The sequence below is a fragment of the Furipterus horrens genome, unplaced genomic scaffold (assembly GCF_987537825.1).
Source record: "Furipterus horrens unplaced genomic scaffold, mFurHor1.1.pri manual_scaffold_17, whole genome shotgun sequence".
Taxonomy (NCBI): domain Eukaryota; kingdom Metazoa; phylum Chordata; class Mammalia; order Chiroptera; family Furipteridae; genus Furipterus; species Furipterus horrens.
The window spans coordinates 13,293,530-13,419,079 of record NW_028327187.1 but is presented as its reverse complement, the minus strand read 5'-3'; the positions used below and the strand labels follow the sequence as shown (position 1 = coordinate 13,419,079).

Sequence of the window (125,550 nt, the reverse complement as noted above, 5' to 3'; positions counted from 1 at the left end):
TTGGGAATAATTGTATAGTTAACAAAAATCTTGAGCACCATTTTATATATATGAGATCTCTAAAACCATGAAACTGGTTATAAGTGTTGCCTCAAGTAATTTTTCCCCTGGGGAAATATGTCCTTTCTGTGCCAAGTATTCTCTCCTAGTGTCAGTGTCTCAAAATATATTTATGAAGGGTTATCACTTATTATGCTTTGTATTTAACCACCTGCTTCCCAAATGTCCATGATATAAAGTGGGTCAAGCATCAGCCATGACTTTGAGTCAGTTCCCGAAATACCCATGTGATAGGGAGGTGAATGTTGCAAAATGCCCCATAAAAGGCCATTTTTACATCTTGCTAGAATACAGTGGCACCTTGTAGTTGTTGATCCTTTTAAAAATGGAGGATATTTCTAATCCACCCCCTTTTCTTCTTTGTTCTTTTGTGAAGAAAAGTATTTGTAAATTGCCTTATTTGAATTTTTTTTTACCTTACTGGCTTTCCTGTTAAATTTATTACCAACATTAAGTACTTAGAAGCCATGTTTTCAGGGCACTTTTATTCTTATAAAATTATGCTGATTGCTACTTTCTAAAGTATTCTGTACCTTAGTAATGCAAGAGATTGATAAGGCACATATTAAAAGTGCCAGGCATCTTCTTCCTTAGTATAATTTTTCATGATTTTTAATATTCAGTAAGTATTGTAATTGAGTTAACTTAGTAAGTTGTATGCTTTTGAAGAAATATTTGAAAAATCAACATAACATGCTTTATTTGAAAATTTAAAGTGCAAGGTCTGAACTAGTACTTATTTTTAAATCAGATTTGTAATAAGCAACTAAGAAACAGCTATGAAAACAACTTTAAAAAGCTTAGCATTCTGAAATTGACTTCTTAACTGGAATATTTCTAAAAATATATTCCCAACAGGTGTCTATCTCACTTGGTAAAAGTAAATCCATTTTGTATCTAAACTACAGCTTAGAATAGAGTTATTGAAGTGTTGGAACTCTTAAGGGATAACAATAGTTTATCAGTTTTACGATTATTTTCATTTCTGTGTAGGTGTTTTAACTCAAATTTGAAGGAAATAGGCACACTCTTAACAAATAAAATTATAGTGAGATATTTGTTCTTGATAAGTATTTCTTTGCTAAAGACCCACAATCTACTTTCTAGTCAAGTCACTTGAATTGAGTTAGATATTCTTAAAGACATGCAGTGAAAGTGAACCCCATAATACCACTGTGCCTAATTATTTCAGGGTTCCTCTGTCAGTTTCTCATCTTGCATATTTATTCCAATACCAAGGTATGGTTGAACCAGCTGCCCAGCCTTAACTCCATTTAGTGCCCCCCTGCTAACATTCTTTTTAACTGATTGATTTGTATGTTTTTTAACTGTCCAGTGTTTGGATTTTACCTCTTGATAGGTCCATTTGTCCCTGGTGCTGCTTTTAAAGATGTAGGGCCATATGATCAGGTATCAAGTTGAGTAGGTACGCAATTGGCCTAGATATGTCTCTGTGCCTATTTTATCTTCTCCCAGGAAGAGCTGCTTTGGTATAGATGTTTACTTGGGTTTATATAAAGAACTGGGCAGCAGTCTTGGAAAGCTTTCTGAAGTCTAAGAACCTGAAGGGATTTGAAGAAGGAATAGTAACAAAGGCTGCCTTTATGTCTTGGAACACGAAGCACATAAATGTATCTTGTGTAAAGACTAAAATGATTGTTATACCAGGGCTTCCTGACCTCTGGGAGAGACTTGCAAAAAAGCAGAAAGGAGCACAAAGTGAGTTGAATGGTTAGCTTGCTTTATCCGGTTTCTCATTTTCTTTACATTTAAACCTGAACATAACACCCTTCTCCAGTATCTAGCCAGCAGACTCCTGGTTGGGAAGCCCTGTATTAAATTTTGAGAATGTACCCAGTTTCCTTTTCTTTTGTACAGTGCTTTACACCTGCTAAAAATTTAACTTGTTTAATGCAAAACAAGACCTTGAAGGGTCATCATATTAAAGCTGGTTTGATTATAATAGTTATCTTTTAGGAAGAAGCTTTTTCCCTATGTAAGATGTCATACTGCAGATTTAAAATATAGACTATCAATAAAATGCATGAAGTGATCATTTGTGCTTGATCATCTCTCCTTGGGTTTTGTCTTAAAAGGGAATTTGATAAAGGTTCAGTTTCAAACTGATGTCAGATAGACTTGATTTTTAGAATCAAGTGGAGTTCCAGTACAGCCTTGGTTTTTATTCCCCTCTCTGCTATGGGTGTGGGTGGTTACTGGTTTATGGGATATAACTTCCATTATAATGGCTTAATCTTGGAGTGGTAAAATAAAAGATTATATTCCAATAAAAGAATCCTGTAAAGATTTGTGTAAATGACATTTTAGGTGCATCTTGGCTGTTTCTTGTATTTTCACCATTGCCCTGACCACTCCCTTGTTTGACCTTTAAATACAAAAGCTTGTCTAGGTGTGCGTGTTTGCTCATGCAGCTTTTGTCTTCCATTTCTACCAGCCTCTTACACGTGTTGCCTGAGCCACTAGGATGTCCTTGTTTCTAAGTAAGTAGTCACATTCTAATACCTCGGTGACCTTTCCCCTTGGTATTGGTATTCATTTAGCTGATGGTAACTTTTATTATAATTCTGTTTCTTCTGGTTCCTACAAAGCCCTGTCATTGGCATAGGAACCCAGTTTCTTGCGATAATTTTGATGTGATCAACTCTTAACATCATGACCTTCCCCGGGTTTTACTTTTAGTGCTGTCATGAGTCTTTGGAACTCAGGAGTGCCACTGAAAAGTTTACATTCTGGACAACAGAGTAAGTCAATGCACGGGAATCTTGTTGAGGGATATTCAGTGATAAAGGACGGTTATCTAGAACAGAGGAGCTGGTAAATCAACAGATTATAAGCCGTGTTCTTAATGGTCATTTGAAAAAATAGGCAATGAAAGCTAGGGTCGCAGTTCTACGCCATCATTGAATTCAGGCAACATTAAAATCTAAGGCCTTGCAAGTGGATTACTAATAGCTAAGTTTTTGTGATTGCTATCACATATTGTATTAAGCACTTGACAAACTATTTAATCCCATACTTGGCAGGTAAGATACCATGATCACGAAGGTGATTTTCCCAGGATGAGACTTACTCACTGTACTCAGGATGTGCTGACCCCTGCGGTTTCCCCATATATGGGAAACTCAACTGCATAATTTATGGTGGTAGGGGGTTGCGCTCACGCTCTCCCCTGTAGAAAAAAAAAATTCTCAGTGTTTCTAAGGTGTATTTTACCACCCTGTTTTATTAATAGGTGATGCAGCTGAGTAAGATACAGGCCTTTGGTAATTTGCCCAAGATCACTAAGTAGCAGTATTTGTAGGCAGATCTCTGATTCCAGAGCTTTGTTTCATTGTACTCTTAATCCCTATATGGCCCCTATTTTGTTTTTTATATTTATCCTTGAGCCCTAGACTAGATTAGTTATGAGGTATGATTTCTTAGGCTAAACGTTGGTTTTGGCTAGTTTGTCAAGGAAAATTTAAAAGAAAAATCTGAGAATTAAAGGTCATATATTATAAATTTCAGTAAATCACTTTGGGCATTACCAAATACACCTTAGCACTGCATTTCTGAAGTTTGGAAGGAGGCTGGAGTAGGTTTGGGGAATCTTAAATATCAATAGTCTTCTCAGCCCCTCATTATATATGCTCTTGGCCCCAGTTATGACTTGATTTGAAAACATGAAATAACTAGAAAAAAAAACCAGCTTTTTTTTTTTTTTTTTCAGGATGCCAGCCAGCTTATTGGCATCCAAGTAAATGCCCTTTAATGTTGCCTTGGGCAGACATAAGCATTCCAAAAACGTCATTGCTCAGAAAATATTTCAAACTTGTTTAAAATTGCTTTTGGAAACAATTTTATGAGCATCTGAAAGATGTAGCCCTCTTCAGTATGTTCGTTATTTGCCACCCTTCGGAGTAATCTTGGCTGCTTCCAAGAATTATGTTTTTCCCAGTGGACAGAGATTCGCCACCCTTAAGCATTTTCAGAAGAATATTCTTGAAAAGCAATTGCAAATAAAGCATGTCAAATCATAGGTGCAGTAGTATCTAGAGTAAGTAAATGGCTATGGAGGAAAGTATTTTGAAAAGATTATCACACCTCATTCAACATTTGAAGGACAGGGAAAAAGAATTACTCAACAGTAGCAGGTATCAGTGGGGAGGTGTGTAAATGGTTGAAAAAATACAGAAACTTTAAAAATATACATACTCTATAATTAGCCATCCCCAGTCAAATGATATTTGAAAGAAGCAGTGAACAGTAATAGGGGTAACAAGGACTCATCTGAATTTAGAGTTTGTTTCCTCAGCTCCACTACGTTCTAGGTATTGTGCTGGTGCCAGGTTTCTCTTCCCCTTGTTTTTGACAGGATGGAGACCTGGAGCTTCTAAAATACTGCTGGGTTTCTCAATGGATAGTGCTGGTGACTGTGCTATGCCCACTTGTTCAAAAAATTCACACTTGGTTTCCTATCTGCACCAAATGTTCTAGAATAGCACTGTCCAGTAAAAATATAATTCAAGACACATAATTTAAAATTTCTAGCAGCCACATCGTAACAGGTAAAAAGAAATAGGTGAAATTAATTTTAATTTTAAGGTCAAAGTATTTTAACGTGTAATCGATAGGCTTATTAATGACATATTTAAATCATTTTTTCATACTGAGTCTTCAAAATCTGGTATTTTACACTTAAACTCCATCTCACTTTGGACAATGCACATTCCAAGTGCTCAATAGCAATAAGTGGCTAGTGGCTACTGTATTGGACAGTGCAGCTCTAGAACAATATGGGAGAGTGATTAAAGTGGCCAGACGCAAATGGCAATGTTTTAAAAAGTTCACCTGTAGACACACGCCTTATCTGCTCACACTACCCTAGAAGTAACTAAGCATCGTTCTTTTGTGTGACACAGCTGTGGCTTACAGTGTCTATCCAAGCTTACAAAACTATCTTTCTCTTCCCCCTTTGAGGTTAAAAGAATACAGCACTCCCTACCAAAGCTTAAAATATTACTATTAAGAATTAGCAAAAGACCTTAGCTGGTTGAGGGTCCCATGATTAAAGTTAGGGAAGCCCATCATAACTGGAGCAGTATGGAACAGCTAATAGCGATTGTTACATTTATTTATTGCAGGAACAAGCACCTAGTGTTTTACATGGACTCTTAGTTCAGCTATGTTAAAATTGTACAAACAAATAATTCCCACATTTCAATATACCTAGCATTTGTTAGAAAGAGATAACCTGGATTTATAATCAGTTTCTACATTGTAGTTGGATAGTAAGTGATAGTATATGTTTAAATGAGTTTCTTGGGGTAGAAGGGGAAAGCTGACATGAAAATATAGACCGCCAGATCAGACTTTAGCCCCTATGAAAGCAAGTATTTCCCAACACGAAGTCTCTGGTGCCACTGCTGAAAGTTTATTTTGTTTGGCAACATGGAGTAAAATATTAACTCCTGTGAAGAAAGAGCCTTTGAATTTGAGGTTTTGGAAAAAGCTGATTCATTTGGCTTGGCTTTACTTGTATTTTCTGTGTGAATATAACATAACATTTTCTGTGTTCTTTTTTGTTTAAGAATCTGAAAACTCATTTAGTAGTATAGGATGAATGTTGGTTTCCAGCATGGGTGACTCAAATCTATCTCTGACATGTATATCTGCTTGCTTTAAATAAGCCAGGAGCATATCACCCAGCTTTTTTTTTTCCTCAGAATATTGGGTGCAGCCCTTCTACATTGAAGGTGAAAATTCAGGAAGGTCATTCTGTTTTATCTTGGTGCTGCCCTTCCCTAGGAGAAGGAAAAGAATAGAACAGTATCTGAGGCTCTGTTAACACAAAGGTACAGGATTATTCCTAAGAAGCAGAGACCTATTCGGCAAGTAAACACAAAATTCTGCCCTATTGCTCTCCCTAATAATACTGTCTTCTTTAGATCTGAGTTAATCCCTTTTTTCTACATTTGGGAACTATACATTTTTAAAAGGAAACCGTTTTAGCCTAATCTGCTGAACAGAAATAATTTTAAGCTTCATTTTAGTATAGATATCTAACAGCCCTGGTATAGACATGGGCACTAACTGGGCCCTTTCTGTTATTTTTAAAACGTCTGAGGTCAAAGTCACCTGGGAAAAAAAGCTGGAGAAGCCCTTCTAGTTCTTTCCAGCCCTCCCCACGGTGTTACTTTCTTCAGTTAACACTACTAGTACATTTGATTTTGAACATTTTATATGTTAACTCTAGAACTAGCCTAGGCCTTATATCCTGCTTAAAATGTCAGTTGATAAATTTGAGCCTAGAAACTTGAGTGCACTAGATTCCTAACTGAAATCTTGTGGATGACTGAAATATCTACCTATGAATGTTCAGAGAGGCATTATGGGACCCACTAGAAAGCCTACTGTGATTTATAGCGCCTATCCTCCAATCTCCAGCACCGCATCCATACTTTGATTCCACTGAAAGGTTGTGAGCTGCTACCATGGTCCTGAAAGGGAAGAGAAGGTGCAGAAATGGTTATAGATTGAGATTAATAGATATGTTGAATACCTACCTGTTTATTGGCCACTGGGCTAGGCCTTTTCATATTTGTCCTCTTGTTTGAGACTCAAATAATAAATACAAAACAATTGGGGGACAATTGAATATTTGCATTTTATAACCTAAATATAATTAGAGATTAAGTGACGTTCTCCAGGTCTTACTGCTAGTATTGGTTATCCAAAATTTTTTTTACTAGCATCTACATTCCTAGCACCATTCCAGGTGTAGGGGACACTGGTGAACAAGAAAATGTCCTTGCCGGCATGGAGGTTACATTTGAGTAGGGAGACTCAGATGATACATTTGTAAATACAGATTAAGACAATGATTAAATGCTGAGAAGAAAATAAAATGGTGGGTGTGATTATGACTGAGATGGAGTAGGGTGGCTAGAGAACTTTCTGAGGTAACACAAGCTGAGACCTGAGTGAACAGGAAACAGAACATTTCAGTTTCGGGAAATGAGCTCAGCTCAGTAGTTGGAGAGAGGAAAAGAAACTTGAAATGGGGTGAGAAATGAGTCAAGGGCCAGTTCATAAGGCATTTATTCTGAGATAAAAAGCTGTTAGACTCTTGTTCATGGAAGTGAAGGGTTCCGACTTAAATACCACGTGGCAGAATGAGAGCTAGAAAACATCTGACTCTAGGGTCGCTGCATGTTCCATGACACTACAGAAGACACCCTTCCTTTGCTCCTTTCCATCCCCAAGTAGAAGTGCATGGAATCTAGCCCCACAGTATCCAAGACAGGGCTTTGCAATGCTCTGAGTGTTTGACTTCTCTTTCAAGGTTTCCTTGTTTTCCTAAGAAACTCAGTTTGTGGGATTCATATAATCAGAAATTCAGCTATTTATGTTAGTTAATCTGATTTGAATGACCCTATTCTGCTATCACTGAGAAAATTCTCAGGTAATGGAATCCAATGCCATAAATAAAATGAACACTGATAACTGGGCCAGCATCACTCTGTTTTACTTGACTAATACCTGTAGGGGGCAGCGTTGCCTATAGAATGAACCAAAGGACAGGCTGACTTTCAAGAGCTCATTACTGAAACCCTTTCCATTGCGTGTCTCTTGGTGATTTCTTGTGAGGGAGTTTACTGATGAGTAGACTAAATTCAACAAACTCAGATGAATCTAGTAAATTTAACTTACATTTATGAGTTAGGTGATATGACTTGGCATTTACAATTGACAGTCACCCAGCTCAGCTTCCTACATCTAGGCAGGTCTACATTCAAACCATCCTGGGAGAGAGAATTGGTAGGTGAAAAGTTGAAGACTCGGGACTGAATGCTTCCGCTTATTGAGGGTATATGGGGCCCTAACATAACCATTGGTATAGGGGCCCCAACCACAGTGTCCAAGTTCTTAGTTCACCTTCTGGTTTACAGACACAGGAGCAAAGAGCCAAAGGAAATAGGACCAAAGGAAAGGAAGTTGCAGGCTGCAACATAGGAATCAGGCTTAGCTACATGGAAATTGGCCCCTTTTCTGCTTGTTATGGTGGCATACATTGCTTCCCTAGTCTAGTTAACAGGTCCATGTTGCAGTCCTACCTCATCTTTCTGTCATGCCACCACTAACTGTTGGGATGGGTCTGATGGGGACTTCATAGCTATATTCCATCTGGACCTCAGGAAAGTCTGGATTTTCAGGGCTGCAGCTGAGTGCACATGGAGCTTTGACTCATTTGCAGAGTTGTCTTCTCAGGCAAAGCAACAAGTTTTGGGGAGAGGCTCTAGTTCAACGGGTATGGAAAAAACTATTTATTCTAATCTTGCCCTAAGTTGATATGACAAAGTGCTCTGCAAATAGCATATTTGATACGGACCCTAGTCCTATATAAGATACTCACCTGGTAAAGTTAACTCCTCATGGTTTTTCCCCCCTGAAACTTTTCCCTATCTTTGCTCCTTTGAAAGAATGTATTTAGCTGGAGATCCAACTGAATTATTAGAATTATGTCTGGTTAAGGACGCATGGCTCTAGAAACTTTGTTTAAGATGCAATATAGCCCGGGCTGGGTGGGTCAGTTGGTTGGAGCATCATCCCATACACCAAAAGGTTAAGCGGGGGGGGGGGGGGGTCAACTCTCAGTCAAGGCACATACCTATCCCCAGTCAGGGTACATATGGAAGGCAACCAATTGATGTTTCTCTCTCATATCAATGTTCCTCTCAGATTTGAATTCATATGCCTCTTACAAGCTCTGTGGTTTTAAATGACACTAAACTTCTTTTTGAGTCTCAGTTTTCCTTTCTGCTAAGCAGGAATAATGATACATACAATGTAATCAAGATTACATAGGTAAATTTTCTAGCACTTTAATGGGGAGAGAGTCTATTGAGATATTAATAAGATATGAAAGCATTATTGCCCAGTGTGGGAGAGATGGCTGAGCTAACCGCCGATGGCTGTGAAGTCTGTACATCTGACTTTGAGACATTTAAAAAGCACTGAGCATGTGGTTTGGGAAACCAGCCTCAATAAAGATGAACGCATCTGTCCAATGTTCTTCTGATGCCCACAGAAGCCTAATAGGTATGTGTGAAGGAGACAGGCTGGGAGATAGGCATGGTTGTTTTAGAATAAGATAGGAACTGTCCATTGTAATATAGTAGAAAAAATACCCCCAAAGCTCATCTGACAGGCTCCTGCCTTACCAGGTAAACTAGGATTACACCTACTTGCCTGTAAAGCAACAAATCAGTGGCTGAAGATTTGTTTCTATAGCAACTCACCCCCCTCACCCCAGCATCTAGTCACTATTTAGAGACTACAACAGGAGCTGGATAGGCAAATATATACACCAAGTGCAAAAAAAAAAATCTTTTAAAAATCTGCTGGTAAACTAGGATAAGTGCCGAAAAAGCTTCTTATTATGGTTCTTTTAAAACTTGCATGTGACTCAACAAAGATTCCAAACATGCTGAGTGATGCTGAAAAAGAAATATTTGATACAGTTGGAAAAGATTGATATGGAAGAGAAATGCGAAAAGTGTGGATCCTTGGCCCAGGGAAGGTTCTTGTTAGAAACCAGTGACTCCCAGAATCTTACCTAGAATTTCTGCAGTTCCCTCTTCCCCTACAATTTAGGGTCCCTCTTCACTAGCAATAGCAGCCTTCAGTTATCCTTTAGCAAGCTTTTAGATGTTGTGTCTACTAGCCTTCTGTTTGTAACCAGCATCTCCAAGTCAGTTAAACGGAGGGGTTCTTTTGGTTTTCTAAAAGGATTAAAGCTACTCCTAGGTCAGAGACAGCCTGAAAACAAACAAACAAAAAAAACCACTGAGACAATTCATCCAGAGGGAATCCCTTCTTGCATTAACCTATCCATCACACAAAGCCCTGCTACTTTCTTCAACGTGCTTAAGATGGTTAAAGACTTCAACCACCAGATATCATAGCTCAGAGAAAAAAGCACTAGTAGACCTTTTGTTCGTCTCTAGTTAACTCTGTTGGCTTTACCCATCCCTATGGTATTGGTCCTTTGTAAGAATTGTTTATCTTCTATTACAGAAGAAATTTCCTTATGGTTTTAACTACTTTCCATACATACCCTGATAACTCATATATCTATATCTCTAGGTCTGACTTTCCCTAGAACATTAGACACTATATTTTACCCAGTTGTTTACTGGACATCTCAACTTGAATGTTTTACAGGCAATTTAGACTGGTGGAATATTCTCCTATTTCAGTAGGTGGCACCATGTAGTGATCCACAATGGACTTAACAGCTAGACCTAGCTGATGAGTGGGCCATTTCTCAACAGAGGAATCCATGAAATAGGCAAAGCTTCTAAGAAATCTTGAACATGACTGAGCCAGATCTTAAGGCTTGGTGTAAAGACTTAGGAGTGGAGGTCAGAAAATCCACCTTAGCAATATAGGATGGGGCAAAAGTAGGTTTACAGTAGTTCATGTAGAAAATAATACAAGAAGTAATAATAACACAAGAATAAACTCCGTGTTTTGCATACTCACAACTGTAAACCTACTTTTACCCCACCCTGTATTTAAGTGTATGGCTACTAAAAAAGTTTAAGCCATATAGAGGGATGAAAGCCAGTAGGGAATAAAACTCTGACAAGCAAGAAGAAATAGAAGAGCTTTGGTATAAGAGAATGCGACACAAGTGAGGGTGAGTTGATTCTGGAAAGTAGATTGGCGAAAGTTAATGAGTTTTGAGAACCCCAAAGAAGGTTAGATCTGAGGACAGTAATAAAGATTGCAAGGTCTCAGTGCTGCACTAACAGTTGTGAAACATTGGGCCAGTCACCTGCCATTTTGGCATCTCCGTTTCCCTACTTATAAAATGAGGGATTTAAACTTTTTTCTAGCTAATTCAATTTTCTAACCTTTTATTTTGAAGTCATTATAAATTCACAGGAAATCGGGAAGATAGTAGAGAGAGGTAAAGTATGCCCATTACCCAGTTTCCCCATTGTCTACATCTTAGTGCAATATCAAAACCAGGAAATTTGTATTGGTGCAATATGTGTGTGTAGTTCTATATCATTTTATTACATATGTAGGTTCATAGAGCTACCATAAATATCAAGATATAGAACTATTCCATCATCTCAAAGATCTCCCTCATACTACCAATTTATATTCACACTCATACCTGCTCCTCTCCACTTCTAACTCCTGGCAATCACTAATCCCCTCTTCAACTTTATAATTTTGTCATTCTGAGAATGTTATTTAAGGAATTATATAGTATGTGGCCTATTGAGATTGGCTTTTTTGTCATTTAGCATAATACTCTTGAGATCCATCCAAATTATTGCATGTAGCAGTAGCTTTTTTTTTTTTTTTTTTTTTTTTAATTGCTGAGAAGTATTTCATTGTATGGATGAACCATAGTTTGTAATTGTAGGGCATTTTGGTTGTTTCCAGATTTGGGCTATTATAAATAATACTATGAACATTGTGTACAGATTTTATGTGGACATAAATTTTTATTTCTTGGGGATAAGTCCCAGGAGTGTGTGATTGTTGGGTCTCATGGTAAATATATGATTAGATTTCTTTAAAAAAAAAATGCTAACCTATTTTCTAGAGTGGCTGTAACATTTTATATTTTCACAGCAATGTATGAGATGTTTCTTCACGTCTCTGCCATTATTTGGTATTGTCATCATTTATTATTTTAGCGACAACATGGGTGGAACTGGAGAGTATTATGCTTAGTGAAATAAGCCAGGCAACGAAAGATAAATACCATATGATATCACCTAATACAGGAAACTAATGAACAACACAAACATGAGAAAAATAGAACCAGAGGCATGTAAACAAGGAACAGACTGACAGTGACCAGAGGGGAGGAGAAAGGGAGAGAAGGGGGTTAAGAATGGGAAGGGTCCAGTCGAAGAACTAGTATAAATGATCTATAGACATGGACAACGAGGTGGGGATTGACTGTGAGAGAAGGGGTGGGCAGGGTGAGGGGGAGCAATGGGGGAAAAAGTGGGACAACTGTAATAGAAAAAAACAATAAATAATATAAAAATATAAATGAATGAATGAATGAATGGTTTAAATCCTCAGCCAAGGACAATTTTCATTGCTCTTAGAGAGAGAGGGGGAGAGACAAACATTGATGTGAGAGAGAAGCAGATTGGTTGCTTCCCATATGTGTCCAGAAGGGGGTCATCTGCGCGCCCAGACCGGGACAGAACCCTCCAGCTGGGTTTCCACCCTGCCCGGATATCAAACCTGCAACCCTTCAGTTACAGGATAATGCTCCAACCAATTGAGCCACACCTGCCAGGGAAGGTGTTCTTTCTTTTTATGTAGCCTGTTTTTAAATCCTCACCCGAGGATATATTTATTGATTTAGAGATATAGAAGAAGGGAGGAAGGGGGAGGAAGGAAGGGAGGGAGAGGGAGAGACAGAAACAGAGACACCGAGGTGAGGGAGAAACATGGATCAATTGCCTCCCATGTGTGCCCTGACTGGGGATCCTGCAACCTTTTGGTGTATCTGATAATGCTCCAACCAACTGAGCCACCTGGCCAGGGGTTATTCTGTCTTAATAGAAGTTTATAAATAGTGCTTAAAGAACTAACTTATTATTTTATTGATTTTCTTTATTCTAATTTTATTGATACTTATTTTTTACTTTTCTTTCCTTCTGCTTGCTCTTATTTTGCTTTTCTTTACTTTCTGAGATAGGAACTTAAATTATTGATTTTAAGACCATTCTTAATTTAAAATATAAACATTTGGTACTATAAACTTCCCTCTCACTGCTGTTTTAACTAGATCACATTCTGTTTGATATGTTGTATGTTAATTTTCACTCAGTTGTCTTTTTAAATTTCCTTTGAGATGTCCATTTTGATCTGTGCATTGTTAATAAGTGAGTTGTTTAATTTTCACGTGTTTAGAGACTTTCCTATTTTTCTGTTTTTGATTTCTAATTTGATTCTATTATACTGAGAAAACACATTATGTACCATTTTATTTATTTATTTATTTATTTCCTTTCATCGGCTTTTTAAATTTTTTGTTGTTGTTGTTTTCGATTATAGTTGACATTCAATATTATTTTGCATTGGATTCAAGTGTACAACATACTGGTTAGATAACCATATACTTTACAAAGTGTTCCCACAATATTCCCACCTGGTACCATATATAGTTATTACAATATTATTGACTATATTCCCTAGGCTATACTTTATATCCTGTGACTATTTTGTAGCTACCCATCTGTAGTTCTCAACCCATTCACATTTTTGACCCAGTCCCCTCACCACTCCTCCACTCTGGCAACCATCAGTCTATTATCTGTATCTATGAGTCTGTTTCTCTTTTGTTTGTTCAATTATATTGTTACTTAGATTCACGTATAAGTGAAATCATATGGTATTTGTCTTTCTCTGACTGACTTATTTCACTTAGCATAATACCATCTAGGTCCATCAATAGTGCCTTAAATGGTAAGATTTCGTTCTTTTTATAGCTGAGTGATATTCTATTGTATATATGTACCACAGCTGTTTTTATCCACTCATTTATGGATGGGCACTTGGGCTGCTTCCATATCTTCGCTATTGTAAATAATGCTTCAATGAACATAGATATCTCCAGAAGTGGAATTGCTGGGTCATAAGACAGTTCCTTTTTTTTTTTTTTAATCTCCATACTGTTTTTTATAGCGGCTTCACCAATCTACATTCCCACCAATAGAGCACAAAAGTTTCCTTTTTCTCCACATCCTCCCTGTTACTTCTTGTTTGTGGATTTGATGACAGCCATTCTGATGGCTGTGAGATGGTATCTTATTGTGGTTTTAATTTGCATTTCTCTAGTGACTAGTGATATTGAGCATCTTTTCATATGTTTATTGGTCTTCTGTTTGTCCTCTGGATAAGTGTCTATTCAGGTCCTTTGCCCATTATTTAATTGGATTGTTTTCTTGGTGTTAAGTTGTATGAGTTATTTATACATTTTGGATATTAACCCCTTATTAGACATATTTTTGGAGAATATCTTCTCAAATTCAGTAGTTTGTCTTTTTGTTTTGTCGATGGTTTCCTTTGCTGTGCAAAAAATTTTTAGTTTGATGTAGTCCCATTTGTTTATTGTTTTTCTTTTTTTTCCTTTGCCAGAGTAGATATATCAGGAAAGTATTACAAAGAGCAATGTCAGAAAGTTTACTGCCTATGTTTCCTTTTAGGAGTTTTATGGTTTTCAGTCTTTCATTTAAATCTTTAATCCATTTTGAGTTTATTATTGTATACAGCGTAAGAAGGTGGGCTATTTTCGTTTTCTTTTTTTTTTTTTCATGTATGTCCAATTTTCCCAACACTATTTATTGAATAGACTATATTTACCACATTGTATGTCCTTGCTTCCTTTGTCAAATATTAATCGACTAAAAAGGCATGGGTTATTTCTGCCCTTTCTATTTTGCTCCATCAATCTATAAGTTTATTTGTATGCCAGTACCATGCTGTTTTGATTACTATAGCCTTGTAGTATTAGTATAGTTTGATATCAGGTACTGTGATACCTCCTATTTTGTTCTTCTTTCTCAAGATTGCTGTGGCTATTTGGGGTCTTTTCTGGTTCCATATAGGGTTTTGAATTATTTGTTCTAGTTCTGTGAAATACAATGTTGGCATTTTGATAGAAATTGTGTTGAATCTATAGACTGCTTTGGGTAGTATAAACATTTTAATGATGTTAATTTTTCTTATCCATGAGCAGAGTATATACTTTCACTGATTGTATCTTCTTTAGTTTCTTTCCTTTTTTTAAAGTATATTTTATTGATTATGCTATTATAGTTGTCCCGATTTTTTTCCCTTTGCTCCCCTTCACCCAATGCCCCTTTCCCTCCAGCAATCCCACTCCCCTTAGTTCATGTCCATGGGTCATGCCTGTAAGTTCTTTCGCTTCACCATTTTCTATACTGTTCTTATATCCCTCTATCTATTTTGTACCGACCAACTATGCTTCTTAATCCCTGAACCATTACCCGCTTTCTCTCCCTTCCCCCTCCCAGCTGATAACCCTTCAAATGATCCCCAGACCTATGATTCTGTTCCTGTTCTGGTTGTTTACTTAGTTTGTTTTTGTTTTTATTTTATAGATTCTGTTGTTGATAGTTGTGAGTTTGCTGTTATTTTAAGGTTCATTGTTTTGATACTCTTTTTCTTAATAAGTCCCTTTAACATTTCATATAGTAAGGCTTGGTGATGATGAACTCCTTTAGCTTTACCTTGTCTGGGAAGCACTTTATCTTCCCTTCCATTATAAATGATAGCTTTGCTAGATAGAGTAATTTAGGTTATAGGTTTTTGCTTTTCATTACATTGAGTACTTCTTGACAGCCCCTTCTTGCCTGCAAGATTCCTTTTGAGAAATCAGCTGACGGTCTTATAGGAACCCCCTTGTAGGTAACTCTCTTCTTTTCTCTTGCTGCTTTTGAGATTCTCTCTTTATCTTTCACCTTTGGCATTTTAATTATGATGTGTCTTGCCGTGGTCCTCTTTGGGTCCAACTTGTTTGGGACTCTCTATGCTTCCTGGACTTGTATGTCTATTTCCTTCACCAAATTAGGGAACTTTTTCTTCATTATTGTCTCACATAAGTTTTCAATTTTTTGCTCTCCCTCTTCTCCTTCTGGCACCCCTATGATTTGAATGTTGGTATGTTTAAAGTTGTTCTAGAGATTACTAAGCCTCTCCTTGTTTTTTTCAATTCCTGTTTCTTCATTGTGTACTGGCTGACTGTTTATTTATTCCTTATGATCCAAATCATTTCTCTGAACCACAGCTTTTGTCCCTTCACCATTGGTTTCGTGTGGATTTTCCTTTGTTTCACTTAGCATGGCTTTCACTTCTTCCCTTATGCATTTGCCATACTCAAGCACATCTGTCAAGTCTGTAAGCATCATTATCACCAGTGTTTTGAACTCTGTGTCAGGTTGGCTATCTCCTCCTCACTTAGTTCTCCCACTGGAACCTTGATCGGCTCCCTCTTTTGGGCCATACTTCTCTGTCTCCTCAACTAGACAGCCTCCTCTGTTTGCCTCTGTGTATTAGGTAGAGCTGTCGCCCCTGTTATGTTTTAAGGGGCAGAGCCTTAGGTATTCATCAGTGTGGGGAGACCCATTTCACCACGTTGTGGCACTGTATGCGGGGGAGAGGTCTGAGAGGGAACAGTGCTGCTTGCTCAGCACTCTCCCCTTTTCCAGGCACTTCTCCCGCTTCCTGTATGGGACTGGCACCCCTCTAGCTGTTGCCCTGGTTGTGGTTGCCAGAGTGAGTGGGTTTGCAGATGTTCTAGGACTGTGGGGGCCCTCTTAACAAATGGACTCTGCTGAGAAACCGGCGGTTTCATCCACCGCCCCAACCCCCACTGGTTTTCACAGTCAGAAGCAATGAGGCTTTATTTTCCCTGGCGCTGGAATGGTGAGCCATGTGACCTGGTCTGGGGCAGGGATCGCTCCCCAGGTGTCCCTTTAGGCTTTCATAATGTGTGATTGTGCTTTCCTCTGACTGACCACAGCCACTGTCTTGCTGCCACTGCCACCACTACTACACTGCATCCTCTCCACTACGGCTCCACCCCTCCTACCTGTCTGGATGAGTATTACTTCTCATATCTTTGTTGGACTTCCATGCAGTTCAATTTTTGGTAGTTCTGGTTGTTTATAGTTTTGCGGTAGTTGTAGTCCTTCTTATGGTTGTGGAGGAAGGTAAAGCATGTCTACCTACACCTCCATCTTGGCTGAAAACCCAGTTTCTTTCCTTAATGTCTTATAATTTTCTGAGTACAGGTGTTTTACCCCCTCGGTTAAATTTATTTCTAGGTAATTTTTGAGGCAATTGTTAATGTGATTGTTTTTTTAGTTTCCCATTTGATATTTCATTATTGGTGTATAAAAATGCAATCATTTGAATAGTTATTTTGTATCCTACTACTTTACTGAATTTATCAGGTCTAATAATTTTTTGGTGGAATCTTTAGGGCTGTTTATATACAGTATCATATCATCTGCAAATAATGACAGTTTTTACTTCTTTCTATCCAATTTGGATGCCTTTTATTTCTATATCTTGCCTGATTGCTGTGGCTAGGACTTCCAGTACTATGTTGAACTCGAGTGGTGAGAGTGGACATCCCTGATTTGTTACTGGTCTTAAGGAAAACCTTTTAGTTTTTTTCCAAATTTGTATGATGTTAGCTGTTCATTTGTCATATATGGCCTTTATTATGTTGAGGTATATTCCCTCTATTCCCACTTTGCTGAGAAAGTTTTTACTTATTTATTTTTAGAGAGAGGGGAAAGGAGGGAGAAAGGGAGGGAAAGAAACATTGATGCAAGAGAGAAACATCAATCAGTTGTCCCTGGCAAAGACCTTGTTGTACCAACATTAAATCCCAGGAGTAAATCCCACTTGATTATGGTGTATGATCTTTTCTCAGTATTGCTGGATCTAGCTTCCTAATATTTTGTTGAGGATTTTAACATCTGTGTTCTTAGAGGTATTGACCTATAATTTTCTTTCTGTGTAGTGTGTTTATATGATTTTGGAATTAGGATAATGCTGGCATCATAAAATTATCTTGGGAGCCTTCCCTCCTCTTTTGAATTTTTTGAAATAGTTTAGGAAGGATAGGTGTCAGTTTTTCTTTGAATGTTTGGTAAACCTCACCTGTGAAGTCATCCAGTCCAGGAGGTTTGTTTGTCTAAAGTTTTTTATTACTGTTTCTATTTCATTAGTTGTAATTGATCTGTTCAGGTTTTCTGTTTCTTCTTGATGTAATTTTGGAAGATTATGTGTTTCTAGGAATGTATCCATTTCTTCCAGATTATCCAATTTGTTGGCAAATAGTTGTTTGTAATATTTTCTTATACAGTTTTCCCTCACTTATCGCGGGTATTACGTTCTAGACTCCCCTACCACCACCACACGTGCAATAGGTGAAAATCCACAAAGTAAGAACCCTAAATTTATTTTAGTATTTATATATATTTTAAGGCTTTATAAACCCTTCCCACACACTTATAAACCATTTCCAGTCCTTTGTTACCCTTTCCCACTCCCTTATTAACCTTTTCCACACTTTTATAAATACTACTTATGTTCTTAAACATATTCTACACTCTTAAACCTACATAACTTTAACAACACACATATACAGTACTGCAAAATCCCGTGATATAGTGAAAAATCCGCGATAAATAATTAAATATGTTTTTTAAAATCCCGCTATACAGTGATGCCACGATATACAGAGGGACTACTGTACTCTTTTGTATTTCTATGTAATTAGTTGGTACTTCTACCCTTTCATTTCTGATTTTATTTATTTGGGTTCTCTCTCTCTCTCTTTTTTTTCCTTGATGAGTCTGGTTAAAGGATTCTTAATCTTCTTTTTATCTTTTCAAAGAACCAGCAGCTGATATCACTGATCTTTTTTTTTTTAACTCTATTTTCTTTATTCTACCTTTTTTTCCTTTCTTCTCACTTTGGGCTTTATTTGTTGTTCTTTTTCTAGTTCCTTTAGCTACAAGGTTAGATTGTTTATTTGAGCCTTTCCTTGTATCTTGAGGTAGGCCTGTAATGCTATGAACTTCCTTCTTAAGACTGCTTTTGCTGTGCCCCATTGATTTTGGACTGTCCTGTTTTTGTTTTAATTTTTCTCAAGGTGTTTTTTATTTCTTCCTTGAACTTATTGTTGATCCATTCATTGTTTATTAACAAGTTATTTAGCCTCCATGTGTTTTTCTGGATTTTGGGCGGAGTTTGTAATTGATGTCTAGTTTTATACCATTGTGGTCAGTGAACATGCTTGATATGATTTTCATTTTCTTAAATTCGTTGAGAGTTTTGCATCTTAACATGTGGTCTATCCTAGAAAATATTACATATGCAGTTAAAAAGAAGGTAAATGGGCTCTGGCCATGTTGCTCAGTTGATTGGAGCATCGTCCCGTACACCAAAGGGTTGCAGGTTCGATTCCTTGTCAGGGCACATAACTATATTGTGGGTTCAATCCCCAGTTGGGGCACATATGAGAGGCAACTGAACAATGTTTCTCTTTCACATTGGTGTTTCTCTCTCTCTCTCTCAAATCAATGAACATATTCGCAAGTGAGGATTTAAAAGAAAGAAGAATGTACAGGGTATGGCAAAAGTAGGCTTACAGTTTTCCTATGGAAAATAATATAATAATTAAAAAATAATCTAATAGAAAAATAAATTCTGTGGTTCATGTACTCACAACTGTAAATCTACTTTTGCCTCACCCTTTATATTCTGCTGCTTTGGAGTTAAGTGCTCTAAAATATCAATTAAATCTATCTTGTCTAGTGTGTCATTTAAGGCCACTATTGCCTTATTGATTTTCTGTCTTTAAGATTTATCTATTAACTCTGGCTGGTGTGGCTCAGTGGATTGAACGTTGGCCTGCGAGCCAAGTGTCGCTGGTTCGATTCCCAGTCAGGGCCCATAACTAGGTTGCAGGTCAGGTCCCCAGTTGGGGGCGTGAGTGAGAGGCAACCACGCAGTGATGTTTCTCTCCCTCTCTTTCTCCTTTCCCCTTTCTCTAGAAATAAATAAATAAATAAACAAATAAATTATTTTTTTAAGTCTATCTATTGATGTAATAGGGGGTTAAAATCCTGTACTATGACTGTATTACTGTCAATCTCTCTCTTAAAGTCCACCAAGATTTTCTTTATATATTTAGGTACTCCTATGTTGGGTGCATAAATGTTTACTAGGGTTATATCCTCTTGTTGGGTTGTTCCCTTTATCATTACATGATATCTTTCTTTGTCTCATTATCACCTTTTATAAAGTCTATATTGTCAGGTATAAGTATTGCTACCTAGCTTTTCTTTCATTTCCATTTGCATGAAATATCTTTTTCCATCCCTTTACTTTCAGTCTGTGTGTGCCTTTCATTGTAGACAGCATATATATGGGTCTTATTCTTTTATCCATTTATCCACCCTATGTCTTTTGATTGGAGCATTTAATTCACTTACATTTATAGTGATTTTGATAGGTACATATTTATTGCCATTTTCTTCTTTATAATTATGTTTCTCTTTTTTCTTTTTTTCTTCTTCTCAAAGTAGTCCCTTAAAATTTTTTATAATAATGGTTTGGTGTTGATGGACTCCTTTAGCTTTTTCTTGTGTGGGAAATTCTTTATTTCTTCTTCAATTTTAAATTATAGCCTTGCTGAGTAGAGTAGTCTTGGTTGTTGGTCCTTGCTTTTTATCACTTCGAATATTTCACGCCAATCCCTTCTGGCCTGAAGTGTTTCTGTTGAGAAATCCACTGACAGTCTTGAGGGAACTCCCTTCTAGGTAACTAATTTTTTCTCTTGCTGCTTTTAAGATTTCCTCTCTGTCCTTAATCTTTGCCATTTTAATTATGATTTTTCTTGGTGTGGGTATCTTTGGGTTCATTTTTTTTAGAATTCTCTGCACTTCCTGAACTTGTGTGTCTTTTTTTCTTCTTCACCAAGATAAGGAAATTTTCAATCATTATTTTTTCAAAAAAGTTCTCAATTCTTTTTTCTGTGTCTTCTCCTTCTGATACTCCTATGATTCAGATGCTATTTTGTTTCATGTTGTTCAAAAGGTTCCTTAACATATCCTTACCTTTTTAAATTATTTTTTCTTTTTGGTACTCTGAGTGGGTGTTTTCTGCTATGTTGCCATACAGATCTCTGATTCAATCATCTGCTTCATCTAACCTACTGTTTATTTCTTCTAGTGTATTCTTCATTTTAGAAATTGTGTTTTTCATTTCATACTGGTTCTTCTTTATGGTCTCTATGTCCTTTTTTATGTTTACTGTCTCTTTGTTTAAGGTCTCCCTGAGTTCATCCATTCTTTCCCTAAGTTCCTTGAGCATCCTTATAATCATTGTTTTGAACTCTATATCTGGTAAATTGCTTGCTTCCATTTCATTTACTTCTTTTTCTGGAAATTTCTACTGTTCTTTCATTTGGGGCATGCTTCTTTGTCTCCCCATTTTGGCTGCCTGTCTGTATTTGTTTCTGTGTATTAGATAGATCTGCTATGTCTTCCAGTCTTGGTGGAGTGACCTTATGTAGTATATGTCCTGTGGGACCCTGTGGTGCAGTCTATGTTATCACCTGAGCAAGGTGCTCTAGGAATGTTGCTTGTGTGAGTTTTGTGAGCTTTCCTGATGTAGTTCAATCTTGTTTTCTCTTGGTCCATTTCTGCATAGGATTGACTGTTAGGCTGGTTGACAATGAGGATTTACCCTGACAACAATGTATGAGGTGCTATGTGGGGGCTGGCCCAAGAAAGCAGAATTTGCCCCAGCATAGCCTGCTGCCTACCAAAACCTTTCTTTGGAGTGCCACTTGTGGAGCTAATTGAGTACTGCTCTGATGTGGTCTGAAGTCTTCCACTAAGTTTATTGGTTCTGGGGCCTCTTAGGAGGAACTGGTGAAGGTCAACATCAGATGCTCCCTGTGTCTATACTACCTGTTTATAGCTAATGGCATTCCACAGTTCATGACTGCCTCCGCTTGGCCTAGTTGTGCATGGTAAGGACCAAACCGTGCACCAAAGCCAGCTTCCACCCAGCACTAAGCCCAGGGGCAGATCAGCAAAAGGCCCAAGGCTTCAAGATTTACCTTCGCTACTAGTGTCTATTAGGCTCAGTCACTGAAAGAGCTTCTGCAGGTATACAAGTTGCATGAGGTAGGTTCTCAGTGAGTCACAAGGTAAGGGTGAGTGGTGTTTACCAGATTAATACAGATTTAAATTCAGTGCGAGTGCTGTGTCTGAAGCCACTGAGCAAAACTCCCAGGGTACACCAAGGCCTGCAGCTACCTCCTGAGTTCATGTGGATCTTTGTGTTTGGGCAGGGTGCCAGAGAGTCATCATGGTGAGACCAGTAGGGTTCATTAGGCCCAAAGAGACCAAGATTTGGCCGTGTGAAGGGAGAGCTCTGCATAGGAACTGTGGTGCCAGTTGGGCATGTGAGGGGAAAATATCCCCTACTCTAGAACCGCACAACTCAGTCTCCCTGGATTCTACCCAAACCACCTTGAGAGCCTGAGACATACATGGCAGGTCTGCCTGTAGTGGATCTCTTGGGGGTGGGGTGCCTGTCAGATTCATGGGAAAAAGGAATGGCTTCTGCCCCAGAGCCACACAATTCAGTTTCTGACACCCCCAGAGTCCACACAGACCTCTGTTCCAGAGACCAAGGTAGCTGACTCCTCCACTAGCATGAGCTTGTCAGGGTATGGCCAAAAAGAGTTGGGAGATTTGAGGCTATTGCATTCCCCCAGGCTAATGCCCTATGGAGAGAAGTTCTTAAGGCAAGAAAGATGGTGTCTGTAGTCAGCGTGGGAGAGGGACTCAGCAAAAGGACCCTGGCAGCTGTCCCACAGCTCTGTTTACAGAAGCACACAACCCAGCCCCTCCTCACTCAACTTTAGTATTCTCTTAGCTGCCCTTCCTCTGCCAGAGCCCAAGGTGAGTAATTTGAAATGAGATTTTGTGCATTGACCCTTTAAGAGGGCACGTGGGCCCTTGCTGGGTCGCTCAGTTGGTTGGAGCATTGTTCTGTACACCCAAAAGGTCACAAGTTCGATTCCCAGTCAGATTGCAGGTTCAATCCCTGGTCAGGGTACATACAGGAGGCAGTCAATTGATCTCTCTCTCTCTCTCTCTCTCTCTCTCTCTCTCTCTCTCTCTCTCTCTCTCTCTCTCTCTCTTTCCCCACCCCTCTCTATCTGAAATCAATAAACACATCCTTGGGTGAGGATTTATTTTTTAAAAAGAGGGAACCTGAAAAAAATAAAATAAATTTAAAAAAATTAAAAAGAAGGCACCTGGTTTTCTAGCAGACTCGTGTCTATCTCTGGTATAAAGAATTCCTGATGATTTTCACAGCCAGATGTTATGTGGGCACCTCTTCCCAGCTCCAGTGCTCTAGGCTGGGGAGTTCAATGTGGGGTTGAGGCCTCAAGTTCCACAAGGGGGACCTTTGCAACTGTGATATCCCTTCAGATTCTCAGGCTCTACACATGGGTGTAGAGCCAGCTCTTTTCACATCTTTGCCCTTCCTACCAGTCTCAATGTAGTTTCTTCTGTAAAGTATTGGTTATAAGACTTCTGTTTAGCTAATCGTCAGTTGGTTATTCAGGTTGATTGTTCTATAATTGAGTTGTAATTCTAGTTTGGTCCTTGGAGGAGGTGAGTTTGACTTCCACCTGCTCTGCTGTTATTTGGATCTCTGATCTCAGTTATTAAAACTTTCTGAGGTTGGTTTTATGGCTCAGAGTATGGTCTATCTTGCTATATGTTTCACAGTTGCTTGGAAAGTATGAGTATTCTGCTGGGCAAATTGCCAGAAGCCAGGCAGCAGCATTTCCCCCTCTCTGAGCCCCCCACCATAAACAGCCACAAAGTGGTGAAGTGGGTGGCCCTGCCCTGGCAATTACCTAAGGGTCCACCCCACACAATTATAGGTGCCTTTGCTACATAGACCATGTTACTAAGAAAGGGAGTAAAAGCAGCTCTACCTAATATACAGAAACAAACACAGAAAGGCTGCCAAATTGAGGATGCAAAGAAATATGGCTCAAATGAAAAAACAGGACAAAACTCCAGAAAAAGAACTAAATGAAATGGAGAAAGCCAACCTATCAGATGCAAAGTTCAAAACACTGGTGATAGGATTCTCAGAGAACTCATAGAGTATAGCAAAAAATAAAGAAATGAAGGTTACACAAAGAGAAATAAAGAAAAATTTACAGGGAACCAACAGTGAAGAGAAGAAAGTTGGGATTCAGATCAACAATTTGTAACAAAGAAAGAAAGAAACATTCAGCCAGAACAGAAAGAAGAAACAAGAATGCAAGAAAATGAGGAGAGGTGTAGGAACCTCTGGGACAATTTTAAATGTCCCAACATCCAAATCATAGAGATGCTAGAAGAAGAAGAGCAAGAAATCGAAAACTTATTTCAAAAAATAATGAAAGAAAACTTCCCTAATTTGGTGAAGGAAATAGACATACAAATCCAGGAAGCACAGGGAGTTCCAAACAATTTGGACCCAAAGAGGACCACACCAAGACACATTGTAATTAAAATTCCAAAGGTTCAAGATAAAGAGAGAATCTTAAAAGCAGCAAGAGAAAAGCAGATACAGTATTCCCTCACTTATCGCAAGTATTATGTTCTAGACCCCCCCATGATAGGTGAAAATCTGCAAAGTAGGAACCTTACATTTATTTTAGTATTTGTATATATTTTAAGGCTTTATAAACCCTTCCCACACACTTATAAACCATTCCCAGTCCCTTAGTAATATTTTCCACACTTTTATAAACACTACTCATGTTCTTAAACATATTCTACACTCTTAAACCTACATAACTTTAACAACATATGTATACAGCACCACAAAATCCTGCGATATAGTGAAAAATCCGTGATAAATCATTAAATATAATATTTTTTAAAATCCCGCGATACAGTGAGGCTGTGGTAAGTGAACAGCGATATAGAGAGGGACTACTGTAGTTACCTACAAAGGAGTTCCCATAAGACTATCAGCTGATTTCTAAAAAGAAACTTTGCAGGCAAGAAGGGACTAGCAGGAAATATTCAAAGTGATGAAAGGCAAGGACCTACAACCAAGACTACTCTATCCAGGAAAGTTATCATTTAGAATGGAAGGGCAGATAAAGTGCTTACCAGACAAGGTAAAGAAAAAGGAATTCATCATTACCACACTGTTATTACATGAAATGTTAAAGGGACTTATTTAAGAAAAAGAAGATCAAACCAATGAATATTAAAATGACAAAAAACTCACAGCTATCAACAACTGAGTCTAAAAAACAAAAACAAACTAAGCTAACAACCAGAACAGGAACAGTATCATGGGTATGGAGATCATTTGGAGGGTTGGTTATCAGCTGGGAGGAGTAAGAGGAAGAAAGGGGGAAATTGTGCAGGGATTAAGAAGCATAATTGGTAGGAACAAAATAGACAGGGAGATATTAAGAGTCATATAGGAAAGGGAGAAGCCAAAGAACTTACATGCTTGACCCATGGACATGAACTAAGATGGGGAATTGTTGGAGGAAAGGCAGGTACTGGGCAGAGGGAGGCAAAGGGAAAACAGTTGAGACAACTGTAACAGCATGATCAATAAAATATACTTTAAAGTGCACACACAAGCACACACACAAAAGGGAGTATGTGTATTCTCCTGTTTTGAGGTAACGTGTTACTAAAATATTGATTAGATCTTCCTGGTTGATGGTGTTTTTTGCTCTTCTATGTCTTTACTGATTTTTCTATTTTTTTCTATCAACTTTTAACATATAGTTTTGAAGTCTCCACTATATTTCTGGATATATATATATTTTTACTTCTTCTCCCCTCGATGGTTTCACATTTGATATTAATGGGTCTTAGCATAGATTTCTTTGAGTTTATCCTTCAGAGTTTTCTCAGTATCTTGAACCTATAGGAGTGTATCTTTGGCCAACTTTGGGGAGTTTTCAGCCATTAATTATTTTACTACTTTTTCAGCCCCACTTTTCTCTTCTCCTTCTGGGACTCTGATAATATCAATATTAGATTTTTTTGTTGTTGTAGTCCCACAGTTCCCCGAGGCTCTGTTAAGTTTTTTCACTCTATTTTCTTTCTCTTGTTTAGACTAGATAACTTATATTGGTGTTTCACTTTTCTCTGTCATCTTCATTCTGCTGTGGAGCCTCTCCATTGAGGTTTTTATAAATCTGTTAATGTATTTTTCTTCTCTAAAATTTCCATTTGGTTTCCCTTCATATCTTCTATTTATTTGCTTAGAATTCCTAATTTTTAAATTATTTCCAGCATGTTCATAGATCCTCATGGAAACAGTTTTACGATGACTACTTTGAGTTCTTTGTCAGGCCACCTCATTATTGGCATTGTTATTGTGTTTTATTCAAGTTGATATAGTCCTGCTTTGGGTATGATGTCCTGGTGTGACAAATGATTTTTGATTGAAACCTGGGTATTTTTAGTAGCATGTAATGAAACCTGGCTTCTGTTGACACCCAGGTAGTGAGAGGCTCCTCATTACTGCTTTTTGAGGGTGAGAGAGAAACTACTAGGTTTCCTCTGATACTAGCAGGGCTGCAATAAACAGGGATGCCTCATTGCTGCTCCCCATGTTTCTGCCTGGCTGCAATGAACGTCTGGGCTCTACCCTGGCTGCTGTGGCTCAGTGGATTGAATGTCGGCCTGCGAGCCAAGTGTCACTGGTTCGATTCCCAGTCAGGGCACATGACTAGGTTGCACGTCAGATCCCCAGGTGGGGGCGCGAGTGAGAGGCAACCACACAGTGATGTTTCTCTCCCTCTCTTTCTCCTTTCCCCTCTCCCTACAAATAAATAAATAAACAAACAAACAAATAAATAAAAAAATTTTTTTTAATAAGATTCCTTTTAAAAAAAAAAGAAAGAAAGTCTGGGCTCTGTGCTTGGCCTTCTGTGATACCACAATGATGATGGAGGGAAGAGGTGCATGTTGAAAGTGGAAATCTAGGCTATTCACTTTGCCTTTGCTGACTGGGATGGGAATAAGGCCTGAGTTTTTTCCACGGTGTTTGACTGGAGTAGAATGGTTATTGCATAAAAATTTTCTGTCTTTCTAGGCTGTTGCTTTCCTGATTCTTTGGTTAGAGAGAAAAAGGTTTTCTTGGGATATTGAATGTCAATTTCCACTGGCATTTCTGGTTTCTGAATTCTCCAGCACCAAGTCTGGGATGTATAAGGCAAAAGGGAAATCTAGAACACTCATCTCGAGTGAGTCACTCCTCAGGTTCTGAGATCTCTATCTGGTCTGCCTTCTTATCTCAACCTTTTAGAGTCTTCTTAGGTTTGTTGTTCCTCGTGGGAGTAATAGGGAAAATCAGTCCTGGAAATTTTAGTTGACTTTGAAGTTCCTCTGTGACTCCCCCAGAGTCACAGAATGCAGTGTGAAAACTATTGGATCTGAAGCTCTCCACCATTTCAACTCTGGCCTTCTTTGGGTCTTTGATTTCCTCCTGGTAGGACAGTCTTTAATTATGTTGACAAAGGATTGTGAAGAAAGAACTCAGTTGTCTAGAAAAGGGGAACTGAGGTAAGTTTGTTAGTAGACCCTGTGCTCTGTCAATGTAATGTTTAAAGTTCTCCTGGAAATCACTAGTTACAACTGTTTATAGAGATACTGAATAGGAACTAGCTTTGACTAGAACTTGACTTTCCCTGAAACTTGCCTCTTCCTTCATTCCAGACCCAACATTCAAACATTAGAGGACCTGGCTTGGATTCTTTAAGCTATTCCCCTGAAGGAAAGGCTTAGGCTAGTACTTATTGGGATATGAAAATTTAGAGCCCATCAAACAATATATACTAAGGGGTAGGAGATGTTAGATGAAACCAAGCTCCCCTGAAGATAGAAGGACTCTCTTGACTGGGGACGAGAGAGATGAGGATGGCAATAGTCACCATTACTGAGAGGCATATTGAAGACAAGTCCACCTCACTGAGGTGTGTGGGTGGGGGTTTAGGCATACTCTCCACTTTTCCTTTCCCCAAGTGCTGCCATGGGAGTTCCCCTACACTTAATTGCATGAATCTGCTACTCTTCCCCATCCCCTATCTGTAGCTTGGCAAAGCACTGGAAGTCTAGAAGAGAGGGAGCCTCTGAGCTAGTTGTATTGACTACTTAGACACATGAATCTTTTCCTGTGAAAGCAGGGCCTCCCAAGAATTGTTCCTCATACCCCCTTCCCAATAACAAGCCCACACAAAGGACCTTTTGTGGGCCTCTGGGCATCAAGAAAGGCCCTGGAAATTAGCCCTTACTGATGATACTGTTATTGAATAATGAGAGAAAGACTGAGGAAGTAAGGCACAAAACAGCACATTTTGGAGTTTTACCTCCATTTTGAGGCAGAGAGGAACCCAGAAGACAATATCCTACACTCCCAGGGAAAGACAGATCAAAGACTCCTAATTTTTCTTCCACATTCCTCTCCCTTTCCATAGGAGAGGCTTAGGTGGGAGAGTAGGCAGTGCACAAAGACTCTGGCTCAGCCTCTGCTGCCTTCCATGTCTTCATCTTGGGTCTCTGGTGCTACTCACTACCCAGAGCTTTGCTTCTGGGGTGGGGGCAGAGTGGGCCTGGGGGCAGTAGGTGCTGAGTCCAGAAGAAGCAAGCAGGCTTTCTGAGAAGTCAGGGGAAAAGAGAAATTCACTTCCCTACTTTCTGTGAGGTGGGCTGGAAAGAGCCTTGGAGAAGAGGTTTGAAACCTGGCATTCAATTTCCCCTCTGGTCCTCACTTTCCCAACCTGTAAAACAAGCATAAGAGCCGCGCCTCCCAGGGTTGGGGAGAGGGTCAATCAAGTGTGATGAGAGATATGGGAGTACCTGTGAACTGTAAATTTTCCACCCAAAGGTGAGAGCACCCTGTTATCATTGAAGGAGGCCTCTGTGTCCAGATGCGCTGGGGGTGGGGGGCAGACCCTTGTGTTCATGGAACTGAAGGATGTGTATCTGTGCATCTGTGCATCTGTATGGGGGTGGGGAGGAAGCAAATGAGGAAGCAGGTAACTGGAAGATCTCAGAGTGACAGGAGAAAACTGGCCTTTCTTTGCAAGGCCTTAAGGCCTAAGGATCTGCAAGGCTGCCCCCCCCCCCAAGACTCCACCTTGGAGGAGGGAGGGTGTATGTGGAGGTGGGTGGGAAGGGAATGGACATGATTACCCTGGTGCCCTCCTTCACCTCATTTAGGCAACCTGCTGAAGAAAGCAGGTTAGTGGAGTAAACTGGAAGAGTTAGGTGGGAAGCAAATTGAGGATGGCTGGTCTTAGAGTCAATCTGGTCCTTTCACCATTCCTGGTAGGAAATCGCGCTAGTTCACCCGTATGAATCTAGGGCAGCCAGTGGGCGGCAGGGGTAGGGGGGTAGTTGGTGTTCACCTTCTCACTGGGTGGGATCTGGGGACTGCCTGGAAGAGGAGTGGGCCTGAGCTGGGAGTTCCCACCAGCATGGTTGCCCCTGGGAGTTCTGGGACAGCTTTTATGGTGACTGGCAAGAGGGGAGGTTGATGGGTGGGCCAATGCTTGTTCAGAAGAAGCTCCACTCTGCTGAGCTGCATGGAGAAGGTGGCCCAGCAGGCCCAGCCTGGGGTTGGAGGTTGGAAATGAGGGCGGAGGAGGATGGGCTGCTCTGACCTGAGCATTTCCCGCAAGGGAGTCCTGCCCCCAGTCCCCTCATCCCAGCTGGCATCATGCCTGGAATCACTTAGAACCTCAAGTAGCTGCTGCCGGACACCGCCCTTGGGGCCTTGGGGCCACATTTGGTAGGGGGCGCCTGTTTCTCACCCGACCAGCCCAGATTCCCTTGAGGGCTCCAGACCAAGCCCGCAGCGACGCTGCAGCCCCTGCTGGCAGTGGCGCAGGAAGGGCTTTGGGGGTGGGGATTCAAGGAGCAGCTGAGCCCAGGACACAGGACAGCGGCTGTCTATCCATCTGGCTCAGTGGACAGTTGGGTGCGCCTGGGACTGGGCCCTCCCACCTTCCTTCCCGCCCACTTCCCCTTGGAGGGAAAGGTAGCTGTCCTGAGCAGGCCTTATTCCCATCTGAGTAGCAAGAGCAGATGTATCTCCGTGGCGCGTCTCCCGGGTTCTTACCCCTCCCAGACGGGGAAATGGATGGAGGGCCCGCCACCCCCCAGCCCCATCTCCATCCCCAGGCATTTCCGGAGTGTGGGATGGGCGTGGGGACCTGGTGGAAAATGGTACCCTTTAGCACCCCTGTCTCTGTATCCCAGCGCCCAGTAGTTGCGAGGGCAGTGTAGGGTGGGTGTGTGGTGAAAAGAAGAGTTGTGGTCACCCTGTGCATCTCTAGCTCCTATCCCTGGGGCATTTATGGTAGGAGCCAGAGAGCGTGGAGGCACTGGGCGCCAGACCAGTGCTGACAGTTCACGTCTCGGGCTGGCTGGGGCGGGAGCAGGCCGGGTTCAGCTCTGCCCTTCCCTCCCCGGTCTGGATGCGGGCTCAACACTTGTTAGATTTGCGCAATGTGCTAATTTTGTCCTGTTCCGGCTCAGCAAGAAACCAACGTTGAGGAGTGCCTACTTTTTCCAGGTCGTTCTGGCCCTGTGGAGGCCAGTCACGGGGTGGTAAAGAGGGGAAATGCAGTGGCCTCGGTCCCGGAAGAGGCGCGGTCGTCTTTTCCTGCTCCAAAGGTGCTGAGGTCGGTATGCTCAGGGCCGCTAGGGTCCAGAAGAGGAAAACGTGTCTTGGTAAGAAGATAGTACAATTCCTGCTTGTGTTTGTTCTCTTTGTTTTCTCTACTTCTGTTCCATCATTACTGAAATCCATGGGTTCTAGCAGAGTGACTGTCACAAAGCATGTCTTTAGAAAATATTGCTGAAATGACTTTAAAACCAGGCATGCAACTCTACCTTTGGTGACCACTAGAGAGAGCTGAAAGGCAGGAATCAAAAAACCTTCTAAAGCAAAGTCTCCTCAATCCCTGCAGGAATTGTGCCTCTGAAGTCTCCTCCACACTTCAGCTTATTAGAATTTCAGAATTTACTACCTCTGGCCCTGGTTCAAACCAGCACCTATCCTATCTAGGTACTAATGTCAGACACCAGGGATTTGTTGGGAGCATTTGTAAACCCTGTCAGCTGGCCTGCTCTGCTTCTGTGAAGTGGCAGGGAGCTGCTGTCAGACATGAAAAGGCCCCGGAGGAAAGCATATGGTCATAAAAATTATGGGATTCCACAACTTTGAAACCTAATGATCCTGAGTGATCAAACACAGACTGGAACCCTAGGGCTACTGGGGGAGGGGATGAGGGGCAAGCGAACTTTGCTGCCAGAGCCTGGGGCCAGGCAGCAGGACAAAGTAGTTAGTCTCAGTGGGAAATGAGACTGGCATCTAAGGATGTCTGCGCTGAGTCACAGAGAGACCAACAATAGCCAAGAGCTAGGTGGTAAACCAGCCTCTCTCCAAGAAACTAGTCTCCTCTCTTTGCCTGTCCTTTGCCCAGTGTGTGGTCATAGGGAGATGGACTTTATTTGTGCCTCTTGGTTTCTGAGGATGAAAGGGACCAGCTCTCCAAGGCCAAGACTGCATGAAGGTCTGGAGTGCTTCGGAAGAAAGAATACCAAAAGTATATGTCAGTTGGGAGTGAAAGTAATCACGAAAAGTTAGGATATGCTGAAAGTCAGACTTGGTTCAGATTTTATTTTTACTCAGAGCTGTTCCTGCTGACACTCTTGTGAAAATGGTGTCATTACATAGTTGTTGGATGAAGTGGGCAACTCAGTTTCACCTCTTTGGGTCAGTTTTTCTCATCTGTAAAATGAGGGGGTTGGTCTGGATTAGAAGTCAGTGATCTTAGTTCAAGTCTCAACCTGCTCTGTCGCTGATGAAGTGCATGAACCTGCTGTAGTCCCTTCCTATCTCTAGGCCTCAGTTCTCTCACTTCAGCTTAATGCACACTATAGACCTGGGAGACTCAAAGGTTACTCCCAGCATTATCATTGTTGTAGGCCTCTTCTGCATCACTGTCAATGTCTGTTGCTGCCTGGCTGTGTAAGCCATGTATACCAGTCCCTCCAGGTTCCCCAATCAGTAACAAGGGAGAGGAAAGGGGGCCTGAACTGCATTATTTCAAGGTCTTTGCTAATTTTCAACATGGAATGTTTGTAACAAGGTGGTGACCTTGGCGAGGCCTGCATGCTCACTCAGCCACTAACCAGTCATGTTCCCATTTTGTGAAGTAATCATTTTTCCGCTTCAGAGCCCCCTTAAAAATCCAATCCTGAGCAGCCTGCCGAACTTCAAACCCCCATGTAGCTCACTTTCAAATTTCTGCTCTCATAGAGTATAGATCCTGGCAGAAATTTGATTTGAAATGAGATTTCAGTCCTGAAACCAGACTTCCTGCTGTTAACCAGGTTAAAACTATTTCATCCTTGTAGGCAACTTACATACCAAAGCTAGATTTTTAGGTGTTTATTTTGTTCCAAACCTTTTGAGGATTTAATTAATGTACCAGGTCTCAAGTTCTCATATTTTATTCATTCTTCTAGATTTGGCTATGGATTCATAAGAGGCTGCATCCTACCCTAAACATTAATACTGTGCTGCTTTCACCAACCAATATTCTCTCCAAAAGCACACAAGCCCACACATGCATGTGTGTAGAAGTAAATTGACACCCTGCTGTGTTATGTGACACCTGATAGGGCAGATTTGGGACCTGTGAATGACTTTCCTTCATCTGGAGAGAAATGGGTGGTAGCCTGATTCTTAAGAGCTATTCCCACCCTGCGGAACTGCCCTCTAGTGAGTTGGTGGGAGTGGGGCAGGAAAAATGGAAACAGGGTGCTTGAACATTTTCAATGCTCTCTTCTGGGGCCCAACTTCTCTTGTTCCACTGCTGTTTGAGCTGTTAGGATAGTAATTAGGCCCCTTCCTACCTGCAGAGCCAAGAATCAGTGTTTTCCTTTGATAAGAGCTGAACTGGGACCAGTGGAGGGGGATCAGGACTTTGACCTTAGGTGTGGCCATCAGAGGCCAACAATGCCGCAGCTGCCTATTTGTAATGGAAAAACTCATAGATAGGGACCACTGTCTTTTTTGGAGCCCCTAAGGGGCAACCTCATCCTCCTGGCCCTAGGATGGCCGTGGCTTGGGGTGGCAAGTTACTATTAGCTCTAAGTGACAGCCAAGAACGCCTAGCAAGAAGATGAGAAAAGGTTTGAGTAATAGGAACACAACAGACCAAGGCACAGAATAGGGAGAAAGAGACACAAAGAGGCTAGGTGAGGAGAGAGGTTGAGTTCCTAATGAGGTGAGTTGTGCTAGCTGGACACAGCAAGACTTGCTTAGAGTCTAGGCATAGGGAATCATCTGGCAGCTATTTTAGAAGGTGAAGGTGGTCCAGAGTCTACCTTTTCTGGCATCTTTAATGCCAGCTAACCAGAGTGACCCAGGATGCAGAGCATGGGGGACACATCAGTTGGTAAAGGCTAGCAAGGTTTAACCTTCTTAAAAGAAACTATCCAAACCTTTGTGTAGCTGCTGCCTCTATCTTTTGGGGATCCAAGTTGGGAATTGGATTTTTCCTAAAACAGTCTCTTTCCTGGTCTAGCCCAGGTGGAAATATTGACCTGCTGTGAGTTAGGACTTCACCAGGTCAATAACTATTGCCCCCTTCCCATACCATGCCATCTCCCTGTCATCAGACCTCTTCTGCCTGCTGAGATGAAAGGGGTTTCTTCACATTTTGACAGATGGATATAAGGATGGGGAGCTGGGATAGATTAATGCATTGGCCTGGAAAATCTGAAAAATCAGTGAGTGCTGTTTAAGGCCCTTTCCCTGGGTGATATTCTACTCTTCCAGTCTATGATTATAGCAACTTGAGCCAAAAGGCGAGGTGTGGCTCAGCCTGAGATGAGTGGGATTGATGCTATGATTAGGGGTGGGCTGGACCAAGGTGAGGCTGCTTGGCCCAAGCTCTGTGTCTCTCCTTTATTTAAGCACCCATGTGTCTATGACAGTCATAAAAAGAAATAGAAGAGAAGTGAGGAGGAAGTAGAGGAAAAAAAGGAGGAAGGGAAGAAGAAGGCAGACCAGATGATGGGGAGACTATCTATACACTTGTAAACTAACAGCACCTACAGTTCTTGGGAAGCCACAACCCTCAGAAACTGAGGCTAAAAAGGTTCCTTGTCTTATTTTATCTCTCTGTCCTTCCCTCCACCCCTCCATCAGTGACTCTTAAAGTAAGATGGCAAGGAGCTTCTCAGCACACAGAGGCTTGGGTCTTCCCACCAGACTCCTGAGGACACAGTAGCACCTTTGACAGTTGCTTCTATTGGGTGACTAACAAGCTGGAGCCAAGAGGCCCCATGCTCCTCCTCCCCCAGGGGTTAGAAAGTATAGGGGAGAGGTTCCAAAGGCCAGGGGCTAATCCAAAGCTTTTCTATACCCTGGGAGGAGAAGGACCCTGGCAAGTTTGAAGGCATTCACAAAGAGAATTTGGTTACTGAGTTTGGAACACCTGGAGCTTTGGCTCCAAAGGGAGGGTCAGGTGGCTAAAATGCTGTGTGCATAAGTTTGGGAACAAGTGTGCTGGTGGCAAAAATGTAAATGCTGAGCAGGGTGGGGTGAAGGGTAGGGGTTGGAGAGGAGCACACAATAACAAGGAAGAGGCATTAGATTGGTTCCTCAGGGGTGGGGGAGCCTGGCAGCAGCTCCCCACTGGGGTCTGGGTCAGGGGCCAACATCTTGTCCTTGCTGGAATCCCTTTGCTCTTTCTTGAACATCCTTTGATGCATCAGAGGGACGAAGAAGAGGATTACAGCTCCAATTATTGGGGGCACACCAGCAAAGTAGAAGGCCACATGGTAGTCCCCAAAACACGTACGGAGGAGGCCTGAAACAGTTGAGAGAAAAAAGTCAAGCTCAGCTTTGCCCTACTGCCCAAAGTTGCTTTCTGCCTCTTCTAGGGGCCATCATAATACCTATACAGAGATTTTTGACCTAAACTACCTTGACCTAAGGAACCCCCTCAGTTGAAATACTTCCAGTTGTAATAAATCAAACCTCTATTACAAAGGCAGGTGACTCCTCCAATGTACTGGGGCTTCATTATGAAAGAAGCTAATGAAACTTCTCTTAAAATTCTCCATTTGTGACTTTCATGAAACTGCAGCTAATTTGTAGTCACTCCTAGGTATGGAGTTAATTTAAAAGAGGAAAGCTAATTTAAAAGAACTCCATAGAAGATGGCCAAGCCTTGTCTTGGTTCACAGTGCTATGCCCTCCCACCCCAAACTTGGATTAAAGTGTTCTTGTGGAAAAATTCAGTCAAATTCCTATTTGCTCTTTCTCTTAAATTCCCATTTGCCATAAGAAGGAGCTGTATGTGTATCCTTCCTTCCAGCTACAAATATGGTTGGTTCCTCTGGGTTTCTCTAAGTCATAAATATCATGGATGTGTTTGACATGGGATGCTAGGCCTCCTCTGCTCACCTTCAGAAAATACTACTGAGTAAAGGCACATAGGCTCTTGTGCTGCTTAGGAGGTAAGAAAACTGGAAAGAGATATGGATTCTGGAACCCACTTTTGGGATCAGCAGCTGGGTAGAGGCTCCCCTCCCCCAGTGGGCAGTGTGACTGGCACACGGGTGTGACTGGAAGCTTTTGCCACTGTCACACAACATGACCAGAGACCTTTTACAACATCTTTCACAGAATTTGTGTTCAAGGAATATTTGTTGAGTTAGCCCAGTTGGCCAGCCTAGGAGAAGCTAGCCTATAAATTAATATTTGCAATAAATCCTAGAGAAAGGAAATAAAGTTCTCTTTCCATTGGTTTTCCTTATTTCCTGTGTTTCCTGGGGTACCAACAATGCCCTTATTGAAGAGTGGAGAGATAAACTGGGAGTGCTGAAATATAGCAAGCCAAAACGTTGCTCACTGCCTACTGGAAGTGAGCCTCCCTGGCCCACTCCTGGGATGAGGCCTTAATCAAATCTCTTCTACAGGCTCAGTTCAGAAGCCAGTAGAGGAGAAAGGGGTGTCACTAAGTCTTGATAAAACCAGGGTCCACTTTCTTTTTTCTTCCTGCCCAGCTACCTTGCAAATAATCACTTGCCTGTGAAGAGAAAGGGGACACTAGATCAATAGAATGGTCAAGAAGGCCAAACCCATTTCTCTCTCCACCCTCTTGGAATCAGCCATGCTGTCTACAATATAACTCCATTGAAAGAGATATGCAGCCATGAAAAGCCTATTCCCCAAAATGAATCCATGCATATATACGGTGTTTATTCTCTTTCACCAATAGTGGTGTTTCATGTACTCTGACAGGGCTGCTTAAACAGAGAATAAGAGGAAAGGGAGCTTTAAGCAGACGTACTTAAGAAAGCTACGGCCCAGGAAAGACAGGACTCCCACACTCATACCCTCCCTGTAATATCAGCCTCACCTGCAATGGGGGGCCCAGCAATCATCGGCAGGGCCATCATGCCCAGGAGGTAGCCAATGGCCTGTGAGGCCTGCATTGGGCCCACCAGCTCAAATGCGATGGGGGCCATGATGGTGATGAAGAAGCCATCACACAGGCCCAGGAAGAGGCAGACAACGATGAGGCCCCCGAAGCCCCGGCACAGGGGAATCATCATGGACATCAGGCCCAAGAGCAGGAAGGAGATGACCTAGAGGAGCAAGGGCCTGAGGTTGGTCATGTTATGCTTGCCAGTCAAGACCACATAGAAAATCATACTTCTTTTCTCAGGGTCTCATTCCTACCATTTATAAAATGAGGCAGCAGGGTGCCAACAGAGAGAGTAGGTGGACCAGATAGTTACTTAGGCCCCTTCCAAGTCCTACATTAAAGGATTCAAAAATTTTAAAAGATCTCCTATTTAACCGTTAGTCTATATTGTTCCTGTCAGTGGGTTTGTTAAGTTCATCAACTGGTTTCTAGAGAGGATAAGAAGTGTCTTGGCCATGCCATGTGAGGAAATCTCTTTGCTGGGGAGACTTCTGAACTTTGCCCAGGCTGTTTTGGGATATTTAGGCAGAATTTAGGAATAAGAACCCAGATACCTCAGCTTCTTCTCTAGGAGATTTATGCATGCCTGTAAGATAAAACCAGACCTACCTATCAACAACCAACCCATAATGGTATGGCAATTAAGAGAATACCATTATATAACACAAAAGACCCCATTAACTGATTTCAATCAACTTTATTTACTACCTTTTGTATCTAGCTGCCTCTTAACATCCTCTATGAGGCCCTGCCAAAGTTTGGAAATTTTTAAAATCCCTCTTGGAACTGAGAATCAAGTCTGAAGAATTGGCCCAAAGTGAGGCTGTCCTGCAGATTGTCACCATTTCCTTTCCAACAGACTGTCCAGGGGCTTTACACCAGACACATGTACCTGTCTTCTCCAATAGTAGAAACTACAGGATCTAGTGGATGGCTCTTCAGAATACATGAAGCTATGTATACACTACTTTCCTCTCCCAGTCCTGTACCCAGGGAGAAAGCGGGGCAAATTCCTATGATGGAGTATTTTGAGTAGCTCATGAGAAAGAAGTTCATCCATTGTCTTGTGCTTTCAGCCTGAGACACCAGCAAGATGAATTCAGACAAGTCACTTTCCCTCTCTGGGCCTCAGTTCTTCATTTGTGAAATGAAGGAGTACGACTCCAAGCTGATTGCTTCAGCTACAACATTCTAAGATTGTTTTATATTATTCTAAGTGGTAAAATGGGGTTAAATAAGAATGGAAAAGGGGAGAGAGTGGTGGGTGGGTAGGGTAAGTGGTCAGCGGAAGCACTGGGCCCTAAGCTTAGTTCTGCTTCTGACTAGCTAATGCCTCTGCTGCCATTAGAACTCCCTCTGCTCAATAGAAACCAAAAGCTGATCAGGCCCTACCTCTCTCCTAGGGACTGTGGTGAGAAATGAGCTATATGGCTAGGCAAGAGCTACTGCCTCTTCTTGAGATAAAGCCCTGGCCCAGTGCTAGCTTACCCATATTTTCAGTACCCTTTGGCATCTTGGAGCTGCTGATACTGACAGGAAAAATACACAGGGGTGGCATGTGGAAGAGGCTGGGAAAGCCACACATAATCCAATGTAAAAACCCACCCAGATAAGGCACTTGCTGATATTTGCACAAAAATTCAAAATTTCATAATTGGTTTAGCTCAATTATAGGCTTTTGGTTTGACCTTGGTCAAGTCTCTTATTATCTCTGGGACTTGGCTCTGCCTTCCATCACTTAGGGTAAAGTGGAATATGAGAAAGGCATTAAATAGGAGTTCAGCTCTGCCACTACTGCCTGTATGTCTTCCCCTCAGTTTCTCCATCAGTATAATGAGAGATTAGACTGGATGAATCATAAGGGCATTCCTATCTCTGACAAAGCAGATTCATCAGTTCTTGCAAACCTAACACAGAGTTCATTATAACAGAAAACTTTGTCCAAGACATCTAAGGGTGTTTAGGAAAATGCTTGGGGTTGTTAGAAGGCAGAGAAATTCCTGATGTGAGTGTAGTTAGGCCTCCTTGGAAATGATTTTAGGGCTTTCTTAGGGGAGTCAGAACTCAAGCACTTTCTGATGGATTATTTGTGATCACATGTTTTCTGGGACTGATATTACCTCTCCACAAGGTTTCACACTTAGGCATCTTCTAGTAAACCCAACTGCAGGAGCAAAAACCATGAGCTGGGTCTGAAAGGCAATATTGCTATGAGGTAGGCAAAAATAGACAGCTTAAGCAGTAATCTGTATTCAAGCCAGACCAGAGGTAAATTCACACAGAAAGTGGCCTCTTGTGTCTACTGCCCCCAATATGAGGTTATTTATGTCACTATCAGAAGGATTAAAACCTTGCATGGCTATAGCATTTTTTGACTTCCCAAAGCCTGGTCATGCCTATAATTGTTTTAATCCTCACTTGTGAGGTGAGGAAGGAAAAGTAAGAATTGTTCTCATTGCACAAATGACTAAAGTGAGGCCTAGATAAGAGGAGTAGTCTGGTATTCTCTAGTACTTTTTTGTTTGTCAACCAAGAGGATGGAATTTAACAGCCAGTGTTTGGTGCCAAGTATCTCTAGAAGTATAAGAGATGATGGGCCTGGGCCTGGGCCTGGATCTGGGCCTACAGGAGAGAGACACTGGGCCACAGGGTATTACACATGCCCAAGATCCTCCAAAATTGTGTAGGGTAGCCATGAGATCACTCCTCACTGGTGGCAGCATCTAACTCCTGGCCTCACTTTCCCTGTTTCAGATGGGAGAGCCATTATTAATAAAATCTTTCTTTGAAAATGTTCTTAGAGGTTCCATTTATACTGCTTTCATTGGATCCTCACTCCATCCTGATGAAAAAGGCAGAACAAGAATGACTGTATTCATTTGAAAGCAAGGCAGACTGATGCTCACAGAACTTATTGACTTTCCCATGTTGCACAAGCTGGCGTCAGAGCTGAGGCCAAGGGCACAGCAATGACATGACCTACCATTCTATCCTAAAAAGTTGGGATAAACTAGAATCTGTGGCAGTATTCCTCCCAATAGTGGACAGGGTGGCCACACTCACCTGCAAGTAGATCTTCTTAAGTCCAGGAATGGAGTCACTGACACGGCCTGACACAAGGCGCCCGACGCCTGAGGTAGCCCCAATACACACCAAGAGCACCCAGGTCTGCTTGATTTCCGAGAACTCCTCTTCCACATACTTCATCTGAAAAGCATCGCATCAGACCCCCAAGGACAGGAGAAAGAAGAGGAGCTGACTGGTTAGCTGTTGGCATATCCGGAACCCTCTACTGCTTACTTCTCTGGACCACAATGAGAACTTCTTTCCTTGTAGCCCTAGCTCTGGGACAAACTCCCTGGCTGTTACTAAGAACTTAAAAGCTGCATATTCCCTGGTTCTACATTCTGGGCTTTTGCACACAGCTGAGTGGAGTGGGTGTCTCCAAGCCCCTTCTAAGTCCTGGAAGGAGAGAATACAGCCTTAACAACTGAGAAAATCCAATGGTTCTCCTACAACCTCCCCATTACCTGACCCAAAACTGACAGACTGGGGAAACAGCATGTCACCAGGGAAGAAGGATCCACCAACTTTCAGGGACACTTTTAAAAGTGTGTTTCAAGAAACATGAGGTCTATGGAAGATAACAGAACTACAACTGGCAGTTCTTTGGCCATATAAGTTGGGTGGATTCTGGTTAAACAAAACTGAAGAATTTGTTTACTGCAGGATTTTTTGGTACCTTTAGAAGATTGCTACACAACATGAAGCTAAAGAGGTCAAATATATGTTATTGTCTAAACAAAATCCTTTGACCACAAAGACCAGCATTCCATTGAACACACTTTTAGAAAACTCTATCCTTGGGTCATCTGGGCCAGTCTCCTGCACCCCAGTGGTGCTTGTCTTCTGAAAATCTATCTATCTAGACTTATCAGTGGGAGAAACCACAGGCATGGGCTTTCCCCTAAAGAACTCCCCTTATTTCCCACTGAGCTCTTCCCTCAACCTGTGCTCTTTCCCACTCTGAGTCTCTCCAGCTACTGTTTGTTTTGCCAAAGGTCTCCGTTTTGCACTATCAGTCCTTCACCCTTACCCTCTGGGACTTTAGGCACATTAAGGGCAGGTTCTTGGGGCCAAGCTTGGTGGGCCCACCCTGATATTCCTCACCAGGTGTACATAGGGAACGAAGTAGCCAAGGGCAGCAGCAGCAATCCCGAAGGCCCAGATGCGGTAGGTACGTTGGCGAAACACTCGCATGTTGAAGTACTTCCTGAGTTGAGCCAGAAAGCGCTGGCACACGGTATGGACACCTCTCTTGCTTGGGGTGTCTTGGGAACTGGGCAGGAGGGGCCGGTAGGTGAGTGAAAGCAGCGTAAGAATAAACATGAAGGTACTCAGCACCTGGAATGTTTGGGCGAGCTTTATCTTAGCCCCCAGCGTTTTGATGAGAAGGGGGAAAGATATGGAGAAGATGCTACTCCCAGCAGACACTACACCATTGGCCAGACCCAGGCGGCGTTGGAAGTAGTGGCCCAGGATGACGAGAGATGGCTGAAAGGCGAAGGAACAGCCACAACCAAAGAGAATCCCATAGGTGAAGTAACGCAGGCTTAATGAGCTGTAGGAGAGACACCAAGAGCTATCCTCAGCAGCCTGACCAGAAAATTCACCTGCCCTTTTCCCTTCCCCCTCCTGAAACCTGTATCCTCCCACCATTATCCCACAACCCCACTTACCACTGACCCTCAGACAAGGAGAAGGACCTTCTGATCCCCATTTTGCTGATGGGGAGACAGGCTCAGAGAAGTAATAATTTACCCAAGGTAGCGTAACTGGGGGATCAGCAAAGCTTAGATTTGACTCCAGGTCTGTATGATTCTATTTTGAGTCATAGCACCCAATCAAAGAGGATTGTTCAAAACAAAGTCAGAGCCAACTTATACAAAGGCTGGATGAGGGGCTACAAGGAGTAAGTCAGTGCTTTAGAGAGAACAGTTTCACCTACTGCTCACCTAGACAGCATAGGTCAGCTGGTAGCCAAAACTTTATCCCAAGTAACAACAAAGGCCTGCAAAGAGCCAAGATTCTGGAAGGTTGAGACCCTCAATAGGACTCTTCAGTGTCTTTCTCCATGGTCAGAGCTCTTAATATTTCAGAGAAGGTCTGGTGGGCTCCTGAGAGATAGCCCATCCTCAACTTACCCAAATTCTGAATATCTCAGCATAGCCTAGCTGCTTGATGGTAAATGGAGCCTCAAAAAAGTTATGGCTCTCACAAAGTAACACAGATTCTGGATTAAAAATCTTAGGCCTGCAGTGGCCATAAGCCTCTGTAACAGAAGGCAAAGTAGTCAGCAGGGAAAAAAGGCCATGTGAAGGTTAGCTTGGCCAGCCACCTGCACCCCCCAAAATATTGGCACAACCTAGTGAGGAATTTTTTTTCTTTTTGAAGCCTCCACATATTTTGCAATAGTTTTTATCTGACCATTTAATTATCTAATAACCTCCATGATCAGGCAGTTCCTCCCCATAGATAGAGCCAATCCTTATACTAAAAACTGGGCTTATGCTGCAGAGATGATATGGTGATTGCACCCATGATTCCAACAACAGCAATCAATACCATTGCTTTCCATCTGCTTGTACTCACTGGGTATGAGCAAAGGCTTCGGGGTGCCTCCACTTGGAACATATAGCTAAGCCAACTGCTCCTCTTATGTCAGATTCTTTGGGGACTGCTCCCAAGAGATTTTAGGGACTCATTGGGATGGCATGGGCCAAGGATCTTGTTTAAGGGACAGGAGTTAGACCTGGAAAGTGAGGGCCAGTGAGGGCATGGGGTTCTGTCCAAGATGCTACGTGGTAGCTCTATTTCTACCCGCACCCCCAAAACAAAAGGCCCCTAAACAGGCTTGCCAAGTCCTCCCCAGCCCTTTCTGCATTCTGCTCCATCTCATACCACCCAAAGAATTCAGAGCCCTGATTCAAACAACAGGAAGGAAGGATGACTTGGAGCCCTAGCCACAAGCAGAACAATTTTTCCACTGGATATGAAGCCACCAAGAAAATTTCTTGGCTTTGAAGGTATTCTTCCAGAAAAGGCAAAGGGGTTGGGGGAAGGGCTTAGGGGCCCAATGAACAGGATGCCTACTCCAATGTGCCTAAAGAACAGTGCCAGAAGAAAACACGCCTGAGCTCCTTCCCCTTCTGTAACAGCTCATGTGAATTGGAAGGGAAATGGGATCCGTATGTTGCTCATTTGTTTACACTTTGCTATTCTCGTCCTTACAAAACAGGCCTCTGCTGTGTAGTGCCGAGACTGGAGCTGCTTCTGAGGCCTAGCTCCTTCCCACAAGAAGCCAGACACCAGTTTGCTGAGGGCAAATGAGGCCAACCACTAAAGAGGTTCTGAAAGGGTTTGGAGCCGCTTCCCAGGGAGGACTGAGCAGGTTCCAGGTAGGACATGGTTTTCCCCTCTTCTGTCTGAATTAGGTGAGACTGAGTCAAGAAAACATAGCAGGACAGATCCAAGCTCTGCTGGAGGGTAGGCTGGGCAGCCAGAAATGCTCAAGTCATAAAGAAATCTGGCTCATCCACCAAGGGCCCAGTTGTGGCAGAACACTATTATCATTCTCTGATGTGAGTGGAATCTTAGGCCTAGAGAACATAACCATGGTCCTACTCTGGAGAGCAAAGCTCAGAATGCAACTCTCTGACAAATTAACTGTATCTCCAGGCCAGTATTTTCCTATACCAGCCCAGGCAGATTAGAAGTAGGAGGTACCATAACTTTCAAAGTGTCTTTGGCAGAAAGTTGATGGAATCCCATATTTCTCAGTTTGTGGTGGAAGGTTTTTACCTCTGCCCTCAACTACAGACGTGCTTCTGCAGGGTTGGCAGAAAGAAAACAGAAAATGAACCTGTAGCTTGCTCCTTGCCTGACACTACTAAGTTCTGCCACTGGAACCAACAGGACCAGAGTTTGACTCTAGCTTAGGCCTGGCTGGGTAGCTCAGTGCTGGGTTTGTACTTCAGTAGGGGGTGCTGCTAAACATCCGTTTTCATGCCCAAGACATGAATCTTTATCTATCCCAAACTGCCCATGCATTGGCAGCCAGGAACATCTTGAAAGGGGCCAGAAATGCTAAACAGCCTGAGGCTTAGCTGACCTCTTTTTAGCATAAGATTCCCTCTGGAATACTGTAATGGTAGGTGTCCACATGAGTTTACTCTAAAAGCTCATTTCTGAGAAGGCAGATGAGGTCATGAGATGTGTGGTACATTGATGGGGAATAAAATGGCAGAGCTGGAAGAGACCAGAAAGACCATCTGGTCTAATCCCTCTCATATTACAGATACAGATATTGAGGCCCAGAGAGGCAAATGGTACTCATCAATTGTTCCATAGCCATTCAGTGCCCAAACTGGACATGGGCCCAACTGTATGAACTCCCAAACTTAGACTCCTCCTACCACTTTGAAACTCTTGGGTCCTCTTTGGGGATATTCCCTAACAGTGGGCACTAGGAACCCTACCTAGATGAATCCAATCGGATAACGAGGATTCATCATGGAAAGGGCCACAGAGGATTCTACAAAGAGAAGAGTGTCCCTAGTTGAAGTCCAGAAAGAAGCCAACCCTCAGGCTTAGGCAAATGTCCAGCAACTCCTAGCCTTACCTGGTGAAGGAGCTGGTATGGAGGCCAATGAAAGCGATAGCAGCACCCGTAGTTGCTGTGATTCGGCAGCCCAAACGATCAGTAAATATACTCACAATGGGAGAACAGAAGAAGATCATGCCCATCGAGAGAGCTCCTACCCATGCTGCAGAGAAAACAAGCACAAAGATACCTTAGCTTAATGTGGTATCTGGTGGTATGACTGGTATCTGAATTCTTCTCTGGCCTTTCGCAGGAGCATTGCATCAGTCTGCACTGCCAGCCAGTTACTCCCTAGTGGCCAGAGAGCTTGGGCGATTTTCAAAGTACTTGTAGCAGGGCAATGTGAGAACCAAGAGTCTAGTTTATAAACACATCCAGAACTTTGGAGCTAAGGCAGGCGGTCTCTAAAGATCAAGCCAGTAATGAAGCCTAACTAGCCACCACACAGCTGTACATTTCTCAGCCTCTTTGGCTGTTTAGTAACACTACTTGACTAAATTCTAACCAATAGAATGTGGTTAAACATTACTTTCAGGCCTGGACCATAAAAATGTCCCATCGGGTTTCTGCTTTCTGGTGGGTTATAAATGCAGAGTGACGTTGGAAGCCATGTATTAAGACTGGCAGAACTGCAATCAGTCTATCTGGGTCCCTGAATAACTACATTGAGCAAAGTTCCCCTTCCCTCTCCAATATGGAATCTCTGTCCTGAATGATGCATAAAAGGTAGAGAAATTTTTTGTCCTTTAAGCCACCAAATTTATTTATTGTTACATCCAGTTTTTTAAAAATTTTTGTTAAATTTATTGGGGTGACATTGGTTAATGGAATTATGAGTTTCAGGTGTACAATCCATCATCTGTATATTGTATTGGGTGTTCACCACCCCAAGTCAAGTTTCCTTCCATCGCCATTTATATCCCCTTTACTGTCTTCAATCTCCCCTAACTCCCATTCCCTTTGATAATCACCATACTGTTGTCTGTGTCTATGAGTTTGTTTCCTTGCTTAATCCCTTCACCTTTTTACCCAGCCCCACAACTCTGCATCCCTCTCACAGCTGTCAGTCTGTTCTCTGTATTTATAAGTCAGTTTCTATTTTGTTTGCTCGTTTATTTTGTTCATTAGATCCACGTATAAGTGAGATCACATGGTATTTATCTTTCTCTGACTGGTTTATTTCATTTAGCATAATAATCTCCAGGCCCATCCATGCTGTGACACAAGGTAAGATTTCCTTCTCTTTTCTAGCTGAATAGTATTCCATTGTGTAAATGTACCACAGCTTTTTTAGCCATTCAATTTTTGAGGGCCATTTCTTACAGCAGTTAAACAAACAGAAACTAAAACAAATATTTCCCTCCACTACCATTTTACTGATAAAGAAACAGGTCCAGAAATGTAAAGGAACTTATCAAAGGTCACACAGCAAGTTAATGGCAGAGCTGGAACTCAAACCCAACTGTCTTTATTCCTAGTCCAAATTAATCATATTATTTTATATCTTCCATTGGGATGAATGAAACTTCGCATCATTGGAGGTGTGCAAGCAGAGGCTAGATATAAAACAAGTTACAGTATTCAAGCATTGGGGTCATATTGGGAGTAGTCTACATTTTAGGCCCTTCCAGGGATGCTAAACCAGATCTATAGCCTTAGGCACTCAGCTACTTGGCTTTGGGGCTAAGAAGCATGGGCATTAAGCCTTTCACAAGCTAAGGTAAGGCTCATCTTGAAGATACTAAGACTAAGGAGCAGGGAAGGTCACAAATATAGTACAGGTTCAGGTACGTGAGAAATGCTCACAGTAAAAACTGGGACACAGGTCCTGAGCAGCAAAGCGAGGCATTTATTCACGAGTCTGCAGAGCTGGACACACCACCAGCCAGGAGAATGTGCGCACAAAGTAGACAAAGAAAACTGGTTTTATACTAATGTGATTAGCTCCCCCTACCCCTTCCCTTCTCCCCCATTTCTCCATTACTGGTTAATCCGGGTTCACAATCTAACACAATTAACTACTTAACTCAGGGTGTGATTAAGTAAAGGTAATCTAGTTATAGGTCTACCTCCAGCTTATTTGCAAAGTTATCTAGCTACATCTTCCCATTTCTCTGTGTTTGGTGACAACAATCTTCCTCCTTTTGATCCCAGAGATATGTGTGAGGAGCTGCGGAATGTCATTTCCTTGCCCCTTTTCCATGATTCATCTGTTAATTAACTCCTACTGGTTTGAGAGTCACTGGCTTGCTTCTTTATCCCTAACAGATACCACCCAAAGATTTCTAAGGACACTGTGCAAGAAGGTCATGTAACCATCATACCGACATTTTTCATCCAAGCCCATGCTGGGCAAATCCCTAGCTCCAAACTTAAATAAGAAGAGTTTATTCTGTTTAAAAAGCTCTTAAGTGTCTATAACAATGCTCACCAGGGAGGAAGAAATTTGTCCTTTTAGTTATGTTCTTCCAGCCCATCTCTCCTTGCTCAGACCTCAGAAAGAAAGCTCAAGGGTTTTTTGTCTGTTTGTTTGAAGGCTGTTATCAAATTTCATCTTGGGCCTCTCTTTTCTAGGTTAAATAATCTCAGTTCTTTTAACTGTTCTTCTTAGCCTTAATTTCTAACTCTGTTATTACTTTCACAGCTCTCCTCTGAACACATTACAAGTCTTCATCATCATAATCAGAAAACATTGAGTATCATCTGAGCAGAGCACCAGGCCAGCTTCTGGCTCTCTTCAACTGTGGAGGCCCAAGTGGGCCAGAGAAGGGCAGTCTGAGTGAGATCCAGGCTAGCCCCCTGCCTTTGTCTCTTACTTCAGTGCCTAATAGGTTTTTCAGATCCCCACTGGGAAAATTTTCTTTGCTGTGGTGCCATCTTGAGCCCTACCTGCCTGGCTCTTAAAGTACTGGCCTGGGATAGCAAGGAGACCCGAAATCTCATCACAATTTTACCTCTTACCTTGCAATTTCACTTCTTATCATTGGTGGGACCTTGAGCAAGTCACACAGCCCTTCCCTAATTCTCAGTCTTATCATCTGTAAAAGGGGAATTAAAATTCCTGATGTGCCTTCCTCAAAGATTTTGTTAATGAGATTAGGTGTAGTACTATGTATCAGAGAGCTTTGTAAATACTAATAGTCACATCATATATAAAAATTAATGCAAATGGATCACAGACTTAAATGTAAAACTTAAAACTAAAAACTTCTAGAAGAAAGTGTATGAGAAAAATCTAACCTTTAGTTAGTTGAAAATTTCATATATTTACAAAAGTGAGATTCATAAAAGAAAAAAATTGATACATTAGACTTCAAAATTTGAAACTTCTGCTCTTTCAAAAATACTGTTATGAAAATGAAAAGGCAAGCCATAGACTGGGGAAAATATCTACAACACACACATCTGATAAAAGACTGGTATTCAGAATCCAAGTGTGAGTTGACTCGCACAAATCAATAAGAAAACAATCCAATTTAAAACATGGGCAGATTTGAACAGACATTTACATACACAAACACACAATATGAATGGCAATTAAGCATATGGAAAGGCGCTCAATATCATAAATAATTCAAGAAATGTATATTCAAATCACAATGGGATATGTACCCTCTACAACCCCACTAAAAAAGCTTTTTAAAGCCCTGGCTGGTGTTGCTCAGTGGATTGGGCACCAGCCTGCGAACCAAAGGCTCGCCTGTTCAATTCCCAGTCAGGGCACATGCCTGGGTTGCGGGCCAGGTCCCCAGTTGGGGGTGCATGAGAGGCAATGACACATTGATGGTTCTCTCCCTCTCTTCCTCCCTCCCTCCCTTCCCCTCTCTCTAAAAATAAATAAATAAATAAAATATTTTAGAAAATCACAAGACCTAGTACTAATGAGGATGTATAGGAACTGGTAATCTCAAACACTACTGATGAAAATGCAAGAGAGTATAGCTACTTTGGATAACAGTTTGGCAGCTTCTTATAAAACTAAACATATAGCCTGGCTGGTGTGGCTTGAAGGGTTGCCAGTTTGATTCCGAATCAGGGCACATGCTGGGTTGCAGGTCAGGTCCCCAGTTGAGGAGGGTGTAAAGTCTGTGTCTAGATTTTCTTTTTTTGCTATATGTAGATGCCCAGTTGTTCTAGCACCATTTGTTGAAAAAACCATCTTTGCTCCACTCTATTGCTTTTGCTTCTTTGTCTGTCTCTGGGTTCTCTAATCTGTTTCATTGAGCTATTTATCAGTTTTTAAACCAATACCACACTGTCTTGAATATTGTAGCTTTATAGTAAGTCATGAAGTTGTGTAGTGACAGTCCTTCAGTTTTGTTCATCTCCTCCTATTTGGGGTCTTTTGCCTCTCCATGTAAACTTTAAAATCAGTTTGTTGATATTCACAAAACAACTTGCTGGCATTTTTATTGAGATTGCATTGAATCTATAGATCAAGTTTAGAAGAACTAATATCCTGACAATACTGAGTCTCCCTATGCATAAAAATCTAATATCTCTCTATTTATTTAGTTTTTGATATTGTTCATCAGAATTTTATAGTTTTACTCATATAGATTTTATACATATTGTTAGATTTATACCTAACTATTTCATTTTGGGGTATGCTAGTGTAAATGGTATTTGTTTTTAATTTCAAATTCCACTTGCTTATGGTGGTATATAGGAAAGCGATTGTTTGTTTTTCCAGGATACTTTCAGATTTTCTACATAGATGATTGTGTCATCTACAAACAAAGGCAGTTTTAGTTTTTCCTTCCCAACGTGTACACCTGTTATCTCCTTTTCTTGTATTAGCTAGAACGTCCATTATGATGATGGAAAGGAGTGGTGAGAGGGGACATGCTTGTATATACCTGATCTCAGTGAGAGAGCTGCGTGTTTCTCACCATTAAGTATATTAGCATTGTTTCATAATATAGATTTTTTTTAAATAATCTATTTGGTTTTTACCTTTTAAAATTTGAAATAATTATAGATTCACAGGAAATAGTCAAGAAAATCCAGAGAGGTCCTATGAACCCATCACCCAGTTTCCCCCAATGGTTACGTCTTATGTAATTATGCGACAATAGCAAAACCTTGAAATTGACATTGGTACAATATATGTATTAAGTTCTATATCATTTCATCATGTGTTGATTCATGTAACCACCACCACAATCAAGATACAAAACTATTCTATCACCACAAAAATCTACTTTGTACTACTCCTTCATGGTCACATCCAATCTACTCCTCTACCATCCCTAACTTTGGCAACCACAAGTGTGTTTGACATCTCTATATTATCTCAAAAAAGTTATATAAGTGGACTCATATAGTATATGACCTTTTCAAATTGGCTTTTTTACTCAGAATAATTCCCTGGAGATACATACTTGAAGTGAGCATTTCTTTTAAAATTTTCTATCTACTCTGCCAATCTCTGTCTTCTAAATTGGTAAAATATTTTCAAGTAGAGTTGACATTTAATATTCTATTAGTTTCAAGTGTACAGCATAGTGCTTAGACATTTGTATAACTTACAAAGTGATCCCCTCCAATAAGTCTTGCACCCACCTGACACCATATTTATTTATTAAGATATATTACTGACTGACTAGTGTGCCTCAGTTGGCTGCACCTCCTCCCACAAAGTGAAAGGTCACCTGTTCAATTCCCAGTCAGGGCACATGCCTGGGTTGTAAGTGCAGTCCCCGGCTGGGGTGTGTACGAGAGGCTCTGATCAATGTTTCCCTCTCACATGAGCGTTTCTCTCCCCTTGCTTCTCCCTCCCTTCGCCTCTCTCTAAAAATAAAACACTTATAAAATATTACCGACTGTATTTCCTCTGCTGTACTTTACAAACCCATGGCTATTTTGTAACTATCAATTTGGGTTTGTTTTCTTGTCTTTTAATTGGAGCTTTTATTGTATTTTTTCCATTACCATTTTAACCCCCTTATACCACCTCCCCCTGCAATCGCCACACTGTTGTTGATGTCCATGAGTCCTTTTTCTTTTTGCTCAGCCTCTCCACATCCTAACCTCCTGCCCTCCTCATAGCTGTCATCTGCTCTCTATCAATGAGTCTGTCTCTATTTTGCTTGTTAGTTAGTTCAGGTTGTTCATTAGAGTCCACATATTAATGAAATCATATGATATTTGTCTTTCTCTGACTGGCTTATTTCACTTAGCATAATGTTCTCCAGGCCCACCCATGTGATTGCAAGAGGTCAAATTCTCTTCTTCTTTTTTACAGCCGAGTAGTATTCCATTGTGTAAATATCCAATAGTTGTTTTATCCACTCATCTACTGATGGACACTTGAGCTGCTTCCATATCTTGGCAATTGTAAATAATGCTGCAATGAACATAGAAAGAACAGTGCTTCTGTTCTTTTGAATTAGTGTTTTGGGTTTCTTTGGGTGTAACTACCAATTTGTACTTCTTAATCCCTTCACTTTTTTCACCTAGCCCCCAACCTCCTTCCCATCTGATAACCATCAGTTTGTTCTCTCCATCTATGAGTTTGCTTTCTTTGTTTATTTGTTTTTTAATTCCACATATAAGAGAAACCATATGGTATTTATCTTTCTCTCTTCAACTTATTTCATTAGCATAATACCCTCTACATCCATCCATGTTATCACAATGGTAAGATTTCATTTTTTATGGCTGAGTAATATTCCATTATGTATACGTACCACATCTTTATCCATTTGTCTTTTGGTTAGAGAATTTAACCTATTCACATTTAAAGTAATTATTGATAGGTATATAGTTATTGACATTTTATTAATTGTTTTCTGATTGTTTTTGTCATTCTTCTTTGTTCTTTTCTTATTCTCTTATATGCTGATGACATGCTATAGTATTGTGTTTGGATTCCTTTCTCTTTATTTCTTGAATAGCTGTTGTTGATTTTTGGTTTGTGGTTACCATGTGCTTCATATATACCAAGCTATGTTTATAGCAGTTTATTTTAAGTTGATGGTCACTTAAGTTTGAACGCATTTTAAAATCACTGCTATTTTTACTCCATCCACATTTATGTTTCATCATTATTTTTTACTTCTTTTGTGTGTGTGTTTGTGTGTATCCCTTAATTTACTGTTGTAATTTTACATGATTTTTCTACCTTTGCATTTAACCTTTATACTTGCTCTAGTGTTGGTTAACCGCTGATTTTATTATGTTTGCTTTTGTCAGTGAGAATTTTTTCTTTGCAATATCTTCTTATTAATACTTTTAATTTTTTCTTCTTAAAGAAGTCCCTTTAATATTTCTTGTAATGCTGGTTTGGTGGTGATGAACTCCTTCAGCTTTTTCTTGTCTGGGAATCTCTTTATCTCTCCTTTAATTCTAAATGATAGCTTTGTTGGGTAATTTTGGTTTTAGTTTTTTTTCTTTCTTTGATTACTTTTAATATTTCATGCTGGTTTGCCAGCCTAAGGGTCAACCACACCCATGTTTTTTTGGTAAGATTTTATTTATTTACTTTTTTAGATAGAGTGAAAGGGAGGGAGAAACAGAGGGAGAGGAACATCAATGTGTGAGAGATACATGGTTGCCTCTCACACGCTCCCAACTGGGGACCTGGCCCGCAACCCAGGCATGTGCCCTGACTAGGAATCAAACTGCCCACCTTCTGGTTCAGAGGCCAGCACTCAATCCACTGAGCCACACCAGCCCAGGGCACACACACTATTTTTAGCAGACTCCTGTCTCTCCCTGGTGGATAGAATCCCCGATGAGTTTCACAGCCTGTTCTTATAAGAGTTCCTCCTCCCAGTCCTGGTGCTCTGTGCAGTGAAACCCAGGAGGATGCTCTTCAGGGAGGACCTTTGCGGCTGAGATAGCCTTTTCAGTTTTCAACCACTCCATGAGACCCACCCTTTTTCACATCTCTGCTGTTCTTGCCAGTCTCAATGTGTCTTCTTCTATAAAGCCTTAATTACAAGATTTCTGTTCAGCTAGCCTTCAGTTGGTTATTCAAGTTGATTGTTCCATAATTTAGTTGTAATTCTGGTTTGATCTTGGGAGGAGGTGAGTTTAACTTCCACCTGCTCCACTGCCATCTTGGACCCTCGCCTACTCACTGTTTTCAAGATTGTTATGTATGAGTATTTAGATTTTAGAAGTTTGACTATGATGTGTTTTGGCATAGATTTATTTGAGTTCATCTTTGGCATTCACTTGCCTTCTTGATATTTTAGGTTTGTCTTTTGCCAAAATTGTGGATTTTTCAGCCGTTATTTCTTTCAGCACTTTTTCAGTCCCTTGTTTCTCCTCCCCATCCAGGAAAACGCTAATGGCAGGAATGTTACACCTTTTATTACAGCCCCACATTTCCTCTGTGTTGTTGTCTATATTAGATAATTTCTATTATTCTGTCTTCAAGTTCATTGATTCTTTCCTCTGTCCTCTTCATTTTGTTGTGAAGCTTATTCATCAAGGGTTTTGTTGTTGCTGTTGTTATAATTATTTCAGTGCTTGTATTTTTTAGTTCTAAAATTTTAATTTCTTTTTTCTTTATATGTTCCATTTATTTGCTGAGACTTAGCATTTCTTCATCTGTTTCAAAAATGATTATAATTGCTCATTGAAACATTTTTTATGATGGCAGCTTTAAAATCCTTGCCAAATAATTCTAACATCTGTATCATTTTGGAGTTGGTGTCAATTAATTTTTTTTCTCATTGAAGTTGAGATTTTTGTCTTTGATGTGACAAGTGATTGTCTATTGTATACTAGACGTTTTGGATATTATATTATGAGACTCTGGATCTTATTTAAATCTTATATTTTAGTAGGCCTTCTATGATACTGTGCCAACAAGGCACCCACCTTATTATTGCTAGATGGAGTGGAAGAAATGGGGGTGGAATCCATGTTCCCTGCTTAGCCTCCATTGACACCCTGGGCTGGATGGGTGCTTTCTTGCTGCTGAGCAGTGGTTTGGTGTTCAAGGTTTCCACTGGGATTCCTCTGATACATTCTTTGCTGGGAGAAGTAGGGGTCCCTTGCTACTATTTCCTCCAGTACTTCAACTGATACTATACCAAGAGATGGTGAAAGCCCTAATTTCCTGCTTGGCCATTACTGCCATCACCTTGGCACCTCTCCAGGAATGGGAGGAGAGTTGGTGGTTACAGTCTGAAAAGGGTGAAAGTCCAGGCTCCCTGCATGGTCTCCACTGACTGTGGGGGAGGAGTAGGATGAAATTCCTGGCTCCCTACTCAGTTTGCTCTGCCACTATCTCAGCATGGGAGGGGCTGGGCAGGTTGAGGGACCTTGTTACAGCTGGGTGAATTTAGAAGCCTAGGTTCCCCACTAGGCCCTTCCTAGTAAAGGTCAGATGAAACACATTTTTTCTATGGCATTTGGCTGGAGTAGGGCAGTTATTGTCTATGTTTTTTGTCTTCCTAACCTACCTTTTACCTTTTTTTTTTTTTTTGCTAGATAAATCAGGCTTTTAATGGGGCTTATTTTGTCTGTTCCTATTGGCATTTTTGGGTTGGTGGCTTCTTCAGCTCCAGGTCTAAGATACATGAGGCAAAAAGAAAACTCAGGTAATTCACTGCTGTGTTGTTCCTTGGGTCCTGAGGTCCTGAGACCATCAGCCTTTTTCTCTCTACCCTTCAGCCTTTTATATTTGTTTCATATACAATGTTTAGGGTTTTTTTTGACCATACTTCATGGGAGGAATAGGAAAAAGTACCTTAATAGAGTTTTTAATGCTAAGGGTATATATATTTTAAATGAAGCCACTCAGATATGATAGTCATGTATTCAATAATTATTGAACATGCTCTCTGGCAGAGGAAAATCCAACAGGCATTGAGGGTGATAAATAAATGACATATAGTCCTTGCCTTAAAGGATATTACAGTAAAATAAGAAACACATTTTTAAAACACAGGCCAATGAAATTTTAAAATTTCATAGTTCAAGACCAGAGTAAAATTTTCTATTTAAAGATTTTGAGACAAGTCAAACATTCCAAGTGAAAAAAAATTTGCTATGTTAAGGGAAAGTAAGGTAATTAAAAGTTAGATTAGTGACTGAAGAACAGCATGATTTAAGAGAAAGTATGTAAAGGATTGTTAGCAGAAAACATTATCAGAGGAAATTTAGTACAAGATAAGTAATCAAGGGATGTCTATATTTAAAAAAGGAGACCCAATACCTGTAATAATGATAATTACAAACATTTTGATTGGTTACCCTTTACCTTTCTTGTACTCAATTTTCTTTCTTCTTTGGAAAATCCAAGGCATTGGTAAAGGAGTTCTAGAACTCTTGACAGTCCTTGGGCTCAAAGTTAGGGAGTTTTTGTTGTTCCTCATATTACTCTTGCTCTCATATGAGGAAGACAAAAGATTTGGATAAAGCAGCTGAGACATGGGAGAGTTTGGAAAGGTGAAAAGTAGATTGTTAACAGGAGATGTAGAGGGTCACCTTTCTAAACAAACTTGGAAAAGTCAGATGCGGCATCCTACAAGTTTCCATCAGTCAGAGATAACTATTTCAACCCACAGCTGCAACTAAGTACTAAATAAATGCCTAATTTCTGACTAATAAACTTTCTCTCCAACAAAGCCCTAAGAATGTGAGGATTAACTATGTGTAAACCCACCATCCAGAGCTTTCATCCAGTGACTCCCAGAGTTCTCTTTAGCCTCAATCACTACCCTCAGGTGAGTTAAGTACTGCCGGAGAGTTGATCCCAAAAAAGCCTGTACCTAAAGTGAACACAATGTCTGCATTCAACAGGCACCCCCTCCTTTCTTGTTCTAGGCACCCACAGCCAGTTGAGCTCCTGCTGGGCCTAGAAAGTACAAGAGCAGAAACTTAACCTTTCCCGCTCCATCCTAGGCCTGTTGGCCTTCAATATTCCTTATGCCAGAAGTATTTTCACTCACGTGCCTAATTAGTGCCCTGGCTCCTTACTCAGGCTCATAGGCTTTGAAGTACAGGGAGACTTATAGAAAAGACCTCAAACATGAGACCAGATTCCTCACCCTTGGCTGGCAAAAGGCAACTTATCTGAGCTCTCCATCTGGGTTCAGAGAGGGGTAGAGGATACTCCAAGAGCCAAACTCTCCAAATACATTACAGGCTTTCACAAATTCCTGTTGTTGTGGGAAACTAACAGAAGCTCAAATGACATAATGATGGAGCAAAGCCAAAGAAAAGGCAAAGCTAGGGAAGGAACGGATGAGAGAGATGTGAAGGGAGGTGACAAAGATGGCTGTATTTAAGAGCCCCTTCTTCCTAGTAAGGTGCACAGTACTATGAAGGAGTAACAAATATAATTAGGAGCTCATGTTCTGAGGCTTAGCTATCCAGCTGATGTACCCAATGCTAAGTGGAGAAAATAGCATTATGAAATGGAGTCTCTGTTGCCAGAAATATTCCCCTATTTCTGCTCCATCTCCACTCCTCTTCAGGGTCCTCTGAACATGGTAAAGAAACTTAATCTAGTTGGGATAAGTGGGGATGGTAAGAATGGCTTAGGTGGGGCATGGGTACTCTGTGGGGGTTGGTGGCAAGCAGCTCAAGTATGTGCTGGTGGTATGCTGGCACATCTGGCTCGGTAATCAGCAAATGACTGAAAGCATTGGCAGAACACATTTAAGAGGAGGCAAGCAAAGACACTTTAGGCATCAGCTGTGGAGCTCCAGAGGGGAGAAATACAACACCTTAGTCTTCCTTGGGGACTGAGACTGCAGAAGCCTTGACCTCCATTCTCTGTGGCTGACCGGAGAGTGACCTCTAGCTGAGCTTCTTTTGTTAACTATTTCTCTAGCCCTGTGCAGGACCCAGAGTTAAGTGCCAGGTAGTTATTTTTCCAGTGAATAGATGAAATACTCTTGTTTAAGAAAGCTGACTTCAAACCTTTTTTCATTTTCGGAAAATCACTGTGTTGAGAAGCTCTTTCTTTCAGCTCTTAGCCTCTCTTAGCCCAGTTACTGCAGTAGCTACTCAGCATCCATTGTTTAGAACTCTACTCCAGATTTGTACCAAGCCTTTATTTAAAAATTCCAAAAGTATTTTCATATTTGTCCTGATATTTGATCCTGCCAATGTTTTAATTTTTTTTTTATTTTATTCATTAGGACATAGTAGTGTTTTTCTGGGTTGGCAAAGCAATACTGGAAAACATTATTTTCAAAGCATTCCAAATCTAAACAAATCCCATTTTTAACCTTCCACACTTTGTTTCAAAACATACCAATTTTAATGGGCTATTTTTTAGTGTCAAAACTTGTAAAGTCAAATAATCACTGAAAACATAAGTTGTCTTATTACCCCCTTATTAGGTTATTTGGCTTCCTTCTCTCTGCTGTTATTGTATATTTACTTCCATTTTTTGGAATCAGAAGATTAAGGGATTCAGTTCTTAATTTTACAGATAGTCAGACTGAGGCCCAGAGAGACTCACACTTAGGAGCACCCATGTCAAATCTAAACATGCAGTCGTTCTAACTCCTGCCCCAGTCTTTCATGGGAGACTGGCTTGTACTTAATGGCCCACTGATTTGGCAACCACAGGCTTAGCACAATGGTCAGTTATCTAATCTAATAGCTAATGTATATCACACATGATTCTTGAACTAAAAAAAATCAATGTTTAGAGGAACTATGAAGAGTTTCCTAAGCTTTCTCTGAGAAGGCTGGCCAGCCCGTACAAACTCCAGTTGTCAGAAACTCACCTGATAGAGACTATGGGAAAGAGGTAGAAGGCAGAGGCAAACACAAGAAATAAGGAGACAGGAGAGACATACATCTAAAACAGAACAATTGATGGCAAGGGCCTTATTAGAACTTCAGAATGCTCAAAATAAAAGGAATCATAGGGGAGTAACCAAGATGGCTTCACTGGTGAATTCTAAACATTTAAGGAAGGAATAATACCAACCCTACACAAACTCTTACAAAAAGTAGAAGCAGAAGGAACACTTTCTAACTCATTCTATGAGTCCAATAGTAGCCTAATACCAAAACCAAAGACATCACAAGAAAAGAAAACCACAGGTGAATGTCCCTCATAAACACAGTTGCAAAACCCTTAACAACATTTTAGCAAATTGAATCCAACAATATAGAATAAGAATAAAACATCATGACCAAGAAGTATTTATCCTAAAAATACAAGGTTTGTTCAACACCCCCAAAATCAATCAATGCAGTATGCAATTATAACAGACTACATTTAAAAACTTTTCATATGATTGACTCAACAGATGCAGATAAAAGTCTTTAACAAAATTCAATATCCATTCAAGATACAAACTCTCAGTAAACTAGTAACAGAAGGGGACTTTTTCAACCTGATAAAAACAACTATGGAAAACCTATAGCTAACATACTTAATAGTAAAAGACTAAAATCTTCTACCTTAAGATTATGAACAAAGCAAGGATGTCTGTTCCTGCTACCTTCTATTTATCATTGCATTGGAGGTTCTTGCCAATTCAATAAGATGAGAAGAAATAGAAGACATATAGATTATAAATAAGGGGTAAAATTATTGCTATTGACAGACAACAACATTATTTACCTACAGAATTCAAAAGACTACAAAAAAGCTACTAGAATTAATGAGTCAAGTTCACAGGATACAAAGTCAACTTACAAAAAAGCAATTATATTTCTACACACTAGCAATGAATAATTTAAAATTGAAATAAAATACCATTTGCAATATCATCAAAAATTTGAAATGTTTATGGGTAAATTTGATAAAAATATCAACACTGAAATTACAAAATATTGATGAGAGAAATTAAAGAATACCTAAATAAGTGAAGGAGTATATCTTGTTTATGGGTCAGAAGACTCAATATTTTTAATATATCAGTTTCCCCAAATTGTTTTATAAGTACAATGCAATCCAAATAAAAAATCCCATCAAGATATTTTGGGCAGAATTCAGCAAACTGATCCTCATACTTATGTATAAATAAACAGTATATAGAATTGCTAAAATAATTTTGACAATTGCCCTGGCTGCTGTAGCTCAGTGGATTGAGCGTCGGCCTGTGAGCCAAGTGTTGCTGGTTCGATTCCCAGTCAGAGCACATGACTAGGTTGCATGTCAGGTCCCCAGTTGGGGGCGCAAGTGAGAGGCAACCACACAGTGATGTTTCTCTCCCTCTCTTTCTCCTTTCCCCTCTCTCTAAAAATAAAATAAATAAACAAATGAATAAGTAAATAAATAAATAAATAAATAAAATTTTGACAATTAAGAACAAAGTTGAAGAATTATAATGACCTGATTTCACAACTTACTATAAAGACTTACTACACATAACTTTGTAGTATTGACATAAAGAAAGATATATAGAGCAATGGAACAGAATAGTGTGACTACAAACGGGCCTACACAGTATATGGCTAGTTGATTTTCAACAAAAGTATCAAAATGATTCAATAGGGAAAGAGTAATATATTTTTTTAACAAATGGTACTGGGTCAACTGGATGTCCACATGGAAAAGATTGAAGTTGAACTGCTACTTCATAACATATTCTAAAATTAACTCAAAATGGATCATACACCTAAATGTAATAGCTAAAATAATAAAATTTCTGGAAAACATAAGAAAAAAAATCATAGTGATGTTGGGTTAGGTAAAGAGTTCTCAAATAAAACACAAAGAGTACAAAGTGTGAAAAATACATAAAATTGACTTCACCAAAATTTAAAAAACTTACTGTTTTAAAAATATACTTTTAAGATAAACTGTAATGGAAAAATAAAATTAAAAAAGAAAAATTGAGCAATAAAGCAAATTATCCTCTAAAAAAGATAATTAAAATACAAGCTACAGACTAGGGGAATTATTTGTTAATCATATATCTGATAAATAAGGACTCATATACTGTGTGCATGTATGTGTACCCTCAAAATTCAAAAATAAGAAAATATAGAACTCAGTTGAAAACAGACAAAAGACTTAAACTGACCTGTCACCAAAGAATATATGTAGATGGTAAACAAATATATAAAAAGATGTTTATCATCAATAATCATCAGGGAAAGTTAAACCCCAATGAAATCCCACTACACACTTGTTCTAATAAATATCTAAAAATTTAAAAAATGATCCACTGTAGGTGAGGATTTCGAATGACTGGAACTCTTAGCTCCATTTGCACAGATGCTGGGGATGTAGAATGGTACAATTACTTTGGAAAACAGTTTGGAAGTTCTTCAAATGTTTAAACATACAGTTACACTGACTCTGCAACCTAAAAGAAATGAAAGCATATGTCCACATAAAGACTTGTACATGAATTTTATAGCCACTCTATTTGTAAAAATAAAAAAACTAGAAACAACAGAAGTGTCTACCAGTATGTAAATGAATAAATACATTGTGTTACATCCATGCCAAAAAATGATACTCAGCAATAAAAAGGAATGAACTACTGATATATGCAATACATTGAATAAATCTCAAAAAACTGTGAGTAAAAGAAACCAGACTAAAAAATAGCTACTTCTTATTCCATTTATACAAAATTCTAGAAAATGAAAACTGATCTGTGGTAACAGAAAGAAGACTGAGCAATGGTTGTATGTAGATAGAGGGAGGACTTTTGAGGATGATAGATATGCTCATTATTCTGAAGACAGTGATGGCTTTTCTATATATACATATAAACATATATCAAAACTTATCACGTGGTGCACTTTAAACATGGGATGTTTACTGTCTGTCACGTCTACTGCAATAAAGCTGTTTTAAAATATAGTAATATTTGAAGTCGTAGGCGCAGCAGACAAGAAAAAATAAAAGGCATCCAAATTGGAAAAGAAGAAGTAAAACTGTCATTATTTACAGATGACATGATATTGTATGTAGAAAACCTTAAAGACACCACGTGAAAACTACTAGACCTAATAAATGAATTCAGCAAAGGAACAGGATACAAAATCAATACACAAAACTCAATGGCATTTTTTAATTTTTAATTAAAAAAATTTTTTTTTTACTTATTTCTAGAGAAAGGGAAAGGAGGGAGAAAGAGAAGGGGAAAAACATTGATGTGTGGTTGTCTCTCGCACAACCCCAACTGGGAACCTGGCCCACAACCCAGGCATGTGCTCTGACTGGAAATTGAATCAGTGACCTTTTGGTTAGTAGGCCAGCATTCGATCCGCTAAGCCACACCAGCCACCAGCCAGGGCCATTTTTGAAGAGCAGTGATGAGCTATCAGAAAGATAAACTAAAAAATCAATCCCATATACTATTGCAACAACAACAACAAAAAAATAGTAATAAGGTATCTATGAGTAAATTTAACCAAGGAGGTAAAAGACTTGTACTCAGAAAACTATAGGACACTGAAGAAAGAAATTGAGGAAGATACAAATAAGTGGAAGCATGTACCATATTCATGGATAGGAAGAATTAACATCATTAAAATGTCTATGATACCCAAAGCAATCTATAGATTAAACACAATTCTTATTAAAATACCAATGACATATTTCACAGAACTAGAACAAATATTCTAAGAATTTATATGAAACCATGAAGACCCAAATAGCCGCAGCAGTCTTGAGGAAGAACACATTTGGAGGCATCACAGTACCTGATACCAAGTTATACTACAAGGCCATTGTAATCAAAACAGCCCGGCACTAGCATAAGAACAGGCATATAAGGCTTCCGGCCAAGATGGAGGCTTAGACGGACACACTTGGTCTCCCTCTACAACTAGAGAGGAATACAACTACTTCAAAACAAAAGATAACTAGAAATTCCAGAAAATAAAGCTACACGAAAGCCCAACGTACAAAGTTATAAACCATTGGCACTCTTTGGGCAGGTAAGAAGAGCGAATTGGGCGATGCTGTTTGCAGTAGCACCAGGGACAGTGGCAGGGAGAGCAATCCCAGCTGCAGTCGAACCCTGGCAGCTTACGACCCCAACGCTGGGAAAACAGCCACCACATTGCCTCCAACGGTGAGGCCCAGAGGGCGGGAGGACGGATCCCAGTCTCCTAGCGGAATAACTGCAGGAATCCATCTTGGACCCCCACCCCCACACAAAGCGCCACAGCACTGCGAAATAGGTTGCAGATTGCTACAGGTCACTGGGCAGTGACGACAAAGCGCCACAGCGCGGCGAAAAAGGTTGCGGATCGCCGCTGGTCGCTGGGTTGTGACGAGTACACAGGCACTGCCCCCTATAGCCGGCCCAAGAAAGCAAAACGCATCTGTCAAAATGAGGCAGACAACTATAGAAATCCCGGTGGCGCAGCTCACCAGGCAACAGATGAAGAATCTGACAGATGAACAAATAAGAAACCTGTCAGAGGCTCGGTTCAGGGCCATTGTTATCAGGTGGCTTACAGAATTAACAAAAGATCTGGAAAAAGATGAGAAAGAATTGAAAAACACTCATACTGAAAGGAACAAAACCACATACGAGACAGATTGTGAGGAAAAAAAATCCAGAGTTCAAATCAACAAACCGGAACATAGAGAAGGAAGAAACAGTCAACCAGTGCAGAAAGAGGAAACGAAAAGTGAAGAAAATGAGGAGAAGCTCAGAAACCTCTGGGACAGCTATAAGAGACCAAACATAAGAATAATTGGATTGCCAGAGGGCGAAGAAGAACTAGAAATTGAAAAATTAAGTGAAAATATAATAAAGCAGAACTTCCCAAACTTGGGGAAGGAAATAGACTTACAGGTCCAGGAAGCACAGAGAGTTCCAGAAAAACTGGACCCAGGGAGAACCACTCCAAGACACATTAGAATCAAAATGTCAAAAGTTAAAGATAGAGAATCTTAAAAGCAGCAAGAGAGAAGAAAAGAATCATGTACAAAAAGGTCCCAATTAGACTATCAGCTGACTTCTCAAGGGAGACCCTGCAGGCAAGAAGGGACTGGCAAGAAATATTCAAAGTAATGAAAAGCAAAAACCTGCAACCACGAATACTCTATCCAGCGAAATTGTCATTCAGAATAGAAGGGCAGAGAAAGTTCTTCCAGGACAAAATAAAACTGAAGGAGTTCATTAGATCCAAACCACTATTATATGAGATGTTAAAGGGACTGGTTTAGAAAAAGGAGGATCAAAACTATGAACACTAAAATGAAAACTGCATCACAAGAAACAACAACAGAAGCTAGGGAATTGAAACAAAGGCAAACTAAATAGGCAACGAGAGTGGAAAAAGAACTATAGGTATGGGGAGCATATTAGGGGGAGGTCAGCAGGGAGGGGGAAGGGGGAAAGGGAGGGAGATGGTACAGGAATTAAGAAGCATAGCAGGAGGGAATGGAGAAGATAGGAAGAGGCTGAGAAGAACTATATGCACAACCAATGGACATGGCCTAAAAGGGGGGGACAAGTGGAGGGAGGGGGGCCACTGGGTGGAGGGGAGCAGAGGGAAGGGAAATTGGGACAACTGTAACAGTATAATCAATAAAACACATTAAAAAAAAAACAAAAAAAGTACACTATAATATTAAATGTTTTATTTTAAAATAAATATAGGGTTATATATTTTCCTAAATACAAAAATAAATAAATAAATAAATAAATAAAAAAGAACAGGCATATAGATCAATTGAAAGGAAAAGAGAGCCAAGAAATAAACTCAGACCTTTATGGTTGATTGATATTTGACAAAGGTAGCAAGAGCATACAATGGAGCAAAGACAGTCTCTTCAATAAATGGTGTTGGGAGAACTGGACTGGTACCTGCAAAAAAAATGAAACTAGACCACTAACTGACACCATACACAGGAATAAACTCAAAATGGATAAAAGACTTAAATATAAGTCACAAAAATATTAAAATCCTAGAAAAAAACATACACAGTAAAATCTCAGATATCTCACATAGCAATATTTTTGCTGATATATCTCCTCAGGCAATGGAAACAAAAAAGAAAATAAGCGAATGAGACTACATCAAATCAAAAACTTCTGCACAGCTAAAGAAACAATCAGCAAGATAAAAACGGAACCCACTGTTATAAAAGAACACTTTCATTAATGATAAATCTTATCAGGGTTTAATCTCCAAAATATACGAAGAACTAATACAACTCAATACCAGAAAGAGAAACAATATAATTTAAAAATGGGCCAGGGACCTGAATAGACACTTCTCCAAAGAGGACATGCAAATGGCCCATAGATACATGAAAAAGAAAAAAAAGACCCAGCATCATTAATCACCAGAGGGATACAAATTAAAATTACAATGGGAGACTTCCGGCAAAGATGGAGGCATAGACAGACATGCTGCATCTCCCTCCACAACTAAGAAAGAATACAACTACCTCAAAACTAGAGACAACCAGAAGTTCCAGAAAATCGAGCTGCATGGAAGTCCAACAAACAAAGATATGAAGAAGAAATATTCATCCAGACAGGTATGGAGGGTCCCGGGCAAGCTGGACCCAGAGGAGACCACACCAGGATGCATCATGATTGAGATGCCAAAGGTGAAAGATAAAGAGAGAGTCTTGGGGGCAGCAAGAGAAAGGTGGAGAGTTGCCTACAGGAGGGTGCCTATAGGACTATCAGCTGAATTCTCAAAAGAAACTTTGCAGGCAAGAAGGGACTGGCAAGCAGTATTCAATGTGATGAAAGGCAACCTGCAACCTGGATTACTCTATCCAGCAAAGCTATTATTTGGAATGGAAGGGCAGATGAAGTGCTTCCCAGACAAGGTAAAGCTAAAGGAGTTCATCATCACCAAGCCATTATTATATGAAATGTCAAAGGGACTTACTTAAGAAAAAGAAGATCAAAACTATGAACACAAAATGACAACAAACTCACAACTATCAACAACTGAATCTAAAAAATAAAAACAAAATCCAAGTAAGCAAACCAGAGTAGGAGCAGAATCATAGGTCTGGGGATCATTTGGAGGGTTATCAGCTGGGAGAGGGGAGGGGGAGAAATGGGGAAATGGTGCAGGGATTAAGAAGCATATCAGTTGGTACAAAATAGACAAGGGGAAGTTAAGAATAATATAGGAAAAGGTGAAGCCAAAGAACTTATATGCATGACCCATGGACATGAACTAAGTGGGGTGGGATTGCTGGAGGAAAGGGGTTACAATGGAGGGGAGCAAAGGGGAAAAAAATTGGAACTACTGTGACAACATAATCAATGAAATATACTTAAAAAAAAAACTACAATGACGTATCATCTCACACCTGTCAGAATGGCTACCATCAATAAATAAACAAACAAGTGTTGATGAGGATGTGGAGAAAAGGGAATCCTAGTACACTGTTGTGGGAATGCAGTCTGGTATAGCCACTTGGAAAAGAACATGGAGTTTCCTCAAAAAATTAAAAAATGAAACTCTCTTTTGACCCAGCATTTCTACTTCTGGGAACAGATCTTAAGAATCCTGAAACACCAATACAAAAAATATGCACCTCTATATTCACAGCAGTGCTATTTACAATAGCCATATCTGGCAACAGCCTAAGTTCCCATCAGTAGATGAGTGGATAAAAAAGCTGTGGCACATTTGCACAATGGACTGCTACACAGCAGTAAAAAAGAAAGGACTCTTTACCTTTTGCAACAGCATGGATGGACCCGGAGAATATTATGCTAAGTGAAATAAGTCAGTCAATGAAAGACAATTACCATATGATCTCACTTATATGTGGAGTCTAATGAACACAATAAACTAATGGACAAGATAGAAACAGAAGCATAAAAACATGAAACAGACTGAGAGCTGCCAGAGGGAAGGGGGACTAGATGAAAGATGGTGAAAGAACTAACCAAAGAACATTTATGCATGACTCATTGGCAGAGACAAGAATGTGGGTATTGACTGAAGGCAGAGAGAGGGTGGGGCTGGGTGGAGGTAGGAAAGGGGAGACAAAAAACAAGAACTGTAATAGCATAAACAATAAAAATATAGTAACACTTTCCTGCTTTTTAAAAGCTATATATTTTAACAATTGAAAAATTAGAAAATAAAGGAGAAAGGCAAAAAAAAAAAAAACAGTAATAATAACCTTCCACAATTCCAATTACTTGGAGACAAGTATTTTTACTTTGGCATATACATTTCTATACACTTATATATATATATATATATATACATACACATATATATATCTATGTAGTTTTGTCACAGACAATATATATAGTACATACAACTTACATAGCTTCTAAAAAAATTACTCAAGTTTTAGAGACTTCTCCATGTTAATAAAATTCAACAATACCTCCCCAAAAAGAAGAATGAAAAAAAGGCAAGAAAGAAGGGAGATTAGATGGGGGGAGGAGGGGAGGAAAGATGGAAGGAAGGAAGGGAGGGAGGAAGGAAAGAAGGAAGGAAAGATAGAAAACAAACAAGTGAGACATACAACAACATCGATGCATTTCAAAATAATTATGTTGAGTAAGAGAAGCCAGAGCCTGCCAAAAAATACATACTGTATGACTCCAGCTATGTAAAATTCTGGAAAAGTACAGACTAATCTAGAGTGACAGAAAGCATATTAGTGGTTGTCTGGGGCTGGGGAGGGGCAGAGAATGGAGTTGGAGAGAGACATGAAACTTTTGGCTGGATCTGCTCACTATTTTGTAGAAATGGTTTCATGAGTGTGTACATATGTCAAAACTTGTCAAATTGTACAGTTTAAATGTATGAAGTTTATTGTATGTTAATTGTTACTCAAGAAAGCTGCAGAAACCATAGATGGGAAAATTGAGGCTCAGAAAGGACACAAACTACTCAAGGACACACAGCAGGTCCATTGTTGAGCCAGGGCTAAAACTATCTTTGGACTCCTAATATAATACTCCTACTGTACCATGATGCCTGACAGGCTCTGTTAAGACTGCTCTACTCAAATTTCCTCTTCCATTGCTCTACCCCTAGGTCTCTCTCCCCTGGGGATCCATGGGAAAGTTCATGAAATCCCGCTGCCCCACCATAAACCTGCTTTTTACTCTCTGCCCCCTAGGTCATTTACTTGGACCTCTTTCTCTTTAGACATTAACCAGACCCCAAGTTGCTTCTCAGTCATGCTTGCCTGCCTCAGGGTCACTTTTCCTCTGCTCAAGTAGTCAATGGATTTGTGGACTTGGCACTCCTGGACTCTTGGGTAGTGCCTCCCAGTCTGGATCCATATAATGATCTTCGGTCTTCCTTCACCCTCAAGCTCCGTGCTCCATACTACTAGGCAACTTAGAGGTGTTAAGCAAGAGCTAATCAATGATCCTCTTGTTATTTACAGATGATGACATTGAGGCCTGCAGACTTAGTTCATGGCACAGTAGAAAACACAGCCTCCATCACAATGCCCCGCCTATTCCCCTGACTGGCTCTCTGACATTTTAGCATCTCTGCCTTGCTATCTCTAGATTAGCTAGAGGTCTTATTTGACCAGAACCCTGTGAGGTTGGGAAAGAAACCCTGAGCTCATGTGCCAGAAGGAGTTAATGCAGCCAGGACTGGCAACAGTGTATAGAGCTCACCAGCTGCCCCCTACTAGATTAGCAGGTATTCGCACCCTACGTGGAAATATGTGGCTGCTCCAATGATCTGCCCAACCACTATGGAAGAGCAGCATGGGTCAGATGGATACTTTTTAAAGCTCTGCTTTCAGAAAGCATCAGGGCCTTTGTAGAGCCAGAACAAGAAACAAACACTGAAACAATGAGGCCCTCCCTGCCCTGAAATTAAAACTGGATAGGACCCTGCCCTCATCTTTGAGAACACTATTGAACTAAGGAGGTAACCAATGTGGGTAGCTCCTTCCAGTTAGCAACTCAAGGATACAGGTGATCATTCTGCCTCCAAAAACAGCTCTCCCCACACTTGGAGTCCAGCATTAGGAAGGAAACCTTGGAAGGAAACTCTGGGACAAATGACAAGATAATCAATCCAGGGAAGATCGGCTGCCAAGATCACCAAGGCTTCAATTCTCAGAGCTGAGATAAATAGAGCTGAGATAAATACTAATGTTGGCTCCACAGCTAGGGGCCACCTTCTGTGGTTTCATGAAGTGTCAAAGCCAGAGTAAATCTCACTTTTGAGATTAGGCTACACTCCAGCCTCTGAGCAAGAATCTGCTGACAGTCCCTAGCACCCTTGCATTCCTTGTCAAAGCATAGGAATGGAGGTAGAGAAAAGAAGGCAGAGGGAGGGACTGTAAAAACAGGGGCAGAGCTCATTTTTCAATCTAAAATGCCTTTTTCACTCTCTTACCTATATGCAAAAATAAAATAAAAATGAATTAGACTTAAATGTAAGACCTAAAGCCATAACACTCCTAGAAGAAAATATAGGTTGTAAACTATTTTACAGTCTGAGTGATAGCTTTTTGGATATGTTCCTATTAAGCAAGAAAAACAAAAGCAAAAATAAACAAATGGGACTTCCTCAAACTAAAAATCTTCTACACAGTGAAGGAAACCATCAGCCTACTGAATGGAATAATATATTCACAAATGATATATGCAATAAAGAGCTGATAAGAAAAATATATAAGAAACTCATATAACCCAATGACACAAAGATAAACAATCCAATCCAAGAATAGGCAGAGGACATGAAGAGACATTTCTCCAAACAAGACACACACATGGCCACAGACATATGAAAAGATGCTCAATGTCACTAATCATCAGAGAGATGCAAATTAAAACAATGAGATATCACCTCACACCTGTCAAAATTGCTATCATCAATAAATCAACAAATAACAGGTGTTGGCGAGAATGTGGAGAAAGGGAATCCTAGTGCACTGTTGGTGGGAATGCGGACTGGTGCAGCCACTATGGAAAACAGTATGGAGGTTTCTCAAAAAATTAAAAATGGATCTGTCATACAACTCAGCAATTCTACTTCTAGGTGTCATCCAAGGAAAACAAAAACTACTTTGAGAAGATATATGCACACCTATTTCATTGCAGCATTATTTACCATAGCCAAGATATGGAAGCAACCTAGGTGTTCGTCAATATATAGATAAATAATAGATGAAGAAGATGTGATATATATTAGAATACTGTGCAGCGTTAAAGAAGAATGAAATCTTTCCATTTGCGACAGGATGGATGGACCTAGAGGATATTATGCTAAGTGAAGTAAGTCAGAAGAGAAAAACAAATGCCATGTGGTTTCACTTGTATGTGGAATCTAAAAAAACAAAACAAAACAAAACAAAAACAGGCTCATAGAAACAGAGACCAAAGGGATATTTACCAGACGGGATGGGGTGGGGGGATAGATAAAAAATGTGAAGGAGAAGATAGTCAATAATAGTGTGATTAGTTTGCACGGTGAGAGATGACTACTAGAATTAGTGAGGTGATCACATTGTAAGATATAAAAATGTCGAATCACTATACTATACACCTGAAACTAATACAACTAATATAACATTGTATATCAACTATACTTAAATTTTTTAAATGTCTTTTCCAGGGACACTGACACTTTCTGTTGTGTTTTCTTGAGAGAGATGGGGAAAATGAGAGAAAGAGCAGAGGAAGAGAATGAAAAGTCTTTGCAGGCCACAGGATATTAAAGTGGTTGGCAACTTGCTTCCCAACTGAGAAATTTCCTTAAGCCTCAGCTTGACCATCCTGTAATCACACTTATACCTGTACCACCACAGGAAGGTTCTGGAATGGATTAGTTTTTTTTTATAAGGTATTGGTTAAGAGTGGAGGCTCTGAACTTAAAGTAGCATGAATTTAAGGACAATATCTACTTACTGTTTGATCTTGAGCAACTTCACATCTAAGCCTGTTTCCTCATCTAAAAAATGGATATTATAAAAGTGCCAACTAAATGCTTGTTTTGTGAAGATTAAGTGAGGTAATACAAGAGAGGTGGCATGTAGAAATGAAATGTTTTCCTGGGGAGAGAATATGAGGGCAGTCACTGCTTTCAATCTACTACCAAAGGGAACCTCATACCCATACCCTTTTTTTAGCTAGCCCAGGTTTGTTGAGTGGCCCTCACACAACAGTTCATCTTTGCATACAGAAGATAATTACTGCTCAGAGAGGTGAGTCCTCATAGCACCCCATGGGCTCCAGCATACCCCAAAACCTGAAATGCAGCAGCAGAAAGTCTGACCATGGCAACTAGGAGCCAGACCATAAGTAGGTCAAATGTGAAGTGCAGTCTGGGCCTGGGCTGGAAACTAGGTACTTATCTGAGATGTGCCTCTGCAATAAGTATGGAAGTGGTACAGCTGGCAGAGGAATGGAGATCAAGGTTTTGAATTCCCTATTCCAATTCAATCCACCAGGAAGAAGAAATCATCACAATGGCAAGAATGTGTGGGTGGGAGGGAAATGCAATACCCCTACTCGTGCCAGTACCAAGCAAGCCCATAGACTCAAAATAAACGTCTTGGCAGCAAGAAGGGAAGGTCCTAATACTACTGTATTTTTTAACTATATTTTATTGATTATGTTGTTACAGTAGTCCCAATTTTTCCACTTTGCTCCTCTCCACTGTTCCCCCTTTGCTCCAGCAATCCCACCCCCCTTAGTTTATGCCCATGGATCATGCATACAAGTTCTTTGCCTTCACCCTTTCCTATATTATTATTAACTTCCTCTGTCTATTTTGTACCAACCAATTATGCTTCTTAATCCCTGCACCATTTCCCCATTTCTCCCCCTTCCCCTTCCCAGCTGATAACCCTCCAAATGATCCCCATACCTATGATTCTGCTCCTATTCTGGTTTGCTTACTTGGATTTTGTTTTTATTTTTTAGATTCAGTTGTTGATAGTTGTGAGTTTGTTGTCATTTTGTGTTCATAGTTTTGATCTTCTTAAGTAAGTCCCTTTGACATTTTATATAATAATGGCTTGGTGATGATGAACTCCTTTAGCTTCAACTTGTCTGGAAAGCACTTCATCTGCCCTCCCATTCTAAATGATAGCTTTGCTGGATAAAGTAATCTTGGTTGTAGGTCCTTGCTTTTCATCACCTTTCATCACCTTGAATACTTCTTGCCAGTCCCTTCTTGCCTGCAAAGTTTCTTTTGAGAAATCAGCTGATAGTCTTCTAGGCACCCCTCTCTGCTTTTCTCTTGCTGCTTTTAAGACTCTCTCTTTATCTTGAACCTTTGGCATTTTAATGGTGATGTGACTTGGTGTGGTCCTCCTTGGATCTAGCTTGTTTGGGACTCTGTGTTTCCTGGACTTGCATGTCTATTTCCTTCACCAAATTAGGGAAGTAATCCTTCATTATTTTTTCACTTAAGCTTTCAATTTCTTGCTCTTCCCCTTCTCCTTTTGGCACCTCTATGATTCGGATGTTGGCATGTTTAAAGTTGTCCCAGAGGTTCCTAAGCCTCCCCATTTTTTTCAGTTCTTTTCTCCTCATTCTGTACTGGTTGACTGTTTATTTCTTCCTTATGTTCCAAATAATTTATTTGAACCCCAGTTCTCTTCTTTTCACCTTTGTTTTTGTGTGGGTTTTTCTTTGTTTCATTTAGTATAGCCTTCACTTCTTCCCTTATGTGTTTGCCGTACTTAAGCATATCTGTCAAGCCAGTGAACATCTTTATCATCAGTGTTTTGAACTCTATGTCTGTTAGGTTGGCTATCTCCTTGTCTGTTAGGTTGGCTATCTCCTCATCACTTAGTTCTCTCACTGGAACCTTGATCTGTTCCCTCTTTTGGGGCAAACTTCTCTTGACAGGCTCCTGTGTTTATGTGCCTCTGTGTCTTAGGTAGAATTGTGGTACCTGTTACATTTAAGGGGCAGAGCCTTAGGTATTAGTCAGTATGGGGTGACCCGTTTCACCACGTTGTGGTGCTGTTTGTGCGGTAGGGGCCTGGGTGGGAACAATGCCACTTGCTCAGCACTCACCCCTTTTCCAGGTACTTCTCCCACTTCCATATTGTACTGGCGCTTCTCTAGCTGTTGCCCTGGCTGTCGTTCCAAGAGTGGGTGGGCCTATAGATGTTCTAGGACTGTAGGAGCACTTTAAACAAGCAGACTCTGCAGAGAGACCGGCGGTTTCATCCACCGCCCCAACCCCCACTGGTTTTCACAGTCAGAAGCAATGAGGCTTTATTTTCCCCAGCGCTGGGACTGTGAGCTGGGCAGTCTGGTTTGGTGCTGGGAGCGCTTCCCAGGTTTCCCTCTCAACTTTTTAAAACATGTGACTGCACTTTCCACTAGCATGCCGCTACTGCCACTGCTGCTGCCACCACAAGGCATCCTTTCTGCCCCTCCGACCTGTCTGGATGAGTATTTCTTCTTTATATCTTTGTTTGTTAGACTTTCATGCAGCTCGATTTTCTGGAACTTCTGGTTGTCTCTAGTTTTGAGCTAGTTGTATTCCTTCTTAGTTGTGGAGGGAGACGCAGCGTGTCTGTCTAAGCCTCTGTCTTGGCCGGAAGTCCTTCTATTTCTTTTAATTGCCATTATACCTCACTTTGAAGAGTCCTTTTATCTTCCAAAACCCTTTTCCAGCACTTACCTCATTATATCATCCTAACAACTGTGACTAAACTATGTCATACAACTAGTGAGTGGTAGATTGAGACTCCAACCCAGGTTTGTCTGGCTTTAAAGCCCTTACTCTTAGCTATTATGCTATATATATGTCCTATTTTTCAAAGGAAAGAACTAGAATCAGAGAGCTTGAGTGGCTTGCCCAAGGATACAAAGCAGCCTATTATCAGAAGGAGGCCTAACTTTGGGACTCGTGACCATTGGTGTAGTGTTCTTCCTCTTATTCCCAACTGTATCTTGCATCATCACCGGCATGACTTCCCAGTCATTAGTAATATGCTCCAGGTGCCTTGTGGTCACCATGTGCTTGGAATGCCAAGGCTCAGGTAGACAAACATATCATCTTCTAGCAAGGTCAGAGTTTAATCTCATTCTTTTGGTAACTGCTCAATAAAGGAAGTAACCAAGATGCAAAAAAGGCAAACAGCTTACCCCCAGGTTCCCTGCTATATCAGAAACACTGAAATTCCTCGAAGTTCTTAACTCTCAAGTCTGGGCTTGTTTCACTTGAATACCTACCTCTGTGTATGCCCACAAGGCGGCAAAGGAAGCAGAATGGGTCAAAAGAAAGTCAGACAAAAGAAATACAGTATACTCCCTGTCTCCTTTTATTTGGGTGTGGAGCGCTCAGGGCAGGGACAAAGGAAGCTGACATACAAGTGAAGTGGTTGAAGAGAAGGTCAGGAGCCTGCAGGAATATAGAACAAGAGAGGTTTCAAAAATGTAATTTGGATAGAGGTAGAGGGAAGGTAATGTCAGGGTCTTGAAGGTTTGGAGTGTCTTTCTGTAGAGGCTCTGAGGTGTCCCTGAAGGGGCAAAGAAAGAGCAGGAACACAAGCAGAGTTGTAAGTACATTTCCACCTTGGTCTTCAGCCATGAAACCAACACTGACTGACTAAGAACCTACCAGGACTTTGGCCTGGCACCAGGGGATAAGGTGGCTATAAAGCAATGCAAGCCAAAGGCCTGACCACTCCAAGAAGCAGGCTAACATACATGTAAAAGGAGCTTATCCAGTGATTCCCAAATGCCAACCTGGTGGCCATGCTTGGCTGGTTGCATCTGTACCACCTAGGTAATTCAAGAGTACTGCCAAGTTTCAGAAGGTCTGAATTGGCTCAACTAGAATTGTTCATTGTCAGCGTCCATTATGGGGAATGGGGAGAGCAGGAGGTAAGAAGGACCATTTGGCTAGAGGTCTCAATCAGAAAGGATCTTTAAGACAGATCTTTTTAGTCCTGTAATTATCTTGTGAATGGCATTCATTGCATTGTATTTGTATGATGTAGGTTTAAATATTTATTGTTAAAGGTATTTCAAAGGCATCACAACTCCTGATATCACAATTTGATATTTTTTCATTTAAAAATATCTAAAGAACTTCACAAAATTGATGTGTCTTGAGCCCTTCTCCAGCTCTGAGTGTAGAGAGCTTTGAATAACAGTGTCAGGAAAATGACCTGCATCTCTAGGTACTAGAGAGTGCACACATGGTTCAAGTGAAATGTTAAAAAGTTAACTGTGGTCACCTCGGTCCATGTGGCTCAGTTGGTTGGGCATTGTCCCACAAAGTGAGAGGTCACCAGCTTGATTTCCCGGTCAGGGCACGTACGGAAGGCAACTGATCGGTATTTCTCTCTCACATTGATGTTTCAGTCCCTCTTTTTCTACCTCCTTTCCCTCTCTCTAAAAAAAAAATCAAAAATTAAAAAAAAAATGTTAATTGTGGTCAGTGTATCTATAAGGGTGTGGAGGCAGCACTGTAAGCCACCACTGAGGAGGCTGGTGTCAGAGATTTTTAGGGAGGGTAGGGAGGAACTTGCCAATGGGAGCAGACTTAAGACTGAACCATGTATACAGAGTTTGGAAATAGCAATAGTTAGTGCTCATCTAAACCAACCTCTTCATTTCTCACATGGAGAAAATGAGGCCCAAAGAAATTAAAGTGTATCATCCGAAGTCACTAATCTGTTAACACCAGAGACTAAAGTAAAAGTAGCATGTTATATTTTTCTAATACACCAAGACTTAAGATATTAAAAAGAGACAGGACTCTTTCTAGAGAGTGAGAAAGGGAGAGCTGAGGAGGACTCCAAGGTTTTAAGCATATATCTGCATCCTAGACAGTACTTGGACATACTATCCCAAAGATGTTCCCTGGACCCTCCCACCCTGTGAAGGATGGGCACATTTCAGGGAACACTTCAAAGACAATAGCTGAGGTCCTACCCTCAGGTCCAAGGCTGGGGTGCTTGGAAGACCCCAGGGGCTCTTTTCATGCAGTGGGCCATGGACTGGTTTGACTGGTGGCTGAGGATCCCTGCCTGGTAGGTTTTGATGGGGCAGCAGGTATCAGTAATAGTCAAGCTTCACAGCTCCCATTGCAACACATTTTATTCTTCTATGTGGGTGGCAATCCCCAAGACCCTGGGTGGGGGCAGGATGAACAAGCTAGCAAGCACCAGGGCAGGATGAACAAGCTAGCAAGCACTGAGGTGAAGAGGAACAGGAGCTATTTGTTGAGACGTGTTCTTTGGAGGGGATGGAATCCATGCCAAAACAAACTCCTTCAGAAGTAAATATTATACATAAAAGACTAATTATGTGTTTGAAGTTTGGGGTTTAGTAGAAGAGAATTGGCTTTGCTCAGTCTGCAGTGCCAGACTGCACAGGGGAACATGAGAGGGCAAGGAGGGAAGTAGGTGTCCCCAGTACCCCTCTGGCTAAGAAGTGATGTTTATCTAGGGAGACACAGTTTCACAAAGTTAGTTTTCTTGGGAACTGAAACAAAAGGGAGCCAGAGCAGAGATGGTGCCCACCAGAGGTGGCAGCAGCAGCACTGGGTCTCGACCCTTGCTCTATTTGTGCAAAGGACTACAGCTGCACCCTCGCCAACCTCCTTACTCAGCTGGACTGTGCTGTTGTCAGCTGCTAATAAAAAGGCCTGGGAAGAGTATCACTCTGCACCCCTCGCACCCTCAGTTGCCTGTTCTCTGCATTGTCTGTCCAGCCCAGGAAAATACCTTCTCTGACAGGGCACAAGTTGAGGTTAAACAGCTGTTCAGTACACAGGCCAGACCTCTATGGTAGAGGTTGGTTTGCAGACACTAAAGAATAGCCTATAATTGAGTGTCTACCACAAGCTTCATCATTTACTTTTTATATACCTTCAGGCAAGGAACTTAACCCCCTCAAATTAGTTTACCTACTCTGTAAAATGGAGTAATAGTAGTCATATTATAAGGTTGTTGTAAAGACTATAAATAATAATGCATATGAAGCAAATTGAATGGTGTGTAAATAGGGGGAGCACATAATTTATCATAAAAACCATGCCAATTTTGAGAGTAAATTTTAATTTCAATGATTAGAATGGAACAACATTCATAAAGTGGAGCACCTAGTTATTATAAGAGTTATCTATTATGAAGAAAACTGAATTTCAGTTCTGTAATTGATTGCTGTAGAATTTTACCCAAATGACCTCTTTCTCTGGAACTCAGTTAGCCTATATGTGTGAAATAGAGTAAAGAGGGTAAAAGGGGTCAACTCAGAATTGCATTCAAGTTGATAAGTTTTTCTTAGAGATTAATCAAGAATGTGCATTCCATTTCAGAATATAGCCCTGCAATAAAATTGCTTTAAGTTACCAATAACTGAGTAAAATATGTACAGGGTTCCAGCTTTCTGATCATTAGAACAAGGTCAAGAGCCCAATTCTCTGGACCTCACATCCTACCTCAGAGAAATAAGAGGCCATTTGCTCCACATCTGTGCTTTCTCCTTCATCCAAAGTATGACAAGGATGGATCATGACATAGAGGAAAGAAGGGAGGTACAACCTGGGCCCCTAAAAGTCTGCAGGCCCACTCGGATCACTGTTTTCCGTGAGCACAGGCACCACATCAGGGCCACTGGCAAGGAGACAACACCCCCACATGGATGGAGAGCCTGGGAGAGGTGTGCCCAAGGGACCAGAGGGTCCTTCCCTTTCTCTTCCAAGAAAATAGACACCTCCTCAATAGCTCAGTACTTACAAAACTCCCTGGAAACAAGAAAACTCAGAAACCAAACAATGGCAATGACCAGGCAACTAAAACAAGGGATTTCCTTATTTTTTTCCCTACAAGTTTCACTTAAACATCTCTGCGTGGCACTGAGCTCAGAGAATATAGAATCCACAGGATACCTTCCCATGCTCTTACCCCATTCCTTCCTCTGTCACTTCCTGCCACATACACAGGAGTAGAGCAACAGGGATGAAGAAGAGGGGCAGCTTTGCTCAGTGCCTTTTATGTTAATTGCCGTGGTAAATGGGAGGTAAAGCACAAGCACAAGTTTGAAGAAGGAAACATCTTAGCCCTCTGCATGAGCCGGGGCAGGGGAAGGAAAGCTTTTTTTCAGAACAGTTGAACTGTTCCCTTTTTTTTTTTTTTTTTTTTTTTTTTTTTTTTGAGACTCCACAACACACACTTCACATCACCACAACCAGCAAGAGAAAGGGCGCCCAGTGCATAAGCAACCTCTGCCCAGAAAAGCCACTGAAGACTCAACAGTGAGCTCTGGGGTCCCAACCCACTACTTCAAGAATCCCCTGGTCTGAGGACGGGGAGCCTCACCTCTCCTCCAAGACCCAGAATTTGCCCAGTTCTCACTGAGATGACAAGATGTTCCTGAGGGTCCTCCACATCCTTGACCATACTTGCCTGACTTGACCAATTGCTCCTCCGGGCTACCTTCCCAACCAACCAGAACTGACACTTCCAGAAATGGGCATCACCTCCACAGTGCCTGCAGCACAGGACTTGTCCCTGAGCCCATGATATGGGCTCTGCTGGGCTCCCACAGCGTCCAGCTTCCTTTGGCCTGGGGCTAGCTCCCTGGGTCAGAATCTCCTTTTGAGCACTTGCCTGTCTAGTTGGGCTGCAAACTGAGAGGGCAGGGACCACATCCCACTTGTTCATTGCTCAGTTCCCAGTAACTCAGTCACTATTCGTTGGAGTAGCCAGAAGACTCAGTGGCTACTGCTCAGGTGGTCAAGTCAGTGCCCCAGTTCAGGCACTTGGTAGTCAGACATGCTGTGACTTCCTCTCATGTGGCATGCATGCATGTGTGCACGTGCGTGTGTAACCTGTTTTCCCCCGGGAGAACCTAGGAGCTCCCTGAGGGTAGGTTTCACAACCTGGTTTTAGTTTATGTCACAATTTGTTCCCTAGGGGACTGGCTCTCCTCTTCACCATCCCCACCTCTGCCCAGGAAAGTTGCCTCCTGACGAGGACCCTGGCTCTACCTCACCCCGTGTTCCTCACTGTCCCAGCTCTGTATGACCTTGACCTTGAACATGTCTTTGTTTCCTTGTCGGACAGTGAGGAGGCTGGGGTACATGGAGGGCAGGGAGCCAATCAGTGCTGCGATTGCTCATCTCCGTGATGTCCAAACTCTGCTGCCTCCTGAACAACACGGGGATCAGGGATGGGGAGCAGGGACTTGGGAACTCGGGAACCCACTCTCCCACCATTGTGTCGTGAGTTCGTGGTGATGAAAATGCCTGATGCCCACCCAGGTACTGGTGGGACAATCAACATGCTTATCCAGGCCTGGGCCTCGGCCAGAGGAAATAGGGCTCAGAGACAGTGGGAAGCAGGCAGGAAGACCCTCCTGACTGCAAAGATAATTAAGACCAGCAACCATTTACCAGGGAAGGTTGTGGGTCTCCCTTTCCTGGAGATCATAGAAACACGGAAGCTAATGAGCCCTTAGAGACTATCTGTTCCAGCCCCTTCATTGTATAGAAAAGGAAAGTGAGACCCACCGGGAGGAAGTTGCCCACCCAGGGTCACAGACCAGCATAACGAAAGAGCAGAGGACCAGCCCTGTTGCCAGGGCTCTCCAGCCAGAGCGGATTCCATTCCTGCAAGCTGAGAGGCCTCCTTCAATCACAGGACAGCCCTGCTGATTCTCTGGCATGTCTTTCCTGCACAGATGAGGACTGCCTGAGGCCCTCCGAGGGTCAATGGCTTCTGGGAGGGAGAAGCAAAAATGGAGGCCCATGTCTTCAGGATGCCTGAGCCCAGGTGCTCCCTGCACACTCCCTCACCTCCTCGGAGGACTGGAGAGGCGCCTGCAGCCCTGGGGTGTCAGATGGCTGCTCCTGCTGAGGTCCTGGATCTCTCCTCAAAGACTTGCCTCTGTGCATCCAGCCCACCCACCCTCCAGGAGGCCCCTCACGTAGGCAGGCAGTCAGTCGGCCTCTCACTGGAGAGCACCTTCCAAATGGCTCTGGGTGAGTCATAGATATCCGACACCAAGGCTCCTGCCTTCAGGTAGTTTCTGGGTGAGGGGCAGACTGAGGTACATGCACTCAGGGGCAGCCACTTGGGAGGACAGAAATGGGCCGGGGAGTTCAGCGGAGATGACATTGCATGGGTCATTGACAGATGTTGGGTAGGACCTGGACTGGGAGGTGGGAGGGGGTGAAGGCCTTCCCGGCCTCCTTCTTCAAACCCTCCTGCCTCACCTTTCTGGAGGCAGAACAGGTGGGGGTGGCAGAGTGTGGTTGTCAGGGCACACACATTAGGGGTTTGGACTCCTGACAAGAGTTAGGGGTCCGGGCCCGTGCCTCCCAAGCGAAGGGACCTTGAGCTTTTCATTTCACAGCTTTGGATCTCAGTCTCCTCATCCCAGAATTGGGAACTAATGATGTCTCACAGCGCTCAAGGTGGAGCTCACAGAAGCCTCAGGAAGAGCCTGGGGCCAATGGTTTTTCAGTATAATTTTAGTTTCTGTTACTTCAGTATATTTGGGGGACCTACTCGGAAGTCCAGAGATGTATAAAGATTATTTTCAGCTGAAGACATCTTAGATTCAACAGATAATGGGGGGAGGGGGGAGGAAGCCTTCTAGGAGCTCTCCTTATCTGACTAAAAGCAGCAACTTCTGGGAAATAAGGCTGCCACAGATTTCTTCCCCAGGGTGGGGGCCTCCTCCCAGAAGGTAGACAGTGGGTGAAATTTAACCCAGATCCCTTCAGCAGGGCAAGTTTTGTGGCCCTGAAGAAGACAGAAAGACCACTCACGCTTGTATAGACAAACATTATCACACGCTCTCTTATTATCCAGTGTTTTTCTCCTGAAAATCCAGATGGCTTTCCAAAAAGTGATTTATTTTCCCCACAGGTGCCTTTCTCCCCCTTCTCGTGTATTAAGATGGTATATAAGCCCCAAATGCCAAACATCCCTTTAAGTTAGCATCACCAAGCGGTTCTCCTGTGTATATGGAGGTTGAACATGTAAATAAGCTCTGTTTTTCCTCCTGTTAATCTGTCTTTTATCAGTTTCATACATACACCTCAGTTACTGAATGTAAGAGAGTAGAACAAAGGGGGGAAAAGGGAACTATTGTGACATATAACCAATAAAATACACGTAGAGCAAAAGTTTTTCCTCCTTGGCAATATTCAGAAAGGGGAATCTGGAGATGATGTGTACGTTTTATTTCGATCCTGACTCAGACACACTGGGAAAAATAATACCCTTCATGACATGGATGAGACACTGTCAGGGTACTTGATGATTTTATGGAATTACTGTTAGTCACTCTAGCTGTTATGAAAACACCGTAGTTACCTTAAAAAAGAGAATTCTTATGTTTCAAAGCTCTATACTGAATACTGACAGACACAATGATGTCACATGTGGTGTCAACGTAAGAAATGTCCAAAGCTGTAAGAATTTGTATGAGTTCATTGGAGCCAAACTGACAACAATTGCCAGGAAGCGAAATCTCCACGGGTTGAGAGAATGCTCTGGAAAAGGGCAATTTTGCAGCTTATCTTATACAATACAATCGAAAGGGAAGAGGCAGGTGGGTTCCCTGAAATCCATTGGCTGCAGAAGAAAGGGAAGCAGGGAAACCTTTAGGATGGGATTACGAGGTAAGATAATGGAGTTAACAGTCAACAATTAGCACGATAACAATAACAATGAGGGGATTAGTGCTCTCTGCTCTAGTGCTGTGGCGGTGCCCTAGGGGTTTGGAAAAAGGTTACTTTGACATTCCAAAGGTATGTTATCATAGACCCAAAAGAACAAAAGGCAGGCTCCATTAGGGCAAAGATTGACTTTTATCAGGGCAGATTCTAGCCTCAGGCGGCGCTGCCCACCCTGACCTGCTTTTAGTTAGAGAGTTTTAACTTCAGACCATCCTATGTGGTTACTTTCCGCCTCTGAGTTTGGAAGGCCGTCACACAGGCCTCCCCTGAGCTCGTCAGGTTTAGCGTGTGGCTCCTTCTTGTCCACAACGGCCAGGACCTGAGAGTTGTTGCCGGATGTTGTGCACAAGAGGCCTCGTTATGCTACCCTACTTGTAAGCTTGAAATTTTCCGTCATGAAACATTTCCATCATGAAGTGGAGAAGGGCGGATTGCAGAGGTGTTTACCCCAATGTGGCTTATGTATTCAGCTTTGGAAGGCTTTTCATGACAGGGAACATGTTAAATTTAAGAAAGTGCGTGATTTGTGACTACCAGCAACATTGCTGGCAGCGGCTTCCGCCTGGAGACAGAAATTTCGCCCCCTCATGTCAGCCCCTTCATTAGGCAGCATCTGTGCTGCTCCTCTCAGCCTGTGACAGCCTGTTCCGTTGCCAGGCAATGGAAGCCAGCAGCCAGAAGCCCTTTCCCTGGGAGGGAGAAAGGGGGAAGGGGAGGGAGAGAAGCAAGGAGGGGGGAAGGTAGAAAGAAGCTGCCCAGGGAAAGGCTTTCCCTGCCCAGGGGCCCGGCCCAGGGGGAAAGATGAGGAGTGGGGGTCCCCTGTTGGATGCCAGTTTCCCACAGCCCCTACTTTCCATGGTTTCTTTCTGGCGGCAGCCCCATCCTCAGCGCTTGAGGCCTCGCACAAGGGCCAGGGGAATGCATGCATGTGCACCTCCTGGGAAGACCAGTGAGATCTGTGATTAAGGTACCTGTTAGCACCCACTCGCGGAGCCAGGATCCACACAGGCCTCTCCTGGGAGACACTGATTAAGTTAAAACATTCCAGGAAGCAGCTCATCAAACAAAAAACCGCATTGCTGAGCACCTGAGCTGGGGCCATCCCAGAAGATAGGAGGGCCAGAGGCTTATCTTTGGGGTTGAGAAACCTGTCCTCAGGGACCTGTGGGGAAGGGATGCAGGAGCATGTGGTGGTTGTTGCACAGTGGCCTGGCAGTCTCATAGATGCTGACTGTGTTGGGGAACCCTGTCTTCTGGCATTGGCTCAGACCCACCTGTCACCCAAAAAGCTGTGTGGGCCTGTGCTCAGCTCTGACTCTGTTTCCTGGTCTCAGAAGGGAAACTTATCGTGCAGGGTCCCTTGCCTCCTTTCAGGCTCAGATGAGCTGGCATGACAATTCCCCCACCCACGTACCCACCCTACTCCCATCCTCCAGGAAAGACCCGAAGCACCACCCCAGCCAGTGAGCTCCATCTCTCTTTGGTCAGGGAACTTCCTAAAGCCACTGGGCCGTGATCATGAACTCTCTCCTCTGGCCTGGGAGGTGGGATTCAGAGGGGATCCAGGCTGGCATGATGGTGCATGAGGTCAAGCAGCTGCCTCAGACATCAACCTTTCAAGACCCAGCATCTGAGAGAAGAATGGTGTCTGTATCCAATGGGAAAAACATCAGGGAGGCAGCAGTCAGGAGCTGAGCAAGAGCAAGGCCCAGACAGCCCCCTCTTTCAGCAGCATCTTTGTGGCTCCTGGTTGCTAGGAGCAGGCTCTCTCGTTGCTAAGGAACAGGAGCCTGGTGGATTAAATCTGATTTCCTGAGCTCACTGGAAGGGATGGGGGTGGGTGGACAGAAGGTGCAATGCAGATACCCTGGGGAAGCTCATCCTGGCCTCCAAGCTCTGTTGGGGGAAGAAGTGGGCAGTGGGGGAAGGGAAAGGGAGGCACAGCTGGGAACTGTTCCCTAGAGAGAGGTGGGAGGGGTGGGCGTGGGAGGGTTGTACACCAGATACTGGTTATAGAAACCAAAGACCAAGGGTGACACTGGCAATTAAGAGGCCAGTTAGAGAACTAATGAATGCTAATGCTGATCCTTTTCTGAAACCTCAGGAAAGACCTGCAGTCCCTGGGGGTGTTTCTGAGCCACCTGACCGGGCCAGATGAGTCTGGGCAAGCTTTGTCCTACAAAGGTGGGAGGATCAGCACTTTGGGGTCCTTGGGACTAACTTCTTGCAGAATGACAGACCCTTTGAAAAGTGACCCTCTGTTCTCTGATTAGATAATAACCCCAGATGACAGGGAACTCACTTCCTCCAATGACAGCCCTTTCTGTACCTCACCCTTTGAAAGTGCTTTGTCCCATGTAGCCCAAGTCAGTCTTCCTGTGGCTCCTTCTTGCAGAGGACCAAGGGAGATGGTCCAAATCTTCCCTGCTGTTGGGACCTGTAGCCTCTCTCTTCTGTGAGCCCCACTTTCCACCTCTTGCCACCTCTCAGGGATAGACTGTGTGGGGGCCTCACAATTACTTGGTGCCCTCTGAGTCCCTGCTCTCCCAAGCCTGGTATTTATCCTCTTAAGGGGCAAGCCAGGAGGAGAACAAATTTACAAAGAGTGTCCAGGACCCAATTTAGGCCCCTGAGTGCAGGCTTCTCCCACTGCCTGGCTCATGTGGGGTCCTCCTGGCTCAGGGCAGGGTCTTGTTTCAGAGAAGGAAAAAAAAAAGAGTATGGGTGTGTGCGGATGTGAGGGTGTTTATAAACCTAACAGGAGGATGGGGATGTGATGAATCCTGTAGACCCATTCTGTAGTAAAACAGCCATAAATAGTAAAATTATTTAAATCTGTTTAAAAGTTGTCCTAATGTCATACAGTAAATGGAGGAACATTTAATCAATAAATTCTTACAAGTTTGGTAATAATATCAAGATGCTATGGCGTTTGAGCCATGACTTTCTCTCGTCCCTGTCTCCCCTGTCTCCCCACAGATCAGTGTGTTAACTCTCTATCCTGTTGTGTGGTCAATAACAGGGGGATCTGTCTTCCTCTAGCACCTAGTACTGAGCCATAGTTTGTTCCTGGAATGGTAGGATTCTGTAATCTCTTATCCCTCCCCCTGGCTCTGAAATGTCCAAATTTCAATGAAAAATTATGAAACATGCAAAGAAATAGGAAAGTATGACCCATAAACAGAAAAGAAAAAACAGTCAGTAGAAACTTCTGAGTGGGCCAGATGTTGGACTTAGAAGACAAAGCAGCTATTACAAATATGTTCAAATAATTAAAAGAAATCATGCTTAAATAATTAAAGGAGTACATGATGGCAGTGTCTGATTACGAAGAGGATATCAATAAAGTTATAGAGCTATTTTTTAAAATCAAATTAAAATATTAAAGTTGGAAAGTACAATAAGTGAAATGAAAAATTCAACAGAGGAGCTCAACAGTAGATTTGAGGTGGCAGAAGTAAAGAAATCAGCAAACTGGCCCTGGCCAGGTAGCTCAGTTGGTCAGAGCATTGTCCTGATATGCCAAGGTTGTGGATTCAATCCCCAGTCATGACACGTACAAGAATAATCAATGAATGCATAGATAAGTGGAAAAACAAATTGATGTTTCTCTTTATCTCTCCTTCCCTCTTTCTCTCTAAAATTCAATAAATTAAAAAACTTTTTTAAAAAATCAGCAAACCTGAAGGCAGAGCAATACATATTACACAGATTGAAAAACACTGAGAATATAGAATGGTGAACATAAAGAGAGCCTCAGAGAAATGTAGAACACCATTAAGCACATCAATACACATGCAATGAAATTACAGAGAGGAGAGACAGGAAAAAAATCGAAAATAATAAAAACTCCTCAAATTTGAAGAAAACATTAATCTATGTATCTAAGAAGCTGTACAAATAACAAGATAAACACAAAAGAGACTCCCCAGGCACATCGAAGTCAAAATGTGGAAAACCAAAAACAAAGAAAAATCAAGAAAGCAGCAAGAGAAAAATAACTCATCACAGATAAGGAAAATCCTGATAACATTAATTGCTGACATCTACTCAAAAGACTAGAGGCCAGAAGGCAGTGGGATGACACTCAAAGTGATGAAAGGGAAGAAAACTGTCAACCAAAAATCTTTTTATAAAATGTCCAAAATAGGAAAATCCATAGAAACAAAAATTATATTACTTGTCACCAAGGATTGGGGGATTGGAAGCTAGGGCAGACAGCTACTAGGTACAATCTTTTGGGGATGATTAAAATTTTCTGGAATTAGCTCATGGTAATGGTTGGAAAACGTTGGAAATACACTAAAAACACCAAATTGTACACTTTAAAATGGTGAATGTTATGGTACATAAATTTTATCTCAATAAAAATTTAAAAATAAAGATCTCAAATCACTAACCTAACTTTCTAGCTAAAGAAACTAGAAAAAAAGAGAAAACTAAACCCAAAGCAAGCAGAAGGAAGGGAATAATTAAGACTAGAGCAGAAATAAGTAAAATAGAGAATAAAAAAATGATGAAGAAAAATCAATAAAACCACAAGCTGGTTCTCTGAAGATATCTGCAAAATTGACAAATCTTTAACTAGATTGACCAAGAAAAGAAAGAGGTGACTCAAGTTAGTAAAATTAAGAATAAAAAAGGGCTATCACTACAACCTTACAGAAATAGACGGAGCAAAAAGGAACACTGGATAATTTTGTGACACTAAATTAAATAATTTGAACAAAATGGGAAAATTCCTACAAAGCCACAAGCTACCAAAATTGATGCAAGCACAAACATAAAACCTGAATAGAGATATAAAAACAGATTAAGTTAGTAATTAAAACAACCCCCGACCCACAAAAATCCCAAACCAAATGCCTTTACTGGTGAATTGTACAAAACATTTAAAAGGGAATTGGGACTTCTGGCCAAGAAGGAGGCATAAGTAGACACGCAGCATCTCCCTCACAACTAAGAAGGAATTTACAACCATTTCAAAACTTTTAAAAACCCAGAAAATCCAGAAAATTGAAACTACATGGAAGACCAACAAAGAAATAAAGAAGAAATATTCAGCCAGAAAGGTAGGAGGGGCGGAGCCAGGCAGAGCTGGACTGAGGTAACAAGGTGCAGTGGCAACAGCTGCAGGGATGGTGCTTGGCGGCAGCAGCTGGCGGCCCAGCTAGCAGCAGTGGGGCTGGTGGCAGTAGCAGCAGCACGGGGACTGTAGCCTCAGCGAAAAGCACAGTCATACATTTTAAACCTGGGAAGCAATCCCACACCCAAACCAGACCAATCCCAGCACCACCCCAGACCGCACAGCTTCCAGTTTCAGCACCAGGGAAAATAGAGCCACATTGCTTCTGACTGTGAAAACCAGTGGGGGATTGGGGCAAAAAAAGAAACTACCAGTCTCTCAATGGAGGCAGCTTGTTGACAATGCGAAGGCAGAGAAGTGCCTGGAAAAGGGGCAAGTGCAGAGCAAGCAGCACTCTTCCCTCTCAGACCCCTCCCCCAAACACAATGCTACAACATGGTGAAATGGGTCACCAGCACTGATGAATACCTAAGGCTCCACCCTTTACAATGTTACAGGTGTGACAGCTCTACCTAAGACACAGAGGCAAACACAGAAAGCTGTCAAGATGAGGAGACAGAGAAATACAGCCCAAAAGGGAGGGCAGGTCAAGGTTCCAGTGAGAGAACTAAGTGACAAGGAGATAGCAAACCTAACAGACAAAGAGATAGCCACAGACACACAGTTCAAAGTACCGGTGATAAAGATGCTCACAGACTTGACAGAAAAGATTAAGCATGACAGGATAGAAATGAAGGCTATACTAAGTGAAATGAAGGAAAATCCACACAAAACTAGTGGTGATGGAAAGAAAACCAGGGTCAAATCAATGAATTGGAACATAAAGAAGCAATAAACAGTCAATCAGTACAGGAGGAAACAAGAATTTTTTTTTAATGTGGAAAGGCTTAGAAACCTCTGGGATAGCTTTAAACAAACCGTCTGAATCATAGGGGTGCCAGAAGGAGAAGAGGAAGAGCAAAAAATTGAAAAATTATGTGAAAAAATAATGAAGGAAAACTTCCCTAATTTAGGGAATGAATAGACATACAAGTCCAGGAAGCACAGAGAGTCCCAAACAAACTAGACCCAGTGAGGACCACTGTTTTCTCTTTTTTAAATATTGGAGTTGTAATTGGAGTCACCATGAATTTATAAGTCAATTGAGAGAATTGACATCTTTTATAAACATTGGCATGTCTTCATTTTTTTAGGTCTTTGGTAATTTATTTTTTAATACATTTTTATTTTCAGTTACAATTACTGTACAATATTATACTATTTCAGGTACAACCCAGTGATTAGATATTTATATAACTTACAGAGTAATCACCCCAATAAATCTAATATCCATCTGGCACCATACATAATAATTACAATATTATGAACTATATTCCCTATTCTGTATTTTACATCCCTGTGACTATTTTGTAACTACAAAGTTGTGCTTCTTAACCCCTTCACCTTTTCACCCAGCCACTCAAACCCCCTCCCATCTGGCAACTGTCAAAATGTTCTCTGTGCCCTGGCTGCTGTGGCTCAGTGGATTGAGCGTTGGCCTGTGAGCCAAGTGTTGCTGGTTCGATTCCCAGTCAGGGCACATGAGTAGGTTGCACGTCAGGTCCCCAGTTGGGGGCGTGAGTGAGAGGCAACCACACAGTGATGTTTCTCTCCCTCTATTTCTCCTTTCCCCTCTCTCTAAAAATAAGACAAATAAACAAACAAACAAATAATTTAAAAAATGTTCTCTGTATCTACAAGTCTTTTTGTTTTGTTTCTTCATTTAATTTTTAGATTCTGCATACAAGTGAAATCATATGATATTTGTCTTTCTCTGACTTATTTCACTCAGCACAATAGCCTATAGGTCCACATATGTTGTCACAAACTGTTTCATTATTTTTATGGCCCAGCAATATTCCGTTGTATGTATATGCCACCTCTTCTTTATCCTTCAGTCTATTGGTGGGCATTTAGGTTGCATCCATATCTTGGCTGTTGTAAATAATGCTGCAATGAATATTTGGAAGTATATGTCTTTTTGAATTAGTGTTTTGGGTGGCTTTGAATAAATACCCACAAGTGGGATTGCTGCGTCCTTCTTTGTCTCTTGTTATAGCTTTTGTTATAAAGTTTATTTTGTCTGGTACAAGTATTGCTACTCCAGCTTTTTTCTTTTTAATTTCCATTTGCATGACATATCTTTTTCCATCCCTTTACTTTCAATATGTGTATATTTTTGATCTGAAATGAGTCTCTTGTAGATAGCATATGCATGGGTCTTGTCTTATCCATTTGGCCACCTGTGTCTTTTGATTAGAACATTTAACCCATTTGCATTTAAAGAAATTGTTGATATTGTGTATTTATTGCTATTTTATTATTCATATTTTTATCTTTTTTTTTCTTCTCTTTAAAGAAGACCTTTTAACATTTCTTGTAATATTGGTTTGGTGATAACAAACTCCTTTAGCTTTTTCTTGTCTGGGGAGCTCTTTATTTCTCCTTCTAGTCTAAATGATAGCTTTGCTGAATAGGATAATCTTGGTTGTAGGTCCTTGTTTTTCATCACTTTTAATATTTCATGCCAATCCCTTCAGAACTGCAAAGTTTCTGTTGAGAAGTCATATGACAGCTTTATGGGAGCTCCCTTGCAGGTAACTGACTGCTTTTCTCTTGCTGTTTTTAAGATTCTCTTTGTCTTTAATGTTTACCAATTTAATTATGAAGTGTCTTGGGGTGGGCCTCTTTGGGTTTATTTTGTTTGGTACTCTATGTGCTTCCTGGGCTTGTACGTCTATTTCCTTCCCCGAGTTAAGGAATTTTTCTGTCATTATTTCTTCAAATAGGTTTTCAATTTCTTGCTCTCGCTCTCTCTCTTCTCCTTCTGGCACCACCAAAATGTGAATGTTTGTATGCTTGATGTTGTCCCAGAGGTTCCTTAGACTCTCCTCATTTTTTTTTTTTTTCTGTCTGACTGGGTATTTTCTGCTACTGATTTGATCCTCTGCTTCATCTCATTTACTGTTGACTCCTTCTAGTGTATTCTTCATTTCAGTTAGTGTATCCTTTATTTCTAACTGGTTCTTTTTATGGTTTCTATCTCTATTTTTATGTTTCCTATCTCTTTGTTGAAGTTCTCACTGAGTTGACTTATTCTTCCCCTAATTTAATTAACCAGTGTTTTGAACTCTGCATGTTGTAGACTGCTTGTCTTCATTTTATTTAGTTCTTATTCTGGAGTTTTGTCCTGTTCCTTCGTTTGGGACATGTTTCTTTGTCTCCTCATTTTGAATACCTCCCTGTGTTTGTTTCTACATATTAGGTTGAGCTGCTATATGTCTCCCAATCTTGGTAGAGTGACCTTAAGTAGCAGGTGTCCTGTGGAATCAAGTCACACACCCTCTCCAGTCACCCAAGCTGGGTGCTCCAGGTGTGCCCCCACCATGTGGGTTTTGTACATCCTTCTGTTGTATTTGAGCCTTGACTGCTGTTGGCACCTCAATGAGTGTAATTGACCCCAAGGCTTATCAGCTGTGAGGACCACACAAGACTACAGCAAAGGAACTGCTGTGCAGGGGCACATCCCACAGAGCAAGACTCACTTCAATAGGGCTCTGGTGCCTGCTGAGTCTTACCCCTAGTGTGTGTCAGTCATGGAGGTTCTTGGGTGGTGCTCTCATGTGGTCTGAAGCTGTCCACTGGGTGTGCTGGTTCTGGGGACACCAGGGAGGTGCAGGCCAAGGTCAGCTTCACCTGTGCTTTGCCCAGGGACACCTAGGCAAGAGCTACAAAGTAGTCTGCAGGTGGCTGCTACTTGTGCTGGGCTTTGAGGTGCTCAAGACAGGCCAAACTGCAAACAGAGACTGGCTGCTGCTAGTGCAAGGCTTGGGGTTGCTTAACAAGAGGTATGGGGCATACAGAGGCCAGATTCTGCTTGTTTGGGGTTTGTGAACCTTTGAGGGATTCTACAAAAGTCTTTAAGTCTGTAACATGAGCAGAGACAGGCCATTTGTATGGAAAAGCCACTGGAAACAGCTTGGGTGGGCCTGTAAGTTGGGTGGGGTGAGGTCTCAGGGAATCACCAGGGCTGGGCAGTGTTAGCCTGGTTGATGGAGACTCAGATTTGGTACCTGTCTATGCCTTCAGGGGGAGGTCACAGTGGTCTCTGCCAGCACTTCTGTTTGGGAAAAAAGCTGCCCCTCCAGCCCTCACCCTGAAGCTAGACAATTCAGTTCTTCTTAGTATGTCCTTGGCACTTTTCGAACTGCTGCACCTGTGCTGTAGTTCATAGCTAGGGATTCTGAGTTAGTCCATGTGCAGGCCCTTTATCAGGAATGCCTGGGACTCCAGAAGTTTCTATCTCAGCCTCAATCCCTGCTGGTTTATACAGCCAGAAGATATGGGGAATTCTCTTCCTAGGACTGGAATCCTAGGTTGGAGCCCCTGGTGTGAGGCTGAGACCTCTTGGTCCTCAGGGAGGAGTTTCACAACCAAGATAGCTGTGATTTTTAACCACTACATGTGCATGTGGGACCAGACTCTTCTGAGCTTCTGCCCCTCCTATCAGTCTGGATGTGGCCTTTCTGTAAACCCTTAGTTATAGGACTTCTGTTCAGCTAGACTTTAGGTAATTCTCAATGGTGATTGTTCTGTAGTTTAGTTGTAATTTTGAAGTGGTCATAGTAGGAGGTTAGTACCCCATTTACCTACTCTGCTAGCTTGACCTCGCAATTGTTTTCTCTGTGCTGCTTCCTTCAGTGCCTGCTCTGAACATTGCTCCTACACAGTCATGCCTCTATTAGGATTTTAATATGTGCATAGTCTTCAAGCTTTAAAAGAATTATTCAGAGGTGGCATTTCTGTTTCCAAGAGATATTTTGGTGCCAGTGCCAGGAGTCTACCAGGTAAACTGCAAGCCAACCCTACAGGTGGCCACAAAGTCCAGTTATGGATCTTGACCTGTTTTCTGCATGTCCCCCACACACTTGCTTTTGAAGTTTCCCTTCTACCCTCAGCCCTAGATTCCAGTTCCCAGATTTACCACTAATCTGCTTGTGGCCTAAGTCAAGTCCTTTACTTTACTGGGTCTTTGTTTCTCTGTCTATATCATGTGGGGTTCTGAAAAGATTTTCACTTTCCGACTTAGCTTTTTAAAAATGGAGCTAAGCCTGAATGCGCAAAGGAGGGACAGAAAGATAGCGAAGTTCAGGAGGATGGAGAGTGAGTCAACCTTTAGAGTGCCTTAGACCTCTCTCTCTGGCTGAGAGCCACCTGGGCATATGGTGACTTAGTTCAGACTGGTAAGGGTGGGGGCTGTCCCCTAGCCAAACACACTCTCCTCAACCTGGCATCTGCCTCTGGAAGTGTTCTACTTTCAAATCCAAAATGTACTTTATATTTTCCAGTGCTTTCTGTGTATCCCAATCTCAGGAGGGCATATTGTTTCCTCTATTCTACTTCATTCCACTCTGGGATTGCTTGTTCCCCCAAAATATAGTAGGTGCCTGGGAAAGGTTTGTCAAATTGAGTGCAACTCATCAGTTTTGCCAAGAAAGTGTCTGGCTTGATTGGTGCCACAGCCATAAAGTGATCTGAGTTGGCAGAATTGAGCTAAAAAACTAGAACCTAGGCTAAGGCCACATCACTAAGTATTGAGTATTGTGACAAAGCCATGGGCTTCTGTACCATGCTAAACCCATGGCAACCCTAACTTCTATCAGGACAACATCATGGTCTCAACCCAAACCACAAGTCCAAAACTCCCAGACTGCTTTTACCAGATGTTTTATTGTGTTCCCAATGTCACTGACCTGGTGCTCATAATGGGTGTGACCAGGGTAGAGCTTGATAAAATAATTTAAAGAAGGACAACTTTGTTTTCACCAGGTACAATTGGTCAACTTCTTAGCGACAAGGAGAGACACATAGAATTAGAGCCCTTAGAAGAAACATAGGTCTGCAGCAAACCCTAGATAAAATATATTCAAATGAAAGGAATGGTGATTAGGGAGTCAAGGAAGTGGGTGGAGAGGTCTGTAGCCTAAGTTACTGTTTGTCTTTCATAGCTGTTTAGGAGCTAGGTCTAGAAAAAGCTCATAAAGACAATTAAAGTAAAACGTTCACACCAGGCCCAAGCACCAGGGCTTTGAAGCATTGGTGAGAGAGTATGGAGTCTGTGTCCACCGCCCATCCGGACTGCTGGAACCCTGGGGCATTGGATGGAGCCTGCACCCTTCTTCCTAGGCTTCCCTCAATGGTGTTGCCTGCTGGGTTTACAGTTCCCCTTGTTCCCTTCTCATCTCTCCTTGAGGTGGTATTGACCAGCCCTCTCACACCAGATAAGAACATCATGTTCTTCCTGATCTAGAAGAGCAAAGCGGTCTGCAGTCCCTGGGGTTTGGGAGGGCCGGTGAGGGGAAGTTTTAATGTTTGTAAGCAGGTCAGTCCGTCGCCTGGGCAGCCCCAGGGGCTCCTGATCCAGATATCCTCCACCACCTCCTCATCTTTATCCTGTCCCCTCGCACAGCCTCTTGACTGCTTTGTTCATTGCCCAGAGACGTGCAACAAGCCAAGCACAATGCATCCCATCTCCCTGGGATTGTCACCACAATATGGGGGTTGGCTGAGGAATAAAAACTACACTGTGCTGCTCAGTAGGTCTCTCTCCAGTCCTTTCCTGCTTGCCATTGGGGTTTGCCTTGGTGCACAAACACTGTCTCCAACCTACAGGATGAGCTGAATAGCACCCCCAGCCTCTCTGGCAGCCCAGCATAGCAAAATACTATTCAAACTGGTTTGAGTGGCCTTGAGGCCCAGAGGAAGAGTCTGAAGGGCGGGCAAGGACAGCAAGAACCTATGGGGTTGTAGCAGCTGATGAGTCAATACTTTCTCAAGGGTTCTGCTCTTGCCTTTCTCTGCAGTAACTCATTCTCAAGGACACATGCAGGGACTCCAGAGCTCAGGGCAGAGTTTCTGTTCTTGGATTCCCCATTTCATGCTACTCCTTTCCACCCTGTGGCAAAATCTCCTCAAGGTACACTCTCCTAACCTGAGAGTTACCCTTGGTTTCCAAATACTCTTATGGGGCCATTTTAAATTTTATTAAGGATATATAAACTAAAATAAAAGTATGGCCATTTCCTCGGGGAGGCCTGAAAGGAAGGTGTAAGATAGATCTCATATCCCATTCCATTAACAGTCCTATTAGCAGATACACATCATGCAATCTCTCTCTGAACCCCCCTCTCCTGAAACAACAGCTGTTTGTTATACAATGGAATACTACATAGTAATGATAAAGAATGAAATATTAATCATACATTATTTTGAGTCTCAAAATAATTATTCTGAGTGGAAAAACTCTAGACAAAAAGAATCTATACTGTATGACTCCATTTATAGAAAATTCTTTAAAAATCCAACTAATTTATAGTGACAGAAAATAGTTCACTGGTTGCCTGGGGATGGTGGTGAAGGGATAGAGGTACTGCACAAGGGCAAGAGGAAACTTTTGTGGGTGATATGTTTATTATCTAGATTATTGCAATGATTTCATGAGTGTATACATTTTGTCAAAATTTACCAACTTAAATATGTATAATTTGTTACACATCAATTATAACTTCATTAGCTGTAAGAAAGTAATTAGGTTTAGAGCAAAAAATTAATTGTAGCAGATGGTGTTGGGCTAACTCAATATCTAGTTGAACTGTCTTTTCTATTTCTGTCACCATTACAGAAGTTACAAAAACTAAATGCTTACTTTTCCAGACTTGCAGCTACAAGTTAGAAAGTTTAAAATTGTTCTAAGTCTGCAGAACCCTTTTTCCTCTCCAACTGCAATCTTATAGTGAAGCACCTTGTATAAATTATATAAATGTAGGGTTGCAGTGGTGTGATAGGGGTACTTGTCAGGATATTAGACCCTCTGCTAATTATTTTTTCTCATTTGCCTTCTCCCCAGCCATCCATTCCCTCTGCTGTAGCCCCTGAGGTGTTCTGAATAATCTCTGGTTTTATACAGAGCTTCTCTTTTTCAAGCCACCTACTATCTCACTATCTGTACTAAAAAAATGATAGGAGTCAAGTCCCCCTCATTTGATAGGTGGGAAAATCAATCCACAAAGAGATGAAGGAATCTACACATGGTCTCACAAGACAGAAGCAGAAGTTGGTGGCCCAAGTGCTTTGGGAGTCCCAGGCCAGATCCCAATGTTGGGCCTGTGGGTAGTGTTTCTGAAGGGCTTTATTTTATTGGGATTTCTCTTTAGCTTCTTCACAGGTATCTTGAACCCCTAATGAATTCCTGCTACACTACTCCTATGCACAACTACTTATATTTCACTTGCTCAGTTCTCTTTCTCTTTGGTGATGGTGTTCTAGGCTTGTGAACCTTACCCCTTCCTTCTGGAGAAGCCCATTCTCCACAGTTCTGTAGCAAAGGTTTGGTAGTGAAGTTGTGACATGCTGGAACAAGAACAAAAAATTGGAATAAAAAGCTCTGGGTGAAACACTAGCAGTCAGGAGACTACCCAGGAAACAAGTACCTCAGTATAAGTACCACCTCAAATGAAGAAGACAACAAGCCCCCAAAGGGGCCTGGAAACCAAAACAACACAAATAATCTTGAGTCCAGTCTTTCTCTGGATGCCTTCAAGGAGCTCCACCCAAACTCAGAGAGGCAGCTTTAGACCCTCTTCAAAGATACTAGGTCAATAGAGGTGGAGTTTCCGCCACTAGAGGGAAGAGGATACAGGAAGAGGGACTTCAGCGGGAGGGGAACCTATGAAAGGAGCTGGCCTGGGCTGGGCTGAAGGGCTAGGGAAGAGACACTCCACTGAGGGTGGGAGAGAGTGAAGTCCACTGAAAGGGACGGGATTAGATTTAGAGAAATTGGGAGCCTGGAAGAAAGCATCCTGGCCTCCCCAGATGGGGCTGGTGCTGGTATGACAACTGAATCTCTTCGAGGAGGAGTTGGAAGTGATTAGGCTTCAAATATCTGGGGTGGTTTCCAGCAACATAAAGTTAAGAGCTAGAATGCTTTTCAACCTTATAATTTAATCTGGTAATGATACCAGTGCCACAGACCTTCTGTTCATTCAGTACATCTGTATCTGTTGTTAAGTGGCAGACTCATTACAGGCCAAAGAGCAAGGTAAAGATTGCAACTCCAAAAAGAGCCTTCTTGAAAATGTAGGTCACCATGTGTGTTGCCAAACACTGACTGTGAGGGAACCACCAATTTGAACTGGAAACAAGCTGCAATAGGAGATCTCTGTCTCTCTGTCTCTCTCTCTCTCTCTCTCTCTCTCTGTCTTTCTCTCTCTGTCTCTCTCTCATATATATACACACACATGTACACACACACACACACACACACCTTTTTCAACAGGGTGTTGTCCTTTAGAAGAACATGAACACCACATTTAGATAAGAACTAAAGAAGCATAGAAAAAGTGGTAGTCACAAAAAATAAGAGCTGAGGCCCAGAAAGAGGTCACAGAGCATAAGAGAGCATAGGGACTAAGGTCCTAGAGAATGTAGAGACTTTCCCAAGGTAACAAAGTATGTCAGTGGCAAACCTGGAGCTAGATTTTCTGGACTCTTGATGCAAAGTAGAGATCAGGATGAAATGAGCGCTTCTTAGGCAATACTGTATAGCTAGACTAAAAAAATATCTTCCTATGAAATCTTGGCATTTGCGACAACATGGATAGACCTTGAGGGCATTATGCTAAGTGAAATAAGTCAGTCAGAGAAAGACAAATACCATAGGATCTCATTTATATGTGGAATCTAGAACAAAAACAAAAACAAACATACAAAATGAAGTTTGTGGATGTAGAGAACAGATCTGTGGTTGCCTGTGGCAGTAGATGAGAGGTGGGAAAAATGGAGGGTTCGAAAGGTACGAATTTCCAATTATAAAATGAATAAGTCATGGGGATATAATGTACAACATAGTGACTATAGTTAATTATATCATATTGCTTATTTGAAAGTAGCTAGGAGAGTGGATCATGAAAGTTTTCATTATAAGAAAAAAATTGTAACTGTGTATGGTAATGGGTGTTAACTGGACTTACTGTGGTGTTCATTTTGCAATATATACAAATATTGAATTATTACATTGTACACCTGAAACTGATATAATGTTATGTCAATTACATCCCAATTAAAAAAAATTCTTTCTATATAAGAAGGCATATAAGACACTAACATGGAACACTAAAAATAAAGAAAAAAACAAAAATTTATTCATTTGAGATACTGACTTAGAGTAAAGCAAAGCAATAAACTTGGGTCATTCACAAAGTCTCTACAAATCCTAGGGATTCTTCAATGTTTAGAAACCTGTTGGCTGTTTTCTAAGGGTGGTCCATAACATCTCACTGCATAGGACTCTGGGTACAGATCCACACTCACTCCAGGCCAATAAATTTGATTTCATATTTCTCAGTACTTTTGTTAGTGTGGGGCCTCCAAGAATCAGACAATAAAATGGGATTAATGTGCAAGGATTTATTAAAGGAAATGAAACCAAATGAGGAAGGAGCCTGGGAAAGCTAGGAGAGCCATGAGTCTGCAAAAGAGAGAGAGAGTGGAGATTGGATGGAAGTACCCTGGTCTGCCCTACGGTCTAAGAAAGTTTTAGCAAAACCATAAGGAATTCATGAAGCCAAGGTCTGTTGACAGTCAGAGGAGTTCTGTGTCTCCCAGGAATGAGCCTACTTTAATACCTCTTCTGTGTAACAGGTGCCTCAGTGCAAATGCTAAGATGGACTTCAGAGTGTAGTAGTAAAGGCCCTTGGTCAATTATGCTCCTTGGAGTTGGAGGTCTGAAAGACACACTCGTGGGCACATAAAACTGCACTTTTAGCTTCTACTGTACCCTTTCTTTGCCTAACTGCAGCTGATTTCACCATATCCCCAGGCCCAAAGGGGACCATGAGCCTACAGATAGAAAAAACAGAAGAGAACAGGAACCAGCGAGTCTCTGCCTGAAGCACTAAAAATCAGACCCCCGTGAGCCATGGCTCTTCCTTTCTATGGCCCTGCCCTCTGTCATGGGCTAACATGTTCACACCACTCATGCTTGTTGTCAGTCAAAGCCATTCAATTTCAGTCACCCTTCCAGGTACCCTGAACGTACAGACCCTTTCTTGCTACAAGACACCCCTTATCCTTCCTTCTCTAGCCTCCTAATTCGTCCAGGTCTGGAGAACACAGAGCAAAACAGAATGACCAAGAAAGCGGGGTGAGAGTTGGACAGTGTCACATGCAACTGTTTTCTTCCAGTAGAGGGTGTGACTATTGGGACCAGAAAAGGAAAGGCTTAGGAAATTAACATTTTATTGATGCCCATACCCCTACATATACCTAACCAGCATTAATCCACACACCTGCACTGATAGGTATTATTATGCCTGCTTGATGGATGGAAAACTGAGGATACATATAAACCACTTGCCTACAGTCACACAGCTCTAAGTGACAGAGCCCTAAACTTACAACAAACCAGAATCCTAGTGGACAGATCCAAACTTTGCCTTCAGTGAGTTTTTCCTCTTACAGAACCCCAGGGATTATCAGGGGTATAGCTCTTCCTACAAACTGTTTCCACTGGCTACCACTGATCTGCATTTCTCTTCATTGACTGCCATGCCTTCAACTCAGCTCTAGGTCCTGAGGAGCCACTGCCCCAGGGAGCCACTTTTTCAGTACACCTCTCTGCTTCTGGCCTTGATAGGAGGCAGGGCAAACCCTAGATCAAGGTCAGTGCTCATTTATGGGTAGAGGCCAGAGCAGACATCTGTAACTGGCTTGAGGGGATCCAGTCAGGGAGGGCTCTGGTGATGCAGGGATTAGAGCCTATCTTGGCTTTTTAGGTGCCCCAGTCCACCCACCACCCACTGTAATGAACATAATAGGCTATTCTTCCACAACACTGGCCCAAAGGGATTTCTTTATTGCTCTAGCTTTGATTTTGTATTTTAAAAGCCCACATAATACCAGCTTAGAAGATTTAACAAGCACATTCTTGGGTATTGAGTCATAAGTGTAAGGAGGTAGAGGAGGGAGCAGAAGTCTGACCAAGGGAAGGTGTCAAAATACCACAACATAGTAAAGTGTCTATGTTGCCAAACAGTCATTGATAATCCCTTCCAGCCTGATTACTTCAAGATAGGCATATGTAGGATGTTGAAGAGGATGTTTTGTTTATTTTGTATTACTAATGTTTAGTTGTTTAGTTTTACTAGTGGAATATTTTGATAAATCTTATTTTTCTGAAAAAAGAAAGACCATTTGGTGGTGTGGGAAAAGATATTCAATACACATCTCTACTTTCTCATCCTTGGGCAAGTCAAGCTTACACATAACTATGGGCCCAGAGTCAGTAAGAAGGCAGACGAAGAGCTAAACAGGCATCAGGAGTCCCAGTGCCCAGTGTCTCCCTTCTCCCTGCTCTTTGCTAACTCTCCCTAAATGTCTGGTGCTTAGGAAGCAGGCTCTATGAGTGAGAACTGCAAGCAGATGGAGTGGGGCCTGGAGGGTGGTTTTAGGTAGCATGAGCCCTTTGCAGAGAGCCAGAGAAGAGAAATGCCATGTGTAGTGGGTCTCCAAGAAAATTCAGAAACTAGAGCACATTTTAGGCTTCCCACTGGAAGCAGGCAATCTCTTCATAGGCCTCTGTGATAGGTGAAGAAAGAGAAAGAAAGATGGAAATAATATACTTCTGGGATGAGGGTGAAGGTGATGACATGAGGGTCATTGGGGCTCAGGGTACTATCAGTGATGCTAAAACTCAAACTCCCAGGCTCCTAGGCCCTCTACATACTAGGGTACAGGGGCTTGTTGGTGTGCAAGATGTCCCAGAGTCAATGGAACAGTGGTTGTGAAGTCTGCTTTGTTGGGAATCTGTCTTTCAGTTCTAACAGACATGAGGTTTATTTTCTTTAGAACATTGTTTTTCACCTAAACTGCACATTTGAATCACCTACGTAGCTTTTAAAAATATAGCTCTCCCACCCTGAAATGCTGACTCAACTGGTGTCGATATGGACAGTACATCAGAATTTTTTAAAGCTCCCCTGTGGATTTTGATATGCTGCTGAGGTTGAGAATGACTGCTCTGAAAGAAGACCATAGTCTCAGTGTGATGTCAGCTTAGGTGACATATCAAGTTATTGGTATTTGATGGACATAGAAAAATGGGAAACAGCAAGAGGAGGATGCTGGGGAAAGTGCATACTAGCCTACGTGAGCCAGGAGACCTAAGTCAGGGCCTGTGTCTGACACTGCTTTAAACTGTGTGACCCTGGTCAAGTCCCTATCCCTCTCTGAGCACCCATATCTTCACCAGTACAAAGAAGGAGTTGGACTTCATGACCTCTAGGTGTCTATCCAACTTCTTCAAATTTCTAGGAATTTACCAGGCAGAAGAAGGGATGGGAGGTAGAAGATTGATTGATGTTGCTGCTGCTGCTGCATGGGCAAAGCCTGGCCTGCAGGCAGTGCAAAAGAGCACTGTTAATCCAGTACACTAGGAAGCACTGGACCCAGGGAGCTGTCTACCCAAAATGGAAGGCATGGAAACTGTCCACAGGTCCTTCTCAATTATGAGCCCATTGGTCAGGGGCAGTGCCCAAGTGCAGGTTCCCTTTGGTGGGATCACACAAATTTTTATTAATATAATTATTCTTAGTAGTAGTACTAGTGATAATGATCTTAATTTGACATCCAGCTTTCCCATCCTATAATAATGACAACTCAAATGTACCTGCTGCAGCACTGAAAGGAGCAGAAACCACTTCAACTGCATTGTCCTCCTCATTCTTATTATCTCCCCACTGGGGAGCCACAGGCTCAGGGAACCAAGGTAGAAGTGTATACGATAACTCATATTTCAAGTCACTGTTTTCTAAGCTCAAGCCTGACCACGATTCTCAGCCCACACACTGGACTTTAAGATAGCTTGCTGCCTTACTTGGGAAGGGAGCAAAATGTCTTCTCCCACCTCCAAACCAATTCCTACTCTCCCTTCCCGACACCTCCTTTCCCAACCAGTACCCTCATGCCTCCTGGAAGTTTCTTCACTCGTTGCCCCTCCCCCCACAGCTATACTCATGGATTACACAACACAACCCATTAAATTTCACCATGACACAACCACAATTTACACAGAAGTCAATTACTTAGACTGGAAGTTCCTTGAGAAAGGGACCATGGTTCTTCTTATCCCTTAGTCCTCTACATCTTAACACAGAACTGAGCAGATATCACGTACCTTTCACAAGAGGCCAGTTGAATTATCTGAGCAAGTTGCCAGAGCTAGTCAATCAAAGATTGTAAGAGCTCAATGCATTAACCAAATATTCATGGATTTTGTAAGTATTTTAGAATACAGTTCCAAAGCCTTGGCTTGCCACTATAGGCTCTCTTCCACCATCTCCCACATAGTATACTCTTACCCATGCCACAGAGCTACTCCTGCCTGCTCCTCACATGGTTTCCATGCCCTGGTATCTCCTCTTCAGATTCATTCTCTTCCTGACCCAGGTCCTCATATGAGAAGTATAATGTAGGAGGAGCAACATCCCTCCTCCTTTACTACCCTCCAACCCACTAAGGCCCCCTCTGCCTGGAATGGCCCAACAGACTCTCATCAAGGCCAGTCCTATCCTATCCATTCTTCGTTGCTTCCTCATCACCATCAGCAAGCTTTCCCTACTCTTTCAGTCAGAAGAACTTTTAAAGTCCCAGGAGCCTTTTTCTCCCCTCTTCTCAATGGCCCTTAGCATTTTCTACTCTACTTTATAGTTAATCCCCCAATAACCCTATATCCGCTCACATGTTGTATGACCTTCAGCAAGCCATTTAACCTCTCAAGCTTTACTCATTTAAAATAGGGATGACAATCCCCACTTTAACCTCCTCCCTGATCAAATGAGATAAAATATGTGAAAGCATATAGCATATAATCCTAATGATAGTTAATATTCGAGTGCTTACATGTGCCAGCACTGTTCTAAACATTTCGTGTATATAAATTCACTTAAACCACCAAGCAACCATATGCATTGCATACAGTTACTAACCTGATTTTGAGGAAACTAAGCCACACAGTGAGAAATGGGTTATTTGCACAAGGACACACAACTAGAAAATTGTAGAACTGGATTTGAACCCAGGCAGTCATACAACCCACTTGTATGACTCAAACACCTCCAATGCAGGCAGTGAAATATTAATTTATACATATATACATTCTTATTTAATATTAAGTATAAATCAATACACAGGAAATGCAATAGAAATTTAGAAATTCAAAGGATAGATCAATGTGACTTAGAGCTGTTGAATAAATCATCATGGAAGGTGAAGTGACTTATGTTGGGTCTTGAAAGATGGATTAGAGCAAGAAGGGTATCATAATATGAGGGCTTAATATACTCAAATGCCTGGAGGCAGAAGTATGACTGGGGTACAGGGAGGAAAACAATGAGGACACTGGCTTGGCTGGAGTGGGGGAATCATGGTAATCAGATGGAAAAAGGATGAGCAGTAAAAAGAATGGTCTGGAAACATATATATATGATCTGCTGACCAAGAGCTATTTGGGGTTTCAATGCAGCTCTTCAAGCCAATGAAACCAGATTTAAATATGCATGAAGATGGTCATGGATGGGATGTATAAGTGGATTTTTAAGAAAGGTGAGTGAAGGTGAATGGTAAATTGTAACAATGATAAATGACTGTTACTATACTTGAATTAAAAAGTAACCTGCACAACTATAGAATAAGGGAGATAGGGTTTAATAGAGACATGTGTGAGAGATACCTAGGGGGTTGAGAAAACAATAAGTTCAATAGACATTACAGTTGTGATGTGATGCCTTATTGGAAATATTAGTAATTTAGCTCAAATTGTGTTCTGACAGTGGACAGGGACTTTGAGTTTCTTCCTTCTTGAAATAAAGGCCCTTCCTTCAGCCCTTCCCCAACTGTGGGATCCATCAAGCCCCTTACTATACTCATCCTTTCTCTTTCTGACAGAGCATGACATATTCGAATCCAGGTTCATCCCCTCCTACTTATAACACCAGGAAGGCTCAAGTACACCAAAGGCATTTGATCAGTGTGGTATATTTAACTGTAACATTTTCCTGTGAGACACTTGTCCCATGACAGTTAGGGGGACCCCCTGGAGGATGATGTTTCAATGCAAAGAGGCACATCAATATGAGAAAATTCCCCCCAATACACATCCATACACTTCCTTTATGATCTCTTCTTGAGCTACAAGGCCCCAAAGATTCAAAGTGTTCTCCCTGCTTTATAACTCACTATCTGTCACTAACCACCAACCTTTTACATCACTTTATGGCCAAGCCTACCAAGGTCAAGCCATGTAATATGGTCATTCGTTCCTTGCCTGGAATAAATCTTTGAAAGTAACCACAGGGGTGTCATTGGAAAAGTGTATTGGAAGTCTGAATAATCTCATGGAGTCAGAGAATGAACAGCAGAACTAGAACATACCTCAGAGATTAACTAGCCTAAATCTGATTTTTGACCATGGAGCCTAATTGTATATATGAAGGAGCAAGCATAGGAAGTATGGGTGACCAGCTTTTCAATTTGTTTGTTACACTTTTTAGGCTGCATACATTTTTTGATAAATATGCTTTGCCTTTCATCAAACAGCAGTCTCTACGTCCTATCTTAAACTCACCGTATACCCACATAATCACTGCCTAACCCAAACTCCAACCTGACTCACCACACTCAAAGAACACATGCAAAACAAACCACCTTTCTACTTGTAACACATTTGGAATAAGAGAATCATAGATTTACAGGATTGGAAGTTCTCTTAAAGGTTATCCTTAATAAAAAGAGTCTCTAAAGTTCATGTCCTTCACCCACAGAACCTTATGGAAATCCAATCCAGAGGGACAAGAAAGGAAAGACTAATTAAGAGAGATTCTACCTTTTCTGGTTTCCTTTAATCCCAGAGAGGTAGGTCTATATATATATATTTATGGCTGGATGAGACTTTCAAAATCAAGATCTATGCACTTGCAAAAGAGGATAAGGATTTTTTTTCTGTCATGACCAAGACTCCCCTGTCTCCAGGAACTTGCCCACCTAAACTACCACTAGAGCCCAGGGCACACCATTTATACAACATATTTTTCATGGGCCATCAAAGACAGGGTAGAGGGGCAAGGAGTAGGGAACCTTGAATGTTGTGCCTTTAAGTCATGGAAGTAAGACCCAATAAGCAATCCCCACTGTCAGGATGGGGGGACAGTGGCTTCCTCTAAAATTGCTTGGTACAAAATCCAGAGTTTAGGTCTTTTGTTCTTATCAACATGAACCAAATAGTATCTGATGACTAGATGGAGGTTTCTTTTACTTCTTTGGGTTGGAGGTAGTTGGTACAGGAATTCAAATCACAGAGTCATAAACTGCCAGTAATGAAAGACCCTTAAGAGACCATTAAGTTCAGCATTCAATTCTACAGAGAGAAAGGAATATGCCCAAGGTTAAAAGTTTGGTTAGTGGCTTATCTGGGTCTCCTAACTCAGCTAGCACTATTTCCTTTGGTTTTTAGGTCTGTTTAGTCTTCATTTGTTCAGCCATTATTCAATCAACAAGTATATACTGAGTATCTATTATGTATCAGCCAGGCCTTGTGCTAGGCCCTAGGATACACAATGGGCAAGTCCATAATTTCTCAATAGGACAGACAAAAGGAAAACAATTTAGTTGGAAGGAGGTGACTAAAGGACTAATCTTGATGGTATCTTGCATAGCAAACACATGAAGTTTGGTTAGATTATCAGTTTATTAGTAATGGCTTTGGGGAATGCTCAAGTTCCCCAAGCTAGCCTTTGTTGCTGTGACTGGTAGAAGAAAAGGGTAGGCCTTCCTGGTAGACCATAGTGCCCCTTCCAAGACAAAGATCTTCCATTATCCGTAAGGGATTGGGGCAAGAAGTGGGGAGGAGCAGGAGAGTGGGGGTTGTTTGGAGGAGAAGGGTTAGTTAGGCAGAGAAGAAATCCCCAGAGCGAAACTGTCAAACAGAAGAGTTCCCCACAACAGGATGAATCAAGACCATTCCAGTCAGAGAAACCACAGGCTGCTGGCACTGAGCCAGTGTCAGCAGGTGACCTAGTTAGAGGGGTATGTAACTGAGAGAATCAATGTGCTAAAAAAGCCCGACAATGTTGCAGAGCAGGCAAGAGAGAACTTGGGAAGGGATCCTGAAAGCAGAGTTAGCTATATCCTCAGGCACCCACATCCAGTGGGAAAAAGCAGTTTTCTGTGGAACTGGCTGCCTTCAAGCTGAAATATCCAGAATGTAGTGGAATCTGGCTGCACTGAGATATTATCTAGATGAGTCCCCCTAAAGCCAGCACAGTAGGGCATGAACATATTATGGAAATGGCTTTTGGAGGTTATAGATTGAGCCTGGGGTAATAACCCATCTCTTTCAAGAGTGAATTCAAGATGTGGAATGAACAGGGCACCATGAGGTCAGGAAATGATCATCACCCATTAGGTGCCCCTCCTTGATCCTACAGCTTGGCTCTTGAATTAGCACTATTAAAACTGAAAGGTTCTGAATCCAATCTCCTCGTTGTGTGGGTGGGGAAACTGAGGGTTAGAGAGGTGAGGGCCTACTCCACAGTCACATAGCAAGTGAACATACCACTAGTGAAGTTAGAATCTGTGTCTAATGACAGTCAGTGCTACTTCCTCCATACTCTGCTACCAGCTGGGGAGTGAGCTCATCTCAATGCACAAAACTGCAAACTACAGGTCAGCCCTATCTTACTACCGCCGTCATCTTTTCATTCTACTTTCTAGAGTAGAAATGAGAGTCTGCTGGCCTGGAAGAATAGCAGGCAAAAGCTGTGGGCAGACCTGAAGAACTAGACAGGGTGAAACAGTGCTTTGAGAGTGATAAGCACAGCTTAAGATGTGGACATGAAGGAACAACTCCAAGGAGGTGTCTCAATGCTGGATAATGGATGTTTGAGGCATTTTTCAAAGCATGTCATTATCCTTGCACTTAAGGCTGCCGCTGGCAATACTGTAATGGGAATAAAGCCAAAATTCCTGGAGATAAACAAATAGACACTCAGCCTGAGCTCAAGCTCCAGGTAACCTGCTGCCACTAGACATTCTGGCTCCCTCAGCTCAAGAACTGGGCTGCCAGCTCCCACACAGCTCTGGACAGACCTCTGGCAGATCACATGCTTGAAACTTTGCAGTCGGCCCTGCTTTTTTGAAAGAATAGGACACTAGCTCCTGCCCCAACCTTTATCTCTGAAAAATTGGAGGTACAGGACCTAAGAATGTGAACCTTCCCAGCATGCTGGGAGCCTGGCTTCAAGAATCAAGCTCAAGGACTTGGAGGACTCAGAGATGGATCTGACTTTGTCCCACCATCAAAGTACTCACAATTCTGGAGACATGAAAAGATAAATAATGGCAGAATGAAGTGATGTGGGTGTTCTATGCAAAGAAGGGATGGTGACAACTGAGACAGAAGGGCTCTGCCCTTACTTTCCTGTATGGCCACTTTGCTGAAGGCCACTGCCCCACTGAGCCTCAATTTCCTTACCTAAAAAGAATCAAAAGATTCAACCAAGCAGTTCCCAAACCTAGCCTATTATCTCTAATATCAGAATCACTGGATGAGATAAGTTAAAATACAGACTTTGGAGCCCTGGCTGCTGTGACTCAGTGGATTGAGCGTCAGCCTGCGAGCCAAGTGTCACTGGTTCGATTCCCAGTCAGGGCACATGACTAGGTTGCACGTCAGGTCCCCAGTTGGGGGCGCAGGTGAGAGGCAACCACACAGTTGTGTTTCTCTCCCTCTATTTCTCCTTTCCCCTCTCTCTAAAAATAAATAAATAAATACATAAATAAATAAATAAACAAACAGACAAATAAATAAATAAATAATTTTAAAAAATAAAAAATAAAATGCAGACTTTGGGGCCCCACCTCAGAAATTGTGAGTTAGTAGGTTTATTATGGGCTGGCCCCAGGAAGCTGCATTTTTAACACACTCCCTAGATGATTTTGATGGCCAGCCAGGGTCAGGAACCACTGGACTGGATGACCACTGAGGACCTTCTAGGCCCAGACTTATATGAATCTCAGTTAAGTGTGGACCAAGTACTTTATTATGATTATCAATGTCACCATCCAAAAAGCCTTTATCATGCAACTGCCTTCACATGACTCAGGTCTGGGCATTTCATACATGGGCCTCCCTGAGAATGCACAAAGACTGAAATCAACCATGTGTTCAGACCGAAAAGACATACTTATAGTCTCTTAAACATTGGACCTTTTATTTGAACAAGTCAGTAACTTATTTAGTAAGAGAAGGACAAAAACTTATTGAGGGGTGGCAAAGGGAGAGGTATTCAATTACAAGTTGGGGCAAGACCAGGTAAGGAGGAATGCATTCTCTATTGTAAACAGTTAGGTAACTCTGTCATTCTGTCATCCTCATCTTCACCCAGGCCCTAGGCCAAAATCTGAACTTCTGACAGTAAGAAAATAGAGCCCTTCATCTCTCTAGCATGACTGGAGGTAGTAGGCTGAATCCTAGGGCTGTATCTGCAAAAGTGATTTATAATTCTCAAAGTTGAGAAGTTCTTTCTTCTAGATTAATTTTCTTCTGCTGCATACTTACCTCCCCAGTACTCTGGTCTTTGTATGAGAGGTAGGCAAGCTTCAGTTAACAATCCCTGGATAATTGTGTGTCAGAATCTACTTGAACCTGGGATGCAATCTGCTCTCTTCATCCAAAGGTATCACTGTGCTAGCAAGACAGCTGACTTTTCCCCCTGCCTGCTTTTCTAATGGTGGGGAACAAAAGCAGAGAATTTACTTAGGCTGAGTCTGGAAACTGAGGGTGGGGAGGCCAGGCTGCCCAAGGAAGGACTGGGTGGATGTCCCGCTACAACTGGAGTGCCAATGAGGCAGACCATGCTTTGGGAATTCCAGACTCAGCCAGAAGATGAATGAGTGTGGCTCTACTCTGTAATTCAGAAACCCGTTTGGTCCCAGGGGAAGGAGGAGAGGGCGGGGGGAAGATCTTGGCCCCCACAACTAAAATCAGAGTCCATAGGTAGGGGAAGGAAATTGGAGAGTCATTTGCCAGGTGTCTTGTAGCAAAGTACAGCTTGGAGGCTTCCTGTGGGATTTCTTAAGCAGAGCGGCATGGTCAGCAAAGGAAAAGCCCAAAACTCTGACCTTGATTGTTAAAAACAATGATTTGGAAAACAAATGCACTCATACATCACACCTGTAAAGCAGCCTTGCAAATAAGGCCCAAGTAGGCAGCAGTGGATCCTGGCTTTCGCTAGCATGCCTGGAGTAACAGGCAGGAAACACTTGGGTCTTCTTGCCCACAATGCATTAACCTTTCCCCAAACATGGCCATGTTCTCCTACCTTTAGCCTTCACTTCTTTCACCACACATTTATCACTTACTATCTGTAGTGCATTGTGTTGTGTGCTGGGATAACTACATCTCTCCTTGTAAGTCGCTATACTCAATTGTATGTCTGTTCATACAGGCATGAGACATGTTTAAGTTCTCTGTCTCCCCTTGATACACCTAGAAAAATGTGAAATATAATGAATCTTCTTGCAGGAATTCAAGCCAAACAGAGAAAACGATGTAAAGATACTACAGAGTCAGTATCTTTTTGGTTCACTGCCTAACTTCAATTAGGCTTGCTGCCTGGTTTTATTTGAGTCTTGGAGACTGATGGTTATCTTAATAGTTAATCCAGACTTCTCACCTCTCATATGCTTCCAGATGAACTTCCTTCCAATCTCAACACACATGTGTGTGCACACACACACACACACCGTAGAACCTGCCACTTACAGTCTACATGCCCTTTACTTCAGTTCCCTTAGCTTCAGTTTCTTTTTGTATCCCAGGCAGGCGCTCTATCCACTTGGCCATGCTCACCTGCTCTTAGCTTCAGTTTCTTCATCTACAGTAATAGACTAATAATAACATCCTGAGACAAGTTACATCTTCCCAAATAGATCTCTCCTACTAGTCTGCATTGACTTGAGATTGCCATTGCTCCTGTGGGTGAGACAAGAAAGCCTTTCTGGCCTTGACCAGTGTGGCAGCTGGCAAAACAGGGCATCATCCCACAAAGCCAGGGTTCGCTGTTTGGGTTGACTGTTTGATACCCATTTGGGGCATGTGTCTGGATTAAAGGTTTGTCGTGGTTGGCGCATGTGTGAGAGGCAACTGATCAATGTTTCTCCCTCACATGGATGTTTCTCTTCCTCCTTTACCCTCCCTCTAAAGATAAATAAATAAATTAATTAATTAATTAAACTTTTTTTTTTTTAAAGAAAGCCTTTCTTGTGCACAAAAGCCCAGTTAAAGTTTGTCCCTGGGAGACGGAAGAGGACTCTGTGGGAACCTTGTGATTCTCCACCGTAGACTTAGAAATTCCAGAAGCAGATGACTACCTAGCCTTCAAAGCAAACACCACAGCAGCACAGGACATTAGCCAGGCTGGGTACATTAGAATTATTGTGTCTATGTAAAGGCAGCTAGGAACAGGGAGTATTAACAATAGCAACTCCTCCCATATAAACAGCATTTTTTCCCCAGTTTATTCTGCATTTCCAGTTTATTCTCTTATTTGATCCTGAAAACAAGCAACACGAATGTCCTAGGCATTTTTGCATGCATTTTTTTTTTCACTTAATTTCAAGTCAAACCTTAAAATACAATCTGTTGTTTGGTTGTTTTTTTTTGTTTGTTTGGTTGTTTTTTTGCCTATTTTACAAATGAGGGAACTGAGGGAGATTTGGGGCAGTAAAGTACCTAGCCCAAAGTCATACAGGGAAATTGTGATGAAATTTGCAGATAATGGTAGACCCCATGTTTTCTGATTCTTTGTAGAGTGCTCTCTACCCTGTACCAAATAACAAGGTGTAAAGATGCACATGGCCAGTGAAGCAATGCCACTCCAAAATGAAAAATATGTAAATTTCATGAATTGTTTCAGAATTTGACAGTCAGAAAAACAGTGCTTGGGGCCTCTAAATGTCTTAATCTGGTCCTGAGCATGACCAACATCGGAGCAGAGTACCTTGAAAAGGCACTCTTACCCCCAGAATTGCTGACTGAGTAACTGTAAGTTCCCTTGGGCACACCTGGGGTTACACTAGCCTACTAGGGAGATAAGAACAGCAAATGTTTATGTAATACTTACCATGTGCCAGACACTGTTCTAAGCTACATATAACTCATTGACTAACCCTATGTAATAAGTATTCTTAGTATTCTTGTTTTCCTCCTCTTACAGATGAAGAAATAGTGGCATAGAGAGGTTAATGCTTTGCCTAAAGACACATAGCTGCTGAATAGTAGAGTCAGGACTTACCCAGATGATTTGGATCCAGAGTCAATGCTCACTCAAGAGGACACTCTTGAGAGGACACTCAGTGGTACCTCACACATGGGACACAAACCCTTTGTAAAAACAAAACCAAGATCTTAGAAAAGTTATCTTGAAGTGGAGAATATTCAGGAGAGATTTCCAGGCATGTTGCCTCAGCATGTCATAATCTATCCCACCAAATTTCAGCTTTACATTTAGGCATGTGCTCACATGTGCACACAGTCTATTTTTGCCTTTCTTAGAGGGAAATCTACAGGATAGATAGAGAACATGAGAAAACTACCCTTTCCAAAATTCATCTTTTCTCGAATTTGGAAAGATCTGGGTTTTTTTTATTATTTGTTTATTTTTTATTGTTTTTTCAATTACAGTTGTTCCATTTTTTCCCCATTGCTCCCCCCACCCCACCCACACCTTCTCCCACAGTCATTCCCTACCCCGTTGTCCATGTCCATGAGTCATTTATACATGTTCTTTGACTAGACCCTTCCCCTACTTATCCCCCTTCTCTCCCTCCTCCCTCCCCCCTGATAACTGTTATTCTGTTCGACCTGTTTTTTTTTTTAAAAAATTTGATATCTCTATTTTCAATTACAGTTTACACTTAATATTATATTTGTTTTAGGTGTACAGCGTACTGATGAAACATTTAAATAACTTACAAAGTGATCCCCCATAAGTGTCTACCAACCTGACATCATACATAGCTATTATATTATCCACTAGATTCCCTATGCTGTATATTACATCCTAGTGATTATTTTGTAAGCTACCAATATGTACTTCTTGAGTGTTGCAACTTTTTCACCCAGTACCCCAACCCTTCTCTCTGGCAATCATCAGTGTGTTCTCTGTGTCTATGAATTTGTTTCTGTTCTGTTTGTTCATTTATTTTATTTTTGAGATAACACATATAACTGAAAACATGATATTTGTCTTCTCTGATTTATTTCATTTAGCATAATAATCTCTTAGTCCATCCATATTCAATTTTATGACCAAGTAAGATTTCATTTTATATATGTACAACATCTTTATCCAATCATCTTTTGATAGACAGGTTGTTTCCATATCTTGGCTATTGTAAATAATGCTACAATGAACACATGGATGCACATATTTTTTTGAATTAGCATTTTGGATTTCTTCAGATAAATACCCAGAAGTGGGATTGCTGGATCATATGGTAATCCAACTTTTAACTTTTTGCAGAACGTCCACATTGATTTCCATAGTGGCTGTACCATCTGCATTCCCACCAACAGTGCACAAGGGTTCCCTTTTCTCAACATTCTCACCAGCACTTGTTGTTTGTTGATTTATTTTGTTTACTTCCACTCTGATCTTTATTATTTCCTCCTTCTAATCACTTTAGGCTTTGTTTGTACTTTTTTTTTCTCTAGTTTCTTTAGGTGTAAGGGTAGATTGTTTGAAAATTTTTTGTTTCTTGAGGTAGGCCTGTATTGCTATGAATTTTCCTCTTAGAACTTCTCTGGCTGTGTGTCTCATAGATCTTGGTTTGTTGTGTTTTCATTTTCATGTGTCTTAAGGTATATTTTGAATTCTTCCTTAATCTCATTGTTAACCCATTCCTTAATAGCATGTTATTTAGCCTCCATATGTTTGTGTTTTCAGTTTTCTTATTGTAATTTCTATTTTTATACCATTGTGATTGAAAAAGGTGCTTGATATGACTTCAATCTTCCTAAATTTATTGAGTTGATTGTGGCCTTTGTATATAAATGTTTTTGAGTCTTTTATTTAGGTTGACTTCTAAGTTCATGCCATTGAGATTCAAGAAGATGCTTGATATGATTTCAATCTTCTTGAATTTTTTCTGACTTATTTTGTGTCCTAACATATGGTCTATCCTGGAAAATGTTCTATGTATACTTGTAAAGAAAGTATATTTGGCTGATTGGGGGTGAAATGTCCTAAAAATATCAATTAAGTCCATTTGCTCTAATGCATCATTTAAGGCCACTGTTTTGTTGTTCATTTTCTGTCTGGGTGATCTAGCCATTTATATCAATGAGGTGTTAATGTCCCCTAATATTACTGTATTACTGTCAATCTAGGTTTTTTACATTGGGTGTGTAAATGTTTACAAGGGTTATATCCTCTTGTTGCAATTATCCCTTTATTTTCCTTTTTTATTTTTTAATTCATTTTATTTTTTAGAGAGAAAGGAAAGGAGAGTGGGGAGAGAGAGAGAGAGAGAGAAAGGGGAGGAGAGAGAGTGATCAATTTGTTGTTCCACTTATTTATGCATTCATTGGTTGATTCTTGTATATGATCTGACCAGGTCTTGAACCTTGGTGTATCATGATGATGCTCTAACCAACTTAGCTACCCAGCCAGGGCTATAGTTTTTGTTTGAAAGTATATATCTTGTCCAATATAACTATTGTTACCCCAGCTTTTCTTCATTACCATTTGCATAAAATATTTTTTCAGCCATTTACTTTCAATCTGTGTATGTCTTTAGATCTGAGGTGGGTCTCTTGGAGGCAGCATATGTATGGGTCTTGTTTCTTTCTTTTTAAAAAAATTATATTTTATTGATTATGTTATTACAGTTGTCCAAATTTTTCCCCCTTTGCCTCCCTCCAGCCAGCACCCTCCCCTCCCCCACTCCCTTAGGCAATCCCCACACCATTGTCCATTTTCATGGGTCATGCATATATGTTCTTTGGCTACTCTATTTCTTATGCTATACTTTAGATTCCCATGACTATTCTGTAACTACCAATTTGTGCTTCTTAATCCTTTGACCACTTTTGCCCATTCCCCTGACCCCACTCCCATCTGGAAGCCATCAAAATGTTCTCTGTATCTATGATTCTGTTTCTGTTCTGCTTGTTTGTTTATCTTGTTTTCTAAATTCAACTGTTGAGAGACATGTATTTGTTACCATTTTATTGTTCATATTTTTTTATCTTCTTCTTAAAGAAGAGCCTTTAACGTTTCTTGTAATATTTATTTGGTGGTGATGTACTCAGTTAGCTTTTTCCTATTTAAGAAGCTCTTTATCTGTACTTCAATTCTAAATGATAGCTTTTCTGGGTAAAGTAATCCTGGTTGCAGGTCCTTGCTTTTCATCACTTTGAATGTTTCTTGCCAATCCCTTCTAGCCTGCAAAGTTTCTGTCGAGTAATCAGCTGACATTCTTATGGGAGCTCCCTTGTAGGTAACTAACTGCATTTCTCTTCTTGCTTTTTGGATTCTCTTTGTCTTTAATCTTTGGCATTTTGATTGTGATGTGTCTTGGTGTGGACATCTTTGAGTTCATCTCGTTTGGGACTTTCTGTGCTTCCTTCATTGTATGTCTATTTCCTTCACCATGCTAGAGAAATTTTCCACTACTATTTCTTGAAATAGGTTTTCCATCTCTTGCTTTCTCTTTTCTCCTTCTGTTACCCCTATGATGCAAATGTTTGTACACTTGATGTTGTCCCAGAAGTCCCTTAAACAATCCTCATTTAAAATGTTTTCTTTTTGCAAATAGCAAAAACGATTGGGCGTTTTATGCTACCTTGTCTTCCAAGTCACTGATTTGATTCTCTACTTCATTTAATCTACTGTTGATTTCCTCTAATGTATTGGTCATTTCAGTTATTACATTCTTCATGTCTATTTCTATCTTCGTTTAAGCTCTCACTGAGTTTATCCATTCTTCTCACTAAGTTCTGTGAGCATTGTTATTACCAGTGTTTTGAACTCGGTATATAATAGTTTGCTTGTCTTCATTTCATTTAGCTATGCATCTGGAGTTTTGTCCTGTTCTTTTACTTGGGACATGTTTCTTTGTCTCCTCATTTTGACTGCTTCCCTATGTTTGTTTCAATGCATAAGGTAGACCTGCTATGTTTTGCAGTCTTGGCAGGGTTGCCTTTATATACAAGGTATCCTGTGGGTCCTGGTGGCAATCTCCCTGGTCCCCTGAGCCAGATGCTCCAAGGATGTCAGTTGTGTGCATTGTTTGTCCTCCTGTGGTATTTGAGCCTTGATTGTTGTTGGCACATCAGTGGGTATGGTTGACCCTCAGGAATACTGGCTATGAGGACTGGCCATGACTACAGCAGATGAGCAACTGTGTGGAGGCTGACCTCACAGAGTAGGATTTTCTTTAGTGGTTCTTTGATGCCTCCTGAGTTCATCCTTTAGGTATGTCACTTGTGGAGGTAACTGTGTGTAGTGTTCTAGTATGATCTGAAGCCAACAACTGTGTGTTGGTTTTGGGACTTTTTTAGAGGGTCTCTGGTGTCACCCAAGTTTAGATGCTGCTGCTGCCTGTCCTGGGGCCTCCTTCTCGGAGCTACAAAGTGATCCGTGGTTGGTAGTTATCTGTGTTGGGTTTGGAGGTACTTGGGATAGACTACGCTGCAAACTGAGGTCAGCTATCAATAGAGCAGGGCTTGGGGCCACTTAGCAAGAGGTACAGGGCACACTGAGGCCAGCTGTTGCTTGTTTGGGGGTTGTGGACATTTGAGAGATTTTAAGAAAGTCTGCAGTGCAGGCTGGGGCAGGCCAGTGACTTGTAAAGAACTACTGCTGAAAGAGGTTCAGGTTGGTGCATGAGTTGGGTGGGGCAGGGTCTCAGGGAATCACTAGGGTGGAGTGAGAGGTGTTAGCCAAGTTGATAGTCATATGTGGTACCCACCTGCAGCTGCAGATTTGGTGGGGGCTTGGTTAAGAAAGGAACAATGGCACTTGCTAGCACTTCTGTCCAGAGAGAGGTGCCCCTGCAGCCCTCACTCTGAAACCAGGCAATTCAGTTCCTCCCTGAATGTTCTTGGAGATTTTTGAGCTGTTTTTCCCTTCACTGGAGCTTAGGGTGAGTGTTTGTGAGTGAGAGAGTCTGTGCTCAGGCTCTTTAAGGATACAAATGGGTCTATAGCAGTCCTCTTTCTCACCCAGATCAAATCCACACTGATTTTCACAACTTGATGTTCTGGGGATTCCTCTTTTTGGCACTTGGAAGCCTGGTGTGTGTCTGAGACCCCTCAGATACCCGTTCCAATTCTTAACTACCACATATAGGTGTGGGACCAGCCCATTTCCCATCTCTGCCCTTCCTACCAGTCTCAATGTAGCTTCTACTTTATATCCTTAGTTATAGGACTTCTGTTCAGCTAATCTTCAGGTGGCTCTGCAGGATTGTTGTTCTATAATTAGTCATAATTTTGACATGGTCATTGGTACTTCTTGGCAATGGGTTGGTAGTGATGGGAAATGGTAAGTTAGTGAGTGTAAGAGAACAACTTCTCTGATGACAATGAAAAACAGATCTTCTCGGACTTTTGGTGAAGATGGAGGAATAGGTAAATGCTGGGTTTGCCTCCTCTCAAGGAGGCCTCTTTGGTTTAAGCATAACTAAGACTCTAGGATGTCCAGTTTTCTCATTGCATAAGTGGGGAAATTGAGACCCAGAAAGAGGAAGGGACTTGTAAGGACATTAGCAGAAGCAGAAGCAGAACCCAGGTCTCCTGACTCCCAGTCCAATACTCTTTCTTGATCCAGTGCTAGCAGACCTTAGCTATACCTAGATCCTTTCTTCCATGACTCTCATTTCTGTCTCTCTTAACTTTTTGACTCCCAATTGTCTTTTAATTTGCTTTTCATCATTCTATAGCATTTCTCATCCATACCTTAAACTCCACGTTGCTATCAAGTTTAGAAAAAACTCTATTCCAGCTTTAAGGGAGCAACTACATGGAATTAGGAGACCTGGACTCTAGTCTCAGCTCTGCTAAATATTAAGTGTATGACCTTAGGCCACTCACTTGCCCTCAGTCTTCTCTCCACTATATACAATTATAAATTGGGAATATGAATCTCTACACAGCACTTTCCTGCCATGAACTTTCCCCTAAGTAATACAAACCACTTTGTTCATTTTTTAGCACTTGTGATCAAAGATGTTAATACATGATGAAATTCAATTGAGTATTTTATTTTGTAACTGTCTCTGTTGCAAGGCTAAACATCAACTAAGATGTAAACTATAATGTGCCACACACAGAGGAGATCATTATCACTCAATACTCTAAATCCTCTCTTGGGTCTCACAGCATCTGGAGGTCAGTTCAGGACTCACTGTGAGGGGCTGAGAGCTGCTGCCACTTCTGTTCTTGGGACCTTTATTCTTCTTCTTGAACCTCTTAGAAAAAGTACCTGGGCTGCTGACATAGAAGAGAAGGTGATGTGGACTGGGCAGGTTATGCCACAAGCCATTTGCAGGCACCTCATTCTGTGGCCCAGTGCCCAAACATCCCCCCCCCCATGACCTTCTCTAAAATATCCTCAGTATTTGCCTCTCCTCATGCCTCTCCACTCTACCCCACCTGCTTCAGGGTCTAGTGGAAAAGAGTGACTCACTGGACTCCCAGAGAGGGCAAAGACCCAGACTCTGAGAAACAACCAAACTGTCTAGTTCTCAACCCTCACCCAGCCACTGCCCAATTCACAGGCTCCCTCTCCACTTAGCTAAATTTCATTTCAAGTTATAACTCTACCAGCAAACCTTCCTTGATTCCCCCGGCCCTCATACCCATCTCTCTTTTTTCACATCATCACACAAAAATTGCATTCAATTTTATATATACATGTATTTTTACTACTTAGCAGTGATCTATGGTTGTTTGGAATAGTACATCTTCTCAAAGTAATTATAAACTTGTTGAAGGACACTTTTCCTTCCCTGGCTCACCCAAGGTCCAGCCTAGCACATAATGCTTTATATGTCTCATCCTCACCAATAATGGCAATATTATTATTATCTTTATTTTATACATGAGAGAACTCAGACTTGAAAACACTGAAACCTTTGTCCAGCCATGCAGTAAGTAACTGAACCTAGTACTGTTTGATTCCAAAGCCCATATTCAAAGATTGGTAACAACTTGAATTCCTATTAGCAAAGTGTTGATTGAATAAATTATGATATACCCATATTATAAAATGCTGTGTGGTTATAAAAACAGCCTGAGAACTTTATGAACTTGATATGTTTTGAAGTATAGAAGGCAAAATGGAGGGTAATGTAAATTATAGGTTACCATTTGTGTTTTAAAAATAGGGTGTATACACACACACACACACACAATTGTTTGTACATATACAGAATATTTCTAAAAAGAAACACTGGTGGCCTCTCTCAAGGGGAACAGGGTAGCTGGGAGACAGGGGTGGGGGAGACACTTTTCACCATTGTACCTCTTGGATTTTGACTAATATTAAATAAATAAAATTACATTTATTAAAATATAATACAATCTCTTTCCACAAAGTGGTGCCTGGGGGTTGACTTTGAAAAAGTTCCAGGAGACATAAAAGGGTCAATATGCCAGTGATTGAATTGGGGAACTCCCAGGGTACCAGAAGCCCCAGCACTTGCACCCATTTCACAACCCCTCTTACAAACCAATCTCCAGTACAATCATCTTCCCATAATGCTGATCTCACTTCATACCTGCAAAATGGGAACTAGAAGGGATAGGATCAGGTAGTCTGTGAAATGCCTTCCAGCTCAGACGTTTGAAACACAGAAAATCAAAATAGTAAGTCCTAATAACTTGAAATCTTAGTTTCAAAGAAGGTCTTGGGGATTTTGTTTTGTTGTTTGTAACAAAGAAGAGAAACATTTCCATTCTGATTTGCCTATTAAATGGTCTTAATGAAGGTTCCCTAAGTGGTCACTAAAATGTTTGTTCAAAACTCCTGTTGCTTTCTGTGGTCTGTGTTCTCCAGGGCTATCCTGTTTAGAGCACAAGGAAATTGGTCTACTCCAAAACTGAATACAAATGAGCAAGGCCCCCTTCTGTGTTTAAAGTCCCCTGGCCCAGGCCTTCTAACCCTAAATATCCCTTTTCTTCTTCCTCACTACCTGCAGGATAACAGAGGCTCTGTGAAAGACCCTTAGGAGGAAGTGACACCCTAACTCCACCCAGCATCCACCTCCAACTCCTAGCAATTCTTACTAAAAACCTCAGGCCTTGACTTTCAGGGAGGTTTGTGAGCTCCTGCCAAGAGCTATAAATATTTCAACATGCCTTGTTTCCTTGAATGTATATGACCTGGGATTTGGCCCCTCCTCTCCCCGGGCTCTTACAAAACTGAAGAACAACAACAAAAAAGAACACAGCCAGTCCTTAGCTACAGGACACCCGGGTCAAATTGCAGAAGAATGCAAAGGGGAGATAGGGAAGAAATGAAGTGGGGAGGTGGAAAGTAGGGGGGAGGGGTTAATTCATCTTCCAGAAATATTTAAAGAAAGGTATAGCTACTCAATTTCTAAGGGCTGGATAAGGTTACTAGATAATAATAACAGCAACCACAATAGCAACCCCCTTCACAATTTACAAAGGTCTTTCGCCTACACAATCTCATTTGACCCTCATAGTCCTATAAAAGTAAATATTGTTAAGCTCATTGTGCAGATGAGAACATTGAAGCCTTGGAAGCTGATGTGACTTGTTCAGGGCTAAACAACTAAAAAGAGACAGTTTCCCTGACCATATTTGAACCCAAGGATCATGACTCTGGGTGGAGTAAGATGGGGGGTTAGAACAGGTTGTCACATATCACAAGACTTGTTGGACTTTGGTTTACTAAACCCTTTTTTTGTCATCTCTTTTTATCCCTTTGTCACAAGGATGCTCTGAGGCTACAGGAATGGAAAACTGCAGCAGTCCCCCTTGGTAGCTGCCCCTCCATACACACATCTTTACTATATAATAAGTAATATCCAAAAGCAGGAGTTCTGGACTCAGACTCTCTGGATTCAAATACTGGCTCAGCTATTATTTGCTATAGGAGCTTAAGCAAGTTAATTAACTTCGGTGCCTCTGTTTCTTTATCTGAGAAATGGAGAGAATGATGGTACCTACCTCTTAGGGCTGATCAGCATTAAAATGAGTTGGTACATGTACAGTGCTTAATATAATGGCTGACACAGAGTTAACTGCTAAATGCTGAATAAATGTGACCTATTATTATTTTTTAACAGGAGCAAATGTCAAAAATCATACTGTGGAATGCAGTAGAGCAGTTATCACTAAGCTATGTGCTTTGCATCTTTTTCCCAGTAGCAGGGAGAGTTTATAGGAAATCATCTCCATACTTCTCAGTCCACCTAGGATTAGTGGCAACCCCACATGAGGGGCATGCATGGGAAACAGAAGATATTTTTCTTTGTGATAAGTTCAGTGACTGAACCTGTGACCTCAGCCTCATAGATACCATGTTCTAAGCAACTGTGCTAACTGGCTCAGACAGGCATTACTCACCCAGATATACACACGTACACACAGGTCAGGGCACATGGATGCATGTACATACCCTTCTAGACTGGGTAAGAGGGTATGCAGGCAAATCCACAGGATAAGTTGGGCAAAGAGACTGTGTGGAGACTGCTTGTTTAGTGACAGTTCTCTTTCTCTTTTACCTTCAGCTACATAGAAGCAGAGAAGAAACTAACCTGGATAGGAGCTTCACTTCCCTCTCTCCACCCCCACTGAAGGCACTTTTGACTCTAATTAGGACTTGTGTATCTGTTTCCTCCCTTCTTCAACTCCTTTACAATCAATTCTGCAATATTTTTTGGCAAAAGAGAAATGATAGTGGGTCAAAACAGAATGAACACTTCTGTTCTATCCAGAACTCCTGAAGCTACTGAATACCAATCTGAACTCTCTGGAGGGTTAGTTGGCCCTAGAGATGGGGGACAGTGATAGTGAGGATTTGAAGAGAAAGGGGTGCAACTGACGAGGACATTTTTGGATACTATTGGATAAGACCTGCTATAATACTGTCTCCTTGGCTGGGGTCCTGGGGCTATGAAAAGAGGTGTGGACATGACAAAAAGGGTTTCATAGCAGCTATCTTACTGCTATGAAAATCCAGAGGTGATGGCTTCCACACTCTTGAGTGCTCCACAGAAAGTCACCCTTCCCCCAGAAAGTGGAGAATAAGATAGGGGAGAAAGGGGAAAATGGAAGAGATGTCTCTGTGAAATGTGTAGAATTGGCCCTGAGTTCCAGGCTGGAGTTGGGCCTGTACAACATGCAAAACCCCAGTTGTTACTCTAGTTGAGCAAGGGAAAGAAGAGAAGAGAGAGAACAATATTGGGGGGAAGAGAGGGGCCATATCTAGCAAAGCTGATGCAAATGCACCATGGAAGTAGGAGGAGCCAAGAAAGTATGTGGTCAGAACAGCCAATTTCATCCCTTTTCCCACCAACCCCAGAAGCTGGAGCAAAGTATAGGATAGAGGAGGGCAAGACTACCAGGGTGAAGAGGCATGTACTTCCTCAAGTCACCCAAACAGGCCACATTAGCCACCCACAAACAGGTGGCAGGTGATTTCACATTAGTTACCACAGCACCCATCTTCAAAGCAGGTGATTAAATGTCCCTAGGCTTAGTCCTCTTTCATCCTTAAAACAGGAGAAGGCTGGAATGTTCTAAATCCTCTTCCCTTTGAGTCCTGAGAGAGATACAAGATAAGAAGAGGGTGGAAGCAGAAAGAAGCTTTCAATAAATGTTTCCAAGCCCCACTGTTGCGAAATTGCAAAGGGGTGCAGGCCAAGATATAACCCAGGATGGCCATATTCTCTTCACTCTCACCTGACAAGTTTTCCAGTCTGAGTCCTTTGCGCTAGTCCCCCATAAACCCTACAGAAGTCTCTGTTACATTAAACCTGATTCCATAAACAGATGGCAAAAGATTTTTTTTGATAAAATATTCAAAATCCATGGCTCAATTGAGGTGTACAGTGTGTATGTGTGTCTGTGATTAACAAAGCATTTTCCCTAAGGTTTACTCATTCAGTCCTAGGTGAAACAGATCTTTTCAAGACAGGAAATCCCACTCCAGTTTTCACACAATCTGAAAAGAGCAAATGATTCTTTTCAAAATGCAACAGAACAAAAAGATACTTGTGGAGAAAGCAGCACAGCCTTCTGGGAAACTGATCTGCTCAAAAGGTTGAGATGGCATCCTTTACATATTTCTGCAAATGTTGATAATCCAGCTGTTTGATTACTCTTCATGACACTGGAGGAAATATTTCCAATGACAAGCAAGTATAAATTCAGAGAAAAGGAGAGAGAGCTCTGTGGCTGCTATTTCAGTAGCCACACTCTCAGCTAAGCCTTGAGTGAAGCCGAAGTTGACCAGCAATTGCGGCTACCCAAGAGGGACTTCTCTAGGATCGCAAGAGGCAGCCTTTTCACATCCACCACTTAGGAATCTTGGTTTACTCTCCTATCTTGAAGTAACAGCAACCCAAGGTCATAGTAACCATGAATTTCTGAGAAATGAGAATGAGATGTGAAAAATTAAGCTTCAGTAGAGGGGTCCAAACTTAGGCTTAAGGTAATGTTTACAGTTTAAAGCTTTTTAGGAACAAGTTCAAATGCTAGGAAACAGCAGCATACAGATCCAGTGTGCTAGCCTGTAGCAGGCCAAGTAGAGGGAATCCTCTTGGAGGCCCATTGCTATGCTGTGCAGGACATTCTGGGAGAAGTAGTGGCATATCCAAAGTTGCTTTTGGATATTGGGTAAAATAGAAGTGAGGTGTTTTTTTTTTTTTTCAACTACATCAGTATATATAAACAGCATTGTAGTCTTTACACACAATGTGGAAAATGATAACTAAATGGCTTTTCATTGCTTTCCCAACCCATCTGTACCCTCTTTCAGGCAGATTAACAAATTCCATTTGTTTGAGTCAAAAAATATGCCAGGTGAAAGTAAAGAATAAAATACCACAAAATTCTAGAAAGATAGAATGGCAGAGTTAGAAAGTCCATCTAGCTTAACCCTCTCATTTCACAGATAGATATGCTGAGGTACAGATAAGTAAAGTGCCTGCTCAAAGTCACACAGCAAGTCAAGAACACAAGTCATCTAACCCATAGTCACTGCCTAGTTAGTAATACTGAGATCACCAGACCTTTGGAGTCCAGATTTAGACTTAGAATGAGCGTTTGAGGCTACTAAACAGTACGCCAAGAATCCAGCCTCAACCAGCTACTCGAACTCAAACAAGTATCTTCCTTGGTTGGCTTCCAAATAGTCCAACCTCTCCTCCCTGATGCCTTCCAGTATGAGTCAAGGTCTCAGTTTGGGACCCAGTTTGGTTGGAAAGGAGGCAGAGAGGAGTGATTTGAAATATGCCTAGCCATGTTCTGGTTTCTTTTCAAAACGAATAAATCTTTCACCTTTTACTAAAAAAAGAAAAGAAAAGAAAAGAAATATGCCGAGCCAATGGCCCTGTGATGTGAAGCTCCATAACAGGTTCTGGGCCAACCTGATCTAACTTCTCTAGACAGTAAGCAAAAGCCTCAGCCAAAGGCAAAACATTGGTAGGTTTGATCAAAAGATACCTAGTTCCCACAGTGAGCAATTTAGTGGTCATCCCAGTGAGATACTGAGCCAAGCAATGAAAGCCCCTAAGGTGAAAGAGCCTACTCTGCCACTGGTCTCACCTATCCTTGGGACTCTGCCTGTCCAAAAGTCAGAGTGTACCATATTCCTATGCCTAGAAAATTATATCTTTATCATAGCAGCCCATGAGCCTGAACTATCTTGTGCCCAATCTTGACCATTGTCCCTGTTCCTAGGTGATGAGAGCCCTAGCCATACCCTCCCCACCTGGGAGCCTGCAAGGACCATGCTTATAAACTGCCCAATAAAAGATGCCTTCCTTCATATTTTATGGCTCAGTGGTAGACTGGCAGTCCAGGTGGAAATGCAGGGTAATAGGTTTACTCTGGGGCATGTTTTAAAAGACCTAAGCTTTGAGCTAATGTTAACAACTCTGGCTTGTTCTGCCTTGTCCCCTGGACCTCCAATCCTAACCCTCCCCCAGCTCTAACTCGGAGTTCCAATAAAGAGATGGGACCTGCAACCAATGCCACCTTGCTTCTCTTTTCCCTTTCCTCAAAAGGCTCCCCTCTCATCCCAGGAAAGCATGTTATACCCACCAAATTGCCTGGTTGCCCCTGTCCTGTCTGCTGCTCAGCCTGGGTTGAGGGACTCCCAAAGTTCCCACAAACTCTGCAAAAATTATAAGCTCATTTTTCTCTTGACCTTTTCCTTTTTTTCCCCCCTAAATCAGACCTTGGTCACTTGCCTTTGTCTCAGGAAACTTTTGTCTGGCAGTCCTCCCAGGCCTAAGACACAAGGAAAGCTGGCTTCCATTTCAAAACAGGTGAAGAGAAGGGATAAGATACACTGCTAGTGTCACCAAAAACTGTACACATTAGAGTCCACAGAGACTATACATTGCATGCTCTAGAATGGCTTGAGTTTCACTTCCTTTTCACTCTCTGTGACCTTTTCCCATGCCCAGAGACCTCTCTGACATAGACCTAGCTCCCAAACATAAAAACTACCTTTCTCTGGGGCTCCCTCACAATTGTCCAAATCATCTGCAGAACCTTATATCCATTAAGCCAATCAGTGCAGGTTTAAGGCTGTGAAGATATTAGGCTTAGCCAAAGAGAATTTTGGTTGTGGGGTGCCTCCAAACATTACATTCATAAATTTTTAGAGATGGAAGGCATGTCACACATTGATAGAAATGGACAATGCTCCAACCTCCTTGACTGTGGGGGTGTATGTTCTGTGTTCCCCAGAACAGCTATTAGGCAAATACTGATGATAAAGATTTTAGCAAGCTTCTGCTAGCTTCTTCTGTCCCTTTGAGAAAACAGCCCTGTGGCACAGGTGGCTGGAAATTTTGGGGTACACTGCAGGAAGTGTGTGGAGGCAGAGATATTTGGAATCTCAGGATCTAAATGGTTGCTTGAAAAAGCTGAGGGACTCAAGAAGGTAGTGCTGAGGATGAGATTTTCTATGAGCTCAGGAATGTGGTTGGAGTGGTCCTACTTTTTCAAGTTAAAAACTGAGGTGTTCCTGAGAGCCCTTAGTATCAAAAACAACTTTCATGAATTCAAGACACACTCCAACAAGGACCCAACTCAAAGTATTCTGAGACCCTCAGAACATACCAAATTCCTTTCTGTCCCTTCCTGACCTATACTAACCAGAATTTAAACCAGTAACTCCAGCCCCTCAATGGACCTAGTCTGTGTCACAGTACACACCAGCCACACCTCTGCACAGCCTACCACACCCCCCTTCCCAGCTGCACTGTTAGGTCTTGACAGGGAAGTCCCAACCAGCCCTCCCTGTGAGTCCTCTATGATCACCTACTTTGAAGTTTGTTCCCCAGAAGTGAACCTCTTCCTGGTAAAAGAGTGGTTATTCCAAGTTTTTTTTATGCACTCCTAAGGCCACAGCTCTAGGCCTGCTCATACCACATGAATGTCAGGCCTAGCTTCAGCCCATCCCCCACTACCTCCCATGAAGTTTCTCCCTAATTTTGCCACTGAACCCAAAAGCTAACAGCTTGCCTTCAACCAAAGAGCAATGTTCAGCAGGTGCCCTCCCAAGTAACCTAGGCAACAGCCAGAGGCCCTACCCTGGCTGCCTCCCCAAGAGCCCCTGAAGTGCATCAAAGCAGAAAAAGGTAGTCCCAGGGTTGAGTGTGGCAGTAACTTCCCCCTACAAGTTGTTCTACACAGTCCAGCGACCCAGTCCACTCAGGCATCAGTGCATCCTGGGCAGTCCTGAGACTGCCCTGGACAGCCACTGACACACACTCAAACTTTCAGCTGGAGCTCGCACACTGGCTCCAATGGGTCACAAGATCAGAGGCACCAAGATCCCCCAGACCCCTTGTTCAAGAGCAGCTCATTGAAGCTAAAAACTAAAATAATGAGTCCTTGGTTGAAAGCGGTAGGAGAGGCTCTGAAAGGGGCCAGGGGACCCACAGGTGGATGCCCCATAATTCAGGGTTTCTGTTTTTACTAAATAATCCTCAGGCCCCCTCAGAGAGGAGCAGATGTATTGGCAGTGGGAGGGAACCCTTCAGCCCAGGTCAATACTGTGAGAAGGTACATATTCTGAGCTGCAAACTTCAGCAGGTCACAAATGCAGCTGTCCTGAGGAGCCACAAGAGGGAGCGAGCCTTAAGGGAGAGGGCATGCCAAGCCTCTCAGCTCCCTTCCCAGACTCAATAGAATTGCTGAGGGGCTTTTGTCGGTAGCTTGCTGGGAAAACGGGATGGCTTCTTTGACTTCTCTTAGCTCACACGCGAGCTAAATGCGAGGTGCACGCAAGTCTGCGGTCTTGGGGCCCCCGGCCTGGAGAGTGACGACTATGCCTCCCAGCCCTGCTTGTCTTAGGGGAAAGACCAAGTTGGCCTCACGCAAAAGTGGGAGAGGTGGAGGCCAGCATTCCGACTTAGGCTGAAAGAGGCACCCCAGGACAGCGGAGAGGTGCAGGGCACCAAAGAGGGCATGGCTGAAGCTGGGGGCGGCGCGGAGTGAGCCACAGGGCCCCAGCCTGCCAGCTGTTTCACGCCTCTCTGGGCTAGAGACCTTGGAGACCGCCTCCTGTCTGCTTTGGGGTTCAGCATACACGGCACAGAGATCCGCTCGCTCCCTCAGAGTGGCAGAGGACAGCCGGGCCTGGCTGGGCCCGTAACCAACACGGGCAAAGAGACGTGCGCACACCCCCACTCGCACTCCCTCCCTTCTTCTCTGTACTGCAGACACACACGCTTGCCATGTGTTTGACTCTTCGCTCAGAGTCACCAGGATTCCTAAAGTGCCTGCTCCCCGAACAAGAACAGGGACTGCTTGCAGAGATCCACGGTACGGTTTCTTTTCAAGTCCTCCCAGCCTCCCAGCTCTCTTCTCTCTATATGACTTCACCCCCACCTCGCACCCCCATCCCCCAAACACATTCTGCAAATATTTTCCCCCAGGAAACACGGTCAGAGTACTTCAAACGCAAAAGATGCATCTGTATTTGTCTCAGGGCAATAAAGTTCATTCCTTGCCCTGTGATCAATGAATGTTCCAGGTCCCACGCAGGATGTCTTGCGCCTAAGTCTCCACAGCCAAAGCTGCCTGGAGCCCCTCAACCCGCGCCTTAGCAGCGCTATGGGCAGTGGGCGAGGGGAGTAATCGAAGCGGCGCGCTGGAAGAGCTCCTCGGACTAGAAGGTATGGGGTCGGTAGCAGTGGGAACAGAAACCCTTGCCTTGCATGCCAGGTGGCGCGCTCGGGGGCACTCACCTGCTTGGAACTCCACTTGGCGATTGTTCTTTCTTTCCTCCTGCAGCAGCATGGAGTAGAGGATCCCGAAGGAGTTCTGGATGCCAAAGATAGAGCCGTTGCACCAGGTGGCAGCGAAGACCACCATCCAGCCAAAACCACCTTCGGGGGGCTGGAAGCCGCGCGCTGTACCGCGGGTCTCCACAGTGGGCGTGGGCTCGGATTCGTGCACCAGCTCAGGCTCAAACTCCAGCTCCGGCAGGGTGGCAGGGTCTGGTAGGGGCTGGGGCTCCGGTGAGGGCAGTGGCAAGGGCTCCGGCTCCGGCTCAGGGCTACCCACCCTCTCCTGCTGTTCCTGGTCTGCCTCCCGCCAGGGCCCCTTGGCTTCCTCGCTCGCTGAGCTTTGCAGCGCCATCGCGGCCGGCCAGGGGACTGTGGCTGCTAGGGCCGGAGAAGCCGCTGTGTGCCTGGTGCTTGTTTCTGCTGCTGCCACCACTGCCTCCTCCTCCAGGCTCCTCGCCCCAGCTGGCCAGCCTGTCCCGCGACAGACGGTCCCTCGAGCCCTCTCCTCCTCCCCCTTCCAAGCCCCCTCCTCCTCTCCCATGTCATCTCTCTCCTCCCTCTCCTCCTCCCCCACCCCCACCTCTTCCTCCCTCAACCGGCAGCCGCTACAGCTTCTCTTCTTCCCAGCCCTTCCTCCTCCTCCTCATACTTGTCTACATACTCTAGCCGCCCCTGCGTACCTCAACTCCCTTTCCAAACTCTTAAATCCTGTCCTCCTTGTCCTGATGCCCAGCAAAGGGACAGTTAAAATGGAAAAACGAGGGCACAAACTATCCTGTTCCCCTACCTTCTCCCCCCCCCCCCCCGCAAGCTCCAAACGGGTATCGATAAATTCCATCTCCAAGGAATATCCCGCCTGTCCTTAGCACCCTCTTTCTCCTTTCAAACAAGCAGCTTTGAACTGGGGTGGCCCTGGGGACCTCAGGACTAGAGCTGGCCGGTGAGACCCCACCCTGAGCTAGGGAGTTTCTACAGCCCCCCATTGGGTTTGAGGGGGGCTACCAGGAGGGGACAACCTAGGCTTAGAACAGCGTGGTTACAATCTCCGGAAGCCTGGGGGATCAGACCCCCATGGCCTGCATACTCCCCCTCTTGTCTTTCCCCCTCCGCCAAATCCCTGGCCGGGCGCGGAGGAGAGAAGGAGGCCCGGCTGTGAGGCCCGCCCCTCCCGGCAGTCAATCAGGGCTTTGTTTGCGCCAACCTGCAGCCCAAAGAAGCCGTAGAGGGCTGGGTCTGGGCCAGGGGCCGGGCCAGGGAGGGAGAGAGGTGCAGTGGCACCGGAGGGGGCCGGACCTGGGCGGGGAAAGAGCCGGGCTTAGCTCAGGTTCCTCCCGGCTGTCGGTCACGCTTGGGGGAACTAGGAGTCGGCCCCAGGTTGAACCGCCAGTTTGGGTA

The 125,550-nt window shown here is 42.0% G+C and overlaps 1 protein-coding gene and 1 non-coding gene across 3 annotated transcripts; one reads left to right on the top strand and one right to left on the bottom strand.

The window, feature by feature from the left end:
- The first annotated feature begins 3,089 nt into the window (after positions 1-3,089).
- Positions 3,090-3,253, top strand: LOC149990563 (U1 spliceosomal RNA). Its single transcript, XR_016508837.1, has one exon. It is a non-coding gene; the product is annotated as a U1 spliceosomal RNA (small nuclear RNA).
- A 28,140-nt stretch (positions 3,254-31,393) lies between these two features.
- On the bottom strand, positions 31,394-124,664 carry SLC16A2 (solute carrier family 16 member 2). 2 transcript variants are annotated; one of them, XM_090264992.1, is made up of 6 exons: positions 124,114-124,664; positions 43,926-44,070; positions 40,415-40,865; positions 39,308-39,451; positions 36,176-36,404; positions 31,394-34,618 (listed from the first exon to the last, which is right to left on the bottom strand). In XM_090264992.1, the coding sequence occupies exons 1-6, from the start codon at positions 124,505-124,507 to the stop codon at positions 34,398-34,400; spliced, it is 1,584 nt and encodes a 527-aa protein (XP_090121118.1). In that variant the 5' UTR covers positions 124,508-124,664; the 3' UTR covers positions 31,394-34,397. The 2 variants fall into 2 exon arrangements, with proteins under 2 accessions (XP_090121118.1, XP_090121117.1); XM_090264991.1 differs by having other exon boundaries at positions 40,415-40,583; positions 124,114-124,581.
- Between the last annotated feature and the right edge of the window lie 886 nt (positions 124,665-125,550).

Excerpts from the sequence above, each read along its gene's own strand:
- SLC16A2 (XM_090264992.1), bottom strand. The coding sequence starts at position 124,507 with ATGGCGCTGCAAAGCTCAGCGAGCGAGGAAGCCAAGGGGCCCTGGCGG. Across the intron at positions 39,452-40,414 it reads TCGTTCCCTATGTACACCTG|ATGAAGTATGTGGAAGAGGA; the intron begins GTGAGGAATATC and ends GATGCTTTTCAG. Across the intron at positions 36,405-39,307 it reads TTAAGAAGATCTACTTGCAG|GTCATCTCCTTCCTGCTCTT; the intron begins GTGAGTGTGGCC and ends TTGCTCCTCTAG.